Source organism: Malaclemys terrapin, chromosome 7 (assembly GCF_027887155.1).
Source record: "Malaclemys terrapin pileata isolate rMalTer1 chromosome 7, rMalTer1.hap1, whole genome shotgun sequence".
Lineage (NCBI taxonomy): Eukaryota > Metazoa > Chordata > Testudines > Emydidae > Malaclemys > Malaclemys terrapin.
In genome coordinates this window covers 47766361-47900277 of record NC_071511.1, presented here as the reverse complement: position 1 = coordinate 47900277, position 133917 = coordinate 47766361, and the positions used below count along the sequence as shown (strand labels likewise).

The window sequence follows — 133917 nt, the reverse complement described above, 5'->3', positions numbered from 1 at the left end:
CACTGTGCCAGCTGATGGTCTGTTCCTCTTGTGCGTGAATGATCAATGCCCCCAGGCAGTCTCCATCCCATAGTGATGGAGACAGGGACCTGCTCTGCTCCTGCTCCTGGTTGCAGCAGCTGGATGACCGTTTGGTTCGCACCAGGGGTTGGTCTCCTCTTAGCTCTCCCCTAGGACTAGCTTCTTCACGTCTGCATTCCAGCTATGCACTGAATAGGTTTGAGTGGGTGACTTGCTGTTCTCTGCCTGGAGGGGATGGGTCACACTGACACAGCTTCAGATTACTTTGGCTCTTGCTCCTCCTGACCATGACTCCTGCGTCTTTACTTTGTCTTTCCCTGCAGGCCTATGCTAAGCTGCACTCTGCTCCCAAGTGCTCCAAGCGAGCTCCAGTCCCATCTCATGACAGCCACTCCTGCAGAGCCAGTTTGCTGGGTACACTGAACTGGGATGGGGCAGTCAGGCCCAGTGGTTGGAGCAGGCGCTGGGCATCAGGAACCAAAGGCAGAAGTCAGAGCCAGCAGGTCTGTAAAGAAGCAGGCCTGGGGACAAGCCAGGCACACGAGCGATCACAGCTGGGGCATAGGCATTGAGCAGCCAGAGATCAGCTGGTGCTCTTGGGTTTAAGAACAGGCTTCCTCGGCCAACCAGGCTGAGTGGTCAACCAGGCGGCCCTGCTGTCGCTGAGCTGTACTTGTACACTGCCCGAAGCCTGGGCAAGAGCAGCTCCGAGGCCTTATTCCCAACACTGGGGAGCTGAAGGCACTGCCTCAAAATCACTCGTCTCTAGGGCTTATTCTGGCCTATGCGGCAGACTTGGGCTTCATGCTAGAGCTCTTCAGGAATTTGTTCGGACAAAACTGTGTTGGCAAATGTAGATTTGTTGAAACTGGGCAAGGGTCTGTGTTTTGGTTTATTTCCCCTTTTCAAAAAGGAAAGGGAATGGCACATGACTGGGTTTTACTATAAATAAACTTACAGTTCCAACACAAAATTGGTTTGACCCCAAAATAGAGCTCTTGACCAAAAAAAGTCAAAATATTCCAAAGGTCACAATCCAACAGTCTGAGGACCTGGCTGAAGTTTTTGGGTTTGTGACAATCTAAGATTTTGATTTTTTGGTCCCAGTTCAGGATGGGAAAATTTTGGAAATCTTGAAAATTCTCATGGGCCAGGAAATCCATTTCCCACGCAGCTCACTCTTCAGATCACGCTACCAGCCTGCCAGAGCAGCACCCAGCCTCTCACTGCCCCAGCCGCTCAGCCCAACTCCAGGCAAAACAGGGCAGAGCTCAGGATTCCCAGCTATAAGGGGCCACATCCTTGCAGAATCCACTGGCTGCCCCTTGATTTTTGATTTCCATACGCATTTTACAGCAGTTTTTTAAATGAGAAGTTAGTGCTTTGGGCCTGACTGATGGGCTCTACAGAAGAGACTAGCATGGAAAGAGCAGTGCCAGCTTGCCGTACGCTGACGCATGGCCAAGCTCTATCCTGGGTGTTCCCTGTGCCATTCAACCCCTGGGCACCTTTATCTATACAGGTGCTAATGCCTCCCACCATTGATGGTGGTGTTTGCTAGAAGGACTCCTGCTTGTTGGCCATCTCAGCGGAGTCTAAGTGGTCTCTTTTGGGAGTGGCTAGTCTCTAGAGCTCAAGACTGGGACCTGCGAGTTCTAGTCTCAGCTTTGCGATTGATTTGCAGTGAAAACTTTGGCAAGTTGTGTCTGCCCCAATTTCCTCATCTGTCAACTAGAACTCACATGGGGCTCAAGAGGCTCAGATTAAGGTTCCTAAGGTACCTACTTGTCTCTTCTATAGCGTCATCTGCTGACCTCAAAGTACATGTTACTTCATGCAGGCCAAATAGCCATTGTAGCAGTGAATTTTGGTCACTCCTGACTAGGGTGACCAGACAGCAAATATGAAAAATCGGGACAGGGGATGGGAAGTAATAGAAACCTATATAAGAAAAAGACCCAAAAATCAGGACTGTCCATATAAAATCAGGACATCTGGTCACCCTACCCGTGTCCCACCCTAGCTTAAGAAACTCACCATTGTTACCAATCCCCTGATTGGTATGTGCTGAAATTAAATTTGGGCACATGGCTCTCTCTTCTTCTATCTGCTCTGGCAGCAGTAAGCAAAGCAAACTAGGCCCCAGGACATGTTAACAGAGACCAGGACAAGATCGTCAGTGCTGTACAATGGCTGGTGAGACATCCCAGCTGGAGGTCTGGACAGAGATTTTGATATACTGCGTCGCAGGAAGGAGAATCAAAGAACTGGTGGCACAGGTGGACAGGAGGGCAGCTAGGAAGTTGAGGGCATGGGGGTTACTGCTGAGTGCAAAGGGAAGGCTGTTTAAGAGAGCAATCAGAGGCATAAAGTGAAGCTATGGCAGAAGTACCCTGGCTTTGGAGGACATGCCTTTTCCGAAAGGGTGAAGGTGGGAAAAGACTTTTGGGAAAGAGGCAACTCGGTAATGTTCAGGAGAGAGTGAGACACTTGTGGTCCTATTTTCAAATAACCCAGGTCACACCTGTGCCTCTGATTTATGTGCAATTACATACTGGAGTGCTCTAAGGCCAGGTGCTGTACAAAACACATAGTAAGAGTCCCTGCCCCAGAGATCTAAAGTGTCACGATAGAGGATGTGGGGGAGCTGGTTGGGAAGAGGTGTTCCCCCTAGGGAAAGTTTGGAACAGTTTCAATTGAGTCTGTTTTCCAACCAAACAATCCAAAAGTTTTGCAGAAAACGTCTCTCCTAGAAAATGTTTGTTTTGTCAAAAAGCTATTTTGTGGAAGAGAAAAAAAAAAAAAAAAAAAAAGATTGATGGGAAGGTTTTGACCAGCCTCAGTTATTATCCCCTTTCTAGAGGCTGGGAACTGAGGCCCAGAGAGATGAAGCCAGTTGGATAGGTCACCCCACGAGTCTCCACTAGAGCCATGACCCCAGCTCTCTATAGTCCTTAGTGACACAGATGACAGATGTGTGTCCTGCACAAACACTGCAACAGTCAGCCCTGCTATTGCACGCGTGTCTGAAAAGCACCCAGCCTTCACAGGGAAATGTCAGCATTAGAATGGACACTAGCGCTTGGAGCTGGGACATCAGAGATGAGGGCACGAGAGAGGGGCTAGTTGGGAGAGTGGGTAAGCCTCAAATGGGCTGCATGGTACTAGGTCCTATTGCTAGATCTCCCACGGCTGATCTCTACGCAGAATTTCCCTCTGTCCATGGAAGAGAGGAAGTGAGGGAAGAGATCAGGGGAGAACAAGGTCCACAAGGCACAACCGAGAAGGACAGAATGGAGAAGCCAGCACAACTGCGTGCATGCTGGGTAGGAGATAGGGACTCAGCCAAGGATGCAGTGGCAGGTCGTGTGAACATGTCTTACCAGATTTCACATGTCGGCGCAACCCTGCTGCAGCACCAGTTTTCCATCCAGCAACCTCAAGGCCGATAAGACAGGAAGGGGAGCGCTGGCAGCATTGCTGACCCAATGTGCAAGCCCGCTGTGGCTCCCACATTCCCACGCTCCCAATCAGAAGGAGAAACACATGCTTGTTGGTGGCTCAGGGCTGCTGCTTCCTGCCCCAGACTCACAAGGGTCTGAGTGAACACGTGTCTGGAAGAGGGGTAATACAAGCAGAAGTCTCAGCTCTAGCCCACGAGCAATGCAGATGCGTTGGGAGACGGAGCATGCCCAGGTGTGAGGGACAGCACTCCTTAAGGCCACGCAGGGCATGTAGAGAGATGAACATGTGCAGGACAGAGACAACACTTCTAGCAGCACAATACTGCTAGCATCATCCCAGGGCATGGGTAGATGGAGCGTTGGGAGGCAGTAGACCTGCATTCTATTTCCTGCTCTCCCCCAGCCCATTGTGTGACTTCAGACACTTCCCTTCCCACCCTTTGTCATCTTGTCTATTTCAATGATAAACTCCCCAGGGCAGGACTGGGTGTTCCATGGTTCTGCAGAGCCACTCGATCACTGCTCCCCTAGACCCACCCCACAGAGACTGGTCAGCATTTTGTCCCTACTGCAATATACAGAAACCATTAGTTTGGTGCATCATTTGCACACTAAGAAACATGGAGAAGTGGGAGCTGGAAGCAGAGATGGTGCAATGCCTCCCCTGAGAACTCGTGGGGTTGGGATACAGGCATTCGTTACTCTAGGCGACTACTGCTCAGCTACAAAGCTGCTCTCTCCCCACTAGAGTTTGGATCATGAACAGAGCATAAGTGATGGGTGACGGTCACGTGGGCAGATGGTAGTGATGACTGATGATTATTGCTGCCGAAAGTTCAGAGGGGCCTTTTATTCCTTCCACTGAAAGCAGCTAGAGGCTGTGGCAGGGGTGGACATCCCTGTGCAAAATAAACGGGTATCCACATATCACCCAGTGATACCTGGTGGCGTCTCAGAGAGCACATTAAGGGACCTAGAGACTGAGCTGCCCTCTCACACCTGGGCAGAGGAGGGATGGGGCATGCTGGCTGGGAAGCGAGGGATGCAGTGCAGTGACAGATGTGCTGCCGCTCTCCATGCAGTGCCTGTCCAGTGGAGATCCAACTCCAGTTTAAGGCAGAGGGTAAGAGGAGAGGCTCCGAGGAGACAGGCACACACCAGGAACCTTTGAGTCATCCTGCCAGTGAGGGAGTCCTGGCTGCTGATCTCTCCCCCATAGACCTGGGCTCCTTCCAGCCAGATCACAGGAGCAGCTGGCAGATAAGGCCAAAGAGGAAAGCCAGCAGGAGCACCAGATGCTGCATGCACAGATACAGTTCCCCTTGAAGTTTTTATGGAGCATTTGATAAGATTCTGAGAGAGTAGAGCGAATGGGGAGAGATCAGAGAGGAGAGCGAAGGTGTCTGGACAGGACCTGGGGCCCGGCCCTCTGGCTGCTCTAGTAGATAAGCAAGGTCTGGCTGTCTGACCCTGGGCAATGGGGCCGACCATTCTTTATTGCTCAGATAACGGCACACCTATTCCAGCAGGATCCCATAGCAAGGACATGAAGGGGTTAGCCCCAATGCTCAGAGCAACTGCTGGGTCTCTCCCATCACACCCTCCAAGCAAATGTGGTTCAGAGAGCCAACCCTACATGCCGGCCTGTACTCCAGCCCATCATAGGTTAGTCAGGAGCGTAGTTACCCCATGGAGTAATGCTTCTCATGCACATCCCACCAGTTCCATGACAACACCCCCAGGCCTGTCCTTTCTTCCATCTATTTCCTCACATTGGTCATCTCACAGCACGAGGCCGCACCTCCTCGAAGCTGCTTCTCCCCCAGCCAGCTGAGTAAAGAGGATCTCTTTCAAACACCGGGAGCCCAGAGCAATTACTGAACACTTCACCTGCTGAAGATGATAGTAGGCCTGCAGTGTGGCTAGCTGAGACGGCTAGTTCTTAGAGGCAAGGACTGTGCTTCTCTCAGAGCTGCGTACAGCTCCATGCACATGCTATCAGTGCTCAGTAAATACAACATCTACTGAGCCATTAAGTACAGTTCACTTTCTCCTCTCCAAGTGCTGGTGCCCCACATGCTTCCCAGTGAATAGTTAGGTTCAAAGTCAGAGCCCCCATTCTTCCTGTTGCTCTTCCTACCCATCCTTCCCTCTCCCAGTTCCCCTTTTCATATGCCCCCATCATTTCTTCTCCTTCACTGGCTTTTTTCACTCCAGCAGCAGGAGAAGCAGCTGCCAAGCAGTAGCACTTGACACACAAAGGCTACAGCGAGAAACTGATGAGAATCCTAGTCAAAGTCACACCACCCTGCCTTAAGTAAAGGCCCTTCTGAGTTTAATGCAAAAGCAAACAAGATTTCCCTGGCCCCTCCAATACCGCTGAGGGGTTTCCAAGTGGAGCTGGCTGCAGAGACATTGTGCATTCCTGGCTCATTTCCTCTTGGTTAAAGGCAGGGCTGTTTTAGCTACTGCCTGACACCCGAGGGCAGCTGCATGGGCACCAAGCAGCCACAGAGTGGGGCCAGGGTACCCACAATCTCCCAGCTACTGCAGACAATGTGGTTGTGGGCTTTCCCCCAAGGCAGTTGGCAGCCCAGCCAGCCCTTGACCGCTCAACAGAACATTAGAAATCAACACTGCCCATTTGTTCCAGAGCTGGCCGTTCCCTCCCCATATACCCAGATCCTCCTAGTCACGTTGGAGGCGAGGCACCCGTCTTTACACATAGCATCCGAGTCTTCACTACTTTGCACCCCTTGCAGCCATTCGCACCTGTGTAAAGCTTGTGTGGAGTTGCACCAGATCCAAACCATCTGACGTTCACTTTGCACGGTTCCAGGAGACTACGCAAGATACAAGAGACTAGGGGCCTTGGGCCTGATTCACCACGGCTTCTTCCCCTCCAGCAGAACCTGAGCTGCAACCCAGCAGCCTCTCATGCTCCAGCCTCCCCAACCCTTAAGGCCCAGTATTAGCAGTGAGTGGAAAGTGCCTCTGCTGTGGGGCCCTCCCACCTGCAGTGAGTCACTGCTGTCCACGTGGTTTATGCCCCAAGACAGAGGAGTTGAAGTGGGGGGGGGGCAGAGAGAGGAGGTGATGGCTTCATTGAGCCCCCAAGGAGCCTGGGCAGCCAAGCAATTACAGGCTAATTAAACCCACATTAGCAGATGAAAGGATTCCTCTCACTTCCTCAATTAAACAGAAATGCAAATCCTAGCGAGCGATAATTGGAGTCAGATGCTGTCATTAGGCAGCACACATTGCTGCTATTGTCTGAGCACAGGGCGCCGCGGGGGGGCTGCCTGGGCCCTACTGTTTGGGAAATGGGGCAGGCAGCACAGGCTGCGTGGGTGGGGCAAGGAGCCTCCAGAAGGGAAGGTTACAGCATAGACATGGGTCAGCCCAGAGCAGGGCTGCAGCAGGCCCACAAAGCAGAGTCACACATACGGGCATGAGCCTGCCATGCTTCCAGTCCCTTCATACGGCCCGGGCCCAGCAGCCCTACCTGATCTATGAGGGGCCGGACACGTCAGGGGTTGTTCTGGGACCCAGGCTGGTTCTTCTGGACTGCAGGGCTCCTTCCAGCTTGCACCATGAGGTCAGCCTTCAGCCATGGTCCACGCGTCAGCAATGTTCAAGGCCGCTGACTTCCCCATGCGTTTAGCACTCTGCATGGCCTCCCTTGCGATGCAGGCAGAGCCGTCCCTGGGGTAGGGCGAATCAGGGCAACCGCTCTGGGCCCCGTGCTTTGGGGGGCCCCATGGGCCAGCGTGATTGGCCAGTGCGGTCAGTCCCAGAAGACCGAGTCACGCAGGGCTGGCCTTACCCTGAGGCGAACTGAGATGGCCGCCTCAGGTGCCAGACTGTGGGGGGGCACCACTAGGACCCAGAGTGTAGAAAATTGTGTCTGCTGCTGGTGCATATGTATTCTCTCTGCTCTAGATGCACAGAGATGGAGTGCTGTGCTGGAGGAAGGAGGGCACAACAGGAAGGCAGGAGAAAAGGTGAAAGGGAATAACAGAAAGCAGCAGTAGCTGCAGGGAGAAAGAGGAGGAGGAGCCTCTTATGTACCTCTCTAGCACCCCCAGGAGCCTGGACTGATTAACACCAGCTACTCAGAGAGCTTCCTGTCTCCTGCTGCTTCCCTGAACCCACTTGAGGAGAACAGGCAGTCAACTGAAGTAGCAGGAGCCAGTTAGGGCCTTAAGACGCTGATATATGAGTCTTAATAATATGATATATGATATGAGGGCCCTCACTCAGGCCCTGCTACCAGCCTGCTTATTTGACCCCTTCAATTGAGTGTTGAGAGCCTGTCATAACTATAAAGGGAAGGGTAACAACCCTCCCATGTACAATACTATAAAATCCCTCCTGGCCAGAGACACCAAAATCCTTTTACCTGTAAAGGGTTAAGAAGCTCAGGTAACCTGGCTGACACCTGACCCAAAGGATCCATAAAGGGACAAGATACTTTCAAATCTTGAGGGGGGAAGGCATTTGTTTGTGCACTTTGTTTGGGGGGGGTTTTGCTCTTGGGACTAAGAGGGACCGGACATGCTCTCCAAATCTTTCTGAACAAGTTTCTCATATTTCAAACTTGTAAGTAACAGCCAGGCAAGGCATGTTAGTTTATCTTTGTTTTCTCAAATTGTAAATGTTCCTTTTGCTAGAGGGTTTACCTCTGTTTGCTGTAACTTTGAACCTAAGGCTAGAGGGGGGTCCTCTGGGCTCTTTGAATCTATTTACCCTGTAAAGTTATTTTCCTTCCTGATTTTACAGAGATGATTTTTACCTTTCTTTAATTAAAAGCCTTCTTTTTAAGAACCTGATTGATTTCTCAATGTTTTAAGATCCAAGGGGGGTGGATGTGGACTCACCAGGAATTGGTGGGGGGAAAGAAGGGGGAATGGTTAATTTCTCCTTGTTTTAAGATCCAAGGGTTTGGATCGGTGTTCACCAGGAAATTAGTGAAAAAGTCTCTCAAGGCTACCCAGGGAAGGGTTATAGTACTTGGGAGGGAGATATTCTGGGGGGAGGTAGACAGAGTTTCCCAAATGACTCAAATAATTTGGGTGGTGGCAGCAAAACCAGATTTAAGCTGGTAGTTAAGCTTAGAGGTTCTCATGCAGGTCCCCACATCTGTACCCTAGAGTTCAGAGTGGGGAAGGAACCTTGACAGAGCCACTATAGCTGGCACTGAACAGCAGTCATGAGTGAAAGAAGAAAATGCCCCTCTGGGGCAGCATTCAGAAAAAGCAAGCAAGCAAAGGAAGCTTTTCTATCTAAGCAGGAAGGAGCTCTCCTGAGATACATATAGACACAAATGTTCACGGTGAGCCTTCCGGCCCCAGTGAGGATGTGAGTGGTAAGGAGATGCCTGATCTTCCAGTTAGTCAGAGTGCAGGTGACCTGGCAGCTACTGCAGCATCCATATCTTCATCTCAAATGGATATAACCATGCACATTCCTGAAGAAAAGTGTAGATCAGAGAAGAGTGTGGTGGAGGCGCAAGAAACAGCTGCTGCTGAGTTTAGTTCCTTAAGTCTAGATGATCCAGGACTGTGGACCCACTTGAGCAGTAGCCTGAGGGACTTCCTTGTACTGCACGGGCCACAGCAAGTGAAAAACTTCATGTTCCCCAAAGACAATGAAAATAGAAGTTTCCATCCAACACATTACTGGTGTGAAATCCCCAATAGTGACAAAGTGGAGAGGCCATGGCTTATATACTCAAAAACCCAGAATGCTGCATACCTGTTTTTGTTGCAAACTCTTCTAGTCTAATGTTCCAGCCACACTGGGTTCTACGGGAACAAAGGACTGGAAAAATCTGGCATGCTGTGAGAAGGCAGCAAGTCACCAGAGAGTATTCCATAGGTGGAAAGAGCTTGAGATGAGATTAAGGTTAAAGGCCACCATAGATGATCAGCATCAAGAGAAGATTGCATCAGAGTTTCTTTACGGGCAAAACATTCTGAAAAGGCTCATTGCCATTGTGAGAATGCTTGCTACCCAAAACCTCATACTGCGTGGCACTTCAGATCAGCTGTATGTGCCAAACAATGGAAACTTCCTTAAAATTGTGGCGCTGATGGCTGAGTTTGATACTCTAGAAGCTTCTAAGAAGAGTCACCACCCAAGAAATGTACACACAGCACTACCTTGGAAAAACAATTCAAAATTGGCAACAAAAGTCAAACAGAAGATTGTGGCAGATCTGAAGTAAGCAAGATACTATTCTGTTATACTGGACTGCACACCCGACATCAGCCAGACGGAATAAATGACTTTAAAGGTGCGTTTTGTAACAACAACAACAGAACCTAGTGAAAACATCCCTGCAATGGTGACTGTCAGAGAGCATTTTCTAGAATTTATTGACATTGATATTACAGGAGCTGGTATGACAAATGTGCTTCTTAAAAAGCTGGAAGATACAGGAATTGCAATAGCGGACATGAGGTTAGGGCTACGATAATGGTGCCAACATGAGAGGAAAGAACAGAGGAGTGCAGACATGGATCCGAGAGTTAAACTCTTGAGCTTTTTTTGGTCCCATGCAGTTCTCATTCATTGAACTTGGTGGTCAGTGATGCAGCATCAGCTTCTAGTGAGGCTGCTGAATTTTTTAATGTAATTCAAAGCATCTATGTATTTTTCTCTGAATCAACTCATCAATGGCAAAGTTTGAAGCAACATCCTCTCTGACACTGAAACCACTGAGTGCCACACGATGGGAAAGTTGAGTGGAGGCAATAAAGCCTATCAAACACTAAATTGGGAAGATAGATGATGCTATAGTTAGCATTATCCTCCATAATGGCTTGGCAGGAACTGTTCGTGGAAGAACAGTGGCAGAGGGAAATGGAATCACCAGAAACATACATCACTTCAAATTTCTGTGTGGCTTAGTGTTGTGGCATGACATACTGCTTGAAATAAATGTTGTAAGCAAGAGACTCCAAGGTGTTGACCTTGATATATCTGGAGCAATGGAACAATTGGACAAAGCAAAGTCATACCTACAGTCTTACCGGTCAGATGAGGGATTTCAAAATATTCTGAAGAGTGCGCAGAAGTTGGCAGACAAACTTCACACTGAAGCTAATTTTCCCACCCATTCAAGAATACAAAGTCACCGAAGAAGACGACATTTTGATTACGAGGTACGGGATAATCCCAGAAGAGACCCCAAACAACAATTCAAAGTTGAATTCTTTAACCAGGTGCTAGATTGTGCAATACAGTCAGTTGAAGAACGTTTCATGCAGCTCAAGGAACACAGCAGTATATTTGGGATGTTGTATGATATTCCAAAACTCCTCACTATACCTGAAGAAGACCTACACCAGCAATGCAGGGCACTAGAGACAGTGTTGACACATGATGACATGTGCGATATGGATGTGAGTGATTTAGGTGATGAACTGAAAGCCCTTTCAAGATACCTTTCAGCAGGATCAACTCCAAAGGCTGTTCTGGAATATATGTGCACAAATATGATGACCACCCTCTTTCCAAATGCTTTTGTTGCTCTGCACATACTTCTAACACTTCCTGTAACAGTTGCCAGTGGAGAACGCAGCTTCTCCAAGCTGAAGTTAATAACACATCTACGCTCCACAATGACACAGGAGAGGCTGGTCGGCCTTGCAACCATCTCAATAGCGCATGAGCTGGCCCAGACTGTGGATCTTCAGGAAGCAGTTCAAATCTTTGCAATCAAGAAGGCACGAAAAGCGCCACTTTGATTATTCAAACAGATAAAAATGCCATTGTTTACTATGCATACAAGAAAAGTTACATTTGCTGTTCAGGTGTTTGAAAGTTAAGTGTTACTTAAAATTTTTGAACAAGGCATTTTAAGTTGTTAGTTCTCCTTTATTTGGGTAAGTGGCAGAGCAGTACCATGAGAGGAATAGAACAGGAAGAAGGCAGAATTGAGACCTTTCAAAGTTTTGGCCCAAGTGAGGGGGCATGGAGGCATCGTTTGAGCGCCCCGCCTCGGTACCAAAATGTTGTGGGCCGGCCCTGTAGGTGTGGGGGGTCCCACAGCATCCCCAGGGTCCCAGCTGCCAGCTCTGCACACATGGAGCTCTGCTCCCAGCCTCAGCTCTAGGGGGCAGGGGTAAGGGGGCTGGCTTTCAGCACCTCTATTAAAAATGTTCCAGCACTACTGCTGAAAGACAAATCCGTCACTTCCACAGGGACCCACCATCTTGTTGGCAGTTAGCAGAGACAGTGCCCGGCTTGGCTGCCCACGTTTTGGTGCAGCGAGTCCACTGCCCCAGCCAGAGCCCTCAGCAGCTGTGGTGCTATGGCCAACAATAGCCCCGTGGTAGGTGCTGGCAATTGCCAGCAGCAGCAAGTGGCCCAGCACCAGGCTAGATGCAGAGCAGGGCCCCCCAAGTTGTCCCAGGCCCTGCACCCCCCTAAGGATGACATATGCAGCGCATACTGTGGCATTGCTGACATCTGCCAAACCAAACCCAGGATCATTCCATTCTGCCCTTGCTAACCCTCTGCCCCCGTTTATCCCACTCAGTGTCTCCTGCACCCATGGGGACCAACCATTTGCATTCTGGCAGTGCTAAGAACTCCTGTTCAGGGCTGAGCCCCATTGTGCCAGGTGCTGTACAAACAAATACAAAGAAGACAGACCCTGCCCGGAAGCACTAACAAGTTAAGGACAAGACACAGGGAGAGGGCCAAGGAGGGAGAGGACTCTGATTATGCAGTAGCTAGGCTTGGTGGCATAATGGGTTAATTTGCTAGCCAGCTTTCTTTAGCCTCCCGTCCTAGGTATGGTAGGGTGAATGCTCCTTATAGCACGCCTGTCTCAAAACTGCCACACCTCAGTCGGATCGACAGTCTGGCCGAAAGACCCAAGGCAGAGAACGGGGGGCGGCTGCAGGACAGGAGGGGGTTTGCAGACCGAGGCTGTGCGGAGAGCTGCACCCCTCGATTGGGTTGCACTGGCAGAGATGCGTGGGACCCTAGCACTGAGGTGGAGGCGGCTGGGGCTCTGGATTGGGTTGCATGGGGCATACAGAGAGTGGGCAGCAGTCGCCCCTCCACCCTGAGGAGGCAGGAAAGCTGAGCCAGGAAAGCAGGGCTCCGTTCTCCAGGGAGAAGAGTCACTCACTCCCGCTGTCCGGGATCAGACAGAGGAATGGGCTGACTCAGGTTGCAGAGGGAGCCGGTCCAGTGGGTCTCAACTCCTGCCGGGAGCAGAGGCCTCCACTGACACAGGCCCCAGGCCTTCCATTAACATTCCTCACCTACCAGCAGAGCCCAAAGTCACAGGTCAGCGATTTGGAGAGAGGAGCCGGCTCCACTCCCCCTGAACTCGCCTAGGACCCCTTTGCAGACACGCACGCCGCGGGTCAGCTCTTCCTCGGCCGCATCCACTTTCATTGCTCTCCAGAGCTCCTCGGGAGAGGAGATGAAAGGGAGAAGCAGCTGCCAGCAGTGAATTTTCCACTCCATGGGTATCGCTGGCCCAGGTCAGGGCTTGGGCATTCCAGCCGGCCGCAGTGCTTGAGCGAGACACCATGCCAGGGGGAACCACGTAGGAAAGTGGGGGGGACCACCTAGGAAAGTGGGGGGGGACTTGCACTCTGTCTGGGGATAGCTGGGACCTCAGGCTCCAGAGAGGACAAGGTGAAGGCTGAGCATAAGGGGGTACAATACCCCCCTCTCACTCCCACCTATTAATCTCCAGCTCCTATCCCGCCAACCCCAGCGCGCACCCCGGTTATTCCCCAACCGCCCTACACAGAGGCAGCTCCCCTTTGGGATGCTCCCCAGTCTTTCCAGACACCCCTAGGAGCATGACCCCTCTATCTCAGAGCAGTCAGTGTCCCCTGGACACCTTCCCTGGGAACCCTGCTTTTCCATGGTGTCCTGGGCCAGCAGCAGTAGTTCACCAAGAGACTGCTGCCAACACAAAGAATCTGCTTAGCATCAAACGTCTGATTTCATCCACCCTGCGTCCTTCAGCTCAGAGCTTCACCGTGAGAGAGCTGTCTGGGTGTTTGGCTTGGATTTGGGCCTGGCCAGCATGACTGCCAGACCACCCCCAGCCTTTTTGACAGGGGTTGGGGGGCAGGTCCGGCAAACAGTTTAAACGGAATAAATATCTGAGGATAAAAGTTTTGGGTGAAAGATTTTTGAGACTCCTAAAATGGAGCCTCTACTAGCACTAGTCAGAACAGGGCATCAGGTGCTGTGCAGCGTCCCAATGCCCACCGCTCTGCCAAACCATCTCATTACCTGGTGTGCAGGACCCCCTGCTATCCCAGCCCCGGGCTCCCACACAGCTCTGCCAATGCCCCCCAATCCTGGCCTGCAACCCCCCAAACACAGGCACCCCCCCTACACACCCATCCTGCTATCCCAGCTCTGGGCTCCCACACAGCTCTGCCAATGCCCCCCCAATCCTGACCCGCAGCACCTGCAAACATGGCCACAGGGCTCTGATGGCTAGCGTGTTATATCGGGCAGAGTGCGTCTCGCACGGGTTGTTAGGTGTTAATCAGATGCGCTGTTAGCCTGTCACGCTGTGGCAAATTCCAGTTGTGTCGCAAGTGTACAGTTAGCCTGCAGACAGGGGGACACTCCAGCTTTGCCCATGCAGCTGTGAACAGACAGTAATTCAGAGGGTCTCACCCTTGCTCAGACCCAGGCATCTCTTTTAATTCACTACCCCAGCCACTTATTGCAACCTGCCTTCATGGGTTTGCCCCTCTACTGTCCTTAAGCCATCTGACCATTCAGCTGCTTGGCATAAGAAACTAGGTCTGGGCAAAATCCGCCCAGAATAGTTCCTGGCTGAGATAAGCTTAGGCTGGTTCCAAAGGTCCCCTTTGGCTCCAGAGGTGGGGCAGTTGCCTACAGACTAAGAGGCTGCTAGTTCAAGGCTCTGCTGTAGCAGGGCAAGTCAAGCCAGCAAGTGGGAAAACTCCATTTCAGCAATGATCTATCCACTAGCTGGCAGGCAGAAGAGTCCACATGATTCCAGCTGAACCCAAGTCTCCTCTCTTCACAGCAAGTCCATTGGGTTTGTATTTTTTTGGTTCCTGCTGATTTCAGTGGGGTGGGGTTATGCCCAGTTTCAGTGTGTTCAGAAGTCTGGTGGTTTGGTGCAATGTCATCACGCGGTGGCCACACCAGAGTGTGACAACACAGCACGGGGACTGCAACGGGAGCTATGTTACAACAACCATTTGTGAGGCAACAAGCGTGCTTGTAAGAGCAAGAGTTTCCACCCAGGGCTGCCAGCCAGCCAGCCCCATGCAGCAGTGTAAGCCAACACTGCATTGCACTGTATTTCAGATGTAGGCCTAGCATCTCAGTGAATCTGGATGAAACAGTTTCATCTACTTTTTCCACGAAAAAGGGCACCTTGGCCAAAATGAAGAGTTTTTTGCATTGAAGCAGTTTCAGGGTTTTTTCAATGAAACGGGGAAGGTGCAGAGTTTCATGCACCAAGGATTTTGCTCGTGACCTATAGGATGGGAGGAGAAAGGTGGGTAAGGCTAGGGAGGTAGGGGGAGAAGATAACAAAGGTCTGTTTGGAAATTTCAACAGAAGCCAAATTCACAGATGTGAAAAACACATACGGACTGTGAAATCTGGTCTTTTGCTTACTTTTACCCTGTACTATATAGATTTCATGGGGGAGACCAGAGTTTCTCAAACTGGGGGTCCTGACCCAAAATGAGATTGCAGGGCTGGGGGGTAGATTATTGCAGTATTGCCACCCTTACTTCTGTGCTGCCTTCAGAGCTGGGTGGCCAGAGAACGGCGGCTGCTAGCCAGGTACTCAGCTGTGAAGGCAGCGCCCTGCCACCAGCAGCGCAGAAATAAGGTTGGCAATACCATACCATGCCACCCTTACTTCCATGCTGCTCTTGGCAGCAGCCGGCACTCTCCAGCCGCCCAGCTCTGAAGGCACTGCCACCATCAGCAGCAGCGCAAAAGTAAGGGTGGTAATGCCATGACCCCCCACTACAATAAACTTGCAACCCCCCTGCAACCCTCTTTTGGGTCAGGACCCCTACATACCATGAAATTTCAGATTTAAATATCGGAAATCATGAAGTTAACTATTTTTTAAAATCTTATGACTGTGAAATTGACCAGAATGGACTATGATGGCCTTAGGCATCAGTTTAGTAAACGGCTCTGCTTGCTCTCTCGCTCTCCTTTGCTCCGCCAGCACTCTTCATTTCCTACTCTGCCAAGATCCGGTCTCCAAGAAATTGGAGTGGGGTGGGGAGAGAGAGAGAAGGGTGTGCTAATTGCCAGCATCTGCTCAGCAGACCACAGTCTCAGCTCCAAGGAGATCTAGGGCACTGGCTGGTGCCAGTGGCAATGTGCTAATACACTGCAGCATCAGGCCACCAAGGGGCAGGCCGAGATCTTGCAGGGATGTGAGGAAGGCAGCACGTCTTGTTTTACCACTGGCCCCCCACGTACTCCGGCACGTGGATGCAGAGTGAAGGATCAGCTAGAGCCTGGAATACAACATGCCTGGGAGCCAGGCAAATTTTCTTCACACAGGGCAGCCAATGCATTTCAGTCCTCAAGAATAGTACCCCCTGCAAATCCCCTCCTGGCTCCCCGTTCAGCTCTGCCAAAGCACCTTGAGCCTGACTCACAGTCCAGTCCCAGAATTCTCTTCAACACAGACTGCCGGTCCTGCCAGTTTGCACAGTGATTTTTGCGGTGTGTAAAGAGGGATCACTCAGTCGCGTGTTACCCACAGTGGGATTTGAATCCAGATCTCCCATGAAAGGTGAAAGGTTTTTCAGTGTTTATACCAGTTCTCCCCCATTTGGTGACTTTCCTAGTGTTCCCTGGGAATTTTCCAGCCTCGATCTCCCATCTCACAGCTCTTACCTGCAGTGTTAGCGGTGAACGGACCCAAAGCCACCAACCTCCATACAGGTTTTTTTCTTTGTAGCTTGGTGTTGAACTAACACCCCTTCCCTTTTTCAATGGGCACATGCATTTCCTCTCCATGTCCTGGTTCCAGCAGGACTGAATCTGCAGTACCAAGACACCGGAAGGAGCTTCCAACCCGGTTCTGCAGACCCAGTGTGGTTTGGATTACTCAGCAAGACAGCCCCACGTCCAGCTGCTAAGCCCAGCCAACCCACTCAACAGGCTCCAGTCTACCCCAATGCAGTTCCCTGTCAAAGTGCAACATGAAGGATATCAGAGCTGTCATGCTCCCAGCTAGAGCTGCCTGGACACCAGAAGTAGGGACAGATAACAGCAGTGTTTGAATAATGTATTCGGTAAATATTTGACCAGCTGTACTCAACCGCTGGGTGAAGGAGACATTGCTGCCTGCTCCTTTACACCTGCTGGATAGAATGAAGGCTGTGTCTAGAGGGGGTGGAGTCCATCACCTCACCACGCTGCCAAAAGGCCAGAGACAAGTCTGATGTTGAATAAACTTGTTCTTTCTAAGATCTAGCAGCTCCCCGTCAGATGGGACACGGCTTCATTCACTCACCAGCTAGCCAGATACTCAGTTACAAGCATTACGTAACATCACTGAGATCAGTTCTCCAGGCCCAGCCACTTAGCAAGAGAGCCCATTAATCCTTTCCTACAGCACTGTTGAATTCGGTCCCATTTTCTCCACTGTTACCTGGCCTCCAGCTCCCTTTCTCTGCCTCCTGCCCCCTTCCCTCAGATTGGTCGGTTAGGCCCCTGCTCCTCTTTCAAAAGGCCAGTAGTACCTCACCTTTGAAAGCAGACCGTGATTGGCTCTGTCTGGAATCCCCCAGAATGGGCGTGACGCTATTAGTTAGGCGTGTTGCCATCTCAGCATGGGAAGGTTTGCATTAGTTTTAGCTTGGAGGGCTGTTAACTTTCCAGCTGCTAAACTGTTATTTTTGGTAAGTGTCCTTTGAACTGAAGAACAGTTTTCCTCCTCTGGGCTGCTCCCAACTAATTAGCCCCATCTCTAAGACAGGCGTTTATTTAACTAGTAACTCCAGAAACAGGGACCTGTGGTTTTTGTAACTCATCCGGCAGCCGGCTGGAAACCCTACCCTCTCTCTGCTCCAGCAGAACCTACTCCTTCGCTCTCCTGGTCTAGAAAGGCAGCCGTTTCTACGGGCCCCTCAGATAATCCGCACGGCACTCAGCTCTGTCTACATCGCACAAGTGCGCAATTCATGAGCCACTTCCTCCACTCAGCGGCTGGCTCTACCCAAGTGCCATAGAAATAGGAGTCAGAGCTTTCTCATGCCAGGTGCTGAAACCACTATCGGTTCTTCCCCTAGGGCTGGAAAGAGTCTCCATTGGAGGTGGACGGAGAAACCACCATTTTCTCCCACAAAGTGGGATTATGCACACACCACTCACCTGCACAGCCCCAACACAGAGAATTAGGGAGAAAACGGCTGCAGCTCCAGAATCCATCTCAACACGGAGAGCGTACAAGGATGAGAGAGGGGTACAACACATGAGAGGTTAACCAATAGCAGTTGTGGGACAGCCAAGATCAAGGTCAGCAGACATGATTCAAGGGACCAGCTTGCTGGTTTATTTGCATCTATATTAGCAGATAGAAGAATTAGAGCAGACAGAAGAATGACACTTTTTTGTTTCACCCAAATGTAATTTCTCCTCAAAACTAGAGATGAGTCCAAGGGGACAATTGGTGCAGACTTTAGAGTAGTCAGACTCCAGGACTAAAGTCTGCCCACGTTTAGACCTAATTCTCAAACCTCACCCCAATCTCTAATCAGCATTTTCCTGTCTTCCCTTCCCCAGTGGGACAGACTCTTACCTCTCAGCATCGTTGCCTCAGTTTCCCCTTAAGCCAGCTAGTGGCCTGCAGTCTCCTGGGTGGGTTGGGGTTCAGCCCGCCAGAACAAATCTCAAACACTTCCTTCCCTCCCAGCAGGGCCAGCTCCAGTCACCAGCGCAGTAAGCAGGTGCTTGGGGCGGCCAATGGAAAGGGGCGGCATGTCCAGCTCTTCGGCGGCAGGTCCCTCAGTCCCTCTGGGAGGAAAGGACCTGCCGCCAAATTGTCGCCAAAGTGCCACCGATCATGGCTTCTTCTTTTTTTCCGCCGCTTGGGGCAGCAAAAACGCTGGAGCAGGACCTGTCTCCCAGGGGTAACAAAAGGTTCAACAAGGTTCCATCCCAATGACACTGGGAGCACCCATCTGAGCCTCCTGAATAAGGTGCAGGTGTTATCTGAGGCCCCAGTCAGTGTGCAGGGCTCTTCTTTCTCACTTCACCCCTCCTTGCAGTCTGTCTACACCCTGTCCCAAGCCCCTTTCCATCAGCCCTGCCTCACTATTTTCCAGCCTAGCCACTCTAGAGCCTTTCCCCACATCTTACCCTGAATGCTCTCCAACTGAGCACAGGGCTTGCCTTTTATACAGCCCCTCACACACCTGCCCTCAGTCACCTGACCCCATGCTACAATTCCCAGCATCCCTTTGGACTACATTTCCCAGCATTCCATCAGTTTAAAGGGCCACACCCCAATACTTATTTGGGCTAGCATGTGTCCACCACCCTTTGCTTTTCCAAGGGCTCAGCACACTCTGGTATGCCTAGCATTGCTGATGGGTCAGAGATTAGTGCGCCATCAGCTGCTCTAACTGGCCTGTTCCTCCAGGCCCCAGATTAATGCCATGGTATCACCCAACACTGGTGACATCACTGTCACAACCCTGGTGAAGTCAACTGGTGAGCTGAGACATCATGGAATAAATGAGGCAGGAAGAGGGGCTCAGCTGATTGATCAGCTTCTGTGCACAAACATCCTGAGGACCAGCTGGCAGGGTGCGAGGAATGCCAGGGAAGTGACAGCGCTGCTCGCTGGGGTTTAGCAAACTAGGAGAGCCAGTGAAGTCCCCAATAGGGCAGCTGCAATTCTCCAAGTCTGAGGTCACCCAGTCTCTGGAGAACTCTTCCCCAGCCCACCTCTCAAACCACCACCCCCAGGAAGCGGAGGGGGCAAAACCTGTCCCACCCACTCCACATGGACTAGAGCGACATCACAGCATCCTCCTCCTCAGGGGACTGACACTCCATGGCATGCAGCCACTCCACACTGCCCTGCCCAGCAAGAGGGGAGGACAGGACCGGACCCTTGGCTGGCCTGTCCATCCATCGCACTGCTGAAACCCTCCAGGAAGGGTCTGCTAGTGATGGAGGGGGGGCAAAGACCCCTCCCATTGAAGGCCAATCCTCTTCCCCTACATGGGGGTCTGAGCATGGGTCTCAGAAACATAGGGATGGGGCTTAGGGGGAATCTCCCTCTACCTCCTGGTTACTATCACATGGAGAGGCTGCTCTCCCTGCCCCAGGGAAAGGGGACACCTTCTCATTCTCCTTATTAATGAGAGGGAGCTGTCATCTCCTGCCAGGACTGAAGAGACCCTCCCCAGACCTCCTACATCAGCGCCTTCAGAGTCAGGTACTTGTGCCCCGGGCCCTGATTTCCCCACCCTGTACTGCCGATACCCACTGCCTGCTCCTTATCCTTCTCCATCTCCCACTACTCCCCTCTCCCATTAGCCTTCCTCAAGGCTCTAACCTCAGCCCCCTCTCTCCCCGCCTCATGTGACCTCATCTGTGCCCACAGCTACCACCTCTATGGTGCTGGCTCCCAGACTGCTCCTCCCCTCTCCCCTTGCCGTATCTCCAGTGTCTCCAACTGGCTATTCTCCTGCCACCTGAAATGCACAATAGTAAATCCTGACCTCTTCACTGCTCAAGCCCTCTCCACTCCACCCTCATTGGCAGCCTCACTCAGTGATCCAAGGTGGCAACCTCTGTGTCTAACCTGACTCCTAACTGGCACTAGGAAATTGCTCCTTGTGGGCCTGTCAGTCCAACTTCCTCAGCCATCGGCTTCTATTCAGGGACATGATCTGGGGGCCCGGCAAAGACCCCCTGTCCTGGGAGAAGGGAAGGGGAGTTCAGCCTCGGTGCATTACCCGTCTCATCTCACCTGATTTCAATTTCAACCGTGCCCTGTGAGCGACTCCACCGGCAGCTGTGTGTTGAGTGGATCGCAGACAGCAGGGCGACAGAGCCAGGGGCTGCTCTGGGACATTTGCATGCGCGCGTAATGGGGGACTAGTAAAGCAGCTTTCTCCCCAGGATTGGGCCCACACACTGCCTTGCTTTGCTCAGATATGTGTCCTACTGTGCCCAGGCTTTTTGCCAGATGGATTTGCTCTTGCTAATGCCTGGGCCATGGCTCATCTTTGTATAGGTGCCTATGGACACATACATACAGACTGCTAAGAAACAGACTGCCCAGGAATTTGGAAGGGTGAGAAACTCTCATGCTTCAGAGACCACCCTCATCTTGGAGAGGGTCAGGAAGGAGCTTTCCCATCCCGATCAGCTAGACCATAACCGCCCACTTCAGGGTATCTTCCTTCTTCCTCTGAAATGGATGGGTTTGGACTTGTCCTGTCCCGGCCAGACAACTCCTCCACCGTACTGCTTGTGTAAGGGGACTGTTGCCCCCTTACTAACATTCAGTGGGGGTGTTTTGGTTGCTAGCTCCCAGCACTAAAATGGGAAGGGTTGATGGGAAATCAGGAGCCTGAGACTGACAGTCCCCGGGACCAATGGGGAGAGGCCAATGCTCCAGATCAGCCTAATTGACAGGACGGGCAGGCTAATCAGGGAGTCAGGAGGGTCCTCTGTGTGAACTGGTATGACCTGAGTCAGACAGAGTGGGGCCGAGCTAAGGAGAGAGCAGGGGCCCGAGCTAAGTTGCTGGAAGCAGAACTGCAGCCCAAAAGCCAGAGCACAGCCCAGAGAGAGCAGACCTGCAGCAATCAGAGCCAGAGGGGCCAGACAAGCAGCCAGGGAGCAGGTCAGAGCTGGGAGCAGAGTCACAGAAGCAGCCCACAGAGCAGACCTGTCCTGGAGGCAGAGCTGCAGCAACCAGAGCCAGAGGGGCCAGAGAAGCAGCCCAGGGAGCTGGAGGCAGAGCAGCAGCAGCAGCCGTGCTGAGGCAGTGTGGAGCTGGGGCTGGGGCAGTCCGGAGCTGGGTGCAGTGAGCAGCTGAGGAGAGGAGGGGGACACTGGGCAGCAGGCCCAGCACAGGGAGATGCCTCAGCCAAGAGGCTCTGCAGGCCAGACTTGGAGGGGGATCATAACCCTGTCAGGGCGGGGGCAACGCTGGGAAAAAGGGTTCTGTCACCTAGAGCCTGAGAGCGTGTGGCCACTGCCAGAGCAAGTGTCCAACCCACAGCGTCTCTGCAGCACAGCCAGGGCCTGAGAAGAAGGCCTGGGACCTACAAGGAACAGACTGTGAACTGCCCTGATGTTCCAGAGACACTGTTTGTGATGTTCCCTGCCACAGAGCAGGGTGATGTGTTTTCCTTTAACCGTTCCCATTTTCCCTTATTCTTTTTTTAAATTAATTGTTAAACAACTTGTATTTGCTTTAAATTGTATGAAATGATCAGTGGGTCAGGGAGGTGCCCAGTGCAAAGAGAGTACCCCGGAGTGGGGACACCCTAGCCCGTCCTGGGTGACCACAGCAGGGTTGGGGGTTGAGACCCCCAGGAATCTTGGGTCCAGCCTTGTTGGGCTTACGAGGACTCTGCCAGACAGGAGAGTGGAAGGGAAGCCCTCAAGGGCAGGGAGGCCTCTGGGTAAAGGAAGTGGGAGCGAGGACTCAGATCCTTTCGGTAGCCCACTTCACCAGGGTAGTGCAGAAGCCAGGAAAGTTCCCCACAATAGCGGGACCATTCCCCAGGGCGCTTACACTTGGACTGTCTTTCCCTGCTAACTCGCTGCCTCTTTAAAAGAAGTCTCACCCAGCCAATCGGGCAGCAGAAACAATGCTGCGGAACTTGGCTGACCAATCACAGAGCAAGGAGTTTGTGAACACCCCAGAGCTGGATCATTGTTCCCCAAACCCTTTTAAATAACCTGTCTGCTTTGGGGTGGAGAGGGCAAATCCTGGCTCCATGAATGGCAATGACAAAACTCACATTAACTTCCCTGGGGCCAGCCTTCCTCCTGTGAGGTGCTTCAGGGAGAACAACAGGCAAATTTATTTGCAGCCATTATCTGGAGCAGCGAAAGCCAGCTAGGAAGAGTCTCCTCATTCTGCAGTGCACAGAGACAGTCCCAGTGCTGGAAGCATTCAATAGCTGAGCTATTTCCACCCCCACTCCAGCCCTTCCCCGGATGGCCCTGCCCTCGTGTGTGTTCGGGCCAGTCACTCAGCAGGTGCAATTAGATCTAGCTGAGCTTTAGAACAAAGCGGCCTGTAAAGTGCAAAAATCCCTTGGCTCATCGTAAGACACTTCCCTCGGGCCATAAGAACCTTGTCCCCCACGGGCCGAAGGGGCATATACAGCTGAGTCTGGGGACTGATAGCACATACAAGCAGCAAAGCCAGCAGCCAGGAGTGGGGCCAGAGCTATGTGCGCCTCTCGCATCTGGAGCAGTGGCGCTTACTGATGAGTAACTGTGCAATAAGACACATCAGGACCAGGACTGGCTCCAGGGTTTTTGCTGCCCCAAGCGGCGGGGGAAAAAAAAAAAAAAAGCCGCAATCGCAATCGTGATCAGTGGCACTCCAACGGCAGCTCCACCGCGGCGCTTTCTTCTTCGGCGGTAATTCGGTGGCAGGTGCTTCCCTCCGAGGTGGGACCTGCCGCCGAATTGCTGCCAAACAGCCCGACGTGCTGCCCCTTCCCCTTGGCCGCCCCAAGCACTTGCTTGCTGGGCTGGTGCCTGGAGCCGGCCCTGATCAGGACCCAAGGCCCCAGCCTTGGAGGCTCCTTGCACCTCTGTCACCCAGGCCCCTAGAGCTGCCAGCTTGGAGGGGGGGGGGGGGGGGGGGCGAGCATTTCTGGATATATGGCGCCACCTAGTGGATAGTCTTGCCTGACACCACAAGCGCCTCAGAAGCCGGTCCAGCTGTTGTGTGTGGGGCTTGACCTATAAATCCCTGACTGATTTGAGCCTGGGTAGCTGAGAGATGCCTCTCTCTAGGTGCCAGTCCTGGGCCAGCTCCCCTTGGAGAAAGCACCTGAGCTAATAGCTTCCAGAGGGAGACAGCTGGTGGCAGGGAATATTCCCAGGAGGGGCCTTGACCCTGAACCCCTCTGAGCTTTGCATCCGAAGAAGTGGGCAGTAGCCCACGAAAGCTTATGCTCTAATAAATTTGTTAGTCTCTAAGGTGCCACAAGTACTCCTGTTCTTTTTTCGGATATAGACTAACATGGCTGCTACTCTGAAATCTGAGCTTTAGGACACGCTCCAGCTTAGCCATGATCCTGGGCTTTGGATGAGGGCTGGGGAGTGCTTGGATGAGGGCAGGTGGGTTGGGGAAGGCATCGTACACAAGCCCATTAGTTTCATATCCTGGCATGAGCAGCTATGGAGTGATGGGATGGGCACCGGGCAAGGCAGCAGCCTTGCCCCTCATATGACCTTAGCTTGGTGTGTAAGTGTGTGAGGTGGCGGGAGGACACCACCCAAGGAAATGCTTGCCAAAGGCCATGGTTATGCTACAGCCACATAGCTGTAGCCCTGTAATGTAGTTGCTGCCTATGTCGACAGAAGGGGGTTTTGCCATCCACACAATTAATAGCAGTAGTAGCTAGAGCAATGGAGGAATTTGTCTGGTGACCTAGCAGTGGCTTTGCTGGGTGTTGGGTTGGGCTGTGATGCACAGGGCAGGAAATTTTTCACATGAACCACGTAGCCAAGTTGAGCTAATTTTTAGGTGTACACCAGGCCAAAGGGTGGCCCACATAAATGTAATCATTAGGCTATCACCGCAAACGCAAAGGTCACCAGGAGGATAAGGCCTGAGTACTACCTAGTGGTGCTTTTGGGCCGTCAAAGGGAGCCATGAGGCATTTGATTCCAATCCAGTGCATTGGAGGAGTTGTGGGCCCCATGCTCGAGCCTGGGAATGCTCTACAGTTGCATGGAATAGCAGGATGCTACTAGACAAATACTGGCGTGACCAATTGCGAAGGGAATTGGGTGCAGACAGCAGCTGGAGCACTGTCATTCAGGCTGCATGGGGCAGCTTTCGATTTGGAGAGCAGCAGCCACTGGCAGATGAGCACGGTGCTGACACAATCACCTGTCCTCTGGAAGAGATCGGCCAGGCCGGAGACTCCTTGGATGAACCTTCTCTTTCCTCTGGGGAAAACTAAGGCCCCTCTGACTGTCTAACTCTATATTAGTGACCACCATGTGTTCAGAAGGTGAGCTAGGAGCAAGAGCAGGAGCAAGTCTCACCATGTGCTTGCTCCCACTTCCCACGCTGCACCCGGCTGAGGTGAGCTAGCTGAGCTCCGTGGGGATTCATACCACAGGTAAGGTGCTGGCTCACAACCACACTGTGGCAGGGGGGAGAGGGGGGCACCATGAGAGGCAGTGTGGCCTAGTGGATAGGACAGTAGATTGGGACTCAGGTGACCTGGGCTCTGACGCTGACCTGCCATGTGAACTTATCTCCCCCTTTCTGGGCTTGTTTGCTCTGCCACCCTCGTCTCTTTAGAGAGCAAGTGCTTTAGGGCAGTGCTTGTGTCTCACCATGAGTCTGTACAGCACCTAGCACAATAGGGCCTGAGCTCGGCTGGAGCCTCTAAGCACGGCTGCTGTGGTGTTCTGCTCCCCTCACATCTAACCCGCTGGCTTTCTCCTACCCATGCCCCTGATGGCCAAGTGCTGTTCTGACTTTTCAGCCCAGCGTGCCAGGGTGACTTGCTCATGTCTCACCAGCCAGCTGCAATTCACAGCCTGGCAGCAGAGGCTGGAATCTGCTGACAAACTTCCCCAGCTGGTCTGTGGCTGTGCCACTCCCCTGGAGCCAGTGAGGCCTTTCACTAACGGCTGGTCAGCTGCCATGGGATTGGTTGTTGCCTACCAGGCTAATAATTCACTTACCACCGCCTGTCCCTTCATCTCATTCCCAGGTGCTCACCCACTCTCCGTGGCCTGGCACTATTTAAGGCAAGGGCTCCATTAAATGAGTGCTGAGTGCTCCAGCCCACGGTCAGCCGAGGCTGGATCCCAGTTGGCGAGAGACAGGCAAACGTCATTATTTGCTTGCCCTGCGCATTTTGCCCCCTACCCTCCACCCCTCTGCCCCATTGATACAGGGTACAGAAAGGGGTCTGGCAGGGGCACGGCCTGGCAACACTTCCACCATGATGTTGGGGCAGGGGCTACAGCTCAGATCCTCTGACTATGCCGGCTTCCCTGCACTATGCCAGCATCACTGCCCCCATCCTTTCCTGCCTGGTTCTAGCTTTGTGCCTCTTCCTTGCTGTTCCCTGTGCCTGGCATGGCATCCCAGCCCACCAGGCGCCTACTCTCTGCATTGACCCACCTCCAAAGCTGTAGGGAGGAAATGGAAAAGGAGCCTTGGTTACAAACAGATCGAGTGTCATGTTTCCTCTGCCAGCCAGGAGATGCCCTCGTTTGGCACGCTGAGTGTGGCATTTTCCAAAAGGCAGGCAGACCCCGCAAGAGGCTGCTGACAGCACGAGGCTCCCTAGATGCCCAAAGTACTCAGCTCCCCAGGGGAGTTCAGACCCGGTGGGCAGAAAACATCCTGTTCTCCCTGTGCCTTACACAGCATTGCCAGCTGCCCAGAGTCTGCAGCCACGACTTAGGCCAGGTGGCTGGCACTGCAGGAGTGAATCCAGCTCTCCCTGCTCTGGCTCTTCAGCCCTAGTGCATCCTTCAGGCCACGGGCCCTGGCTCTGCTGCTCCCAGAAGGCACAGGGTGCAGAGCTGTTAGACACAACGGGGCACTCCACCTGCTCAGAGACTCTCCTGCAGGGAAGGGTCTGGCGCACCATTTCCAATCTCAGTCCCCTCCGCTGTCCCTATTTCAGGAACTCCACACCCCAGGCCAAAGGGCTGGTGGCTCAGCACCAGCTGGTGGCACAACCCCACCAGCACAGTCAGCCCATGGGCTGAGCTGGCTAATGGGGCCGTGTAGGCCGGAGCTCCAGGAACAATAATAAAGCCCCTACATACGAAGATATAGGAGAAGTAGCATTCTGCGAATGGTTGCTCTTGCAGCACCCATTCCGGAGCTTTAGTCCAGGGGGAGCCTGCCAAGTTGGGGAGGGGGGGTGTCAGCCTGGAATACAGACTGATCCAGCAGCTTGGGGCTAGTGCTGTGTTACTGCCCTGGGCTGCACTGCTGCCCTCTACAGGACACAGACACCCAGGCAAGGTGTAGACACTTCGTATGGCAAGTGTAAAAGCTCTGAAGCTGGCAATGCCACATCATTTCTCCTCTAGCTCAGGGAGCAGCAGGCTGGACTTGGGGGTCCAAAGCTGAGAGGTCTAGTCTTGCTGCCCACGGGCTGCTCAGCTAACGACTTGGTGTGCTCAGGCCCTCATTTCTACACAACCAAATCCCCAAATTTGGGTGTTTCATGTTCTCTCCCTCCAGCTGTATTTAGGCACCTAAATAACCTGCTTGCTACACTGCCCTGGGGATTTAGGTGCCTAACTTGAGGCTCATGCATCTCAGGAAGTGTCAGCAAAGGGTCTGGTACTTGTCAGAATGGCACATCCAGATACACTAGGAGGATTTCATGCTTAAGCTCCAGGACACAAAGGGGTCAGGAAGAAATCCGTAGCCTTGGGTAGAGCACTGCAGAGCTGGAGCCTCCAAAGTACCCAGCACGGAGCAGTGGAAAAGACATGATCTCAGAACGGGACAGTTCAGGGCAGTGGGGGAAGACACTGACCCAATGACGTCCCCAGTTGTAGCAATTCTTATGGTGCAACAAGGCATGAAGTTGACCCCAGAGCAACCAGCTGGGAGGCTGATGTAATGGGGAGAGAGCGCATTGGGGCGTGGATTTCAAGATCAGACAGACAGACAGACAGGGAGAGGCCAGTCCAGGAGTTACCACACCCTTGGCTGTTCTTTCCAATCAAATGGCTTTAATTAGTAAAATCACAAGCACCATGGAGAGACACACCGACAGCTGGCAGCTTTGGCACAAGGTCAGCAAAGAACCAGACCTGATCCCCCAGCCCAAACAACTGGCGTTAACGCTGGAGTGGGGGAGCTCGGGTAGGCAGACCCCCCCCACACAGATGAGGAACGACCTCTGCAGGCCCACCACTTTCCTCAGATCCAGCAAAGGAGCTGCTCAGCATCAGCCCACCCTACCCATTGGGTCTTAGGCTGGCAGCCTGCCCCTTGCAATCTGTCCCATCCCCCAACAGGATGCCAACCTCCCTATGCCCAGACATCCACCAGGCAGAGGCCTGGCCCATCAGGGTTTCTCTCGCTCCATGACTGGCTCACAAAGGGACAATGGGCTGCTGCAGGTAGGCGGGTGAGGGCGGCACATTGTCCTTGAGCATCGACCCCCTGTTGGTAGCCACCGGCCCCTGACCGCAGCAAGCTCCTGCCTGGGTGATGGGGCCAAGGCCAGAGAGCTGGAGCTGGAGAATGGGGATCTGGAACGCGAGTCCCCATTGAGGCTTTCTGATGTGCTAGAAGATATTTCTCCACCCCCTGAGATGGGGCCAGTCCTCCAGCCTGGGACTCTAGGCTGCCACGTGCAGCAGCCTATCCAGGCACTGTGCTCTGATTTGCATTCACCAATGCAGTGATTAATTAAGACAGCAATTAAACCCTCTTTGCTGGGCAGTGACAGTCTGGGGCACTCGGGAGGAAGTGCCATCCCAGCTGCTTTCCTGCCCCAGGGAATGAAAATTCATAGCATGGTCACACAGACAGGGGACTTGGGCACCCCCTCCCCCCACAGCCCTGCTGCTAGCCCCAGTATGGCTGGGAAACACCCACCCCTGCTGAGCCAGACTCGCCACTGCCAGCTCAGAGCTGATTCCTGCCTGGAGCTTTCGCAGCAATTGGCTTTAGCCCCAAACCCTCTTTGCTGGGCAGTGACAGTCTGGGGCACTCGGGAGGAGGTGCCATCCCAGCTGCTTTCCTGCCACCTCCCCGCCCCCGGTGGTTTAATGACAGTAGGCGGCAGGTACAAAGCATCGCCCAGCCAAGGCTCCGAGAGCAGCACACCAGGAGCCTGGGGGAATGATCATCCGGGGAAGGGAGGCACACATTGTTCAGCTGACTCACCCAAGGTCTCATAGGGAGTCTGGGCTAGAGCCAGAAGTGGAACCCGGGTCTCCTGAGCCCCAGTCCAGTGCCTTATCCGCTAGGTCACCCTGCTTGCAATGCCTGCACCCACCCACAGCTACACCCGCTTCCAGATCCCTGCTCTGCCTGGGGCAAGTGGTGATGCTTAGCCCTGGGAGCAGGGAGAGCCAAGGGGGCCCAAGGGAGGGGCAGGCTGCCCAGAGGGTGCCCCATGGCCCTGGCCCATCCCTGGAGGCGGCTCTGCAGAGATCTGGGGCTAGGAGTAGCAGGGAGAGGGGCTCTGGGGCCTTGGAGGGGTTGGGATGGACAGCTGCAACCCTCCCCCCACCCCGTATAGACCCCAGGACCCAGGCCTACCCCGTTGGGAGGGGAGGGCTTGCATTACTGCTGCAATGTGGTGAAGAGGTAAATGCCTGGCAGGGGCATGGGGCATTCGAGGTGTATTCCCCACCCCCCAGTGCAAGCAATGGGAGAAAGCCCAGCATGTCGTGCCCCCCCCCCAGCTTGCAGAGCCATGGGCTGGAAAGCTGGACACCGGGTGTAATTCCATAGGCTCCATGGATGGGCTCAGGGGACCTGGAGCACAGGCAGGGACACAAGCTTCCCCTTCCCCCGGACACAACAGGCACCTGCCCCTCTGGGCTGGCACAGCTGGGTAGTTCTGCACATGGTGCTGCCACCAAGGAACCCTGGAGTCCTGCCCATCCCCAGGCAGCTGCTTCTTACCCGAGCCCCTGTATGTCCATTGCCCCCTGCCCCCATGAATTTTCACTCCCCGTCTCTCACTTTAGTATCCCCCACCTCCTGCTGTGCCCCTCAGCCCTCCGCCGGCAGAGGGGGGACGCTGGCCAAGGAGGAGAGGAGGCAGGTGTAGATCTCGATGCCCCGCAGAAAGACTCGCTCGTTGAGGTACTCGTTGTGGTCGTGCAGCAGTACCGGGGTGTGGTTCATGGGGGAGAAGCCGAGGGCCGGGTGACCAGCCTGCAAAGCAGTGAAAGGGGAAGTCACTGCCTCCACACAGAGCCTAGCAGCTGTATCAAACTATATGGGGTCCAAGGAGTGTGGAACCAATTAGGGGGTGGGGCTGGACTGAGCCACCTGCAAACAGGGGATCAAGCTGTGTATTCCCCGCCCCCCACTGACATTCAACCCTGTGTGGTGCCCCCTCCTGGCCAGCCCCGGCATTACTGCATTCCCACCCTTCACTGGCACTGGCCCTTGTCCCATGCTGGCCTGAACTGCGGGGGGCCGTGCCAGAGTCTGCAGTGGGAGGTCTGGCTCATTCCAGCAGGGGGGCTCCTATGCGGCAGGGCAGAGGTGGGCAGCGATCTTCTCTTTTACCAGGTTGGCACCACCCAGACCCCACATTCTCACTGCTGGGAAAACAGCTTCCCCTCAACCATCCCTGGGCTCCTTCCCAGCCCCACTGCCTCAATACCCCCACCCCCATACATCTGAGACCGACCTAGCTGAAGTTCCAAGGACGCTGTTTCCTTAAGAAGAAACAATGTTTGTAGCGGGCCGGGCACAAGGCACTACTGTAATACAGTTAACCAATGGGAAGGATAATAATACAGAACATTTACAGAGCAGCGCTAGCCAGAGACTCTCAAAGCACTTCCTGACAGCAGGTCAGTTCCCATTTTACAGGTGGGGAAACTGAGGCAGGGGGCGTAACCTGCTCTAGGGAATCGGTGGCAGGGGCAGGAATAGAACCCACGAGTCCTGACTCTCAGGCCAAGGCCATCCCTTGGATAACGGAGCAGAGTCAGAGACCAATTAAATTAAGATAGAGAGCAAGAGAAAGAAAAAGGGGGTGGGGAAGAGGCCGGAGGAGAGGATGGGAGAACCAGGGAGACCCAGCCAGAACCTGCAGGACAGGCAGTGGGCAGGAAAGGAGGCAGACCGGGGGGAGGCGCCAGCACTCACTGCTCGGATAAAGCGGCTGTCTGTGCCGGCCGGGAAGATCTCACGCTTCAGCGTAATGTGCCTGTCAACAGAGACAGAGCCCGGGTGAGCCACACTCCCAGTGCAGCTATTCTCTCCCCCGCCAGGGGGAGCCAGGGCCTGATGGGGAGGCAGGGACAGAGGGCAACCCCATGCGGCAGAGCTGGGGAGGACCATGTTTAGCTTGCCCCTGCACCCCAGGCCTGGCTGAGAGGCATCCGCTTTTGCAGAGCTTCCAAGCCCCTAGATGAGCCCAGCCTGCCGGCACTGTGCCAGCAGCGTGGCTGGGGGGATAGCCATTTGTCATAGAACCACAAAAGATTAGGGTTGGAAGAGACCTCAGGAGGTCATCTAGTCCAACCCCCTGCTCAAAGCAGGACCAATCCCCAACTAAATCATCCCAGCCAGGGCTTTGTCAAGCCAGGCCTTAAAAACCTCTAGGGAAGGAGATTCCACCACCTCCCTAGGTAACTCATTCCAGTGCTTCACCACCCTCCTAGTGAAATAGTGTTTCCTAATATCCAACCTAGACCTCCTCCACTGCAACTTGAGACCATTGCTCCTTGTTCTGTCGTCTGGTACCACTGAGAACAGCCGAGCTCCATCCTCTTTGGAACCCCCCTTCAGGTAGTTGAAGGCTGCTATCAAATCCCTCACTCTTCTCTTCTGCAGACTAAATAACCCCAGTTCCCTCAGCCGCTCCTCGTAAGTCATGGGCCCCGGCCCCCCTGATCATTTTCGTTGCCCTCTGCTGGACTCTCTCCAATTTGTCCACAACCTTTCTGTAGTGGGGGGCCCTAACCTGGACACAATACTCCAGGTGTGGCCTCACCAGTGCCGAATAGAGGGGAATAATCACTTCCCTTGATCTGCTGGCAATGCACCTACTAATACAGCCCAATATGCCATTGGCCTTCTTGGCAACAAGGGCACACTGCTGATTCATATCCAGCTTTTCATCCACTGTAATCCCCAGGTCCTTTTCTGCATGAGAGTCACACTCACATGTCTCTGCAGGCCCCACTGAATGCCTTCCACCACGGGTCAGACTCCTCGATGCAGGTCACTGTCTGATCCATACATTTCTACATCAAAGGAAAGAGGGGAGAGTGTTAAATCTTCCTGGTGGGGGATGGAGGGAGGAGGCTGGGGTGGCGGCAGAGCAAGGGGGGTGGGAGGCCAAGAGGCTCGGGGGCAGCGTGGGGCAGGAAGGTGGGGGTCCATCTGGGATGGGCTGCACAGGGAGGGTGAGGGCATGGAGGTGCCCAGCCAAGTTACACACACCGAAGCAGATTTCAAGGGGTGGTTCCAAGCCCAGCTCCTCAGTTCCATGCCGTACCTGGTAGAACTTGTAGGTGACACCCTCTCCAGCTGCCCGGCACCAGACTGTGAGCTGCTCCTCAAATGCCTGCAGGAGAGGGGGCAAACCAACAGGGGGCGTGAGTGAGGGGGGGTTCTCTCTCAGGTCCACGCCATCAGCCCTTGTTCTGCTTCTCTGATGCCTCCCAGAATCCTTTGTGCTGCTGCTTTGCCCCAGAGGCACTGCAGAAACGATGCAATGCATTGTGGGATGTTAGCAGCGAGTCAGCGTCAGATCTAGACTTCTGGCGGGCACTGCTGTGGCGATGGCTGACAGATCAAGATCTCCCCCAAACCTGGGGGAATGTGCACCCCACCCCCTCCCTGGGGGAACGGGACCCCTGCCAAAGCGGGCACCGTACCTGCAAGTTGACAGTGGGCGGGATGCGGATGTCGAAGCCGGCGGACAGCTCCAAGGGCACCACATTGAAGGAGACGCCCCCGCTCAGCATGGTCATGTTGAGGGAGGTGACGTCGCCCAGGGTGAGGTGCTCGTCACACTTCAATCTGCAGGGGGGGGGGGGGTCATACCCAGCATCTGTGATCTGTGTCTGTCGGAGCCTTTCAGCCCCAACTACTCCCCTGGGAAAGGACTCTGCACCCAGACCAAGGGGAGGGCAGAGCTAGGTCCAGAGATATGCCTCGCCTGGGCTGGGGCCATCAATGTGACATCCACGTGCACTGACACACAGTGCCAGGACACGCGTGGATCGCTGGGACGGACACGCTCTCTGCCACGTGGAGCCAGGCCCTGGATCCTGCTCTCACAATAACGCTCCCTGTGTCCCCTGCCTGGATCTTAAAGCCCCCTACTGAGATCAGTGTATGAACCCTCACGCCCCGCCCACTCCAGGAGGCATGTCAGGATAATCACGGCCATTTCCCAGATGGGAACACTGAGGCACAGAGCAGTGATATGACTCGCCCCAGGACACAGAGGGAGTCCATGGCAGAGCTGAGGACAGAACCCAGGAGTCCTGAGTCCCAGGCCTGTGTGTGTCCCCCTAACCCATCCTCTGGAGCTAGGACGTCCACCTTCTCCCTGCAGACCAAACGAGCCACAAATTTCATGCGGCGCTGCCTCTTACCTCTGCTTCTCACTCTCTCTGAACTGCAGGAGGGAGGTGATCACTCTGTTCTGTGGTGGGAACAGGGGGTGTCAGTGTCCTGACCAGCGTATTATAGCTACATCCCGGCTCTCCCAGATGCCTGCACCATCAGGACAAGCAGCTCTGCCCTTCACCCAGGGCTGCCCAGAAACAAACCAACCAGCTCCCACACAGGAGCCACAAGGGGCGCTCTGACTGAGAGAGGCTGGGGCTGACGTAGCCAGGAGCTCCCCCCAAAGCCAGTGCTCCTGCCCCACTCCTCATAGTGCCCCCTGCTGGCAGAGGCTGGGGTTGGAATGGCAGGGATCTCCCCTGCACCTGGGAACTCTACACCATTCCTTGTTAGAGAGAAGCTGATGGTCTCTCCCTTGGTGCAAGAGGACTGCAATTCACTCTCTGTCACACTCACTTGCCCTTTCTGCCGAGAGGGCAGGTGGGTGAAGCCAGGGTGGGTGGCACTGCAAGTCCCTCACCCCCCAGAAGAGGGCGCCCTCTCCTACCAACTTCTCAGCAGCCGTGTTCTCAATGAACTGGGATCCATGGCCTGGGTTCCCCTCGCATTTGACTTTAATCCCTGCAAGTGCCAACGAGAGGGGGAGACGTGTTAGAAGAGAGGGGAGAGAGAGAGTGGGTGAGCCTGGCACCCAGACACCACAATGATGGGTATGTTAGAAACGCACAGATAGACAGAAACAAAACGAGGGGACATGTCCTGGACCCTACTCACACCAGACGCACTTCTCCCCGTAGAACACAGTGAAGGTGTCCGTCGGGTTGGCCAGGCCTGGGGGAGGGAAAGAGAAGACAGGTCGCTGTGGTGGAGTGGGAGCCAGGCAGCCACTGCCAGCTGCTGCCGTGGCAATGCAACAGGGGAGCCGCTGGCTGCCATTAGGGCCTGGGGGGAAATCTCCAGATCCCCAGCCCTGCCCCAATCAGGCACCATGAGTGCAGAGGACCCAGCCACTCAACATCCTTCACCCATGAGACAAGTACCTGCCAAGACAGGGTGCGAGGCTGGGCCCTGGGCTGAGGGAACATGCCTATGCAGGACGCCACCTTTATCCCCACCACGAACCCTTCATGCATCTCAGCCCATCTACCGCCTAATGGCCAAGCTCATCTCTGCAGAGGGGCCGGCCGCCAAGGCACAGCTTAGTCCCTCCCTGCCCGCCCTCCCCTCGCACAGAGCACTCCCACTGGCTCCTCCGCCATCACACCCAGGGAGTCGCACCTTCATCCAGGGCGAAGCCAATGTTGAGAGCCTGGAACTCGGGCCGCTTCACAAACAGCTCCATGCCCTTGAAGCCCCCGATCTCTTCGTCTGTGCTCAGGGGAAGGGCACAGAGTTAGTGGCCGCCAAGTTCTGCTGGGCCCCACGGCTGAGCCAAGCCCTCCCTTTCACCCCAGCTAGTGGCACAGTCAGAGCACCCCATGGCAGACCAGGATCCGTGGCAGCTTCTGGCCAGTCCAACTCCCACAGCAGCCAGCTTGCGACCGATGCAAGGCAGGGGAAAGTAGCTGTTTTCCCCAACGCTGGCATTTCCAGGCCCCAGCTGTCTGCCATCTCATGGGAACTACTCAGCTCATGGCGAGAGTTTAGAAAGCGGGGGTGAGGGTAATGCTGGAGCAGTGGGAGGAAGGGCCACCATCAGTGCTTTGCCAAACGCAGCAGGCATCAGTGGGACTGAACTGGGGTCTGCAATCTCTCCAACCTACCCCAAGTAACAGTTCCCTGCTTTTCTCCACCTCCTTCCCCAGCGTTCTCACGCTACCTTGCCAAAGCTCCCCATGAGAGCCTAGAGCCTGGCACAGAGTCACCCACTCCAGCCTGCCTTAAATGCAAGAAAGTCTGTGGAGCAGGGCTGAACAGTGAGTGAGGAGGACATGTCAGGGCCTGGACCTGGACAGTGCTTTCCAGGCCAGGAGCTCAACATGCTTTACTCCCACCCATGAACATGCTCAAGGCTTGATGTGCTTGGTTTCTCCATGTGTTTCACTCCCAGGAACGCACTGGTCAGGGGAGTCCCAAAGCTAAGGAAGAGGCGGGGCAGCTCCCATCTCTAGCCCCACCTTCTCACCCCTTCCAGCCAAACTCATAGACTTTAGACTCATAGACTTTAAGGTCAGAAGGGACCATTATGATCATCTGGTCTGACCCCCTGCATGCTGCAGGCCACAATACCATCCCTACCCTTCCCTTGACTCTGCTGATGAAGTCCCAAATCCTGTGTCTTGGTGACTTCAATTTTCAGAGAACCCTCCTGCTAGCGATTCCTGCCCCATGCTGCGGAGGAAGGCGAAAAACCTCCAGGGCCTCAGCCAATCTACCTTGGAGGAAAATTCCTTCCCGACCCCAAATATGGCGATCAGTAAGACCCCGAGCATGTAGGCAAGAGTCTCCAGCCTGACCCTTGTTAGTCATTATACTATTTACCTGCTATTGCTCGGTATTCCCCACCAATTATGTTTTACCATTAAACCATTCCCTCCATAAATTTATCTAATTTAATCTTAAAACCAGACAGGTCCCTCGCCCCCACCGTTTCCCTCGGAAGGCCGTTCCAATATTTCACCCCTCTGACGGTCAGAAACCTTCGTCTAATTTCAAGCCTAAACTTCCCCACTGCCAGTTTATATCCATTCGTTCTCGTGTCCACATTAGTACTAAGCTGGAATAATTCCTCTCCCTCCCTGGTATTTATCCCTCTGATATATTTAAAGAGAGCAATCATATCCCCCCTCAGCCTTCGTTTTGTCAGACTAAACAGCCCGAGCTCCTCTAGTCTCCTTTCATACGACAGGTTTTCCATTCCTCTGATCATCCTAGGGGCCCTTCTCTGCACCCGTTCCAATTTGAGTTCATCTTTTTTAAACATGGGAGACCAGAACTGCACACAGTACTCCAAATGAGGTCTCACCAGCGCCTTGTACAACGGAAGCAGCACCTCCTTATCCCTACTAGATATACCTCGCCTAATGCATCCCAAGACCGCATTGGCTTTTTTCACCGCCACGTCACATTGTCTACTCATAGTCATCCTTCGGTCTACAAGGACCCCTAGGTCCTTCTCCTCTTCCGTTACCTCTAACCAATGCGTCCCCAGCTTGTAACTAAAATTGTTGTTAGTCATCCCTAAATGCATCACCTTACACTTTTCACTATTAAATTTCATCCTATTTCTGATACTCCAATTCACAAGCTCATTCAAGTCTCCCTGCAGAATATCCCTATCCTCCTCCGAATTGGCAACGCCTCCCACCTTCGTATCATCCGCAAACTTTATCAGTCCACTCCTGCAATCGATTCCGAGGTCAGTTATAAATAGATTAAATAAAATGGGTCCCAAAACCGAACCCTGAGGAACTCCACTGGTAACCTCCCTCCAACCTGACAGTTCACCCTTCAATACGACCCGCTGCATTCTGCCCATTAACCAATTCCTTATCCACCTCTGGATTTTCATATCGATCCCCATCTTTTCCAGCTTAACCAATAATTCCTCATGGGGTACAGTATCAAACGCTTTACTGAAATCCAGGTATATTAGGTCCACCGCATTTCCCTTATCTAATAAGTCCGTTACTTTCTCGAAGAAGGAGATCAGATTCGTTTGGCACGATCTGCCCTTCGTAAAACCAGCACCTTGCACACTACAGATGTTAAACTAACAGGCCTATAGTTACCCGGATCACTTTTTTTCCCTTTCTTAAAAATAGGAACCACATTAGCTATTCTCCAGTCTAACGGAAAACCCCCGAGTTTACAGATTCATTAAATATTATCGCTAATGGGCCTGCTATTTCTCGCGCCAATTCCTTCAATATTCTCGGATGAAGATCGTCCGGTCCTCCCGACTTAGCCCCATTAAGGCGTTCGAGCTTTGTTTCTACCTCGGATACGGTAATCCCCCATTCTGTTTGCCCCTCTGCCACGGTGCTAGTATCCCTAATACCTTCACTGGCCTCATTAAACACCGATGCAAAATATTCGTTGAGATATTGCGCCATGCCTAGATTATCTTTAATAAGCGGCACCGGAGGCAGCAAACAGGGCGGCTAACAGGGGAGTTTGAGAGGGAGTTCTCATTGGAGGAGAAGGTATCTGTGTTTGTGTCTGTCTTTGTTGTCCTTGTGTGTTTGTAGAGGCCTGCAGGGGCAGGGTGCTGGGAGGGACGCCGAGCCCTGATTAGGGGGCGGGGCTTGGCTGTGTAGGGGGCCCATAAAAGCGGCCTCCCAGCCAGGCAGCGGCACAGCTGCGAGCAGCGGCACCGGAGGCAGCAAACAGGGCGGCTAACAGGGGAGTTTGCAGGGGGAGGTAAAGGGGGAGGCAGGAGGGCGTGGTGTGGTGTGTGCTCTGTTTCCCCAGGTGCTGTGGGCAGAGACTACAGCAGCCATGAGCCAAGCAGCAGCAGACGGAATGCAGATGGCAGCATGTGGGAGCTGTGGTATGTATATAGTCCTAGCAGGGGACCTGGAACAAAGGTATGTGTGTATGAAGTGTCGCCTTATAGTGTTACTGGCGGAAAAGATTAAGGGGCTGGAGATGCAGGTAGAGACCCTGGTGGAGTTTAGACGCGGGTTTGAGCAGCTGATGGAGGATAGGCAGGGCAGGGCTGGAGGGGAATGCTTTAGGGTGGAGGAGGAGGCAGTAGTAGATGGCAGCGAGAGGGGAATGGAAGGGGGAGAACAAGGGAAGTGGAAGCATGTGACTGTGAGAAGCAGGCCAAAGAAAAGAAGGGCCAGTGAGGGGGGAATAGAACTCAGGAATAGGTTTGGGTGTTTGGATAACGAGGTGGAGGGGCAGCAGGTGGTGACTGAAGGTGGGAGGGTGAGGAAGAAGAGAAGGGCGGCTAGTCCAAGAGAGAGAGGGGAGGAGTCAATGGAGACAGCACCAATTCTGGGCCCCCGTAGGATTCAGGAAGGCATAAGGGGCAGCATAAGGGAAGATAGGAGCAGACGCAGGTCAGGACTAGAGGGATCAGAGACTAGATTACTGATCGTACTGTTACCAGGCAACGGCAGGTGTATGTAATTGGAGACTCTTTACTGAGGAGATTGGATAGGCCTGTGACCAGGGCAGACCCGGAGAACAGAAGGGTGTGCTGTCTCCCGGGCGCAAAGATACGCGATGTGGACCTGCGGTTGAAAAGGATCCTAAAAGGAGCAGGTAAGAACCCCTTGATAATCCTTCATGTAGGAACAAATGACACAGCTAGGTTCTCGTTAGAGAGAATCAAGGGAGATTATGCCAGGCTGGGGAAGACGCTCAAGGAGATAGAGGCTCAGATTATCTTTAGTGGGATTCTGCCTGTTCCAAGGGAAGGGCAGCAAAGGGCTGATAGGATTGTGAGGATAAATAGTTGGCTAAGGGAGTGGTGCTATAAGGAGGGCTTTGGGATGTATGGCCACTGGGAGGCTTTCGGGGACAGACACCTGTTCTCGCGGGATGGGCTTCACCTGAGTAGAGAGGGAAATAGACTTCTGGGAGGGAGGCTGGCTCATCTTATCAAACGAGCTTTAAACTAGGAAGTTTGGGGAGACGGTTGAGAGATGCACAGTTAATCTCCACGCCAGATTCCAGTATTGAAAAGCTGAGTGAAATAAGAGGAGACATAGCCGGGGAGATGAGATTGGACATAGGAAGGACAGGGGGGACGGACACAAAGAGGCCCGCAACATATAGTGTTACTAATGGGAGACAGGCTAAACGACATACATTAGGGTGCTTATACACCAATGCCAGAAGCCTAGGTAATAAAATGGAGGAATTGGAGCTCTTGGTCCGAGAATTGAAACCAGATATCGTAGGAATAACTGAAACGTGGTGGAATGACAGTCACGACTGGAACACAGGTATGGAGGGGTATGTGCTGTTTAGGAAAGACCGGAACACAGGTAAGGGTGGCGGGGTGGCATTGTATGTCAATAGTGAAATAAGCTGTAAAGAAATAATAGTGGATGGAATAGATAACACGGAGTCCGTCTGGGCAATACTCACACTGGGTAAAAGGACTACTAGAGCCTCTCCAGGGATAGTGCTTGGGGTGTGCTATAGACCGCCAGGATCGACCCAGGATATGGATAAGGAACTATTTAATGAATTTAGGGAAGTAAATACTAATAGAAACTGTGTAATTATGGGGGACTTTAACTTCCCGGATATAGATTGGGGAACAAACACTAGTAGCAATAATAGGGCTCAGATGTTCCTAGATGTGCTTGCTGATCAATTCCTTCATCAAGTGGTAGCTGAACCGACGAGGGGGGAGGCCATTTTAGATTTGATTCTGGTAAGTAGTGAGGACCTCGTTGAGGAAGTGGTAGTAGGGGACAACTTGGGCTCCAGAGATCATGAGCTAATTCGGTTTAAACTAAATGGAAGGAGTAACAGAATTAAGTCAAAGACTAGGGTTTATAATTTTAAAAAGGCCAATTTTAACAAATTAAGGGGACTGGTAAGGGAAGTGGATTGGGCAAACGTATTAATGGATCTAAAGGCAGAAGAAGCCTGGGATTACTTTAAGTTAAAGATACATGAGCTGTCAGAGGCCTGTATCCCCAAAAAGGGAAAAAGATTATTAAGCAAGAGATTTAGACCGAGCTGGATGAGCGACCGACTCAAAGGGGCGATTAGGAAGAAACAGAAAGCGTACAAAGAGTGGAAGAGGGGAGGGATCAGTAAGGAAACGTCCCTCTTCCACTCTGCCCACAGCACCTGGGGACGCTGAGCACACAACACGCCGCGCCCTCCTGCCTCCCCCTTTACCTCCCTCTCAAACTCCCCTGTTTGCTGCCTCCGGTGCCGCTGCTCGCAGCTGTGCCGCTGCCTGGCTGGGCAGCCGCTTTTATGGGCCCCCTAATCAGCCAAGCCCTGCCCCCAACTCAGGGCTCGGCGTCCCTCCCAGCACCCAGCCCCTGCAGGCCTCTTCTCCTCCAATGAGAACTCCCTCTCAAACTCCCCTGTTAGCCGCCCTGTTTGCTGCCTCCGGTGCCGCTGCTCGCAGCTGTGCCGCTGCCTGGCTGGGCGGCCGCTTTTATGGGCCCCCTAATCAGCCAAGCCCCGCCCCCAACTCAGGGCTCGGCGTCCCTCCCAGCACCCAGCCCCTGCAGGCCTCTTCTCCTCCAATGAGAACTCCCTCTCAAACTCCCCTGTTAGCCGCCCTGTTTGCTGCCTCCGGTGCCGCTGCTCGCAACCAGCTGGCCATGAAGAGCGGCCAGTCACTTACCGGGCACGAATGTCATGTGAATTGTTCGGGGGAAGCGCTTCCCCTCGGCCTTCAGCCTCCGAATGGCCTCGATGTACCTGAACAGGGAGAGACTGGTCAGGATGCTGGATGCGCCAGGTACCTGCAAGAACCTTGAGCTCAGGCAGTGCTCCAGGCCAGGCGTAAGATGCATGGACGGAGCTGCACCCTTAGATTGCAGCCAGCACCAGCACCCCCTGGTTTTCCCGCACCTGATATCAGCCAAAGATTAAGGGGCCTAGTGTGGAGCAGGTAACATATTGGGTGTCCAGGAATGGGGGGCAGGTGTCACGGAGCTTTGGCCACTCCAGTCAGCCAATGCAGGGAGCAGAGCCCCCCAGCCCTGTGCTAGTTATATGTCCAGGCAGATACAAGCTGGGACAATATATAAAGACCTCAACAATAAGAGGCATCTGCTGAGCTTTCAGGATCTCCAATGTCTACTGCATCACGCAGCTATTGGCAGGGATTGCCAGACCGGCCCAGCCTACCTAGCCCAGTCACCCGTTTCCAGCTGTGACCAGCAGCTGCACAGCCAGGGGCAAGACGCCCAGCATGGGACAATTCCAGAACACCTGCCCACTGAGCTCAGGGGAGTTCCTCCAGATTTATGCCAGTGTAACCAAGATCAGGATCTGGCCCGAGGGTTCATAGCGAGCATGAGTCAAGAGGGATGGAGCTGTGTGCAGAGGGGGACGTTCAGCTCCATTCGATTGCCCCAGAGAGGCAATGGAGAACTAAGACAAGACAGAGAATGGAGGAGGCCGGCTGCACTCACTGGATGGAGACACACTTCATATCCTGGGCCCCGCGGGCGTAGATGTTACCCTGAGAGTCCTTAAAGGCTTCGAAAGGGTCGTGGGTCCAGTGCTCCTGCAGGGAAGAAACCAGCACTGAGTGTCACAGAAGGGTTCCCCATGGGGAGCGGGCGCTGCAGGAGGGCATGAGCACAGTCCGGCTGGCTCCCAGCATGGCGTCCTGACTTTTCCATGGAGGAGAGGGGCAGGACAGGAAGCTGATCTCCCCGCACCTGATCCCCATCCCCATAAAAGAAAGGGACAGCACCCTGTTTGGGAGATGGAGAGAGGCCTGGTTTGGAGGGATGAAGCATCAAACAGGGCTGATGTGCTAGGTGGCACCTCAGCCATTAGGAGGTAGATGATGTGGGAGGGGGCAAAAGGGATGGGAGTATGATTTAATGCCAGCCTGACAGTGCTGGAGACCGAAGGGCAAGACAGACACAGTATGGGCAGCTGCAGGACAAGCTTCTCCAACGCACTGCTGCCAACACGCCTCTGTCCAGATCTGAAGGGATAGGAAAGCAATAATGGACAAGACCAACCCCCACGCATGCAACCATGTTAACAGGAAATGCCCTGTGCAATTTCAACAAAATAGCGGGGCCTCCTGCAGTGGGGCTTCTCAGGACAAATTGGACTCCAACACACCCATTACAAAGAGCAGGTGCACGTCTAATCGAGTACAGTGAGAGCCTAATGCAGCCCATAGGAAAACAGGACTTCATAGTAAGTAACCCCCAAAATAATAAAAGGTAGCAACTGAAGTTTGTGGTGGTGGATGGTGAGCGCCAGAGATCCCTCCTGGAGAATACAGCCAGACAAGCCAGGGTTCTGATCAAGGGGCAAGCATCAGAACTTGATAGCCGCAGTGCAAGAAGCAAACGAGGGAGTCCCGTGCACAATGGAGACAATTTTAAAATAATAAGGTGACTGGCTCCAAAGGCAGCACTATCCCAGTGAGCATCTTTTTCCATCGCAGCAGAGAGGCGAAGGGCTAAATGGGGCCTTGGATCAAACCAGTCTCTCAGCTTGAAAATTAGCACACAGCGAGGGTGAGGGAAGGGGCAGCCCCAAATGGAAGCGGAAGGCGTTTTCCCTGGGCAGACCCCACTGCTTGCAACAGCAATCCTGACAAAGAAGTGGGCTGTAGTCCACGAAAGCTTATGCTCTAATAAATTTGTTAGTCTCTAAGGTGCCACAAGTACTCCTGTTCTTTTTGCGGATACAGACTAACACGGCTGCTACTCTGAATCCTGACAAAGGCTCACAGTTCCCCGCATTCTACTGTAGGTGGCGCTGTGTTTGCATTAACAAAGGGTGCAGATGGCATTGACACGCCGCAGGTCCTCAGCAGAGACGGCCCAGGTCTCCCTCCGGCCCAGCAGTGCCCCTGGGCATCCTCCTGAGCTGCTGAGAAACACTCTGCAGAGGGACACTCCCGTTGCCCCTCTGGACAAATAAGCGCCCCCTGCCCACCCATGGGCAGCAGCCAAATCCCAGCTGTGAGCCCCTCCCCACACACACACAGCCCCTCACCTCAAATACCGGCACGACATCTGTGTGCGAGTTCAGCAGGATGGAGCGGAGCTGCGGGTCCGTGCCCTGCCAGGTCATGATGGTGACAACCCGGCCCGGGCACACCTGCGAAGCAAAAGGGAGTCTGTTACAGCGGAAGGGCATGCTCCACCCTGCTGTGGGTCAGGGAAGCTGGGAGACAGAAGGAGCTGACGGAGCAGCCCCTGGGTGGGGAGGAAGGGGAGGGGCAGCGGGGTTCGCATACAACATGTTGCAAAGGGAGGGGTTGTTTCGCCTGGGAGGGAGCAGATTTCAAAGGACAAGAGACTCCTCTCCCTTCTAGGAGGGAGGAAGGAGGGTCTCACAGACAGGGCACTGGACTGGGAACCAGGAGACCTGGGCTCTATTCCCAGCTCTGCCACAGACTCCCTGAGTGACCTTGGTCACATTGCTGCATCTCCCCAGTGCCTCAGCTCCCCATCTGTGCTATTGGGATTACAACTCCCTGCCTCAGAGGGGTGCTGCAAGGAATAAATCCATCAGTAACTGCGAGGCACTCGGATGGCGATGGGGCCCTCCGAGCAACTGGATCGAGAGATCCCAGGCAGGACGCAACCGCCTCCCATAAAGACATCTCAACTATGGAGGGCTCCCAAGCCATATCCAAATGATGCAGCTGGGAGCTTGAAGACCCGGAAGGGGATTTCCTCCTCCTTTCCGAGCTGCCCTGGATCAAGAGAACACAGCGGAGTCACTCGATTAATGGCTGATAAACGGGCACCCAATCAAAAGGAAACACTTCTTCCCACTGGGCAGGGTCAGCGTGTGGGACTCATAGCTGCAGAGGTCAGGGAGGCAAACCCTCACCCTGAGCAAGGATGCCAGAAGCTGCAGATAAGCTGAACCCCAAAAGGGTGACCCAAAAGCAAGGAGCTCCTGGGTTCTTGGTCCACTAGGAACTGCACCAAGACCCCCCATTTCATTTCACTGAAGAGTCACTGGACAGCAACACCCTGGATTGCTGTGCCTGGAATGAGAAGCGCTAGAGAAGGGTAGCGTGTTACCACAGGAGTTGGTGAACAAGCAGGGAACGCTCTGTACCCCCGGAACCATCCAAAACCCCAAGCAAGGGTCCTTAAACACTGATCTGGGCCACCCCAGAGAACACTAGACAAAACTGATGAGGGCTATGGAATCTCAGTAAAAAAATTCAACAGCAAATGCCAGTGGCAGGAGGCCTTGAAAGAATATGGGCTCAGCAATCACTAAAACTATTGAAATCCAGGCACGCTCTGCATCTCTGAATGGCTCTGGGGATCTAGCCAACACACACACAACCGAGATCCTGTCTTCAGGGAACTTCCCCACGTTTTTCCTAACCCAAGTTTCTGCCGGTCGGGATTCCTGCGCCGACAAGCTGGGACAAGTCACAGAGAAAGTCATGTCACCCCAGGCCTCCTCGGAGGAATGTGACCTTGCTAAGTCCCAGTCTAATTACAGCACATACAGTCGGGATGGATCGACTCAAAAATAGACCGAGAACCTGTAATAGCAGATTAATGGACTGGCCAAGTCTGCAGGGGATTACCGACAGCAAGGGATTTGTACACCAATGGAAACAACCGCTCGCATCGTCACATTTCGCAGGGTCTCTCCTGCTATGAACAGAGGGCAAACAAACAGCACCCTGGCCTGTCCTGGACTCCCAATGCAAGGATCAAGAATCAAGGGTCAGAGAGGGTAGCCTCTCCTTGCCCAGAACTCCCCCTAGAGCCAGCTAGAGTGCCACGCATGGGAGGGCTCCTCTTCCCAGTCCTACAGGTACTTGCCAATGCAGCACAGTGAATCTCTGGAGTAGGGGCCAGAGGGTGTGCTGGCGGGAGGACTCACGGGCCTAATTATTAATATCGATACTGTTTTATATCTACACTGGACAGTGCAGGTTGGGACGAAGCACATGGAGTGCACCACGGAGCAGATAAAGGGCCAACTGCTGGTCTCACCAGTGGAAATATGGAGCGACTCCACCGTCTCCAGACTTGCACTGGGGTAATTGAGGTCAGACTCTGTCCTGGTGTATCTAGGACGGACCTTCGCTTCGCTCTACCCAACAAGGCTGAGGTTTAGCTCCTGGTGGTGACCAGTGGCGTAGCCAGGTGGAGGGAACAGGGGGAGCAATAAAAAAAAAAGGCACCACCCACTGCGGTGCTTTTACTCACCCGCTGGGTGCTCTGGGTCTTCAGCGGCGGGCCCTTCACTCGCTCCGGGTGTCTTCGGTGGCACTGAAGGTCCCGCCGCCGAAATGCCGCCGAAGACCTGGAGAGAGTGAAGGTCCCGCCACCGAAGACCCGGAGCGCCGTCAGGTGAGTAAAATAAAAGCGCTGCAGCAGGTGGCGCCTTTTTTTTTTAATCACTCCCCCGGGTGAGTAAAAAGGCGCCAAGAAATTGACAAGGCGCCACTTGTGCTCAGTGGGGGAGCGGACACTCTCTCCCTAGCTACGCTACTGGTGGTGACCCATGTATTCACTCCACGCCGGAGGACACTAATGACAAGGTGACTCTTCCATGGGTGCAGGTGGGATGGATTCCAATGCGACATGCTTAGGTCGCTCTAGCCGTCTTTACGGGGATTAATTGCAACTGAAAGACCGGCATCTGCAGACAGGAGTCCTTTGGTTACCCAAAGAATGAGTCTGGCACAAGCAGTGCAGGCCAGCTCCATGCTGCTGCCAATCGCCTTCAGCCCAGATCTGGAAGGACCGCCAAGGGCAAGGGACGTCCACCCTGGCAGTGCCCGCAGGGGTACCAAGGAGTGCTCATTGCAAGGCTGAATTTGGTGATGAGGACACGTCCACTGAGAACTTGGCTGAGACCCACCAATTCTTTTTAAGATGGGAACCGCTGAGCGATTTACTCAGTCATTCCCTGGTTTGCTGGGATCCTCCCGGAGGATCCCAGGCTATAGCACTGTCAGTGCCACTTTAGCATTGGAAAGGGGTAAGGTGAACAACCCAGACCTCTCTGGCAGGAAGACGGCTCCCCAGTGAATGGGATGCATTACGTTTCTAACTCATGCAGCAAAAGCAGATACAAAAGCGCTCGTTGAGGCGAACGAGCCCAGACACATGGTAAAGGGGAGTGTCTCTGAGGCAGGCCTTGGTGCGGAAACATCTGCCACCTGGCAGTACTGGTGGAAGCACCGTGACTGGAGCTGTGCTGTACAGAGGATGCCTAGCGGGGGGGCACCCCAGACACCCCCTGGTGGTTTCAGGCTCGGACAGATCGGGAATGAATTTCACTGTGGGGGCAGAGGAGTGGGTGGGTTCACTTTTCCTACCTCCACTTTCTGACACCCCAGGCCAAGCTCAGCTGCAATCCGCTCCAGGAACCGCACAGCCACATCTGAGAGAGGGAGAAAGCAGGAAAGTTACAGACATTCAGCTGGAATCCCCTTGCTGTTTCCTTGCACCTGTTGCATCTCTCCCATCCGGGAATCCCCATCCTGCACTAGGAAGGGGCTGTCTCCACACTCTAGCCCCTCCCGTCTCATCTCCAGAGGCCCCTTGCCACAAGGGGGAACCCTTTGGAGCAGCAGTGCTGCAAGAACATCAAGCGCAGACTGCACAAAGGTGGTCATGCCCAGGCTCCAACCTGGTGAATAATGTGGCACGCAGTCTATGCGGTCGATAGGCAAGTGCCCGGTCTATACAGCCAAGCACACAACTCCCAGCACCGCGCTGTCAGTAACGGAACACGATTGCAGTACTAAGCCCCAAGAATGGATGTATTAGCAGGCCTACCATCAACAATCTACTCATACAGCCTCTGCCACGGCTCAGAGATCTGCCACATAACACGGCAAGGCTCAGCTTTCCACTCTGTAAAGCGCCTAGCACAAGAAATTCCTGATCCCTGGCTGGGGCCTCAGGTGCTGCTGCAGCTGCAGCACAATCATAATCTGCCACTAGGAAAGCAGTTGGGAGGAGGACTTACAAATAATAGAGCAAAGGCTTTAAAGAGACGTTGAACATATTTAATAGACTTTAGCCCCCCAGGTTCTCAGGATTTTGTCAGGCCCCTAATCCCTGCTGCTTCTCCCCTTTGCCCCATATGCCCCCTCTGCTCCTTTAGCTGACACCATCTGCGCCAACGGAAGTGGTTCTCCCATCAGCAAAGGTAATCCACCTCCCCAGGAGGCGATAGGGAAGTCAACAGAAGTATTCTTCTGTGGACCTAGCACTGTTTACAATGGGGGTTTGGTCAGCTACACAACACCATTCCAGGGTGTGGATTTTTCACATAGTTAAGCCTGCATAGTTAAGCCGACCTGATTTTCTAGCGCAGGTCAGGCCTGTGTCTTCACTAGACCCTCAGTACAGCAAGGGGAGTTCTTTTTTGAACCCTGTTATAGTCTTGGCCTTCCCAGCATCCTCTGGCAAAGAGTTCCACAGCTTAACTGTGAGTTGTGTGACGAGATACTTCCTTTTGTTTGTTTCAAACCTGCTGCCTCTTAATTTCATTTGTGACCCCTAATTCTTGTGTTATGAGAAGGGGTAAATAATACTTCAATGAGCTTTGGATCAGACCCTTGGAAGGCATCTCCTCTGACACATGCATGCACAATCACACACACACACTAAGTTACTAACCCACAGCCATGTTACATGCTGGTTTAATGAGAACTATATTTCACTCGATATAAAACTAAAGCTCCCAGTCCATCCAATATGAGGATTAATACAGCACCAGCTATAGCTTCAACTGGGTTTGGCTAGCCAACTCCAACAGGGGGAACCCACATTACAAAAAGATCATCTGTCTTAACTCTGTTGGCTCACGGACTGGGCAGATGCTGTTGCTGGACCCAAGATTCAAATCCATCTGCTCTGTGACTGATTAACGTTCGGAACAAGGGGGAGATGTGGCCCCATGTGGAAGAGAGCTCCGAAATGTGGACTTTGTGCAGTAGCTGAGTCCAAAGAGCAGCCACGTGCCTCTTAGGCAGACAGACCAGTGTGAGTGAGTGGGGGGTGGAGGGATCTGATCTGGCCACATTTTCCATCCACTTTGCCCAGGCATGAATGACAAGGTGTGATGCAGTAGAGAATCAGTCTAAGCATCATCCCAGCTGTGGGTGAGACAGGTGGTGTAGCAGCTCCTGCAAGGAGGTTCCCAAATCCCAGGGGCAGCAGAAGGCGCTGTTCAAGGAAGGCTGTTCCACAGGCTGGAATTTCAGTCCCCATCTCACATTACCAGGGAGTTTCCCATTCTAGAGGCCAGCATGAGCTGTGAGGCCTCTTGGCTGGGTTGCACGATCACTAACAAATCTCACTAGGACTCTTTCTGCCTCCAGGGAGCCGCTCATTTGCCAAGGTTCAGGGAACTTTCCGCCAGTGTCGGAGAGATTAGCATACAATTTCAATGTGAATTGCCCCGCCCACTCCCACCCCTTCCCCAATGCCCCGCCCACTCCATTTCGACTGCTGTCTTCTTTTTAAGGTTGAACATCTGGCTGGTAATTTTGGTTCTTTGATGAAGTGGGTTTTCACCCCCTCCCCCAACACTCAATATTTTCAGCATTCACGTGCCATCAGCGATGGAGGTCTCAGGCTTTGCACCAGGTGGACCCAGCACAGGCAGCAGCAATGCTATCCAGCTTCCCTCACATTGCACTGAGCACGGGCCTGAGCCCTGAGCTGGCGAGGCAGGACACTTCAGCCCCCATGGCCCAACTCCACCTTTGGCCAGTTGCGAGGAGGCCAAGCAGAGCCAATGGTAGGGGTGGTTTGGGTGACATGGACTCCTCTGGATTCACACCCACCAATTCGCTTCCACCCACGAGCAGGTGTCTTTGCAGGGAGGGGATGGTTTTAAGAACTAAGTGGTTCTACCAGATGATCGCGGATTCCTCGTCAGACGATACAGGGTGGCACCCTTGTCCCGTATTCTGCAGGAGAACAGCTGGGAACAAGAGCCCAGCGACGCTCCAGAAGGGTGCTGAGAGCTTTGTGCCCAGCATGTGAGGCAAGAACGTTGCCACTGGCCGTCGCAGCAGCGAGCCAGTTGTCTGGCCATCTCCCTTGCTGGCTGGCGGCATAACCCTCCCCCAGTGCTCATGCTGCCTCAGCAGCTTGCCCTGGTAAAAGAAACGGAACCAGCCTCCTTACCATAGTTGGGCTCGGGCTGGACTGTCTTGAGCCTCAGGTACTCTCGAAAGAGTGTGACTGAAGGATGCTCCCCGGGATCCTGGCCTCTGACCTTCTCCCCTGTCCTTTTAGAGTCTCCCTCAGGCAACATGATGTCCATCTGCTGGGGTATCGGGGCCCTGTGAGGAAGGAGAGAGGATGCACAGGGGAAAGGGATAAAATGGCCATCCTGAACAGCTGTGAATAGACTTTGTCATCAAATGTACTGGCCAAATTTCCCCCTGGCATGACTCCACCATCTCCAATGAAGCAGCTGTATGCAGCAGGGCTGAATCTAGACCTGTATGTGTAAGGGGAGCGTTGGCTTGGGCTTTCAAAGCTTCCCCATCAAGATTCATTCCAAAGCCACAGCACCACATCCACACACAGGCACGTCCCTCCCAAAGCTCTGCCTGACGTCAGCGGCTTAACTTGCTAGACATGGTGCCACCAACACGGGGAAGCAGCCAGAATCCCCACCTGGGATCGTTCCTCATGACAGCAAGTACCCTGGGAGCTTTGGAAGGCAGCATTGTGCCACCGTGCCCAGGAGGAGCTGCCATGGTATCTGTGGTGGGAGGCAGTTAGCGCTAGGGACAAGAGGATGCTAGAGCTGCTTGTGGGACTGGCCCCCAATCCCACTCACCAGCTGGAGTGCTGGAGCAGGGCAAGCCCCAAACCCCACTCCCCGGTGGGAGCTCGAGGGCTGGATTAAAACATCTGGAGGGCTGGATGCAGCCCCCGGGCCATAGTTTGCCCACCCCTGTACTACAAGGACTGGGAGTCAGGACTCCTGGGTTCTATTCACAGCTGTCCCACTGTGACACTATGGCAATCCACTTAGTCTCTCTGTGCCTCAGTATCCCCTTCTGCAGACGAGGATAAGGGTAGAAGTAGGACGCTGGGTTTAGCAGAGGTGAAAGGGAGCTAAACAAGGGGGTCTGGGGTATGTCGGTACTGTGGAGGCTAGAAGTGGGGTGTCTGGGTGAGTGGGAATGAGGGAGGGGGTGGAAGTAGGCATGTGTATGAGGCAGGGGTTGGGGGAAGTGGGGGGTGTGAAGAGGTATGGATGTTAGGGGTCCGTGGGGGTAAGGGTAAGTGTGGGAATGAGGGCAGTCTAGATTGGCTAGGAGTAAGAGGGGTGGGTGGGATACATGGGGGTAGGAGGGTGTCTAGAGTGGGGGGCTAGGGGTCAGTGGGGTGCAATGGGGCAGGCATTGGCGGTAGCCTGGCATGGGGAGGAGGAGGATGTGGGGGGGGGCTGAAGGTCGGGGTAAGGAGAAGTGCAGGGAGGGTGGGGAGTTAGGGGTAACTGCACTTCTTGGGGGTGCATGAGAGTAGGAGCGTGTATGGGGTGAGAGGTGGGAGGAAGGCGCATGCCTGGATTGGGGGAAGTGCAGGTCTCTAGGGCTGGGTGGGGGTCCCGTTAGGGGTCGGGGTACGTGGGGTAGGCAGGAGCACGCTCGGATCAGGGGTAAGTGCAGGTCTCAGGGGGTCGGGCAGGAGTTTGGGGGCAGCCCGGCTTGAGGAGTCCGGCGCGCTCGGAGCGGGGCCGTGCCGGGGGGGGGGGGGAGCAGAGCAGTGCCAGGCCCCCCACGCGGCCCCTGGGCGCTCCCGGCTCCAGCTCCGGCTGCCCAGCCCCAAGTAAACATGCGGGGAGCGGGGGAGGCTGCCCCGTGCGCTCCCCGCCCCGGCCGGCCGCCGCCCGGGCCCTACCTCTGCGCTGCCCCCCAGCTCCGGCCGCCGCAGCCTGCTCCGCCCTGGCTCTGCGCTCAGTGGCACTGGAGTGGGCGCAGCCTGAGTCCGCCCGCCCGGCCGGCCGGCCAATCCCGCCGCAGCCCCTGCCCCGCTCTAGGACAGCCCGCAGGCAGCCGCCTCTCGCCGGGGGCAGCAGGGAGGGGGGCAGCCCCCCCCCCCCAGGGTACCAGCAAAACTTGGGGCTGGACCCCTGCGCGCCCAGCCGTGGGGCATCTGCAGGATCGGGCCCTTGCACCCCAAACCCTGCCCCCCAGGCTGCTCAGGACTTAGGGTGCAGCCTTTTCCTTACACTCCAAAGTCCAAGGCGATTGCACAGCTCAAGATCGCAGTTCCATCAGTGCTGCAAGCCAGAGCCATTCTTGCTTTGCTCTCACCCAGTGTAAAGCCGGGTACAGCCACTGGAACCAGTCTAAGAGGAGACTCACACCCTGGGTTTAATCCATTGATCGGATTGCTGCTGAGGTATTAGCATTTCTAGTGCCGCAGGTAGCGTTTACAATCCCCACGCACAGGCCAGGAGCCCCTTGTGCCAGCGCTATACAAACAGAACAAGAAGATGGTCCTTGCCCCACCATTTACAATCCAACTCCCTCTCTTCTCCACGCGCTCTGTTCTACACTATAGACAGCACCAAAAAAGCATGTTTGCTTTCATTAAAAGCTAGAGATGGGCCCATAAACAGGAGCCTTTTCCGTGAACCCCCACGGAGCTTCTGTGGGTCCAATAAAAAAAGCCCTGGTTCCAGACTGCTGCTGGTTTTGCAAGCCCAAACCCACCCCCCTCTGCTCCTCCACCCACATTTACCATTTTCCCCCCAGAGCTTTTTTTTGCAGTCACCCCAGAAACTTTTCTGCTCAAACAGCTGGGCAAAAATAAATCCAAGCTGACAAGTCCCACTTCAGCCTTGCTCAGCTTTAAGGCAGGCTTTAGTTTCTGGAAACAAAAGCCCAGTTTATTCAATACTTTTTTTCTATAATGAAAAACAAGGGAAAATAAATGACATTTGAATTGCTCTTCCACCTGACTGAGGTGCACTGGGCCCTGCGCTTACACACATGATAACAACAATCAGCACATGAAGCGTTAAACAGATTGTGCAAGCCAAACCAGGCCCCAGTCCTGCAACTATCTCGCCCCAGAGACCCCTGCACTTCTTGCGGGTCTCTATTGATTTCAACAGGGCTCAACGCAGCTGCAAGATTCCCTCTATGCACATCCAATTGTAGGACTGGGGCCTAAAATCTTACAAAGTTACAGTCTCATTTTTAGCGTGGCCCAGCTAGCCTAAAAATACTCTTACAAAATGTCCTACCTCTGTGAATAACGTCTTCGATTACTGCCAAATGAAAGGATTTTTCAAATCCACGTTTTCTTTCACCATGTAAGAACCTTTAGTTGCTCCCATCAGCTTAACTATTTGTTAGTTTCACTTTCAGATTCTCCTGGCCCCTCCTACATTGTTTCAATCTCTGGGGGAAGGATTACACAATATTGCCAACCTAAAACATTAAACAATCAGGAGTCCAGCAGAACACCCATGTGATTGGTTGAAAAAAATAAGATTTATTTTTAAAACAACACATATGGGTGTTTTTTTTTTTATTTGTCTGCTGGTGTTTTGAGCTTTCAGGGTGCACTCAGGTCACATTTGCAAACTTTTTTTTTTTTTTAATGAAAGCTGAGATGCTCAGATAATCATCTGACTCCAGGACCTGGGACTTCAAATAAAATCACAAGAGGTGTCAACGATTTTTTTCACCTAAATCAAATTTTGATTTAAAAAAAAAAATCATGAATGCATGTCCGTTAACGTGAGGCTTTGTCAGACCTTTTAAAAATAATTATTATGCAATGTCGGGCCTAATCCAGATGGAATATTGGGCCAGGTCTTGCAAACACTCCCATGGGACTACTGGGGAGAGTAAAATTATTCGCACACTTAAGAGTTTGCAGGATTGGGGCCTATAGGGTGATCAGATAGCAAGTGTGAAAAATCAGGACGGGGGTGGGGGGTTATAGGAGCCTATATAAGAAAAAGACCCAAAAATCAGGACTGTCCCTATAAAATCGGGACATCTGGTCACCCTAGGGGCCTAGGTCCCTTTAAGGAACCGAAACCAAACCTCACACTCAACACAATCATCATTGCAACAAGGAGCTGCATCATCTATTTAATGCATAATCTTCTCACCCTAGAAACACTCCGAGACTTGATTCCATGAGACATTTAAAATCTCATTCATCAATATTTTACAGATCTCGCTACTTTCCCCTGCTCATGAACTCCACACAGCAAAGGAGGTTGGGCACACTAAGAACAGCTGAATTACTGGGGCACCAGACTTAGAAAAGCAAATTGCACATTTGTAAATCAAGGCAAAACTGTTCCATGTGGACCCACTTTCCACGCCTATATCCCTGTCTACACTAGGAAATGACCCATGGCTGACAACATGGTACCGGTGGTAGAGCTGTACCCTCAGGAATGGATGATGAAACGGTTTAGCTCCATCTACCTTAGCAGCTGAATAGTTTTCATCCCCAGTTGAGAATACACCAGGCAGCAGGGTGGGGAATCCATGGTTAACGCTTTCCTAGCATAGCTAGAGCCAAAGACCACAGTACTTGGTATGACATTTTATACAAATTATGTAATGAGCGAATGTGCATCTAACCATATATGTCTGCTAATGGTCAAGACAATCTGCACCAAAGCAGTGGCAGGAGTAGCATGTGGAGTTGCACAAAACTTGACAGCTGTGCTGGGGTAGGTGGGAACAGCGTTGCCGCTTGTGATTTTAGTGCAAGTCTTATGATATTTGGTGTCTTTCTTAAGGCCCCAGCTCCTGGAGTCATGTGATAAGGTTTTTCATAGATTCCAAGGCCAGTCATCTGATCTGACCACCTGTCTGAAACAGGCCATAGAACTTCCCCAAAATAATTCTGGATTGAACTGGACCCTATTTTTCGGAAAAACCTCCAGTCTTGATCTGAAAATGGCCAGGCCTTTGGGTTGGGGTTAGGTTGTTTGCTGCACAGATTGGAACAGTAGCATTGCTGAGACCCGGAAGGGATGACACATGGGAGTGTATTGTCATCATCTGGACTTAGGTCTTCATCCTTTAGGGCTTCGAGCTGAAGGGGGCTGGTTTGGTTGAAACACCACAATTTAGGGAGAGGCAATTGACCCATTTCTATTCTGAAGACATTATTGCTACAGTCCCTGTGCTTGGAATAGCTGTTGGTTGAATTGCACAAGTCAAGTCTCTCTTGGGGTTTTATCACAATTCTTGTAACTAGGTAGTAACGCTGGGCCCCAGTAGGGTGACCAGATGTCCCAATTTTATAGGGACAGTCCCGATTTTTGGGTCTTTTTCTTATATAGGTTCCTATTACTCCCCACCCCCGTCCTGATTTTTCACACTTGCTGTCTGGTCACCCTAGACTTTGCTACTGTATAGTAGAATGGGTTGAGTAAGACCGACAGCTAGTTTGAGCAGAGAGCTGTAGATATGCAGTGGTTTTTTTCAGGCACAGCTGATCTCATAATGCTTTTCCAGCCAGCCTAATGCTCCCTGATGCATGTATTATGAGACCCTAGGTACGTATAATTTAGAGCATGTTCACTTTTAGAGTCTCCAACATAAACCGTTAGTTTGCTTTGGTTATGTGGCAGCTTCCTCTGAAATCTGACTTTTCCAGGTAGGGCCCACATAGTGCAGTTAATTTTTAGCAGGGCTAAGTCCTGACACAGATGATGGTTTAACCAGCTCATCACCAGCCAGCATTTTATCCGTGCATGTTCATAGAAGGGAGTGCTCCTACAGAGGTGGTAGGTCACTGATGGATATGTTGTGGCTGAGATCAACTCCCGGTCTGATTCCCCATTCTTTTTGGTTTGCAAGGCAGCGGGATTTAATGATGCCCTATGGTTTATCCATTTTGTAGCACTCCTGTATGCCTGATGTATAGACTAATGGCAATTTTACTCCAAGAACAGGCTCATCTCATCCTTCTTCCCCCTCAATCCTTTTATCCACTGATTGTCATTAACCAAATGTGGGAGTTCGTCAGAACAGGGACTGGTTTGTTATTACAGGATTGGATGGTACCTACCCCAATCCATAAGTGCTGCTGTACAAAGCATCAGTAATCATCCCAGAAGAGGCTGCTAACACAGATAGCCACCGGGCATTTGCTGAGCTCAGGAGACCATCTTTCCTGTTGTGCCCTGGGGTAAAACCCATCTGGCTTGGAGGGCTGGTAAAATAACTTGAGAAGGGCTTCCTGGCTGCAGTCAGTGCTGTGCTACAGCACATAGTACACCCAGTGCCCCGGTGTCTGAGCCAAGTTGGGGAAGGTTTCCCTCAAGTCTCTCTATTGTTATAAGGGGCAGGCACTAGGTCGGTCATGTTGAATGGTCCAGTTATTAGTGGTGGGACACAGGGAACACACAGGAGGCAGGTCCTCAGTAGATGGTGCTGAGTGAGAGTCCTGGGAGTGCTCCGGGACAGAGTGAGGAGACACAATCTCACTAACTTCCCATGGGCTGGGGGAAAACGAGGGACCCCGATAGGTTCTAGTTTCCTTCTCCGTGGCCAGGCATTACCTGGCCTTAGTACCAGCAACAGCCACATTCCCTTCCAGAGGGAAAACTGGTCATATGCTCGACCCACCCTGCATCCCACAAAATGCAGCTACTGCCCAGTACTCAGCCCAGGCCCTGTAAGGCACAAGGCCCCCTGGTGAATGACCCAGCCGGGTCACTCCCACCAGAGCGTGATGATCAACGAAGTTTAACCAGCTGCATGGGAAAGGGGCGAGCAAACCGTGAACTTTGCACAGCTCAGGGCCCACATGGCTGCCCTAGTTACCTATGGACTTATTGCTCAACTAGCCTTTTGAAGATTATTTTGAGCGGAGATGGGACCAGAAACCCCCCCTTCCCTCCCCCCCCAGGAGTAGGTAAGAGGTGGGTCCTGCCATTCCAGCCTGGTCCCTCTCTTCTGATTACTTTCCTCTTCCAGGGTCACTTCCTGCCCTCCTGCAAACCCAGGGCAGAGAACTGGAATGGTGTGGGGGTAGGGAAGGGGGATCTTTGCTGGTTCTGAATTGCTTGGGATGAACCTGTAGCACCCTAGACAGAGGATACCGTTCCCCTGACCCTCCCTTGGCCCCTTCCAGCTGAGGAATTCAAAGGGACAAACCTCCCAGCTGCTCTCTGGGGCATGTCAATATCATCAGCCAGATTGTACAGACAGGGAAACTGAGGCACGGATATGCAGAGGCACCAACACTTTCCAAATACAGTTACATAAATGGCAATGGCCTGCGTTCCAGCAGGGCCGCTAGCCCTCAGCGCTAGTGACTGCATTGGAGTGGGAGCAGCCTCTCGGAAAAATCAGGCCATTCCTACATCCTTGCCTTTATCTACCTTTAAGTGCCTCATCTGAGGCACAAGAGTCGAAACATGGGAGTTGGTGTGACTTGGCCGAGGTAACGTAGCACATCAGTGAGAGAGGCAGGAAAAGAACCCAGGTGTCCTGACTCCAGGCCTCATGCTTAAACTAAGCCAGAGAGCTGAGGACGGACTAAGGGACCCCATGAGAGAAGGGCTGATGCGGTCTTTGTTGCCCATGGCAGGGTGAGAGGGCAGGCTACCGCTGGGGGTCAGTTTCTGAGGATGTAATGGGCCTCCCCCTCCCAGAGCACCCCCATGTGACACAGCCAGGGCTCACCTCACTGCAGCATCCCCTTGTGGTATTGTCCTTTGTCTTCCTTTGTGGGGCACCTGTCCCTCCAGCCCGATCCCTCTGGATTCATGCCCCTTCTGGGGCATCAGTGTCCTCCATAATGCCCATTGGCAGCATTAAACACAGATAATGAAACGACAGTCTGCAGCCTTCAGCTGGGGGTTTACTGCAGCCCCCGCCTCCTTACCTGGGTCAGTCAGTTAAACACGAAACAGCTCACCCCCCCACCTGTGGGTTTAGGAGCTCACTCCTGCTTCCAGCTGTCCTCTGGCCAGGATTCCAGCTCATAGGCCTTCAAACTCCTCTCAGAAGAGGCAGGGCCGGCTCCAGGCACTAGCCGACCAAGCATGTGCTTGGGGCGGCACCTTATAAGGGGCGGCCAACGTTGGGGTGGGAGGGGGCGCGCACAGTGTTTTTGTTTGCGGGGCGGCACTTGAGGGGTTTTTTTTTTGTTTCAGTGGTGTGGTGCTGGGGGGGGACGGGGGGTTGGCCGGCACGGCGCTGGTGGAGGGCGGGGGGTTGGCCAGCGCGGTGTGGCGCTCCAGGGGTTTGGGCAGCGCGGTGCTGGGTGGTGGGTTGGCCGGCGCAGCGCTCCGGGGGTTTTGGTGGCCCAGCACGGCGCTCGGGGGGTTTGGGCGACCTGGTGCTCGGGGAGGGGGGGTTTGGGCGGCGCGGCGCTGGGTGGGGAGTGTCAGCGGTGCGGCACTGGGGGGGGGGGGGTGTTACGGCAGGGCGGCGCTCTTCTTTTTTGCCTGGGGCGGCAAAAAAGTTAAAGCTGGCCCTGAGAAGAGGACACCAGGCCTCTGTACCCATGGTCTCTCCCTAACCGCGAATAGGACTCCTACCTGGCCCGCCTTGCTCCCTCTCTGCCCAGAGGGCCTGCAGAGGTTTTCCCTTCTCTCCTGAGCTAGCTAGCTCACTCATCCCCTTTATGAGAATCCACCCAGTTTATAAAATTCCTTTCCTTCCCACCCAGCCATGCCCTCTCCAGTGCATCTCATGAGCTCACTTCAGCTCTCCAGCTGTTCATTCAACAACCCCTTTTCTGACCCCCCCACCTTCCCTGATCAGCCCCAACCCAGGCCAGTTAGCCCAGGCAGAGAGTGTCCCCATCCCCCTGCGATACTTGTCTTTAGCTCCTCTTTTCTGTGTTCCCCTTGGCAGCAGCCCAGGGAGGCTAGGCCAAACCAAAAGCCCCAACCAGGGGGTACCTTAGCTTCAGTGGAGAGGCCCATGTGAGCAGTCCAAGCACAAGACTGGCAGCCAGATCCTGAGTTCTGATCCTTTATCCAACACCCGCTCCCCTCTTCAGTCTTGAGCAAGTCATGTCACAGCCTGCTTCAGTTTCCCCATCAATCAGGGTTAATGCTCTTCCCTGTCCCCGGCAGCATGGGGAGGTCAGTGGGTACTGAGTGTACAGAGCTTTGGGGGTGGGAAGCATTACGAGTGGCTCACTATGCATTGTAACTGTTTAGACAACTCCTCACTCCCTCAGTGACCCCAGCCCCGAAGGCAGTATGGATATCAGTGCGGTCTCACTGTAGCTGCCAGCCCAACAGGAACACTTGGGGAATGCAGAACACACATAGCTGCAATGTGCCACTGCCAAGATCCACCCCAGACTGATTTACACCTCACTGCCTGGAAATCCACCATCATGGCCCACGTCCTGCTGAATTTAACTGCACTCTGACTGCCGGGCCGCCCCGCTGCTGCACAACCTTGCTGAGCAGTTGCCAGACGCTAAGCCGTGCGTGCAATGTGGGGGGAGTATCTATACAGTGCATTTTGGGGGGATATCAGGCATGAAGGCCACCACTATCATTGCTGCACAACAACCCCGCCTGGCTGATCCAGGGACAGCGGCCAAGGGAGTCCCCCTTAGTATCAACCTAAGAAAAGTGGCTGTGTGCCTGTACACTTGGGAGAGGAGCAGGGCTCCTAGTAGATGAGCAAGGGCTTCCCTTCAGAACTACTGCTCCCACTTTGCTGGGGACCGTGGGGCAAAAACTTACCCCACAGCACTTCTTCTCACGGCTCATTAGAGCCGCCCCACAGTGCTTCCTCTCACAGCTAGTTAGAACTACCCTGAAGGGTCCGAGGCAGGATTCATCTCAGAAGACATGGTATAAGACTTAGCCAGATTCACCTCTTGAAATGCAGCCAGGTCTGAGGCAGAACATAGCACACACGGGATGAATCGGTCTGCTCAGCTCCCCACTGGAAGCTGGGTTCACCAGGTAACAACTTGTCCTTTCCATTCAATGGGGAGGGGGAGCAGTAAAGTCAGCTCCAGCGGATGGGAAATGATTTCTTAGCCAGCTCTTTGGAGTATCTGCAGAGAGACTAATTCCTGGAGTGGCAGCGTCGCACGTTAGCAGAACCAGACAGAATGTAGTGGGCAGGACAGGGCACCGGGGGAGGCTTGGCAACGAGACCGGAATCATTCTAGTTCAGAAACACCAGGTGGCAATTAGCCCCTCACCACCAAAGCCTGAGCTGCGGTGACGGACACCAGCTTGGGGGCTGGCCCAGGACTTGCTGTGGTAGCAGTTCCAGCACTGGATGGGCTGCGTTTGTTCAGGGAAGTTCTGCAACAAGTTCTGGAGCAGTAACACTCAACTGAGGCCACGAGCCCCCGAGAACAGAGAAAAGGGGGACCTGCAGTCATGGACTAGGGAGCCATTCCATAGTTAGAGCCAGCAGAGATACACTTTGGGCCATGGAGTTTGCGAGTGCACACAGCTAGTGCACCGCTGCCATTGGTCCCCCACTGCTAGTAGGGACCCCCCTTGAAGGATCAGGGCCTATTGGACTAGGCACTGCATGGATAAGACAGTCCCTGTCCCAGAGAGCCAAGCTCCCACCGCCCCACCCAGCAGCAACAGCTCCGTCACCCGTGAAGTTGCACGCAGGACAGCTCTCTGCTCATCTACTGCAGGATGGGCTCAAGCAGCCAGCGTCCCCTTGGCTGCTCTGGAACCCGTCCTAGAGAAGAGGCAGGGGACAGGCGGAGCTGAGAGCGCCCGAGGCCACTGCATGCAGCCAGCTGGCTGCCTCTGCATGCAGGGAAGCAGTTACGGACACAAAGCTCTGGTGTGGCACCGAGGGCACACGGTAGTTAGGAGCCAGCATCCTCCCTTGAAGCCCTAGCTCCGGGTGCAGGAGTTACTCACTGCCCCTGGGAGGTGGGCCAACACAGACAGCCTGGCATGGCCTCACCAGAGACAGACGCCCAGTGAGCACCGTACAAATGGTTTATTGGCCTCGTAACAGACTCCTCCATAGAAACCCCTCCCCTGGGCCTGGTCAGAGCAGCTTACCCACCCAGGAGTTAAATCAATCACCCTCCGGTAACACACCAACAGCCCTTGCTTCACAGGCAAAGGGCCCATTTAACACTCCCTACAAACAACAACCGAACACAACCGCTAACCCATTGGAGCCATTGGTGGGGACGAAGCCCCACCACACCCCAGCCCCTGCCGAGCGAGATGCTCAGCTACTCTACAGCAACACTCTTTGGAACAAGCCCCACATGGTCACCTGGCCCGTGCCCCATCCCTCAAGCGAACACACCAGCCCATCATTCAGCAGCAACGGTCTGGGGCCCTAGGGAGGGCTCCTTGCAGAGAGGCAAGGCAGGGGGACGAGAAAGCAACAAACACGAGGACTGTGCAACAGGAGAGCACAGCCAGAAGCTGGCAGGGGGCTGGTTACCTCCCAACACGCATGGCAGAATCATGCCCCTAAGCAGGCAGAATCCCGGCATCTGGCAAATCCCCCTGCAGAGGCTGACGACATCGAACAAGTCCCTTGCCAAGCCCCTGGTTCCCACACCCCCTCCAGCCCGACTCGCCGCGGGATCAGACAGCCAGGAGGGTGGCAGCGGTAAGAACTCCCCACCCGCGGACAAGTCCCACAGCCCTTAACGACGGGGTCAGAGAGTCAGCATCCCAGCCACGCAGCCAAGGCTCAGCGCAGCCGGGCTCCGGCCCCAGGAGAGTCCATGTTCACTGCAGCTCGCCCAGGAAGGCTAGCAGCGCCTCGTGGAACTCGCGAGGCTTCTCCAGGTAGCAGGCGTGGCCAGCATCAGGCAATGCCACCGTCTTGTGCTTTGGGAGCTGCTGCAGGCTCTGCAGGGACTGAGCACCCAGGCCGGTGTCGCGCTCACCATAGATGATCAGAGTTGGCGTCTGCAGAGAGATGGGAAGAACTTCAGCCGTCAGACCTTCGCCACCCCCCAGCGGGAGACGGGCTACAGATCCCCACCCGCCTGCGCTGCCCCAAGAGTATGGCACGAGGGACTCAAGTGACCTAGAGAGCAGTGTAGCCCTGAGACAGGGCAGATGTGTCCAGGCAGAGTGCAGCCCAGGGCCCCCTGGGAGCCTGGGGCCCAAACCCCCAACCCAGAGCCTCGGGGAGCCTGGGACCATGCTCCCCAGAGAGCATGGGTCTGCCTCTCCCACACCCAGCGCCCTGGGGAGCGGGGCCCACAGCCTCCTCAACGTCCCCCTCCCCGCACATACACACACAGCCTCCTAGCCCCAGAGAAGCCTGCAGCTGAGCAGGGGAGCTGTACTGCAGCCATCTGGGCCAACAAGCCATTGCTGCAGTGACTGGAGAAGCTCAGGGCTGCAGTCACAAAGCTGGACAAGCTTCTCTGTGAGTCAGGCCCTGATTACCCTCCCCACCCCCTTTCCTTCCCACCGACCAGCTGAGAAGCCTCTGCTCTAGGAACCAGCTCCAGACGCCCCAGAGCCAGACGCTTCCCCTTCCCTGCCGTACCTGGACCTGCTGGTACTGCTGGGCCGTGTAGTCCTGGGTCCCCACAGGTGCAATGGGCACAAAGCCCTTCAGCTGCGCCCCGTGCACCAGGACGAAGGGGACGGAATAGCGGCCACTCATGGACGGGCTGATCAGAACGGGCCTCTGGATCCCCAGCTCCTTCAGCACACGCTGCAGGAAGGCGATGCGGCCCTGCTCCGTGGAGACGGCGTCGGAAGGCGGGGAGTTGCCGTAGCCTGCGGAGAAGGAGGAGGTGTTAGCGTGCCCCAAAGGCCCAGGCGAAGGCGTCTGCATGGGGAGCCAGAGCCCCTAGCAGTAGGAAGGTTTCACCATCCTAAACCTTTTCCCCACCCCCCACCCCAGTGAAGAGCCAATGCAATAGAGATTTCTTGTGGGACATGCACATTAATTAGCAGATGTGCTGGGTTTGGATGCCAGCAGGACTCACATATGCTAGTCTTGCCACATCTCCAGGGCAATGTGGAACAGTGTCGCAAAACCAAAATCCCTGCCGAAGCCTTCTGCCCAGTGCATACGGGCAGCACCCTGGGGGAGGAACAGATCCGGGGGCACAAGCATGGTCTATGTAGTGAACATCACTAGACCTGCGACTCCCTGGAACTGACCACTTAAAGAGGCATGGAGCTGTACAGTCACTTTGGCATGTGCCAGCTGGCTGGCGGGCAGAGGGAGATGGGGGCTATAGCTGCAGGCAGAAATTAACTTGGATACATGGGTTGCATATTCCTACCGGGCAGGTCGATAGCAATGGAGCGATATCCTTCCTCTGAGAGCAGGGTCAGCGTCCCCAGGTCTTCCCAGGTCTTGGAAGTGAAAGCCTGGCCATGCAGAAAAACCACCTCCAGCCTGCAGAGGACACGACAGCAGGTAGAGGGGCACCCTCCAGGAGGGAAGCGGGACCCACCCTGCTGTAGCTGGGGCAGGGGAGGCTGTTTCTGTGCTAGTTTACCAGCAGGAGAGCTTGGGGCTGTTAGGATGACAGATGCTACGTTTTATTTGTCATCATTATCTACTCAGATCCATGGTGGCCTCTGGATCAGCTGCTCCACATTCAGATTTGACTGATCCCTGCTGAACACATAGGGGAGTCATTTCCCACAACGGAGAAGTGCAGCCACCTCTGGGGTGGAACGCAGCAGCTGTTTCAGAGCTCACCAAACTGTGTAGGACAGGAAATGAACAAACACCAGCCCTGTGGTTTCAATTGGACGGCCATTTACAAGTAGTTAAGATTTGGGTTGGGCACATGGGCTAAGACCCCTAGTCTTGCAAGGAGTGGCAAAGGTTATATAGTGACTACAAGTGGTCAGGAACTGGGCATTATGGGCTCCCCCAGGAGAACAGCTCACCCCCATCCCAACACCATACAGAGCTGACTTACAGAGAGTAGCACCAGCTACTGAATCACCCGCCCCACGTTTTCCTTGGAAGTCTCCCACTCCCGTACCAGGTGAGCCAGACCCTGCTCATCCTAAGAGCTTGAATAAGAGCACAGAGTCCGGAACAGCTGATCTAGGATACAGACTGCTTAGGGTGACCCACGGTGCTGACTCCAGAACCAGCTCTGGTGGCCAGAAGACAGAACAAGGAGTAATGGTCTCAAGTTGCAGTGGGGGAGGTTTAGGTTGTGTTAGGATATAGATATTCAGACCTGTCTGCAAAGGCCTATACTTTAAGAATTTAGGTGTATTCTTATCACTTAGCTAGTTATAGAGGTATAAAAGAAAGAATCAAAATCACTGTCTGCCGGTGTAAGGCCCTTCTTTTACTGTGACAGTCTGAGGCCTGGTTCTTAGGCTAAGGCTTTGGCTACGCAGCAGAGGCCAGCCATAAGCTGGGAAGTGAACGGTCACATCCTCACATTCCAAAGGAGTCACATGGAAATAAGGTGCTATTGGGCTGTTAGGAATATCAGGACAGGATTGTATTCCTATCACCTCCAGAGAAAGGGAAGAGCCTAGAAGATGTAAAAGGAAACTTAGTTTGATCGCATCCTGTCTGGCAAGAACTCACTTATCAATAGCTGGGATGTGAAATCCTCATTTCTGTATTGTTTTATCACTGTAGTCTCCACTTCCCTATTGTTTGTCTGTATAATCTCTGTCTGGTTCTGTGATTGTTTCTGTCTGCTGTATAATTAATTTTGTTGGGTGTAAACCAATTAAGGTGGTGGGATATAATTGGTTAAATAACCATGTTACAGTATGTTAGGATTGGTTAGTAACATTTCAGTAAAATGATTGGTTAAGGTACAGCTAAGCAGAACTCAAGTTTTACTATATAGTTTGCAGTCAATCAGGAAGTAAAGGGGGAATGGGAACAGGGAATGGGGGTGGGGGAATTAGGATCATGTTTTGCTAAGGGGGGAGGGAAATGGGAACAGGGACACAGGCAAGGCTCTGTGGTATTGCTGCTCTCTGTTCATGCGAGAAGGACCAAGGAAATGAGAGGGTGAAGGAATAAGCCCCCTAACATCTTGGTGCCGTTGACTCGGAGCATCGCATCGGATAGGTGAGTGGCAGCCTGTAAGTCCCCCTCTCCAACAGTCCGCGCAGCTGCTTGGAGGGGATATAGCGAACTCTCGTGATGGTAGTTGCGGGGTTCTGGCAAGCCAGGGTAAAGGATTTTTTGGATAAATGGATAAGGAAGAACCAGGGCCCATACCAGGTACAGGGGTCAGCCTGGGATGAGATTAAAAAGGAAATCAGCGGCGAACAGCAGAGGCTAACAGAGGGAGTTTGCCTGGGATTTGTCCGAGAGGAGGTACGCTAAGTGCTGCATTAGGGGGGCTGTGTTGGTGAGTATCTGAGTGTCTGTTGCTGGGACAGTTTGACCGTGTGCTTGATTGCTTGCTTGTTTGTTTGAAAAGTGTGAATTGGGAGTGCTTTGTTCCAGGTGGGCCTTGAGTGGGCCTGACTGGTATATAAGGGCAGTCAGCAGCGAACCAGCTGAGCGGCGAACAGCAGAGGCTAACAGAGGGGAGAGCTCACTGAGGCTTTCATCTGCAGGTTTCTCTGAGTAGTTCCTGCAACAGTTGAGGAAGCTCTTAAGAGGACGGTGATATGGAAGGTGAGCGATCAGCTGTTGTAACCTGCACAGGTTGTGCCATGTTTGTCTTTCTTCCACAGGACAGAAGCGACTTTGTATGTACAAAGTGCAAGCTGGTCTCCATATTGGAAGAGAAGGTTCAAGGTCTGGAGAAACGAGTATCAACTCTGCATTGCATAAGGGAAAATGAAGATTTCCTGGACAGACGTCAGGAGATGCTTCTACGGCCACAATGTTCTGAAGATTCAGAGCAGGCGCAGCAGGGACAGAAGGATTGTGAAGAGGTTTGGCAGCATGTGACCTCCAGAACGAGAAAGAGGAGCGTCCATGCACCAGCAATGGAGATACAGGTGAGCAATCGTTTCCATGTTCTCTCTACAGGTACTAATGAGGAGAGTGGACTAGATGACCCATCTGAGGGAAGGGAGCAGAAGGAGACTCCACCGATTGGAAGGCAAAAGATGCACTGTCCTAGGGATGGGGGTTCCATGACCACCACTCCCAAGAGGAGGAGGAGGGTGGTGGTGGTCAGGGACTCCCTCCTCAGGGGGACTGAGTCATCTATCTGCCGTCCTGACCGGGAAAACCGAGAGGTCTGCTGCTTGCCAGGAGCTAGGATACACAATGTGACGGAGAGACTGACGAGACTCATCAAGCCCTTGGAACGCTACCCCTTCCTGCTTTTCCATGTGGGCACCAATGATACCGCCAAGAATGACCTTGAGAGGATCACTGCAGACTACGTGGCTCTGGGAAGAAGGATAAAGGAGTTTGAGGCGCAAGTGGTGTTCTCGTCCATCCTCCCTGTGCAAGGAAAAGGCCTGGGTAGAGACCGTCGAATCGTGGAAGTCAACGAATGGCTACGCAGGTGGTGTCGGAGGGAAAGCTTTGGATTCTTCGACCATGGGATGGTGTTCCAAGAAGGAGGAGTGCTAGGCAGAGACGGGCTCCACCTAACCAAGAGAGGGAAGAGCATCTTCGCCAGCAGGCTGGCTAACCTAGTGAGGAGGGCTTTAAACTAGGTTCACCGGGGCAAGGAGACCAAAGCCCTGAGGTAAGTGGGGAAATGGGATCCTGGGAGGAAGCACAAGCAGGAGAGCGCAAGAGGGGAGGACTCCTGTCTCATACTGAGAAAGAGGGATGATCGATGAGTTATCTAAAGTGCCAATACACAAATACAAGAAGCCTGGGAAACAAGCAGGGAGAACTGGAAGTCCTGGCACAGTCAGGGAACTATGATGCGATTGGAATAACAGAGACTTGGTGGGATAACTCACATGACTGGAGTACTATCATGGATGGATATAAACTGTTCAGGAAGGACAGGCAGGGCAGAAAAGGTGGGGGAGTTGCGTTGTATGTAAGAGAGGAGTATGACTGCTCAGAGCTCCGGTATGAAACTGCAGAAAAACCTGAGAGTCTCTGGATAAAGTTGAGAAGTGTGAGCAACAAGGGTGATGTCGTGGTTGGAGTCTGCTATAGACCACCAGACCAGGGGGATGAGGTGGACGAGGCTTTCTTCTGGCAACTAGCAGAAGTTGCTAGATTGCAGGCCCTGGTTCTCAGGGGAGACTTTAATCACCCTGATATCTGCTGGGAGATCAATACAGCGGTGCACAGACAATCCAGGAAGTTTTTGGAAAGTGTAGGGGACAATTTCCTGGTGCAAGTGCGAGAGGAACCAACTAGAGGCAGAGCTTTTCTTGACCTGCTGCTCACAAACAAGGAAGAATTAGTAGGGGAAGCAAAAGTGGACAGGAACCTGGGAGGCAGTGACCGTGACAGGTTTCAGACCATGAGATGGTCAAGTTCAGGATCCTGACATAAGGAAGGAAGGAGAGCAGCAGAATACGGACCCTGGACTTCAGAAAAGCAGACTTTGACTCCTTCAGGGAACAGATGGGCAGGATCCCCTGGGAGAATAACATGAAGGGCAAAGGGGTCCAGGAGAGCTGGCTGTATTTTAAAGAATCCTTATTGAGGTTGCAGGAACAAACCATCCTGATGTGTAGAAAGAATAGTAAATATGGCAGGCGACCAGCTTGGCTAAACAGTGAAATCCTTGCTGATCTTAAACGTAAAAAAGAAGCTTACAAGAAGTGGAAGATTGGACAAATGACCAGGGAAGAGTATAAAAATATTGCTCAGGCATGCAGGAGTGAAATCAGGAAGGCCAAATCACACTTGGAGTTGCAGCTAGCAAGAGATGTTAAGAGTAACAAGAAGGGTTTCTTCAGGTATGTTAGCAACAAGAAGAAAGTCAAGGAAAGTGTGGGCCCCTTACTGAATGAGGGAGGCAACCTAGTGACCGAGGATGTGGAAAAAGCTAATGTACTCAATGATTTTTTTGCCTCTGTCTTCACGAACAAGGTCAGGTCCCAGACTGCTGCACTGGGCAGCACAATATGGGGAGGTGACCAGCCCTCTGTGGAGAAAGAAGTGGTTCGGGACTATTTAGAAAAACTGGATGTGCACAAGTCCATGGGGCCGGATGCGCTGCATCCGAGGATGCTAAAGGAGTTGGCGAATGAGATTGTAGAGCCATTGGCCATTATTTTTGAAAACTCATGGCGATCGGGGGAGGTCCCGGATGACTGGAAAAAAGCTAATGTAATGCCCATCTTTAAAAAAGGGAAGAAGGAGGATCTGGGGAACTACAGGCCAGTCAGCCTCACCTCAGTCCCTGGAAAAATCATGGAGCAGGTCCTCAAGGAGTCAATTATGAAATACTTAGAGGAGAAGAAAGTGATCAGGAACAGTCAGCATGGATTCACCAAGGGGAAGTCGTGTCTGACTAACCTAATTGCCTTCTATGATGAGATAACTGGCTCTGTGGATGAGGGGAAAGCAGTGGATGTGTTATTCCTTGACTTTAGCAAAGCTTTTGATACGGTCTCCCACAGTATTCTTGTCAGCAAGTTAAAGAAGTATGGGCTGGATGAATGGACTGTAAGGTGGATAGAAAGCTGGCTAGATCATCGGGCTCAACGGGTAGTGATCAATGGCTCCATGTCTAGTTGGCAGCCGGTTTCAAGCAGAGTGCCCCAAGGGTTGGTCTTGGGGCCGGTTTTGTTTAATATCTTTATTAATGATCTGGAAGATGGTGTGGACTGCACTCTCAGCAAGTTTGCAGATGACACTAAACTAGGAGGCATGGTAGATACGCTAGAGGGTAGGGATAGGATACAGAGGAACCTAGATAAATTAGAGGGTTGGGCCAAAAAAAACCTGAATAGGTTCAACAAAGACAAGTGCAGAGTCCTGCACTTAGGACGGAAGAATCCCATGCACTGCTACAGACTAGGGACCGAATGGCTAGGTAGTAGTTCTGCAGAAAAGGACCTGGGTTCACAGAGGACGAGAAGCTGGAGATGAGTCAACAGTGTGCTCTTGTTGCCAAGAAGGCTAATGGCATTTTGGGCTGTATAAGTAGGGGCATTGCCAGTAGATCGAGGAACGTGATCGTTCCCCTTTATTCGACATTGGTGAGGCCTCATCTGGAGTACTGTGTCCAGTTTTGGGCCCCACACTACAAGAAGGATGTGGAAAAATTGGAAAGAGTCCAGCGGAGGGCAACAAAAATGATTAGGGGGCTGGAGCACATGATTTATGAGGAGAGGCTGAGGGAACTGGGATTGTTTAGTCTCCAGAAGAGAAGAATGAGGGGGGATTTGATAGCAGCCTTCAACTACTTGAAGGGGGGTTCCAAAGAGGATGGAGCTCGGCTGTTCTCAGTGGTGGCAGATGACAGAACAAGGAGCAATGGTTGCAGTGGGGGAGGTCTAGGTTGGATATTAGGAAACACTATTTCACTAGGAGGGTGGTGAAGCACTGGAATGAGTTACCTAGGGAGGTGGTGGAGTCTCCTTCCTTGGAGGTTTTTAAGGCCCGGCTTGACAAAGCCCTGGCTGGGATGATTTAGTTGGGGATTGGTCCTGCTTTGAGCAGGGGGTTGGACTAGATGACCTCCTGAGGTCCCTTCCAACCCTGATATTCTATGATTCTATGAAATGGAGGAAGCGTTAGGGGACCCAGAGGGATGGGGGGTGGCTAAGGAGCCCACCCTCCTTTGGTATATAAGTAGTGGAAGAAGGTCCCTGCCCATGGGGACTGAATGCCTTCCAGGGAAAGGAGGCACTTCAGTCCACTTCTGGGAGGTTTAAAATAAGTGCAGCATTATGGGAAGCTGCCAGTAATCTTTCAAGTTTGGTGCTGTTTCAGCAAGGGCTGCTGAAGGGTTGTAAAGTAGTTAGGGGTGGTTAAAGATAATTTGGCACAATAGTGTTTAAAATCAGAAGCAGAGAACAGACTACCTTTAGAGACAGGAGCTGGGACTTGGTCCTGTGGCAGAAGGGGGGCAGGGGAGGGAAGTTCCAAAGTGAAAAATGGCAAGGTTTGCAGGAGCAGGTAACAACCCCCACTCTTCTCCCCGAGCCAGGATGGAAACCTGGGGGTAAGGGTTCCCAACTGTTTCAACCCAGGGAGCCTACTCTTGGTTCAAAGCTAACTATATCCTTTTCTTCTTTCTCTCAGTTTACTTAATTTGCTGCTGGTAGCCTGTACTTTAAACTGACCTGACAAGCTTAACTGGTTTCTTTCCACCTCTTTCCCCCTCCTCTCCCCTGCCTTTCCACACTTTTGTTTTTCTAAAGTTTTAATAAAGGATACTTTGAATACTTATGTAAAAAAAAAATTTTTTTTTTGTTTAGTTTTGTTTGGAACAAAGTATAATAAAGGTCTGCTGTATTCCACTAAAATTTTTAAAGTAACAGATCCATGGGCAACCATAAAACCAAATGTTTTACTGCCTTTTAAACAGTCTCAAGGTAAAAACAGCACAGGTTAAGGCAGCTGTGTGGCAATAATTGTACTCGGTGGCTAAGTTGTTACAAACAAATGCACTACCTTAAAAAACTAAATGTAGGAGTAAGTGATTTAAAGAAGCAAGTAAAAAGTTACAAATACCTTTTGCAAAAAAATTAATAATACAGGGTTTGAAGGAAAGTAAACATTTGGAAGTTGTGAAAATGGTAAAAGGTAACAGTTGTGGTGTTACAAGAAGCATGTTTTTGGTTTAATAATAAAACCCAGTTATATAAATGTAACTGTATGTGCAACTCTGTGCAGTTACATTGGATGGAAGCTTGGTAATTAAATTATACCAGGGGGTCAGGAAGAGTGGCTATTACCAGGGGCGGCTCTATGTATTTTGCCGCCCCAAACACGGCAGTCAGGCGGCTTTCGGCAGCGTGCCTGTGGGAGGTCCACCGGTCCCGCACCTTCGGCGTAGCTGCCGCCGAATTGCCACCGAAACTGTGGGACCCGCGGACCTCCTGCAGGCATGCCGCCGAAGGCAGCCTGACTGCCGCCCTCACAGCGACCGGCAGGCCGCTCCCCACGGCTTGCCGCCCCAGGCATGCACTTGGTGCACTGGTGCCTGGAACCGCCCCTGGCTACTACCACCACTATGCTTCTGTCCCCAGAAGCCTTTACAGCTATTCTGTGGGGGAAATGGGCCCTTTTCCCACAGAAATGGTCTATAAGAGACTGCTGCAGGCAGAGGAATAATCTGATCAAAATTATTTGACTATTGGGTAATGTAATCAAAATCACTAAAGGAATATCAGGTGTTTCTATTGGAACATAACTTGACTGCCCCTGGCTGTCTCTGGTTGTACAAGATGGGAGTGTAATCGGGGTACAGTTGTGTAAAAAAAAAAAAGTAATCACAGTGCAAGGAATGTTAGACAAAATAGAATTGTGTGCGCGCGCACAGGAAAAGGAAAAGGGGAGCAATGATGGGAACACTGAGCCTTGGGATGGCCCGGGGGGATCGGACTGTCGCTTTGGTGGGGGTGCATGAAAACTCTGTGGGCACGGGGGAGGTAGTTACACCGTGTGTAAAATTAATATGGCTAAAATAATGTTATGGAGGTTAAACTATGGAAGGAATGTGCATTTCCCAGGACATGTGCAGTGTATATTGGAAAAGGGATAAAAGAAATGCAAACAAAACATGGTACTTAATTAAAATCCTATTAGGGCTCCAAAAGGAGCCCTAGTAGATTGTGCTTTCTTTTTCAGATCTCTGTGTGTTTTGGAGCAGGAGATGAAAGTGAAAAGTAATCAGAACTCTGGTGGAAGTGGAAAGCGTCCCTTTTAAGACAGTCTCTGAGCTGCTAATAGCTTTGGATCCAAAAGCAAGCCAAGAAAGCCTCTGTGTGGATGCAAATTACCTACCTGATAGGGGAAGGTTAGTCTCTAAGGTGCCACAAGTACTCCTGCCCATAAGTAGCAGCACAAATAATTTGCAAATAATAAATACATCTGGTCAGCAAACAAGCTACTAGAAGACTCAGATTATGGTCCTCCAGAAAAGGGAGGTGAAAAAACAAGTCTGAAAAAAAGGGGGACAGGTTAACCCTAAGGGGTGGGTGTGGGTGTGGGGGGGGGGGGGGGAGGGGTGTGCGCGTGTGTGTGCACGCGCACAGAGCAGAAATCTGAAGCTGTCTCTCAGCTATTACCTGAGAATAAACTTAAAACTTGGTACAGCAAAAAAACTATTGAAAACTTGGTCTGTTGTACAAGAGGGGAAACCGAGGCACACCACCTCATGAATTTCATAAATGACCAGTGAGTGGGGTAATTCACTAGCCTGACTATAGAACAAAATAAGGACAGCCTGGAGGTAATTCTTCTGTTTTTCCTGCAATTAGCAAGAAAATTTGTAAAAGGAATTGGTATTATTATTAAGCAATAATGGGGGGTGGAAATTGTTTTTCTTTTGTTTTTCAGACCCTCTACAAGCATGCTGGTGTCAGCAGAAGAATAACCCAGAATACCATGGATCTGTTTTGTGTTGTTTGTCTGTGGTGTTTGTCTTGTTGCTAGCATGATGTGGGTGGGGGATGGCTTCAAAAGGCTGACGGGGGGTGGGGGTGGGGGGGGGGGGAAGATGTGTATGAAAATGCAAAATGCTCAACTAGGAGGCCAGCACCTGTGTAATAGCTACCATGGTACCTGGAAATGGAATGGCAACTAAGGTGGGCCCTACAAGCCCTGTAAATCAAAGAAGATGTTTGGCTGTGCCCCTTTCCTATGACTATGGAGGAACAGGATCAATGGCCTATGGCAAGGGGTGGACAATTGGGTGTACTGTGTATGAGGTGTTTTGCTGGAAATGTACATATTACTGGGGGCACAATTACACCAGCCCCTAACCAAACTACACACATCTACATGCTGCTATCTGGACTTTGGTGCACAAATGGATCTGTAAATCTTATTGCTGTGAATAATCAAACCGAGGCATGCTGCCTGATTCCATACCAAGTGGTTAAGTTGGTTTGGACAATAACCCATTTCTCTGTGGACATTCAATGGACTTATGATGTGCACAAAACCATGCAAAACCTGCAGAGGCAGCTTGTTGCAACTGCCAGCAACTGGACACATTAAAATCTTAACCCTGTTGAAGGAGAAGAGGCACTGTTTTGGTGGTGGCTCAAATATTGGACCATGCTGCAGTGGTCAGAACTTGGTGTTGCTGTGAATGGCACTAATTATAACCTATAAGTAATGTAGCAAGCCCTTCTCCCGCCGCAGTGTACTAGACAACCCGGACCAAACCTTTTCGGGCCCACTATAACGGGAAGTCTGGAACACTAATTGGAATAGGTGTGGTATGCCCGTACGAGAGAAGATGCAGGGCACTGTACTACACAAGGGGCAGTGGGACAAATGGAATATCGACACCTTCCACCTTGATGCCTGGCCCTATCAGGAAATGTGTCGCCATGTGTCTTATGCTTTTCCAGGGATACCTGGGCAGGAGGATCCCAAAAGAAAGAAAAAAAAAAAAGGGTGGAGTGTTAGGATATAGATATTCAGGCATGTCTATACTTTAAGAATTTAGGTGTATTCTTATCACTTAGCTAGTTATAGAGGTACAAAAGAAAGAATCAAAATCACTGTCTGTCGGTGTAAGGGCCTTCTCGTGCTGTTAAAGTCTGAGGCCTGGTTCTTAGGCTAAGGCCTTCAGCTAAGCAGCAGAGGCAGCCATAAACTGGGAAGTGAACGGTCACATCCTCACATTCCAAACTAGTCACATTGAAATAAGGTGCTATTGGGCTGTTAGGAATACAATCCTGTCCTGATATTCCTATCACCTCCAGAGAAAGGGAAGAGCCTAGAAGATGTAAAAGGAAACTTAGTTTGATAGCATCCTGTCTGGCAAGAACTCACTTATCAATAGCTGGGATGTGAAATCCTCATTTCTGTATTGTTTTATCACTGTAGTCTCCACTTCCCTATTGTTTGTCTGTATAATCTCTGTCTGGTTCTGTGATCGTTTCTGTCTGCTGTATAATTAATTTTGTTGGGTGTAAACCAATTAAGGTGGTGGGATATAAAAATTGGTTAAATAACCATGTTACAGTATGTTAGGATTGGTTAGTAAAATGATTGGTTAAGGTATAGCTAAGCAGAACTCAAGTTTTAGTATATAGTCTGCAGTCAATCAGGAAGTGTGGGGGGGGTGAGAATAGGAACAGGGAATGAGGGTGGGGGAATTGGAATCCTGTTTTGCTAAGGGGGAGGAAATGGGAACAGGGACACAGGCAAAGCTCTGTGGTATCAGAGCTGGGAAAGGGGACACTAAGGAAGGAAACTGGAATCATGCTTGCTGGAAGTTCACCCCAATAAACATTGAATTGTCTGCACCTTTGGACTTCGGGTATTGTTGCTCTCTGTTCATGCGAGAAGGACCAGGGAAGTGAGAGGAACACTAACACGTTGGATATTAGGAAAAAACTTTTTCACTAGGAGGGTGGTGAAGCACTGGAATGGGTTACCTAGGGAGGTGGTGGAATCTCCTTCCTTAGAGGTTTTTAAGAGGTGGGGGGATAGCTCAGTGGTTTGAGCATTGGCCTGCTAAAGCCAGGGTTGTGAGTTCAGTCCTTAAGGGGGCCATTTAGGAATCTGGGGCAAAATCAGTACTTGGTCCTGCTAGTGAAGGCAGGGGGCTGGACTCAATGACCTTTCAAGGTCCCTTCCAGTTCTAGGAGATAGGATATCTCCATTAATAGAAAAGGTCAGGCTTGACAAAGCCCTGGCTGGGATAATTTAGTTGGGAATTGGTCCTGCTTTGAGCAGGGGGTTGGACTAGATGACCTCCTGAGGTCCCTTCCAACCCTGATATTCTAGGATTCTAAGACTAACCCACCTTTTGGGGCTGGGAGTCCCAGCTCTCTGGAGCAGGAAGCCTTCTCTGAATAAGATGGACGGACTCCCTGCAATGGTCCCCGTTAGGATGGTGACATTGACATCTCGCTGGCCCTTCTCCTCAGCCCTGGCCTGGGCCTTGTGGCTGCCTGCCCTGGACGTGAACCTCTCGTGCTGGATGGCAGGGAGCAACAGATAGAGGACAAAGGTGACAAGAACCCCCAGGACCAGCAGCCCCAGTCTGTTGCGGATCAAAGCCATCGTCAGCCGTTCTGAAAGAGGCAGAGAGAGAAGGTGAACAGCTGAGCGTCGGCGCCATGCTGTGGCTCAGACAGCGCAACGCACAGCAAGGCCCAGCCATGGGAGAGGAAACAAGGGCCTCACGGCTCAACAATAACAAGGAGAAGAGGGATGGATACTCGACCAGAGGCGACACACGCACACTAAGGTGGCACCATTATCCCCCAGGGCAACCTCCCAATCAGGAATGCGCCCTTCCCCACCCAAATACCAGGGCACCATGGGGGGAGGGGGGAAGGAACCAAGGTCGATTCTGGCCCCCAGATTTTTTGGAGGAGATGATAGGGCTTCCTTTACCCCCTGAAGTCTCATGCATGGTCATAGGCCAGAAGAGACGTTTGGGGGAACGTGGCAGAACGCAGAAAGACTAGTGCTACGGTCACTAAGACAAGACACTTCAGGCCCAGGCTCAGAGGCCAATTCAGGCCGGGTCCTACCCTGTCTAGGGCTCAGGGAAGCAGCTGGCATTGGTCTCTCTGCCTCACTCTCACTCCTAGTCACCATCCTGGTCATGCCTGAATGGAGGCAGGCTGGTCTAAAGCCCCCTGGGCTGGGGCTGTGACCCAGGCACCTGCACCGTGTTAGGTAGTGACAACCGCCCTCACTGTACCTCTCCCCTGCCCCAAATCACTTACCCCTGGGAACCAGCTAGTGCTGGGGGGTCGCTGCACAGAGGAAGAGTTTAACAGACAGGTGCCCCTTGCAGAGACGGGTCCAGCCTGGCCCACCTGGCACTGGCTCCTCCCCCCAGTGGCTTTCACAGCCTGGTCACTCCCCAGAGTCTGTGGTTTCTATGCCACCCCACCCCCACGCAGGCCCTGACACTGATCTCCTCCCACGCACTCCCCCTGCCTCCCCTTTACTGTCCCTGCTGCCTTTTCCCCATCTGCAGCCTCCTGCTGCCCCCACAACCGCCCCTGCCCCACCCATCACTCCCAACCGCCCAGAACCTTCCCAGCTCAATGTTCTGTCCCACCCCCCAACATACCTGCAGGTCATGCAACAACCCTGAGAAAACATGGGTCAAATCCCAAGAGATGGGTGGCAGACTCCCTCCAGATCCCGGAGCATGGTAGCACCTAAAGGCCCTCCAACTGGCCCTCCCCCCCAGTTATGGCTATTGCAGGCACCCGTCTGGTACTATAGGGAGCTGCTCCCGGATGCATGTTCTACTATTCAGGAAACTTCGCACTCATGTCACCTGGTACATCTTCAGGGGCAGCCTCTGTTCTCCTACAGGCTTGGGGCTCTCCTCCTTACAGGGGGCTTAGTGCCAGGGCATCAGACAGATGGTCCTAGACAGCAGCGTCCCTTAACCCACAACACAGATGCTGCAGCAGTGAAAGCTTCCCCCTTCCCAGCCTGCGGTGTGAGGGACCCAGCTATAAGGGAAAAAGCAGAGGCCAGTCTCCATGGGGGCCAGTTATCCACAAACCTGCCTGCTAGGAAGCACCAACCCAGACGGGGTTTGAGCAGGTACCCTGGAGAGACTCCGCAGCCCATTATTCAATCTCCTGCACTATCCAGCCCCTTCTACAGCAAGGTTTTAAATCTGAACCCCTGGGTTGCAGCACATCACAAGACAGAGCATGGCCAGAGAGAACAGCCAGCCTTGAGGTCCGGGCCGCCACCGCTAGCAGATTAGCAGAATGCTGGGCTGGGCGGCCCTCCCTGCACAGTCATTACACCCCCATTGACACACAGGGCAATGCACTTCACTGCACCTAGCGTAGAGGGGCCCCACACAACACCCTAAGGAGTTCAGTGCTGTCTGGAGTCCTTGGCAGGCCCTGCACTGGGGGAAATCTTTCCTGCACAGCATAGAGGGGACTGAAGGGCCCGTACAGAGTTGGCTCTGCAGGAGGCTCACAAGCAAAGACACGCTTGCAAGGAGAAACAACTCCCTACTTGCTGCTTGGGAGATGCTTTCTATAATTAATTTGGCGTGCATGAGAAGAATGCCACAGGTGATTGCTCTAGGTCAGAGGGGCCCACTTGCTGTACTCTATTGTTCCCAGACAGCACTGAGGGGCCCTGCATCCTCCAGGTGCCCCAATTATTCCCTGCGTCCTGTGGGCAGCAGCTAAGTCTCAGGGATGAGATTTTCAAAGGCCTGTCCAGACAGCAAGCCACGCAAGCTGCATGGGAGCCCTGAGGCTGGGCACGTACTCTGCGCTATTTGCTTTCAAGGGCTTTTGATGTTTGGTCAGCAGCATTCCAAAGAAGCACAAACACACAGAGGGAATGAGACCTTTGAATGGGGACAGGTTCTCCCCACAGGCACTAGCCTATATGGCAGATCACCTGATTCAAGCTGAAAGCTGTCCTGTCATCAAGATGCAAGTAACTGAAGTGATGGTAACTGACACGCATCTGATCCAGGAGGGCCCCAATGCACTTTACAAGTGACACTGGAAGCTCACTTCCTCCACCACTGACATGCAGCCAGTTCTGGGGTGAAACATAATAGCTGCTTGATGATGCACAGCAACACTCATTTATTATTTGTATTATGATGGGGCCAAGGGCCTTCACCTATGGATGAGGCCCCCACCATGCTAAGAGTTGTACGAATACAGAACAAAGCGATAGTCCTTGCTTCCAAGAGCAGACAATCTAAGCACACAAATACAGAGGAGGAAGAATACTGTAGCCAGGAGAACCAAAAGCAGGGGAGGCTTTAGGCAGGGAGAAAGCAGCTGTCTTGGACATGCCATACCTCAATCATCCAAGGCTCCCAATTACCTGAGTGGCTCATCCACATGACAGACAGAGCAAACACGACTCCCCCTTATTGAGCATGCCCATAAGGAACTCAGCACTCAATGCTGAACTGCTTTGCTAAAAGTGCCCCAGGATCTTTACTGCCCACCAGCAGACAGGCCCTGGGCCTTTCACTTTAGGCTCAGCCTTGCTCTCTGCACCCACTACCGACTACCTTGTCTGATCTCATCCAGCAGGCGGGCTGCAGACGCGCAGTCCTTGAAGACATAGGTTTGTCCCCGGCACAAGACCTTTAGTTTGGCAGGGTACAGGACGTAGGCCTGAGCCCCCTCCTTCACAAACGCTTGCTTGAGCACCACGAGGCGCTGCCGCCGGGCGTATGTGGCAGGGCTGAGGTCAGGGAAGAAGACGACCTTGGGGCCTTGGAATTTGGTCGCTCGGCAGACCCGTGCTGCCCGCAGAATTCGCTCTCGGGCCCAGAAACTGGAGAGGGTCATTAGCACAGTGCCAGTGCCAGCCACCCGGGCACTGACGCCCGCTTCCCTCGTGGGAAGCCGGTACGCATTTTCTATACGCATAGGGGCTTCCTTCGCATTTAAGCCCAGGTAAGCCAGCACCAGGTTTTCCAAGAAGGGGATCAGGTCTGACTCCCCCACAGTGGCCGGAACCCCAATGACCCTGACATTCCAGGCCCGCACCCTGTTCTCCAGCTCTTCCAGCCGGTGCTCTGTCTCCAGGCTGCCCTGGGCCAGCTCTCTCATCAGAACTGTGTGCTTCACCACGCAGCTCTGCGTGGTCACAACCTTGGTATCCAGGGCTTCCACCCCGCCGGCCATCTCCTCCAGGCATTTTGCCAGCTTATGCAGCTCCTCTGAGAGGGAGGCCAAGGTTTCACCCAGGGCAGCCTGCTCCGAGACGACCTGGTCCAGCCACTCTGTCATGGCATCCGCTGCGGAGAGGCGCTTGCCTTCACGGGCAGAGAGACACTCTGTCACCTGTTCCCTTCTGGGCATCTTTGAACCAGAGGAGAAGAGTCTGTCCCACAAAACCTCACCCGACTTGGGCGCATCAGGGCTCCCCATCAGAGCAGGTGACGGGGTCACCCGTGCGCGATGAAGCAGGAGTTCCGCGGGGAGAAGCTTGGGGCTGCCAGAACCACCTCTGCCCAAGTGTCCTGGGACACGCCCTTGTTTACCAGGTGCTTCCCCTCCCCACTCCCCGCCTCCAGCCGCGCCACGGGCGCTCCAAAGTAGCCGGCCCCCACGGCCAGAGCCCCTCCCCACAGCATCGCAGTGCGCCGGAGTGACTCCGGGCCTGTGCACCCCCCTGTACCGCACGGGCCACCTGGGCGCGCCCCTGCCCGGCTCCCCCTGCCCCGGGGCCATCGCCCGCCCCCGGCCCAGCCTGCCTGCGCCCCCAGCACTCCCAGCGCCCGCAGAGGGGGGCCTGCCCTGGTTACCAGCACGCCTAGGCCCGCGCGCTACCCGCCAGGGCCTCCCCGAGGCGCGCCGGAGCCCAGCGCAGGCGGGGCCAGCTGGCCAGGCGCTTCCAGCGCCCCAGTCCCCGGGGACCGCACGCACTTACCGCCTTGCTGCGCAGCGCCCGACAGCCGCTGCCTTCGACCGGGCTGGTGTGGCAGTGAAGCGGCCCCCCGCGCTGCCAGCCCGAATCGAGCCCCACAGTCCCACCTAGCGGGGGAAGGCGAGAATGCGCAGCTGCGGACAGACGGCTCCGCGCTCGTCCCCAGAGCCGGACCGTCCCTAGTCCAGCTGCTGCAACCAGCACTCTGCGCGCTTGGGGAGCCTCTGAGCGGGTGGACTGGGACAGGGCTGAGCCGGGGGAATCACTCTCCCCAGCCGCCTTTGGGCTCCTGGGGGTGCCCCTTTAATCCTCCTCCCTGTCCCCGTGGGCACCCTGCAAAGGCAGGCGATGGGGGCGGTTTGGAGGGCGAGGCCCTCAGGGGATTTTTGAGCCTGGTCTTGGTCTCTAAGGATTTCATTTCCCTCTGGAGTTTCAGCATTTCCTGGACAATACTGGAACAGTTGCAGAGATCCTAGAGCTATGTCTCCCTTCTTTCTCTTCACAGCTGGATTATTTGCCTCTGCAAAGCCAGTGGCAAAATAACAACTAACTGGCTATGTATCATTCCTGTGTATATCAGCCCAACACACAGCTGGCCAGCAGTCCCTGAAGAGGGCACCCCATGAGAGGGAAATGAAATCCTTAGAGACCAAGACCAGGCTCAAAAATCCCCAATGGGGCCCTGCCCGAGCTTCGCTTAGGGTTCCCAAATGCTACTGAACAGCAAACAACAAATCTCACAACCCCACCACAAAGCAGCAATGGTCATCTCTGGGGGGAAACTGAGGCACGGATTAACTAGCACTCAGGATAACAAAATCAGGTTTAGAACTCAAGACTCCCTCATGTCCATCATGCTGCACCTTAACCCACCTTGTCAATTATTGCCACACATTCCAGATACGCGCCACTCATCTTCCAGCCCTGCTATTGTATTGCTTCCTCCCTTTTCCCCTTTGGCTGCTCTCGGCTCCCTCCTTTCTTCCAAACAGGGGCTCATAGTGCTCAGCTGTAGTAGACACCCCACCCCCACCCCAGAATTCAACCAGCTGTTCACATCAATGAAACAATTACCACCAAGTCTGCTACATTTCTCCACTAGGCTCCCAGACCAAGTCCCCAGCACCCTTCAGCAGCTCTCCCTTGGTAAACAGGCCTCAGAGCAAAAACCTGGGAGTGGAGGGAGGAGAATTCAGCAGTAGAGGGACCCATCTTGTGTCAACTTCCTGACAGCTCATTTGAAATAAGGGCTATGTAACAAAATACCCAGCTCTGCCTGTGCTGAGCAGAAATACCTGATATGGTGCTGGCAACAACTGCAAACTGGGAAAGGACCCGACAACTTTTGCTTATATTCATTTACCTAGCAAGACAGCTTCACTGCAAACTGTAATTACTCTAAAGCCACTATCCTCAGCCTCCTTCTGTTCTTCACACTCCCAGATGCTATGGGGGACTCTCAGGCCCTGCCAATGCTGGGATGTAAACCATCCTAGGTGCAGCTTTGCCAGTACTGCCAGGGTTTAGATGACAGGACAGAGGGGGTACAACCTTCATTTTGCACATTTAACTCTTTTGCTCCTCAGTTCCCCATGACCTGACACAAACTCTGCCACCCCCATCTCTGTGGGGAAGAAGGCGGCAGGACACGTTAAAATGAAACAGGCAGCATGGAGCAAGCTGATCTCTTCCTCCAACTGCAATATCCAATCTGAACCTCACTGCAAACAGAGTCTGGTTCTCACGGCTCAGCACCCCGCCTGAATTTCACACAGCAGTGTCCTGTTCCTGTCCCTGAGAACATCAGGGATGCAGTGAGCTACCACTGAGATGAGCTACACAGAGATACTGCTGGACATGCAGGAGTAGCAAGGAATGCCCAGCAGCCTTGGAGCACCTATGGCTACCCATTCCAGAAGTAACATTGGAGGCCCTGATACATGGACACATGGAATAGCCATGGCTAGCCATGCAGAAGTGGTGTGGGAGGTTCTAGTATGTGGTGGACACCACTGGCTAACCACACAGAAGCGGCACAGGAGAACCACATATGTGGAAGTGCAGGTTGGGGGACTTGGATTCTTTCCTGCTCCCTGTACAACAACAACAAAATCACTAACCCTTCTGGGCAATATTTGTGCACTGCACACAGCATTTCCTGGACAATACTGGAACAGTTGCAGAGATCCTAGAGCTATGTCTCCCTTCTTTCTCTTCACAGCTGGATTATTTGCCTCTGCAAAGCCAGTGGCAAAATAACAACTAACTGGCTATGTATCATTCCTGTGTATGTCAGCCCAACACACAGCTGGCCAGCAGTCCCTGAAGAGGGCACCCCATGAGACCAGCTCTTTCCATTGCAATTGCTCATTATAACTTTTCAGAACCCTGCTATGGGAATAATATTTTCCTACCATAGCTGCAACTTTGAGGGAGGATGTGGAGGGAAAATGAAAGCTGGCACTCTCCAGAAACAACAGGAGAGTAGGAGCTGGGGCTTGAAAAATAACACAGCAGTCAGTGTATTGTGAGATTCACAATAAAATCACAAGAGTTGGCAACACTAAGATTTGCCCTCCCCATGCAAAGCTGGAAACAGTTACACCTCCCTCTGCAAGCAGCCAATCTGCTGACCACTCAGAAGTCACATAAAGGAAACTTCCTCTATAATAAACATGCTGCACCTTAACCCACCATTCCTATTCCATTCTCTTCTCTTCCTAGGCCCTGTCTGTCGTGGGGATGTAGCTACAGTGCTGCAAGCCTCAGCGCAGATGGGCTAGCACTGGGGGGGGCTGCTGCCAGGTCCTCCCTGCCCCCGTCTCCTACGCTTCTCTCCTAGACGGGCGCTGCTAGCCACTAGGGGTCACTGCGCCCATAGGCGAGCGCTCGCACTTCTGTGGCCATGCCTGTCTCCGCCCCTGGTTCGCGTCACGACTCGCGCCCTGGTTTCCTGTCCTACCTTCGACCCCGGGAAGCGCAGGCCTTTGGGGAGTCGCCCCTCTCCTCTCGGCAGGTATCGCCCCCCGCGCGCTGCTAGGGAAGGGCTTGGGGCGGCCGCTTTGCCAGGGTCCCTGCTCTCGGATACCTCCTGTCCGCCCCAGGACGCACTAGAGCTGGGGCAGAGACCTGGACACTGCAGCTGTGTCAGGACCTGGGGGCCCGCCTGGCTCTGAGCACCGGGGCCATCAGACCAGCACCCTGGCTCCAACAGAGGCCAGAACCAGCTGCTTCAAACCCCGCCCTCTGGGGCCAAACCCTGCAGCATTAGCCACGGGGCACCCCGCCCTCTGGGGCCAAAACCCCTGCAGCGTTAGCCACGGGGCACCCCGCCCTCTGGGGCTGTTTCTTCCTGAGCCTGCTTACTGAGCAGGTCTTGCCCTGGCTCAGGAAGGTTCCTTAAAACCTTCTCTCTAACCGAACAGTGCGTGACCTTACTGTCATCGTACATTTCTGATCCTCTATGAAACCCTGCTGGGTTCCTGGCCCCAGTGAGATCCTGGGGGCAGTGAGTTCCACCAGTGAACTATCTTCTAAGTATTGCCATCAATCAGCTGTGAATATCCTAATTTGTCAATTTGATTGAAGCCCCACTGATTGCAGTGTTGTGGAAGGGTGAACAGGGTACTCACTCACTTTCATTAGCCAACTGGTATTGGGTCAGATAATAGGTTTTCTCTCTAAAAATCTGCCCGATCTGGCTCAGACACGCCCAGTCTGTTCCTGGGTCGCTACTGGCCTGGCCCCCTGCTACTTGCTCTCCTGTTCCCCTTGTGATCCCCTATTCATCCCCCCCCTCCAAAAACAAAGTTTCCTAGTGTACCCCCTTCCCCTCCCCCACATACCTGATGAGGCCAACCCAGTGAATGGACAGCAACCCCTAGTGTTATATTGTCCACTCATTAGCATTGAGGTGAGACACTGAAGAGCTAAGTAAATAGGGTCCTTTGTGCCTAGATCAGGGACTGTGCCCAGAGTCCATTCTGCGGGGGCACAGGGCTCAGCCCAGGTTTTCCTCTCTTTCAGGACTGCTGGAAAGCACGAGCAGGGAGGCCATGGCCACCCCGCAGGTGACTGTGGGCACCATCATGGTGGATGGGCAAACCCTGTTCTACCGGCAGGCCAATCCGGCCCAACAGGCCCCCAAGCTGTCTGTCCTGCTGCTCCACGGCATTCGCTTTTCATCCGAGACCTGGCTCAATCTGCAGACGCTGTCTAAGCTGGCAGATGCTGGCTATTGCGCTGTGGCCATTGATCTGCCAGGTACAGCTGCTCAGCCACTGGGGGAATCCCTTAAATGCACAGCCCCACGGGTGGGGCCGGGCGGCAGAACAGCCCTCAGGTGGTAGGGTGGGATAAGGTCCTAGGGCGAGCACTAATGTTGTGCATGGCTCTAGTACCTTCCCTGGAGAGCCTTCACAAGCACTCCCTACACCGTGATATGGGAGCAGATGGGGGAAACTGAGGCACAGAGAGGTTTCATGCCTGACCCATACACATACCAAGAGTCAGCAGCATAAATGAGAATAGAACCCAGGTGTTCTGACTCAAGTGCCTTTCTTTAACTAGCAGACACCATCCTCTCACGGCCTGTGGAGCAGAACCCAGGTGTCCTGGCTCCCAGCCCCCTCCATAGCCCTCTGCACCTCTCCTGAGTCATACTGCCAATGAAAGCTGAGGAATGACCCTGTTGTGACACTGGGGGCCAGACTGTCGCCATCTCTCTGCCCCCTTCTATACTGTTTTTATCTGTCCGGGGACGAGGGCTGATGGGAGGGGTGGGAAGGGGAGAATCTGCCCCCCCCCAAGTCTTTAACTGGGGTGAAATGGGAAGGGGTAGGGCCCCAGTGAATGTGGTGCACCAGGACTGCAGATTTCTCGCGAGGGGCCTGCCAGCAACATCTGTAACACAGAGGGGTTTTGTCTCACATGGTCCAGGGTTCGGCCATTCCAAGGAGGCGACAGCTCCGGCCCCTGTTGGGCAGCCTGCCCCGGGGGGTTTCCTGAAGGCTGTCTGTGAGGCCCTGCAGTTGGGCCAGGTGGTTGTGATCAGCCCATCTCTCAGCGGGATGTACTCGCTCCCATTCCTCTTCCAGCACAGCCAGCTGGTTCAGGCCTATGTGCCAGTGGCGCCCATCTGCTCCGAGAAGTTCCCCGCCATGCAGTACGCCAGCATAAAGGTACAGCCCCTGGGCTGGCAGGGAAGGGGCAAGTCTCCTTTGTTGGGGACCCTGGTGTCCGGGCGGGGGCAGAGAACACTAGGCTGGGGGATGGGGTGGAAGAACTAAGGCACTGGGCAGACACCGGGAAGTGGATAAAGGGAATCGAGCTTGCAGGTGTGTGCAGAGCCGACCTGCAGCAGCGGGGAAACCGGAGAATCTGAGTCCAAGCCCCCATGGAAGGGAATGTCCAGCAGTAATGTTCAAGCTCCATCAGGGCAAAGCACTCTGTGTACCACAAGGGGGCCTCTTCCCAGTCAGGTTCAGAGACAGGCACCTGGAGCCCGGCCTTACGACTCAAGGCCTCGGTGCTGGCCCGCACATTTACACTGGGCCACATCCATTCCTGGTGTAACCCCACCTCACACAGTGGCGTTACACCCTTGTGACCTGGGCTCCTCCACTAGCTGGCAGAGCCGTGGGAGAAACTGCATTTCCCAGGTTTCAGAGTAGCAGCGTGTTAGCCTGAGTCCACTGGCAATGGGTCGCTCCCAGCTCCCCCCTGGGAAACCCAGTCCTTGCGTGCAGCTCTGGGAAGTGCAAGGGTGGGAGGGACATTTTTATGCACAGAGAAGGCGTTTTAGCTGCTGCTTTTCAGTATATTAGGTTGAATGTTTCTATTCTCTCGGGCTCTGTGCAGTGGGACCAGATCCTAAGCAGCATCCAAGCAGGCAGAGGGGAGTCAAAGTGACAATGCCATCTTTACGTCTCCTCTGCATCTTTATCCTGGGCTAGCCAGCACCTGGGCTAGTGCACAGCCTCTCAGGGCAGTTCTGGCACTTGGGATTGAGCGCTGGAACCCTCCTTTTCATCCCCTTCTCCAAGAGCCAGGATGGTGGGAGAGCTGTCACGGCAACCCTGTACGGCTGGAGGATTCCCCGACCCTGTGGGAATTCCCTGGGTCATATAGCCTATGGTTATGGCCCATTTGCACCAGCTGACAGTCTGGGGCCTGGGCATGAGGGTGAAGGAATACAACAAATAGTCCCAAGAAAATGTGTCCTATTCCTCCAGATCTAAAATATCCATGGCACATCCAGATCACATGACCCTCGCCCAGGCTCCAAGCCTTTGGACCTTTGCCCATCCCTGCTTTTAGCCTCCAGTTCCATCCCCCTCCAACACACACCTTGGTTTTTAGCTTCATGGTTTGCATTTTTGCCATCTCAGCCTACTCCAGACAGCAGCCCCTCAAGGCTCCAGCCCCCCATCTCCAGTGCTGGTCTGAATCCTGGGGGTCAGCAGATACCCTGATTCAGTGAGAGTTAAGCACCCAACTATCTTTGAGGAACTGGGCCCTAGAAAGGGATCATTCCCAACAACTCCATTCGAGGGGAAATTCCCAGACCCACGGGGGATACAAAGCAGTGCCCAGAACCAGTGATGCTCCCAGGCAGAGATACTCTTCCAGGCCCTAGCCTCTTTCTTGTGCCCCGGCCTCGGTGATCAAAGTGAGCAGTGTGCCCGTACCCGCTGTCTGAGCTCTTGTGCCTTGTGTCCCCTCCCGCTAGACCCCCACGCTGATTGTGTATGGGGATCAGGACGCTGAGCTGGGGGAGATGAGCCTGAACAACCTCAAGAACCTGCCCAATCACAAGGTGCTGCTGCTGAAAGGAGCGGGACATGCCTGTTACCTGGACAAGCCGGAGGAGTGGCACCTGGGCCTGCTGGACTTCCTGAAGAGCCTGGAGTGACGAGCGGCCTCTCTTCTCCCCCAGCCCTTCAGTGTGCGATCTGTCAGGCACACGGCTGGCTCTTTGGTGCATACCTCCTGTGAAGGATCTGGGGACCACAGCTTCTCTCTCCCACTAGAGCGGGTACTTAATCGATGGCTTTTTGCCAATCTTGGACAATTGCAGCACACTGGGGGGTTTGCAAAGGGCGGCCACGCAGCCAGAGGCGCCCTCCTGGCAGCCAGGTGCTTGCTCCTTTTCCTTCTTTTTAAAATGATTAGAATTGAAAGGTCTGTAGAAGCTGATTGGCCACTAGCATGGGGTGAGATGGGGGTATTGAGGGCAGGTTCCCCAGCTGCACGTTCTAGTGCAAGCCCGTCCTGCCAGTCCTAGCTCCACAGCTCTGTCAATGCCCCTGCTCCTACCCTGCAGCCTCCCTGCGACTCCAGTCCTGTCCCCACCCAGATCTGCCAGTGCCCCCAATCCTGCCCTGCCCCCAACCAGCTCTGCCAGTGCCCTCGCTCCTGCCCTGCAGCCTCCCTGCGACTCCAGCCCTGCCCCCACCCAGCTCTGCCAGTGCCCCCGCTCCTGCCCTGCAGCCTCCCTGCGACTCCAGCCCTGCCCCCACCCAGCTCTGCCAGTGCCCCCGCTCCTGCCCTGCAGCCTTCCTGTGACTCCAGCCCTGCCCCCACCCAGCTCTGCCAGTGCCCCTGCTCCTGCCCTGCAGTCTCCCTGCAATTCCAACCCAACCAACCCAGTTCTGCTGTACACCTCAATCCTGCCTGTAGCACCCCCAGCTACTTCAGCCCTACCCTAGCCCCACTGATGTGCCTTAATCCTGCTGTGAGCCTCACTGGAGCATACGCTGACACCCACCCCCAGCACTGCTTGGCTTGTGAGGAGAGACCCAGCCCCTGGGAGCCACACGGAGGCCAAACTCGCTGCCAGCCTGGGATCATTCAAGGAGCTTCCTCCTGAACCCCAAACTGGGGCGACAGCACCTAATCCTTCATGAGCAAATAAAACTCAGATCTGGGCCTCTGTCTCCATGCAGCTTTCATCCCTTGTTCCAGTCCCCACCTCCTCCTTCCCACATGGTGCTGACACCTGGCCCCCTCTCCCAGGAAGCCCATGGCCACGGCAGTTAGGAACAGGGTTGTACACGGAGAGGACTCAAATTCCAGCAAGAGCAGACAGAGGGAGCGGGGTCTGCTGCATGCTGGAGCAGAACAGTCCTTTGGGTCAGCTGCTGGAAGGGTGCAGGGCAGTTTGATTATTTCAGAGGCAGCGTGTCACAAGGTTAGAGTAAGGGACTGGATGTCAGGACTCCTGGGTTCTATTCCCAGCCCTGGGAAAGAGCACTGTCTAGGGAATAGACCAAGAGCCTGATTTCCAAGCTCTAGGAAGGAAGCCTGTCTAGTGGCTGTAGCCAAAGGTTGGGATTCAGAACTCCTATTTCCTGACCCGCAAGCAAAGCCCAGTTTCTACAATGGCCAGAGCCTTCGATATGACAGCAATTCCCTCTCCAGCACTGGTTCTCTACCTGAGGTCCCAGGCCCACTGGCGAGCCACAGAGCCTTTCCTGGTAGAATTAAACAGGGAGGAGGGGGTCCCCGAAAGGCAGTCTCTCCTGTGAAGATGTCCACAGAATAATGGAGCAGGAGGAGCACTGCTCCGTGGGATAAACAGACACAGCCCTCGGGAAGCATGATCCAGGGCCAGGCGTGGCAAGGTCCTGGGCTGTACGGTAACAAAGCCGTGCACAGGCTCCCTCATTAGCACCACGCCCCAGTCTTTCACTGACTCCCCCAGGGAAGTTCCCTGGGAATCCCCTGCCCCTTTCCGGAGCCAATTAGCTGCAGCATGTGGCCCCCAGCAACAACAGTGGCCTCTGAGGTACACATCCCTTTGCATCAGCCCTGCTCCTACAGGACCTGCTCTCCCATCAGCCCCTGGACAATGGAGCTGGTTGATTTAGCTCACCCTGGCTTAAGAGGAAAATGGCAAGTGACCCCCTGCCCCCCATCCCGGAATAACAATGCAAATAGCTTCTTTTAAATGTCCGGGGGATTACGGAGTGAGGGGCCGAGCTGAACAGATGGGGCACAGGCTAAAGCCGCCAGCCACATGGCTGCTCCAGAGCCACCTGGCCTGGTTCCTTAGCACTCAGCGCAGCCAGACAGAGGAGAGCTCTGATGCTTGGCTTGCACCCTGAATGGCTGAGGAGGAGGCTAGATAATGCTGAGCTTGATCCTCTTAGGCCTTGCGGGGGATTTGCTCCCAGCTCAGCCAGGCCGGTCGCTGGCCAGTCCATGGGCGTCCGTCACAACCACGTGGCCACCAAGCCCTGGGATGGAGGAGGTGGGGGAAGGGCCACGAGCTTTGCGAGTCTCAGGGCTTAAAGCACCATGGCACTAAAGCACATCCAGCCCTGGGAGAGCAGTGGCTGTGCCTTGGCCCCAAGAGACAGGAGCTGGGAGGCCCCCATCTGCTTCTAGGGGGAGGTTGTCCACAGCGTTCTTGCTGGCCAAGGACTGAATGGGCCATGGAGATTAAATGCATCTTCGCAGCACTAGAGAGTGCTCTCAAGAACAAGGGCAAAGTGAGGCTGCCCCTGCACTGGGGTTGCTAGCAGACTGCCCATCCAGCACCTTTTGCCCGCGTGAATGTCCCCATCACTATCGGAGAAGAACAGATGCTCCCCCAGAAAGCGTGGTTCCCAGAGCTACGGCGTAGGCAGTCAGGGCAAACCCGGTTGGAAGGGCCAGGCACCTCCAACACTCAGCAAGTAATACTTCTAGGATCCCAGCAGTGCCCAGCGACCCCCACCAGGGGTCAGGCCTGGGGGGTGCTGCACAGATGAGCTCTCATGTAGAGCGGAGCAAAGATGGATTTGGGGATTTTTTCGGGGGTGACCCTCCATTAAGGGTCCAACCCCGACCTCCCATTTCCATTCTGAGCCTTTTAAAATGATTTTGGATTTTTTTTTAAATAAAGGCAAGGCAGAGAAGGGTGCTACCCCTTTAAGGCCACACAGAGGGGAGCGGGTGAGACAGGCACAGGGCTGGCAGACTTGGTTACAGCCCTGGTGTGAGTTGGCCTGAGCCGTGGCCTCTTCTGCCCAAGCTGAACTTGGCGCATTCTCGTTTCTCTGCCCAGCATCTGTGGCTGCGGCATCATGAGGCACCTGCATCCAACCTTGCAAGCAGCAATCCTATCACCATGGTCTTGGCCTTGCTGTCTCCAGCGCTGCCAGGAGAGCTGGGCCTGCAGATCCCGGGCATGAAAATGCCTCTGGAGCCAGTTCCTGGGGGTGGCCCAGATCTGCTGGCTGATACAGAGAGGGATGGGCCTGTGCCCCCACAATCGCCTTTCAGAACACCCCTGCCCCAGTGCAGAAGTGGGGAGGACTCCTTGCACCTCCAATGCTCTGTGTAGCCCAGGGCGGTGCCATGTGCTGGTGCATTTAGATTGAGACAGGGGCCTGGCACACCGCGCTCGGGCCCTCCCCATGTGGGAGCTGGCAGAGGCACGACTACCCCTTTGGAGCAGTGGTTGCTCCTGTGTATTGCACTTACATTCTGCTCTCCGTGTTGTTGTGAGCCCCATCCCTTGTGTTCCTACATCCAACAGCCGCTCCAATTACCAGGGAGCATTTCTAGGCTCTCCTCCCAGGAGTGTCGTGTTCCCGGCGCAGCGCGTCCTGCTAGCTTGCAGCAAGGATGGAGAGCTTCATCCAACACTGCACGATCTCCACGCCCTGCCTGCCCCCTCCATTACTCGACTCCAGCCTTCCCCTCCCTGCAGGTTCTAGACTCCACATCTTACCTCTGCGTACTCAACTCCAGCCTTCCCCTCCCTGCAGGTTCTAGACTCCCCACCCATTCCTCCCTTCTCATCCTCCACTCCCTGCCCACTCCTTCCTCCACATCCATGGCTCCTAGCAGGTGGCATGGGTTCCCCACAGTGCATTGATGCTAGAGAGCTGCACAGCGCCCTGCTTGCATCACAAGGCCTAGTCCTTGGAGCGTGAGCTCTTCGGGGCAGGGACTCATATGGATACAGCACCTAGCACAATGGGGCCCTAGTGCGGGCTTGATGGGCTTCTAGCATACAAATAACAATACCGAGGTTGTCCCAAAGCACAGCCCCACTGGCCTGTCACAGAATTTATTAGTCCGCCTGCCCCCCAGCCCCCCTCACTGCCCCACAGCCCCACTGTGCGCAGCGCTAGGGTCCGCATGGCCAACCAACTCCAGAACAGAAGCTGCATGCTGGGATGTGACAGCGCGGTGCCGCAAGCACTACACGGTAGGGTATGCTGATCCCTTGACATATCCTGCTCTGAGATGTGTGCCTGCAGCCAGGATGCCAGCTGGTCATGGCAGGGTCAGAGAGCGTCCCTCACGCAGGTCTACCTGGTCTGTGCCAGGCTAATTCTCCTCGCAGAGCAGCCTGGAAAGCAGCCCAGCGGGTAGCTCATGACAGCCAGTGCTATGGCAAGCCACTGCAGGGGAAGGAAACTGGCACCTATGCAATGGGGCATCTAAGACATAGCTGGACCACCGGGGAACGGTGAGAGCGGCACAGAGGCCTGGAGGAGTGACTGCAAGACACTTAATAGTCACCCCTCAGGAGCCACTGATTGCACGGGTGACTTCCAAACTCCAGGGAGGCTCCAGGCATCCTCGACACCACAGAAGAAAAGGCGGCGCTAGGAGATCACAGTGCTGAGGGCACGCTGCTCACCACCGGGGCACTCGAAAGGCACAGGTGGGGGGGGAAAGCAGCTGGACATTGCAGAGCGAGCAACAGCAAACTGAGGTGTGTGGCTAAGCTGGCAGAGACGTGACCACATTGCGACAACTCCAACACAGCTGGTCTCCTCAGGCCTTCAGGAAGCCAGGCCAATGCCCAGTGTTCACTAAGGGAGTCCCCAGGCCCATCCTCCCACGCATGATGTGAAGGGACAGAGACAAGCAGCCATCAGGAAAGGTCTCCAAATGGAGGGATGGAGCGGACAGACCAGGAAAGGCCCCGGGCAGCCTCTGTCCTAGTCACATCCCGGGGAGAGGGTGGCAGTAGGCAGAGTGACCCAGCCCCACAGGAGCTCTCTCTCCAATCCACTCCGAAAGCACAGTGGCACCATAACAGTCCCACAGGCCAGCCTGCCTCCTGGAGCATCGCTGGGAGCCCAGCCGAGGGCAGCTGCTCAGGAGCATCAAACTGAGCAGTGAGATTAAAAAGTGGGGGCAGCAAAAGACAAGGCATTAGAGGAGGTTTCATGGGGAGGCATGAGGGCAAATGCAAAGGCAGCCCCTCAAGCTAACAGTGGTCAGAGTCAACATGGCGGGTGGGCCCCAAGCACAGTTCAGACAGGGACCCTGTTGCAGAGCCGAGGCTAGCGCTGTGGGGCTCCATGCCCCCCGCTAGCAGCAAGGCTATGGGCACAGTGTGGAGGCAGTCACTAATGTGGTTAAATCCTTGATCTATTAAAGTCAACAGCAGTTTTGCTATTGAAATAAGTGGGGGCGGCTCACCCCATCTTCTCCCTGATCAGGGCACTTGCCGAACTGCATTTGAAACATTCAAACCCTGCAAAAACCAGCCACCAGCAATCAAATCATGGAGCCAACTCTACACGACCACAGGGATCACATCCAGTCAGTACCCAGCACGTCCAGCTGGGTATTACTAGTACCTGTGCCAACCACAGGGAGATCACTTTCCAAATCACCCCACCCAAGCACAGGGCAGCCCATCGCCTCTCATCATTCCTTTGCCCAATGACAAAAACCCAATGGGCCAGATCCTCAACTGATGTGAATCCATGGGGCCTTCAGCAGTAACGGTGTCCATGTCGGAGCCCTGTGTCCTCCTAGTCCTGGCCCTTCTTCTGCACCATCCTCTTCACTGGAGGGTGACAACTCATCACGCGATGTGGACCTGCGGTTGAAAAGGATCCTAAAAGGAGCAGGTAAGAACCCCTTGATAATCCTTCATGTAGGAACGAATGACACGGCTAGGTTCTCGTTAGAGAGAATCAAGGGAGATTATGCCAGGCTGGGGAAGACGCTCAAGGAGATAGAGGCTCAGATTATCTTTAGTGGGATTCTGCCCGTTCCGAGGGAAGGGCAGCAAAGGGCTGATAGGATTGTGAGAATAAATAGTTGGCTAAGGGAGTGGTGCTATAAGGAGGGCTTTGGGATGTATGGCCACTGGGAGGCTTTCGGGGACAGACACCTGTTCTCGCGGGATGGGCTTCACCTGAGTAGGGAAGGAAATAGACTTCTGGGAGGGAGGCTGGCTCATCTTATCAAAAGAGCTTTAAACTAGGAAGTTTGGGGAGATGGTTGGGAGATGCACAGTTAATCTCCACGCCAGATTCCAGTCTGGAAAAGGTGAGTAAAATGAGAGGAGACATAGCCGGGGAGATGAGACTGGACATAGGAAGGACAGGGGGGACGGACACAAGGAGGCCCGCAACATATAGTGCTACTAATGGGAGACAGGCTAAACGACATACATTAGGGTGTTTATACACCAATGCCAGAAGCCTAGGTAATAAAATGGAGGAATTGGAGCTCTTGGTCCAAGAGCTGAAACCAGATATCGTAGGAATAACAGAAATGTGGTGGAATGGCAGTCACGACTGGAACACAGGTATGGAGGGGTACGCGCTGTTTAGGAAAGACCGGAACAAAGGTAAAGGTGGGGGGGTGGCATTGTATGTCAATAGTGAAATAAGCTGTAAAGAAATAATAGTTGATGGATTAGATAACACAGAGTCCGTCTGGGCAATACTCACACTGGGTAATAGGACTACTAGAGCCTCTCCAGGGATAGTGCTTGGGGTGTGCTATAGACCGCCAGGATCGACCCAGGATATGGATAAGGAACTATTAAATGTGTTTAGAGAAGTAATTACTAATAGAAACTGTGTAATTATGGGGGACTTCAACTTCCCGGATATAGATTGGGGAACAAACGCTAGTAGCAATAATAGGGCTCAGATGTTCCTAGACGTGCTTGCTGATCAATTCCTCCATCAAGTGGTAGCTGAACCGACGAGGGGGGAGGCCATTTTAGATTTGATTCTGGTAAGTAGTGAGGACCTCGTTGAGGAAGTGGTAGTAGGGGACAACTTGGGCTCCAGTGATCATGAGCTAATTCGGTTTAAACTAAATGGAAGGAGTAACAGAATTAAGTCAAAGACTAGGGTTTATAATTTTAAAAAGGCCAATTTTAACAAATTAAGGGGACTGGTAAGGGAAGTGGATTGGGCAAACGTATTAATGGATCTAAAGGCAGAAGAAGCCTGGGATTACTTCAAGTTAAAGATGCATGAGCTGTCGGAGGCCTGTATTCCAAAAAAGGGAAAAAGATTACTAAGCAAGAGATTTAGACCGAGCTGGATGAGCGACCGACTCAAAGGGGCGATTAGAAAAAAACAGAAAGCGTACAAAGAGTGGAAGAGGGGAGGGATCAGTAAGGAAATGTACCTAAGTGAAGTCAGAGAATGTAGAGATAGAGTGAGAAAGGCCAAAGGCCGTGTAGAGTTGGACCTAGCGAGGGGAATTAAAAGCAATAGTAAGAGGTTTTACAGCCACATAAATAGGAAAAAAGCAAAGAAAGAAGAAGTGGGACCACTGAAGACTATTGCCGGAGAGGAGATTAAAGACAATCTAGGCATGGCGCAATATCTCAATGAATATTTTGCATCAGTGTTTAATGAGGCCAATGAAGGTATTAGGGATACTGGCACCACTACAGAGGGGCATTCAGGATGGGGGATTACCGTATCCGAGGTAGAAACAAAACTTGAACACCTTAATGGGGCTAAGTCAGGAGGACCGGACGATCTTCATCCGAGAATATTGAAGGAATTGGCGCGGGAAATAGCAGGACCATTAGCGATAATATTTAATGAATCTGTAAACTCGGGGGTGGTCCCGTTAGACTGGAGAATAGCTAATGTGGTTCCTATTTTCAAGAAAGGGAAAAAAAGTGATCCGGGTAACTACAGGCCTGTTAGTTTAATATCTGTAGTGTGCAAGGTGTTGGAGAAAATTCTGAAAGAGAAACTAGTTGAGGACCTGGAGGTTAGTGGCAATTGCGATAAATTACAACATGGTTTTACGAAGGGCAGATCGTGCCAAACGAATCTGATCTCCTTCTTTGAGAGAGTAACGGATTTATTAGATAAGGGAAATGCGGTGGACCTAATATACCTGGATTTCAGTAAAGCGTTTGATACTGTACCCCATGAGGAATTATTGGTTAAACTGAAAAACATGGGGATCGATATGAAAATCCAGAGGTGGATAAGGAATTGGTTAATGGGCAGAATGCAGCGGGTCGTATTGAAGGGTGAACTGTCAGGTTGGAGGGAGGTTACTAGTGGAGTGCCTCAAGGTTCGGTTTTGGGACCCATTTTATTTAATCTATTTATAACTGACCTCGGAACCGATTGCAGGAGTGGGCTGATAAAGTTTGCGGATGATACGAAGGTGGGAGGCGTTGTAAATTCGGAGGAGGACAGGGATATCCTGCAGGGAGACTTGAATGAGCTTGTGAATTGGAGTATCAGAAATAGGATGAAATTTAATAGTGAAAAGTGTAAGGTGATGCATTTGGGGATGACTAATAACAATTTTAGATACAAGATGGGGACGCATTGGTTAGAAGTAACGGAAGAGGAGAAGGACCTAGGGGTCCTTGTAGACCGCAGGATGACTATGAGTTGACAATGTGACGTGGCGGTGAAAAAAGCCAATGCTGTCTTGGGATGCATTAGGCGAGGTATATCTAGTAGGGATAAGGAGGTGCTGCTTCCGTTGTACAAGGCGCTGGTGAGACCTCATTTGGAGTACTGTGTGCAGTTCTGGTCTCCCATGTTTAAAAAAGATGAACTCAAACTGGAACGGGTGCAGAGAAGGGCCACTAGGATGATCAGAGGAATGGAAAACCTGTCGTATGAAAAGAGACTAGAGGAGCTTGGGTTGTTTAGTCTGACAAAGCGAAGGCTGAGGGGGGATATGATTGCTATCTTTAAATATATTAGAGGGATTAATACAAGGGAGGGAGAAGAATTATTCCAGCTTAGTACTAATGTGGACACGAGAACGAATGGATATAAACTGGCCGTGGGGAAGTTCAGGCTTGAAATTAGACGTAGGTTTCTGACCGTCAGAGGGGTGAAATATTGGAACGGCCTTCCGAGGGAAACGGTGGGGGCGACGGACCTGTCTGGTTTTAAGATTAAGTTAGATAAGTTTATGGAGGGAATGGTTTAATGGTAAAACATAGTAGTCAAGGAAAACCAAGAAATGGTAGGTAAATAGTATAATGGCTAACAGGGGTCAGGCTGGAGACTCTTGCCTATATGCTTGGGGTCTTACTGATCGCCATATTTGGGGTCGGGAAGGAATTTTCCTCCAGGGCAGATTGGCTGAGCCTCTGGAGGTTTTTCGCCTTCCTCCGCAGCATGGGACAGGGATCTCTAGCAGGAGGGTCTCTGCCAATTGAAGTCACTAAAAACAGGATTGGGGACTTCAACAGCAGAGTCCAGGGAAGGGGTAGGGACGGTTTTATGGCCTGCAGCATGCAGGGGGTCAGACCAGATGATCATAATGGTCCCTTCTGACCTCAAAGTCTATGAGTCTATGAGAATCACTGCCTGCCATCAGCTGAGCATTGGAGGCAGAGACACTGTGCAGCATCCATGCTCCTTGAGCCCCAGCTGGGGGGGAGATGGTGGGGAGATGGTGGTGGTCCTCTGCTATAATGCGGGGAGTGAGAGCCCATCTTCACAGCCCCTGTGCTGTCTCCATCCCAGCCAGGGCTCATCTGAGCCTCATTACATCGTTGTTCTGCCTCAGGCTGGGGAGACCAAATGGTGAGGATATGTACCTGGGTAGGGCCCAACCACCACCCCCGGCAGAGGCTGAAATACAAGTGTGTTGAAACGAAACATGGCAGAGAGCCACATTAAAATGCAAAAGCAAGAGCCAATAGCAGTGCCTACAAATCTGGGAAATACTGTGTCACTGGAACATTACCCCTAGCCTGGCCCTTCACAAGGAAAACTCAACCAAAGCCATGACTGCCACCTCTCTGCAAGAAGTGCCCATTTTATGAGGACTGCATCCAAGGACACGCTGCCTGCCATGACCCCAGCAGGTGGGGAGCACATGTGCAGGACCATCCCACCATGGCATCTATACACATTGGAAAGGCAACACCTGAACAGGCTGAAACCCCCAACAGAACCATGCAGGAACTCGTACAAGCCCTGCCCAATCCCTAGCCCTGCTGCACCAGTGAGTGGATTAGTGGAAGAAATAGGGCCTATTTTGCGAAGATGAGTATTGCCAGAAAGCTAATGCGACAGCCAGGAAACCAGAAACATTCAGCAGAGCCATGCGGCAGCCTGGGAGCAGCTGCTGTCTGGAAGGCACGACAGGATCAGCTCTCGGGGAGACGTGTCTGCACCAGCCACTAAGTGATCATGCCACATGACAGCACTGACAGCCAGGATCTGAAGGGCTGGTATTCAGGCTCCTAACTCCCTTTGTGGCAGTGAAAGTTAGGAGCCTAAATACCTTTGTGGATCTGGACCTGGGGGGCTGCAGAGCCACATGGTTACAGCGGTGGGTCACATCTCATGACAGGCTCATGACATCTTGGGGCCCTTTCCAGTCTGCATTGCAAGCCTTCAAGAGCTACAGCAATGCCATTTCCTATTGTCACCGGGTGTCTAGTGTAAAGGGGGAAGCTCCAGGATTTGAGCTGCGCCTGGGCATCAAAGCCCTCTTCCTTTGCGAGCTACGGGTGGCCAGAGAATTGCCAAGCACCCCTGTAGGACCTCTCCCTCCAAGCCCCACGATGCTGCTTTGATTCTATAGACCATGGGATCCACTCCATCCCTTGGCGACCTATCCATCACAGCCTGGTGAACGGCCACTGGGCCCCATCACACACTCCAGACCTGTGCAGTAGCAGTCTGCATGGAACCTCCAGAACAGAGATACAGCGCCCCCTAGGCCTGTGCAGTGCAGGATGCAATCCAGCCCCTCACCTACCCAAGGCCCTCATCCCTAGAATTCCCCTCCACCTGGGTTAGCAACAGCAAGCACCCAAGGGTTGATGGTTGGGTGGCACACTAGTCACCTGCTCTGTGACAGGCAGTGAGGAGGGGAGAGAGCGATGGAAAGGGAAGAGCCCGCCCTGTGCCAGGGACCCCGTGCCTGGCCCGCTGGCGGTGTCCTTGACGCTGGGCCGGCCGCACTGGCCGCTCAGTTACCAGGAAAGAATGCAATTACAAAGGGCGAGCATATGCCAGCGGAGGGGGGCCGGTGGGGGATGGAATGTCCCTGTCCTTGGCAGATGGCCTTACCCAGTATGCATTGTTCCTTTTAGTGTCTCCTTTATCCGCTGTAATTGGATCCTAGAGGGAGGGATAGAGGCTGGGCGGGATGGGGGGGGGAATATTCCCGAGCCTTTGGCCTGTGCCTCGCCTGTCAAGCATTTCATTGTTCTTGGCTGATGTCACTCCCAGTTGTTACCAGCGCCTCTCCGGGTGACAATGTGGGACTAAGAGGTGCAGCCAGCCTGGGGACAGACAGAAAAGGTAAGCGAATGGGGGAGATCTGTAACTCTGGGGGTGCCGGCAAGGCAGAGAGGGAGCCCCGGCGGTGGCACCGCAGCAGAGGCAGGGTGCGCGGTGTTACTGATTGAGATAGCAAGGGAGCTATATAGTCTGCCCGGGGTGGGGGTGAAATAGTGACTGGGCAATGGAACTGGGGGTGAGGGGAGGATATGCGAGCCCCAACATCTGCTCTGTGAGGTGAACATGAGGCGACTTTGCTTTGCATGCCCCATGGCTCGCTGAGCGGGACACAATGTTCCAGCCCTGTCCCAGGCGGCTCAGTGACGCGGGGATTCGAGAGGAGAAAGAGCTAAAGTTTTCCTCCTCTCGGAGCCATGTGTTTCCCTGGCAAGAAGCTCCAAAGCCGCCTCTGGGGGCTGGGAGAAGGGAGCTGTTCCCCGAAACCAGTCAGAAGGGTCTGATGACGCCTCCAAGTTACCTCCCAGCCCTGTCTTAGTTAGAGCCGAGAAGTTCCAGAGGTCAGGGAGCATATAAGGTGCCAGAGGGCCAGTCCCTGGTCCAAGTGGCAGGTACCCAGCGCCCGGGGGCACTTGCAGACTCACATGCCAGGAAGCAACAGGGTCTCCAGAGGACCTTTGTCTCTCAGCACAGATTTGTTCCCATCGCCAGGGGCTGCACAGGGCTCACCGAGAGGATTATTTTAGTGTCCAAGCAAGGAAGGGGCTGGCAGCGCAGGCTGCAGCCGGACACAGCACTCCAGGCATTCAAAAAGCTTTCCACTCACACAGCTCTGCCAATGCTCCTCGGTCCTAACCCACTACCCCTGCTACTCCTTTCCCAGCACCTTGCTCCAGCTCAGTGGGGCCCATGCTCTGCTCCGCTGCTGAGACCTGCACCCAACTCCTGCTAGCGGGCCACAGGCCTGGCCCTGAAGTCTCATTCCAGCTCTGGGTCCCCCCTACCCAGCTCAGCTGGTGCCTCTCAGTCCTATCTTGGCCTCACCATCCAGTGGCCCTAAATCTGACCTTACTGCATCTCCTGTTCCTCTGGGCCTGAGCCCCCGCACAGCTCTGCCAGTGCCCCTCATTCCTATTTCCTGCCACCCCTGGTGCCCCTGAGCTGGGATCACCACTGTGCTGAATCAATGAGGACAGAGATCCAGGGGAGTCAGCGATGAGGCCGTCCAATTCATTCCACTGGTGACCCAACCCTGGCCTCCTGTGGGGGAGCCTGCACGTGCCACCTGCCGCTCCACAGCTGCAGATTGCTTTCATTCTTCCAACCCCGCTCCGTCCTTTGTTCCCATTAGCCACCCAAATGCCATTCGCTGCAGGCATTGCTGGGCACCTTGCTCACACAGACCCGAGCACTACTCACATGACATAAAAATAATAATAATGTGCATAGCGCTGGGCACTGTGCCAGGCTGCCTGAGCCCACAAGGGAGGTGTCATGTCTGGCAGGGCACTCCTACCCACAGTTGGGCCCCCCCCCCAAATCCCACCTATATAAAACTCCCTCTGGATGATCCACAAAGCTATATTATGGTGCATCTCCAGGGAAGTCAATGAGGTGAACGTGGTCCATGTGTCCATTTGGCTGGCACAAAGGGAGGGGTGTAGAGGCAGTTGAGCCCCTCCACTTCCCAGGTGAGGTTTCCTGTTGAGCAAGATGAGCCACCAGTAGATCAGCCTGCTTAGATTGGTTTGCCCTGCTGTGCGCGAGAAGGGTTAATAAGGACTACCAAAGGTTGATGCCACATTCTTTGGGCGGGAGCTGTATCGTGGGAACCCAAAGCTCAAAGACCCTCAAATTTGGACCACCGACCCTACCCCACATCTCCATGAGACACATCGATTTTCAAGACAATCTGAGTCAGCATGAGGATTTTAGGGCACTTAGAAAAAAATCAGCTGGTAAACAGTAAGCGAGTCTTAACCTTAATTAGAGCGGTGCTACCGCCCCACTCTAATATTATCAGCCAAAGGGGTGTGTAAGGGGATGGGTCCCAGAGATGGTGGATTTAGAGCATCACTGCCATCAGCTAAGCTTTGCATGAGATGGGTGCATCCCAAGCTGTGACTTCAACATTTCCCTGCAATGGACATGACAAACTGGGGAAATCTCTGGCAGGTTTCACCCCCCTCCCCACATTTCTGCTCTACATGAGTCTTCCAGGACCAGACCTTCCCCCCCCCCCACAGCTAGAATCCAGATCCTGCAGAGAACCCCCTACCGCTTAACCTCAAGACAGAACTTTCCAAGGGACACCTCCCACCACGTGACATCTTCCCAGGAGACTCCCCATCAGCTCCAATGGGATGCTCCATGGCCATTCCCCTCTCCCAGCACCAGTGGAACATTCCTCCCCATCCCCTTTCCAGGTGTGGGGGACACTCCCAAGACCCCCTCCCCACCTCACCAAAGGACTCTCCTCCCCAGCAGACTCTCTCAGCCCTGAGCTGCCCAAGGGTTTCTAATTCCCCTCTGGCCACAATCATTTGCCCATTTGTCCTTTGAAAGCCTCACATCCTCCAGCCTGCCTCATTCATGTTAGTAGGGAAGCAGGGACCAGCCTTCAGAGCATCTGTAAAGTGATCCTGCGAATGACCCCCCACCCCCAGCCCTCCTCACCAGGCTAGGAACACATGGGGAATTGTTCTCGGCCCCTAGACGAGAGCACCCTCCTTCCTGTGAAAGCTGGGGGCGGGATGGGGAGGGCTAAAGAGGAAGCTACCCACACGCACAAACTTTCACTGCAGCTGGGGAGCTCTGTTTTACCCTTTGTGTGCTGGAGAACGTTGGGGCTCAGAGAGGGTTAGGGACACAAAGACTTGGTGTTCTGTATACACTGCATAGCCATCAAGGGCTTCCCCAATCGGCACTTCCTGGTGGCAACTGTGAGATTAGAACTCAGATCCTCAGGACAAAAGGCACACACAGAAAGCCCCTGTACCCAGATGGCCAGTGACTGGCCTGATTTCTCTATGCTGGTTATTAGGACACCAATTATCCCAGTTCAGTTTAGGGGTGCACAAAACGTAAGGATTAAAACCCAATGATCTAGTGATCTGAGCATAGGACAGGGGGCCAGTAGCTCCCGAGTTCTAATCTTGGCTCTGCCACTTTTGCCTTGGGCCTGCAATGTTGTCTATCAGTGCCTCAGTTTCCCCATCTAATGTGGGGACAATAGTGACCTATCCCTGGGGAAGCCATGAGGATTGTAAAGCACTTTGCAGGGAAAGGCGGCTCATTGTCATCCCTGCTACCCCAGACTGATGCGCTTGGAGCGGCGGGTCATTACACCTGGTCCTGCCTGGGCTGCCAGGGTCCTAGGTGGAAGGGGAGGGGTTGACTCAAGAGAGGCAGAACAGACATCCAATCAAATGACAGAATGCCACAAGGTCCGGTGCATACCTAGCACAGTAGCGCACACTAAGTGGCGTGCACACAGCAAGCTGCTTCTCCAGCTCGCCTCTGGGCTCCTCCTCCTAACGGGAAGAATGTGCTGGGCTCAGCTGACTCCCACTGGATCTAATGGCCCCTGGCAGGCAACCTGCAAGCACTCCTTAGCAAACTAGGCTGGTGCCTTTGTAGCGGCTCTGTGGTGTGCTGGGAAGGGCAGGACAGAGTTGTGGGGAGTCAAAGGATATTTTAGAGATACCGGGACCGTCAAGCCAGGTCACCCCTGTTTTGCTACAGTGCCCCCCAGGTCCTAACCCTTTAGTGAAAGGGGGGGGGGCGGAGGCGGGAGAGGGCTGGATCTCTCACAAAGGCTTCCTTTCTCCACAGTGTAGATTAGTCATTGCCGTTCGGTATGCAGGAGCAAAGACAAACAGCAAACAAAGGCAGATGTGAGCGGATAGTCTAGCATAGAAAACAAGCTGAACAAGATGGGGGTGGGGGAACGTAAAACCTCTCAGTCCTGCTTGTGCCATAAAGAAGCCAAGAGGGGCATGCTCCCCTCCTGCCCCCAATCGAGCTGCTCTTATGGAAAAGACAAGGGCCATATTTCAGACACAGGACCCCAAGCACCATGGCTTCCATGCAATAAGGTCCCAACAGCTGACCCACATGGCAGGAATAGTCACGCTGCGTTCACCCTCGAGCTCAGGGCACTTTGCAAACGCTCACGAAGTTAACTCCCCTCAGGTCTACACTACAGACCTACATGGATCTGACTGTGTCGCTGAGGGGTGTGAAAAATCCACGCCCCCGAGCGACACAGTTATACCAACATTACCCCGGGAGCAGCCTCTCCTGCCGGCATAGCTACTGCCTCTTGGGGAGGTGGATTAATTACACCAACGGGAGAAGCTCTCCCAAAGCATCTTGCAGCTGTGGCACTGTACATGAAGACAAGCCCTGAGTGAGGGGAGCAGCACTGTCTAAGGTGCTCCTCTGGCTCCTGTTACCATAGCACAGGAGCACCTAACAGCCTCTAACATATTCATCCTCAGCAGGGCAGGGAAGTACTATCACCCCCATTTCACAGATGGGGAAACTGAGGCACTGAGCGGCTATGTGACTTGCCCAAGGTCACACTGAGCAGGGCATTGAACCCAGGTTTCCTTAGTCACAGGCTAGCACCTAACCACTGGGCCATCCATTCTTTCCATAACTCTTGTATTACAGATGGGGAAACTGAGGCACAGAACCTTGTCCTTAGCTGCACAGCACATCAGTAGCAAATCCAGTCACTTGATCCCTCCGTCCACCCCTTCTTCCTTGCCACAGGAGCAGGGGGATACGGCCAGAGATGCTCTTCTCCTGGGCAGCCAATCGTCCTGTCACTCGACCCAGTCATCTTGGTCAATATGCCACGTCTGTGGGGGACCCAAACCTACTGTCTTGGCAGGCCTGGAGCTGACACAGCTCTCTGCAGAGACCACAGCCCCTGCCCTAGAAACGCCCAAGAGCTCAGGATCAGGAGGTGGCAGGCAGGATGTTAAAAATAAAACACTTCCCAATGCCCCTGGGTGCAGTAGGCTCAGAACCCTGTGTCCAGCCCACCCCTCCTGCTTCAGGTCTAGCCATCTGCTGCTGCCAGCAGACCCCCAACTCCTGCTCACTGGGGGAGCTGAGGGGCTCCCCGGCCTGAGAGCTGTAGGGAGTCAGAACTGCCTTAAAGGCTTGTCGCACCATTAGCAGATCCACTCTGTTCCCGTCCCTCAGCAGCAGAGCCAGTTCCCCAGGGCTTTGGGGTATGCGAGCAGAGGTCTGTCTCTCTCTATCCAGCTGGATCATATAAGCCCCAAGGGAAGCTGCTGGCCCCTGGCTGTCCTGCTGACAGTAAGCTGGGCACTTTGATCAGGGCTCCGAGCTCCATGGGCCAGGCACAGAGCGCTGCCCTGCCAATGGATCAAGCAGCAACAAGAGGCATGGGCTGCTGATCCTTTTCATCCCATGACCTACTCTCTCATGCCATCTGCTCCCGTCCCAGGGTGCCAGTCGTGCCCACTATCTGCAGCGGCAAACACTGCTTCCCCATTCCTGGGGAGCCGGGGACCCACCAGAACAGGGGGACTACCTCTCCCCTCCCAGCTAGGAGGCAGGAATGCCTCTGCAAAACCCACTGCTGCGGACAAAACCAAGAGCTGGACCCCAACTTACTTTAGTCGACCTGAAGCAGATCAAGTGAAGAGGGAGGGAGGGATCATCTCTGTAGGGGGCCTCTGATCTGCACCAGGAGGGGTCTTAGCAGACCCCTTCTGTGGTTGTGCACCAGATGCACTCTGACGTCACTCCGCTGACTTCCAGGGGAACCCACGTGCCCCCCAAATCCTCTGCTAAGACAAGGCTCCAGCCACGGAAGGGCTCCGCCTCCCATCCCCAGCCCGAGCGGGCAGAACCCACCTTGCTAAGATTCAGAGTAATGGGTCTCCAGCGCTAACACCGTTGATTTCGCTGGCCTGACTCTGGATCAACCCCTGCATAAGGGGAGCTCAGAGCGGGGCCCAACTACCAACCGAGGTCTCGAGGGGTAACTGGGGCTAGAGGCTGGAGGAGGGCGACTGTCACTTACATGCAGGGGGTTACCCAGATCATCTGCTCTGCAGAGAGGCAAGAACTCCCACAGAGCCTATGGACAGGAGCAATGAGAGGGGTGGGGGTTCCCCCAGCAGGGACTGCCCCTTGGGATCAGACGGTGTATCTCACCATTGGTTTCCTGGTGGTCTTCTGAGAAGAGTGCATGCAAAGTTGCACCCTGGGGGGCACCTGCCCAGCTGCAAAGCTAGGAATTAGCTCCCATATCTGGGGGAGATGGGGGGGCATCTGGCCAGGGCTGTCCTGGGCTATTGCAAGTTGGGAGGGGGAGGCAGGAAGGGGTGTGGCCAGGGCAGCCCCATGTGCTGCTGGCTTCTGCAGGGGCTGCCATTGCTGATCTCCATTTGGTCTGACTGCAGCAGTGTTTATCTTGTGGCTGCATTTTCCCACCCCTTACATGGCCCAGCAGACCCCTATCACGTTATTTCAGCCCCATAGACATCTCCTGGACCATGGAAAACCTGCGTTCCTTTACGAACACTAGCCCGTGAGTGCATGGTCAGTGCCCGTCCACAGGGGAACTCAGCAGCCAGCCCATGCCTGCAGCACTGCCACACCCGCTCAGCAATGCCTGCTGGAGTGTGCGCTTACGCTGGCATCCATTGCCTTCCTGGGCACTGCTGGCACTGAACTGTGGCACATGCAGCTGCTCCCCCCTCCCCCCACACATACACTTCCTGCAGGTCTGAGGTCTCCTAGCCGCCCACTGACCTGGTTGGCTCTAGGGGGGTGGAATGGCTGTAGAAACAATTCAGGAAAGCAAGATGACCTCACCCTCTTCAGCAGCCACGCCAACCAACCCTGGACTGCCCGGGGCTCTGTAATGGGGGAGCTGTTCAGAACTGCTAGGCCCTGGCAGGATTGCATTGTGGGGCTTGGCTCCCAGTTGCTATACATCAGCTTCGCCCAATCAAAGTTGGTGCAGCTCCACTGAGAATCCAGCCCCTGGAGTGCTGCCCAGGAAGGGAGCTGAAGGAGACACCCCCTTAGCACCCCACACAATCACTGCTGCATGCAAGAGACCTATCCCCTCTCCCAGCCTGTGTTATCATCCTCTTCAACCAAGCCTGGCACGCCATCTCCTGAATTGGAGTCCAAATAAGCGCCCCCACCCCCCGAGACCCTTTGATGGGATAGTTGCTGCCTGGGACAACTGGTTGAGATCAGAGGAGCGGCTTGACCATGTCTGCATTTACACAGCTGTTGCCTTCTTGCTGGGTAAACTAGCATTTTGTGCCTGGTTTTCTTTAGGATTCACAGAAGGGAATCCAGGGGCTTAAGTATTTTGACCCTGGATATTAAGCCACCCAAAGGCCCCTCCCCCTCTGCCCCCCCCCTCCCCGAGTACAACCGTGTCAGGGTGGTTCAGAGCAGCGGGACCCAGGTGAGGGCTGGATCGAGCACCCCGGCTCGCGTGGGGGTTTGCATTCCATGGATGCTTCCCCTGAAACTTGGCGAGGACATCACAGATTATTGGCAGCGGTGGTGCCGAGCGCCGGGGAAGGGGTGGGGGGCTCGGTAAAGGTTGCACAGAGGGCAATGCGGGCTCACATGTGGGTGCGGGGGACAAACAAATGCACACGGAAGCCCAGGGATGGGCCCTTGAAGAAAAGCTGGCCTCTTGGAGAATCAGTCTCTCCAGAAAGGAGACCAGAACAGGAGGGCGAGCTGGCTACAAGGACAGATCTGTCATATACAAAGGCAAAGCAAAATATAGCAAACCAGACACTAGGGCCCCTCTGACCCACAATCAATGGGCAGCATGGGAGAAAAAGTGGGCGGTGCTCTAACGTGCCCCACCCACAAGTCCAAGCCCCATCCATAAAACCAAGATATAGTCATGAACCTCAATCTTGCCCACAAGCTAAAACCCAATACACGCCCACACTCTCAGCCCCATCCACACAACCAAACCTCACTATTACAAGCCACCCCTACAATTCCAAACCCCACCCACAAGCCAGAACCCTGCCCAGAATCCCACACCCCACCAGTCGCAAAACATGCCCATACTCCCAAACTCCATCTACAATCTAGCACCAGATGCTTCTGGCCCAATGATCAACAGGAACAGTTCACCGTATACATGCGCCCAGTCGTCGTAATAGTTCCGGACTAACTTCTCACTTGGATGGGCAGCACAGAACTTGGGTGCAAGGCTGGCTGGCTGCAAACACAGCCTCAGGTCACATTTGGGAAGCCCCGGCCAGTACAGTCCATCTGACCCTGGATATGCAAACACCTCACCAAGGGAAAGGCAAGATTAGCTGGCTTCCTTTAACAAGGCCAGGGCAGTGTGTTGCTCAGCTGTTTTTATTATAGGCATTTCAATAGCACCCATCACCTTACTGTCTGGGCACTTTTAACATTGAACTCTTTAAATGACAAACAACATTTCCCAAATATAAGGAGCAAAGCCCTATATTGATCTTGCAACATTTATCAGGCAGCAACTTTGCCATCAGCCTGAATGCAAGGGGTGTGGGCAGGAGCTGGTGCTAACAGAAACCTAGGCACAGTTGCAGCACTCACTGGACACAGGGAGCTGGATTAGGGCCAGGTCCTAGGTATCTAGGCCTGGCAGTCTGGGAGAGCCCAGAACAGCGAGAAACCCAGAGCCTGTTCAGGGAGAGGTGGAAGGGGAAGATCAAAGAGCCTGAGGAGGGACAGAAGGAAGAATCCATTTGAACAGGGACAGGGAGCAAGAGCTCAGAGCCCTGGGAGCATGTGGCTGAGGAGAAGGGGAATGTGGGAGGGGGAATTGATGTGTTCTGGGAAGCACACAGTTTTGGTGGATCCAGCCCTGTTTAGTTTTTAACCACCCCTGCCTCTGCCACTGTGCTGCCCTCATCCAGTAACACGCCATTGACATCAGCGCAGCTGGTGAGTATGCCAGAAATGTAGGTGGGTGCCACCCGACGCTCCTCACCCAGGGGGCGTAACACCTACAGACCGCTGGGGAGCGCCCCAGCATGGCATTCCCCCAGCACGTACCCAGAGCACTGGGCTGCACCGCACACCACTGCCTCTGGGATGCATCTTGCATAGCTGGACTAGTTAACAACCAAGTAAATAAGGACAAATAAATCAGTGGCTCTTCCACTGGCCTGCTGGGTGACCCTGGTCACTTTTCTGCCCGTGCCTCAGTTTCTCCATCTGTAAAATGGGGATAATGATACTGACCCCCTTGGTGAAGTGCTTGGCGATCTACTGATGGAAAGAGCTGTATAAGGGTGAGGCATGATCATCAAGGGAGGGCCAGAACTAGGAACCTTCACACAGATGGCAACGTCCCAGAGATAAAAAATATGATGTACTGTGGGCATGCCAGGCAACCCCTGGGCCCAAGTGTGTTAGCTGGTCGTTGAGCCCTTGGGAAAGGCCAATCCTTGTCGTGTTCATTACCTTGCTGCTCCAAAGAGTAGAGATGGCCGAGCACAGGGAGGGTGAGGGTTAGGGGTGGGCTGGTAGGACGTGGGGCAGAGTTACCCAGGTTCTAGTGAAGGTACCAGTGCAGAGGCTAAAGGGAAGATTGTGCCTCCCCCTATTCAGGGATTTAATGGGGACCCAGGTATGAGCTAGGGCAGCCCTCAGGGTTGTGCCTCTGGATCAATGGGGCTTTGCAGGGCATAGGATGGCTGAGGTGCGGGTCTAACCTTTACTACCCTTTCCTCTTCTCCCCTTGCCTCTGCTCTGTGCATGGCTTGTGCCAAGTTTGTTGCAGAAGAAACGGAGAACTGGCACAGCCAGCTGTGCACCGGTGGAGGAGCGTCCCACACTGGCGGTACTCTTTAGGGAGCTGGCACAAGGAGCTGTGTGGCAGCTCACAGCATCTAAATCTGCACTCAGGCCCTCCAGCTGCAACAGACCCTGCTTCCGAAAAATCTGCCAGCCCCAGACTCAGCCCATATCCACCAGAACCTTTGGCCGAGACTCCAGTCCCATCTGGATTGCTCTCCATCGCACTCCTGCACACCAGCCTCGTCCCTGCGCATGCACATCTAGCAACCCAGAGCATACGACAGGCTGTACCTGCTTGCCCAGCTGAATACATATTCATCTCGCTGGGACATGGGGCTGGAGGGGAGTTAGAGGTAGTGGCGTGTGCATTGGGTTTGTTTGCAGAATGGAGCTGTATTATCCTTAACTATTACAGTCCCCTTCTTCCCGCACCTCAGCTTACCTCTCTGTGGGTGCACAGACCAGAGTGCTGTCATTTCACACAATGTGACTCAGTTAAACCTCAGGACTATTGTAAACCCTGCCCGGTAGGTACGAATAGTTCCCAGTCAACTTCAGAGGGACGGCCGGCCGTGCAGTTTCTTAGGGCAGGTCTACACTACAAATGTAGAGCAGTGCCTGGCAAAGAGGCCTTAAGCCGACGGGAGAGAGCTCTTCCGTCAGCTTAATAACTCCACCTCTGCAAGACGCAGTAGCTGTGGCGGTGGGAGAAGCTCTCCTGCCGACACGGGGGTTAAGGTGGGTATAAATGCGTTGCCCAGGGGTGTGGATTTGTCACTCTCCTGAGCACCACAGTAAGTATGCAGTGTAGACCAGGCCTTAGAGAGACAAGGGGGGTGAGGGAATCTCTTTTATTGGACCCATTTCTGTTAATGAAAGAGATGTTTCGAGCTACTCAGAGTTCTTCTTCAGGCCGGAGTTCTGTGTGCTGTATCTGCACAGAGCTCTGTGTTAGCTCAAAAGCGTGTCTCTCTCACCAACAGCAGCTGGTCCAATAAAAGACATTACCTCACCCACCTCGCCTCTCTGATATCCTGGACAACAGGCTACACTTTCTTAGTAAACAAACATTCCATGCACACTGAAACGAGACAACATTGTAAGTTATAGCCCAATACTAAGAATCACTTTTAAATTCAAGTTGTTAGGAAGTAAATCTGATGGTGTTTCTCATACACTTTGATGCTATTACATATACTCATAACAGCTACACTTCTCTATGTCAGTACACACACACAAACCCATTCCCTCTGAGCGGCTCTAGGAGATGAGTTCTCAGTCTTTACAGAGTGACCATACTATGTAGTGTGTGTGTCAGCTGGACTCGTCCAAGCCCGGGGAGAATAGCAGCATCTCAGCCCTTTCAAACACTTCAGAACCCTGCCAGCAAACAGACAATCTGGGGATCTCCACAGCGAGCCCCGGTCCAGCTCACGTGCTAATAGCTGACTGCTCCTTACTTGCTGGTGAATCAGAAACCTGTCATCGGTATCCAAAGTGGTACATGGATTGGGATCCGAATATAAAATAGCCAGTCCCTGGATCTCCATAAGGCACTCACACTATCTGCACCCCATAAGCCCCACCAGGTGAGGTAAGAATGTAGAAACTCACCACTCCCTCAGATCTGCCCCATTATCTGTTGAACAGAGACAGAATCCCTGCTTCGAACAGTTAGCTGATAGCTACATGAAGTTCCACAGACAATGTAGCCTCTGTAGGTGAGAGATGCTTCCCCATAGCTCTCCCTCCAGGTCCATAAAACACTGCCTCATGGATCAAACCTTATCTTAATGGAGAGCTTCCCTAGTAGGAGAAGCCAGAATAGCACTCACCTGTATTCAACATGTTACAAGGACTAGAACCTGCCAACAAGCACCTCCTCATCAGGGTTGCCTTTAACTCAGGGGTGGGCAAACTACAGCCCAGGGGCCACATCCGGCCCTTCAGACATTTTAATCTGGCCCTCGAGCTCCCGCCAGGGAGCAGGGTCCAGGGCTTGCCCTGCTCCAGCACTCCAGCCAGGGAGCAGGCTTGGGGGCTTGCCCTGCTCTACACGTGCTGTGGTACTGCACAGCTCCCAGAAGCAGTGGCATGTCCCCCCTCCGGCTCCTTCATGTAGGAGCAGCCAGGGGGCTCCACGCGCTGCCCCGGCCCCAAGCACCAGCTCCACAGCTCCCATTGGCCAGGAACTGCGACCAATGGGAGCTGGGGGGGGTGCAGATGGGGCAGCGCGCAGAGCCGCCTGGCCATGCCTCTGCTTAGGAGCCAGAGGTGGGATATTGCCGTTGCTGCCAGGAGCTGCTTGAGGTAAGCACTGCCCAGAGCCTGCAACCCAACCCCCTGCCCCAGCCCTGATCCCTCTCCCACCCTCCGAATCCCTTGGTCCTAGCCCAGAGCACCCTCTGCACCCCCAACCCCTCATCCCCAGACCCACCCCAAAACCTGCACCCCCTACCAGAGCCCTCATCCACCCCTGCAGCCTGAACTCCTCATTTTTGGCCCTACCCCAGAGCCCACACCCCTAGCCGGAGCCCTCACCCCCTTCCACACCCCAACCCCCAATTACATGAGCATTCATGGCCCACCATACAATTTCCATACCCAGCTGTGGCCCTTGAGTCCAAAAGTTTGCCCACCCCTGCTTTAACTCCTTATTTATACCTTTCCCCCATCCCCTACTGTGCTCTGATTGACTGAGCTCTCAGAAGTGACTGGGTGTGGCCAGTCAGGTGGCTTGCCCACAATGAAAACTTCCTCTACAGCTTCAGAAACAGCTACTGAACATGTTTGGTAATGACCACGCTCTACTTCAGGGTGTTTCTAGGCCCCTGGGTGCTGAGTTGCCCTGCTCAGATGGGCAGATACAGAGTATGCCAGCTGCAATCCGCATCATCTCCCCATGGCTCCTCTCCTGTGCCTTAGGCCAAACAAAGTCAAATGCTGCAGTGTAAAGCAGGCGGGTTACACTTGCTGATATGATGCCAGTCTGAGTGTGGAAGTGAGCTAGTGTGTGCATGATTGGGTCACTTGGGCAGAAGTACGGAACTGCTCCAGGTTCCATCAGGGGGAGGGTTTGATGTTCAGCACTTCTGGAAATCAAGGCCCGTGCTATTATGGTGCCTATGGCTCGAGGGCATGTGACTGGTGGATGTCTTAGCTGGCAATTCTCTGGATTTGTGGTTGTGGTGGAGACACTTGCTTTAACTGGGAGTAAACGGAGTATTTTGTTGTGGGGAACGCCCACCCCTATGCTCTTCCAGGTCCTGGGTGTGCAGCAGCTGTCTGATTGGCAATCCCTGACCCTGGAGCTGGGCTGGCAGCATGGGATGGAAAAATGTCCTGGCAAGATACAGCCCTGCACAAACTGAAGTTATTAAACAATAGCCGCTGTGCTCAGACACACAGGGTGCAAGGTGCAGTCTGTAGGAAATCAATGTGTGTCCAGGGACACACTGGCAATTGAGCATTGGTGGCACAAAAACAACTGTCAGCTGTTGTGTCCCAGCCTCCAGGAGCCTGTCATTAATACACTCGGGCGGATGGGGAAGGTACAGAGCTAGCAGTTTTACTGAACACATCCAGCTTTGCCTGAGGTCTGCTTGGGAGTAACCAGACACCCCTATCATGTCCTGTTAGCGCTGGCTTGGATTGCGCAAGGGCTGTCTTTATTTTGGGTGTTTCACTCGTTGGTCACGGATACAGAAGGGATCAACCCAGAGCTTTATCTAATATGCTCATTTCATAAGGCATCTTTTAGACACACTGCAGTCCACCCACGCTGCATGGTCCGTCATGCTGTGTAGTCATTCACTGCCCTGCACAGTGGGGGGAGGGAAAAGTGGCTGTGTAGCTCCTAGATTAACCAGCATAAGGTAGAGCAGCCTCATAGAATATCAGGGCTGGAAGAGACCTTGGGAGGTCATCTAGTCCAATCCCCAGACAGATTTTTTGCCCCAGATCCCTAAAGGGCCCCTCAAGGATTGAGCTCACAATCCTGGGTTTAGCAGGCCAATGCTCAAACCACTGAACTATAAAGTAAAGTCTCCAGGAGTGTAGGAGAGGAAGGGTGGGGAGGTCTTCTCTGTAACGTACAGCATCAACTCTGCCTTCCAAAGTGGCACTGGCAAGCAGGCAGGCTCCTCAGACATTACAGCTACAGAGTATAGAACACAAAACCGTAAGAGATACACAGCGTGTGCCACAATCACCCAAACATTGCAGCTCTTATGGTGTTAAATCCTGCTGCCCTCCAACAGACCCTGCATAAAACAGGCTTTGCACACTGGGAGCAAGGGGATGGAATTCTGCTCCTTAAGCCAACAGCAGGGCAAGGAGCACATGTGCGTGTACACGTGTTTCACACACACAGCAGATCCTCCTTTATGGCCAGCGTCACACCCGCTCCCTTGCACACCAGCTCCCATAATGCCCCTCCGAGCAGCGTCTCTCCTTAGCATGGAGGATGGGCCAGGAGGCCTCCCCACGCAGCGGAGCTGCGATTGTTCCTTGGCGTTTCAGACTTTTCACGACTGCACAGTGTGGGCAAGAGCTGGCCCGATAGGTTTGGTGAAAGCTTTAGCAGCAGCCAGTAAGCTCCCTTGCAGGTGACTCACGATTCCAACGCTGGCATTAATAGTGCTCCTTGTTTCCATGCTCTCTCTTTAGCCCCTTTATTAGCAAACCTCTGAGCTGATCAGCCTGTTCGTTTGGTGTCCCCACTGCCCTCTGGCCATGCAGAGCCTCAGTCACCGCTCCCCCAAAGCTGCCTGTGTTCTCTTGCCATCCACTATCTCAGATGCTTTCTTGGGGACCCTCACAGGCCAGCCCCACTGTTTGCTGGGTCAAGGCAAAATCAGTGCTAGGACCATGTATGTCACCTTGCTGACAGTGCTGACGAGCCGGATGGCTCCCAGGGCTTGGTGCCGGATTCCCAGGCAGGCTCACAAGGCCAAAATAAAGCAGGACAGCAGAGGCGATAGGGATCTAAGCCCCGGGATGCTAAGAGAGGGGTTACAGAGGGACTGTAGCCGGCACAGAGGGAGCAAAGAGCCTGCAGTGAAGCAAGAATAACTCTGATGGTGGTGAACCACAGCCCTGCTGGGAGAGGGCTTCTGCCCACCACAAGGGAAGCTGAACCCAGCCATAACATAGCTGGGGGCCTTGGGCTTAGTCAAACCATAATTCAGAGGATTGCCATTCACCCCGCCATTCTCCCTCGCCTTCCTCACCTAAGTGATGTCACTCGGATCCCTTACATCTCAGACACACCCACACATAAACCCTCTCCCCTGGACTGGAGCATCCTCCCACCGCCAGCACAGTGCAGCACATGGACAGTGCTCAAAGGCTGGGGGCAGCAACATGCAGAGAAAGACGCAGGGATCCACCTGGGAATGTTTGCTGCCTGGGTAGGGGATACGGCTGGAGGAGTCAGAATGAATGTCCCAGCTATACGAATAGGAGACGACAGGTATCAGTAGATTGGACAATCCAATGGTCCATCTCGTCTGGTGTCCTCACTCCACCAGAGGCTGATAGCTGATGCTTCAGAGGAAGGTGACCAGAATGCCATACTCCGTCTCTCCTCCTCAGTGATAGCATCTCTCCTGGCAGTCCCGATGTGCTAATCCACCCGCTGATTGTCCGTAGGGGTGGAGGGGGAATCCTGCCAGGCCCCTGCAACAGGCCATCAGCTTGTGCCCTTGAAGAGGAGGCTGGATTCCCCTTCTGTCCTTCCCTTCACCGTCATAGCTACTGCTATGCTGTGCAGAACGTGAGCCAGCCCCTGCTTATCTGCAAAAGGGGCAACACTCCCACCCAGGACCCTGCGTGTTCTGGGGCCCAGGGTTCTGGTACATTGGTTCCCCAGTGCAGACAGAACCAAGCAGATCTAGGAAGAGACCCAGACCCAATCTCCCTGACCGATGCAGGCCCCATCGTCCATTTCGGCCACGCTCCACTCAGCACAGGAGGGAAGGGGAGAGGCAGAGAAGGCTTTAAGCCACCGTCCCAGATCCTTGGCCCAGTCCCTCATGCAAGTCAGAACAGCAGGAAGATTTCCTGGTTTTAAATTGATTGTCTCAGGGCTGCTCTAACTTACACTTGGCTGCAACAGCCCGTGCCACTCCTCTGCTCCTGGCTACATCCCCTATCCCCAGATCAGCTGCCTTTGCTGTCCCTTTATGCCCCCAGGACTGCACCAGGGGACAGCACTGAGGAAACAGATGGGGGGGGGCGCAGAGAGCGAGGGGGCAGCATACAAACCAGATTTCAGAACAAACTTTGCAGCTGCCCAAGCCTTCCACCTCTGCGTAGTCTGGACTAAAACCCAGGGTCCAAACACTCCCAGCTGCGCCACCCAGGACTCCCACTCATTTCCCCTAATGCGATACTGGCACAACTTCAGTCAGCAGCATCTCCTCAGGGCAGCCCCCTCAAACTCACCGCCTTCCCCAGTTCACCAGTCCGCCTCCCCCTGGATTCATGCCAGCCCCTTTGCTCGGCTAACCCCTGGGGATCTGGTCTCTTCCACATCACTGAATGAGCGTAGTGCTGGGGAAGGCTCTGGACTGCCAGGCCTGGAGACCAAAGTCCTCTAGCCGCAGATCAGGTTCAGGACAGGCCTTGGCCACATGCTTGCCCTGCCCCTTCCTCAGCCCCCTGAGAAGGCCACCCCAGTGGGTGGAATGCACAGTCCAGGCCAATTGCTCAGCTTAACTTATTGAAAGCTCTAATAAGAACATTTCAGCACATCGCCGCACTGGCTTAATCAAGCATAACGCTGAAGTGAAGGAGACAGAGCAGGAACCTAATGCCCAATCCTGGGGTGCCGGGAGCCTGCTTCTGTCAGCGTTCGCTCTATGCCAGTCCCTGGTTTGGCTCCTGTGTTGCTCCAACCTCCCTTTGGTGAACACACATCCTTTATACCTTGTCTCGTGACATCACCCAGGGGCAGATTATTAAACAACCTCAGCTCTAAACAGTCTAGTCTAGCCTAGCGTTTCATACATGCTAACCCACAAGCTTTTTAACGGATACATTTTTACTTCTCCTGCTAACACTCTTAATTGGTACCTCCTTAGTGATCTTTCTTTAGCCACCGCTACCCTCCTCCTTACACAGTCTAGGTGGCTTTTCGTTGTGTTCCATTGCTTCTTACAACCGCGGTCTTATTCTTACTTATTTGCTTCTTGGGCCCTTGGAGTTACTGGCTAGTTTTGGCCAGACAGTATCCATCTTCCCTAGTCTGTCTCACCGGGGAGATCTGCACCTGGCTCGTAAATCACACGTTTGTCTGGGTTGCTTTGCCCTGTTAGCTACACAGCCCAAGAATCCGCCATAGATTCGGCGCAGACCAACTTTCTGATTTTTACAGCCTTTACAATTGTTTTAGCAGTGTTTGAAAAGCCGTGTCAACAAGCCACCAGCAGAAAGCAGAAAAAGTCCCTCTGACATTTTCTTATAACACAACTAAATATACAACAGCTGCCTCTCTACTGTTCTTTAATATACATTAGCTAACACAGTTTGTTACACAGCTGTTTGCACCCGTCTGAGGTCAGAGCATAGGCTCGGCCCCATGTGTAACATGACGCTCCTCGCTGGCTCATCAAGCAGCAGGGATCAAACCTGAGACCAGCTGGTTTGAAATGCTGGAGCCTCTAAAAGACGCACCTGAGTTAGCTCCGACTGTTGAGGCCTCCTCAGCCTCTATCTGTGGCTCAGCCACCATAAGATGGAGACAGAGTGCCATGTAGAGTGGGTGTGCCCCATCGAACCCTTGGCCTCTCTGCCGAGTGGGCCCCATATTGCCAGCTGTACCCTTGGCCTCTCTGCCGAGTGGGCCCCATATTGCCAGCTGTACCCTTGGCCTCTCTGCTGAGTGGGCCCCATATTGCCAGCTGTACCCGTTGCTTTTGAAAGCTGGATGTTTGTTGCCTAGGATCGGGGCCAATGCCACCAGCTCAGCACACGCCAGCCACTGGATGGTAGCAACTGTTGGCCACCCCACTGCTGTGATGCAGGCTCTGTTCAGTATTCCAGTCCTGGTCATTATTATAAACCACTTACCCAGGGCCATCCCCTTGCACAGGTGCACAGAGAGTGAGGACAGGCTCTGCCATGACCGATCTCAGATGTCCAGAGACAGGGCGACAACTCAGCGAAGGGAGGGTGTGGGAAATTCTTAGGGAGGAGGGGATCCCCATAGAAAGGATCCCTAAAAGAAGGTTAAGGGGGAAGGTTGGAGGAGGAGGTTGTGCCTTTAAGGGCTGAGTTTCCCAGAAAGGGTCTGAACAGGGCAATCACTGAACACTGCAGAGAGAAGGTGCTGGGCAGACAAGCAGAGGAGTCGCCTCAACCCCTCTGCCATCCTGGCTAGATCTTGCCAAATGCCCAGTGCCCTGGCTCAGTCACGCAGCCTCTAATGCTCAGGGTCGAAGGAGGGTTCAGTGCTAAGGGCAACCCAGCTGCCATATTTACGTGCATGCTCTGCCCATGCATCTATCTCATGGCTCTGCAGGGTGCTCTGGGAGAGCTGGGGTGAAGCCACAGCCTGCCCAGCCAGCCTGGGCTTTGCTGCAATACTGACCGTGAGCCTCCCGCACAGCAGGGTTACGACGGTACTGCGGGCAAGCGAGCGGCCAAGGTCCACGCAGGGGCTTGCTGTACCCATTGATGTTCCTCTCTCTGCAGATTTAGCTGCTTGCGTCCCTACTAGACCCTGGGTGCTGGTTTGCCCAGAAGCCGGTTCATGCATTCCTATACCATGGCGTCGCCAGACAGGATGAGTGGCTCAGATACCGGCCTGGAGGAGCCAGAGCTCAACATTACTCTCACCCTCCGGATGCTCATGCATGGGAAGGTAAGTGTGCCCCTCTGGCTGGGATTCCCTCCGGGCTCTCCTGGGAAAGCAACATTAGGAGTTCTACCCTGGGGCAAAGGGCTCCTTCAGGCTGGGATCCCTGGGGCTGGCCCAGAGGAGCAGCATGGGCGATTGGGGTCTGCACTGGGCTCAGACAGACAGCTGGTGTTGAATTTGCAGGGCTCACATTTCATTTTGCTTTCCCAAAACTAATCCCATTTAACAACAATCAAAGCCTGACCCTGGGCCGTCTGTGCTCCAGCAGAGGTCCATTTTAGAGCAGAACCATGAAACATTCACTGGAATGTCAGTCCGAGATCATGTTTTGTAGCAAAATTGTAGAAACGTCAAGTTTCAGTTCAAGAAAGGATTCATTTTATCAGGCTTTGGAAAAAAGCAAAACTCAAGGCAGGGCAGTTGCCCAGGGAAAGAAGCGAGGATTTGCTGGGAACTTTTGAGAGGGGAAATTACTATTTTTGCACATGGCTGTGTAACATGAAGCCATTACAAGTGCACCAAAATCTGGGCTTCAACCACCATCTACCTACCTAAATGATGCAGACGGACAGAGAGCTAGATACTTAAATTCAGCTAGGGTTTTTTTTTTTTTTTTTTTTTTTTTAAGATTCCTTTTTTAAAAAGTTAATGTTTTCAATAGCATGTCTTGAATTTTCTGTTTTCAATCCATTTTTAAAACACATGAGAGTTTTCTGTTCCCCTGCTGATGCTTGTATGGATCTTCTGAGAGAACCACAAAATCCACCCTTCCTTCCTTTGCCCTTCCACCTGGGACACATCCTCTTAGGGACTGGTGTAGCATGGGCCTCTGAACTCGCCCAGAGAACTGCATGCGATTGAGATCATTGTGCTAGGGTAGGAGTTCTCAGAACACATTTTTTGGTGGCCACAGAGTTCAGCCACCAACTCTTGCTAGTGGTCCCACTGATACTTTTTCCTAAAATACTTCATTAACTTTAGGAAAAACATATAAATATGCACACTTACATGTCCAAATCATTGTCATTTATTTATGTAGGGTTTTTTATTATTTTTTTTGTAGTCTTAATAGTAAAAATAGTACTGTAAAAAGTGCTATTTGTATGTTGGTTAATATCACTTAGTTTTCATAGCACACTTAGTAGCTAGCTGGGAGGCTGTGATAAGTGATATTAACAAACATACAAGTATGGCTTATCACAGCCTCCCAGCTAGCTAGTAAGTCTGCTGGGAAAAGTGATACTTGCATGTTTGTTAATATCACTTTTCTCAGCAAGCCATCACTGCCCAGGAGGCTGTGGTGGCCACATGAAAGCCCCTGGTGGCCGCATTTGAGAAACGCTGTAGGGCCTGGGACAAAGCCCAGGTGAGCATCAGCCCAGCAGTGAAATACTCCGCAGCCAAAGTGTCAGCAAACGCACGCTGGGAACCAGCATTTTGCCCTGGTGCTAACGTCTGTCCCAGCGACCTTCGGGTTTGCTTGCAGCAATGCCTGCCAATGGCAATGAGAGTCCAGGGTGTCCCTCCACCTGCAGTTCCAGAACAAGCCATGCTGCCGCTCTGGGGCACGCCTACTCCCTAGGGTGGATCGGGTGGGTCCCCTGTGTGCTCAGGAATCTCCTCCTAACTGGGCTGCTCTTCTCTCTTTGTGTTTCCGCAGGAGGTTGGCAGCATCATCGGCAAGGTAAGAGCAGGGCCGGCTCCAGGGTTTTGGCCGCCCCAAGCAGCCAAACAAACAAACAAACAAAAAAGCCGCGATCGCGATCTACAGCGGCAATTCGGCGGGAGGTCCTTCGCTCTAAGCAGGAGTGAGGGACCGTCCACCGAATTGCCGCCGAACAGCTGGACGTGCCGCCCCTCTCCGAAGTGGCCGCCCCAAGCATCTGCTTGGTAAGCTGGTGCCTGGAGCTGGCCCTGGGTAAGAGGTAGATGTTCCCCACAGCCGGGGCGTTTCTTCGGGGTCTCGCGGAAGCTGTGGGAATCTAACCACCCTCCCTGTTCTTATTCCCACAGAAAGGCGAGACCGTTAAGAGGATACGGGAACAAGTAAGTGGTGGGGGGTGGCGGCGCCTCTCGCACTCCTGGGATCTCTCACGGGGCCAGGCTACGTCCTGTGCAACTGACCAAAGCTGGCTCTGGCTCATGAATACGCTTCAAACCTCCCTCCTCCTCCTCTTATAACCCCCACCCCACATCAGCCCTGAGGCCCAAATACCTGGCAAGCCCAATAGTGCCTATGCCCAGGCTTAATCAACTACAGAAGTGGCTGGAAGATGCCTTCCCCTCCACATACACACAACACACACTCCCAGAGGTGAGCCTGCTGCCTAGCACGAGAGCACTCAGCCCCAGGTGACTCAGGGAAAGCGAGGGGGCGGAGCCTCAAATATATAGTTAAGGATGATACCACCAGGTGGTGCTGTTATAGATAGCCTTTCAGGTTCTCTTCCTTAGCTCGCAAGCAAGTTTTGACTCTTAGGGAGACGGGCTGGTTTTGAAAGGTTGTGTGCAGAGGCAGCTTTGGGAGCGAGGACACTGCATGAATGGCAGATGAGTATGTGCTCTGCCTTGGGCTCTGACTGGAGTCAATTCTCAAGGCCGAGTTGCTCCCTGGAACCTGGCACTGGTGTTGGGATAAAATTATTGGAAGCAGAGATTTACCTGCATGCTGTTTGACCATCCCATTTCAGGACTGGTGTAAATAAAGCAAGTTACACTTAGAGTATACCCAGACTCCACATCACTGAATTCTCCACTAGAAGCTGACCTGCAAGGCCCCAGATTTCTGCTACTGCTCAGTAGCACAAGGGCGTCACTGATGTCAGAACAGGACGCTGGTGTCAGATGAAGGGGCAAGAATATATTGCACCTTGACAAGTTAGGGAAATAAAAATAAAGGAACTAAGAGGAAAGAGCAAATAGCCACAGTCTTAGCAATAAATAACAAGAAATGTATGAAATACATCAGAAGCAGGAAGCCTGCAAAAAACCCTCAGTGGGTTGCTGGACCACCACGGGCAAAGGGAGCAATTAAGGATGATGAGAAGATTGCAGAGAAACTAAATGATTTCTTTGCATCAGTCTTCATCACAAAGGATGCTGAGGAAATACCTTCCATGGGCCTACTCGTTTCTGGTGAGAAAGGTAAGGTACTATCAGCGACTGAGGTGTCTAAAGAATTGATGCTGGAACAGATGGATACATCAAAGAGCAGCAAGTCACCTTGCCCAGATGGTAGATACCCAAGAGTTCTGATGGGATTTAAGAATGAAGTTGCTGAGCAGCTAGCAAATATATGCAAGTTTTCATTAAAATCTATTATACCAGAGGTACAGCTGGGATTCTGGGAATCAGAGCAGGGAGCTTTGCTTTGGTACCAGGTAAATTGGCTGAAATGTGAAACAGAAATATAATTTAAAGCACCTCCATGATCATGCTATGCTGAATGTAACCAAAGATACCCCTTTAATCTACTGGTATTGTTTGAGCAGGTCATATGAATAAAGGAGAACTGGTTGATATAGTTTATTTGGACTTTTAAATGGCCTTTGACCAAGGTCTTCACAAGAGGCTATTAAGGAAACAAACAGGGGTTTGTGTGAGAGGTAAAATATTGTCATGGATCAGAACTTGACAGAGAGAACAGAGTAAGAATAATCAGCCAACATTCATCTTGGCAAGACATTAACAGCAGGGGGCCCCATGGTTCTTCACTAGGATCTGTGTTGATTATTATATTTATCAATGATCTGGAAAGGGTGGGGGGTGAGCAAAGTTTGCAGATGACACCAAATTATTTAGATTACGACTGGAAAAGACTGAGGAACTTGAGACCTAACCACACAAGGGAAACAAGGCAACATGATTGCCAATACTTAATTAATGGATATTTCAGATTAATCCCTCCAATTTACATTACTTTGCATTTGCAGTGAAATTATGATGAATTAATTATTATTATTATTGTGGCAATGCCTAGGAGCTCCAGCACCCAGGTAGTGCCTCATGGATGGGGACCTCATTGTGCCAGGCGCTGTACAAACACAGATCAAAAAGATGCTTCCAGTTCAAACATGTGGAAAGCTTCTAAATAAACTGTCAGGAAAAAGACCTGGATGGCTCAGTGAAAACATCCACTCAATGTGCAATAGGGGTGCCTAAGGAACGGGCTGGCGGATAATAGGGAAATTATTGTACAACTCAAAGGAAAGCCCTTAACTAGAACACGGTGTTCAATCTGTGTCACCCCATCTCAACCAGGATGCAGCAGAAATAGAGGGCTGGCAGAGACGGAAATGATTAGAGACTTGGCCAGATAGCCCTATGAAGAGTTCTCACCCTGTCTGGTTTGCTTTCTCAGAGCAGCGCCCGGATCACCATCTCTGAGGGATCTTGTCCCGAGCGGATCACCACCATCACAGGATCTACGGATGCTGTCTTCAGAGCCGTCTCCATGATCGCCTTCAAACTGGAGGAGGTATAGTACCTGCCCGACGCCACGCTGTATTCACCCTGCACCACATCAGCCCACTGAGAATGAAGGTCCAAGAAGGGGGGTGATTTGGAGGGCCCCCCAGAGGTACAACAGAACATGCAAGCCCTTTTAAACTGAAATCCATGGCTCCTCCTCAACCCTGAGCATCTCTGCTCTCCAGAGGGGTCAGATTCTGGTCCCTTGGGGATCTGTTACTTAGGCTGATTGTATGGGGAATTGATCTTTACAGAGCCAGCCATTCGCCTGGGCTTGTATTTACACAGATCCAACCTGAACACTGAAGATAGTCCCTGAGGAGCAGTAGGACCTCATTGCTCTGGGAGGGGGAACAGGGACACCCTCGCTTTGCGCTGACCCTGAACAGACTCCATTGAGAGCACCATGCTGTGGCCTTTGGCTCCAGGATGGTGATATTCATTCTATTCCAATGCTGTACCTCTCTCATTTCAGGACCTGGGGACAGGAGCCACCAACGGAGGAGCTGTGTCCAAACCGCCGGTGACACTGCGGCTGGTCATCCCGGCCAGCCAGTGCGGTTCTCTCATTGGCAAAGCTGGCGCCAAAATCAAGGAGATCCGTGAGGTAAGGGCTGGGGGCACTTTGCAAAACCTGTTTGCTTCTCCCCAGTGAGGCTGTTTGTTTACTTTCTGCACATCTCTTCCCTGGAGGGATGGAACCAGACTGGTCAGTTTCGCTTCCTGTTTCTCATGCCAGTGTGTCCAGCTGCTCTGTTTGGGTTCCTAGTTCAGTACACGACAGTCTGTGAAATGATCCCCGAGCCCCTTCCTTTAAAGAGAAAGCCTGAATGTCTGTCCTAGACATGCTGTGTAACCCGCGGGGCAGTTTGGGTGATAGCTCCTGCCTGCTGTGACCAAGCCACAGAGGATGTGAGTTTGTTCCAGGCCCAGCTAGGGAATTGGGGCTCTACCACTCACTGTAGTCACTCACGCTTTTAGGGTACATCCACACTGGCGCTGGAGGTTTCAGACCGGACCCTATTCAGGGTAGCTAGTCCCTTGCTCGCACGGGTGAGCCTGCTCAAGCCAGCAATTGACCCTCCAGCTCCCTTGTAGACTTACCCTCAGCTCTTGATTCAATTCCCAGCTGTCACGCTAGCTATTGGCTCTTTAAAAATCTGAAGCAGACCCATTTGTGGGGAAGCCCCATGAAATCTCCAGTCCTTGGACTGAGGTAGATGCGCCTGTGATGCATCACAGGACAGGGACAGGGAAAGCACTGTCCCTGATGGGGGTGCTGCTGCGGGAGACAGCATTACCCTGTAGGGTGACCAGACAGCAAATGTGAAAAATCGTGATGGGGTGGGGTGGGGGGTGTAATAGGAACCTATATAAGAAAAAGACCCCAAAATTGGGACTGTCCCTATAAAATCAGGTCATCTGGTCACCCTATTACCCTGCCACTGCCTCAGCCCCAAACAAACCCTCTTGCTAAGCACCCTGGTTGAGCTGTTAGAGCCAGCAGGGTGTTGCTGGTCAGTTGGGGAGAGCATGGGAATGCCCCAGCAGTGGAGGAGGGGCAGGTTATGCCAGTGCAAGGAGGTTGGAGGCAGCAAACTCAGCGGTGAGATGCCTTCGGTGGCCATGCAAAAGGTGTAGCCCGCACTGGCCATGTGGCTGCCTTCCTGATTCCAGTGCGTGGGTGTGCAGAGTGCGGGGAGCCCTCCACCCAAGCGGTACCAGCACTGGCTGCCCGTCCCACATTGTTCCAGGGAACGTGGGCAGCCGCTTAGCGCACACAGCCATTGCCAAGGGGGCATCTCTCCTTGCAGACCACGGGAGCACAGGTCCAGGTGGCAGGAGACCTGCTGCCCAATTCCACGGAGCGGGCGGTCACGGTCTCGGGCGTGCCAGATGCCATCATCCAGTGTGTGCGGCAGATCTGCGCAGTCATCCTGGAGGTACCCGCGTTGGGCTCGGGGGGGACTAGACACACGGACTTGGCCCTGTGCCCCTATCTATGCTGGAGAGTGGAAGGCAGGCTTCAGGGGGCTGGTTTCCTGGCAGCCTCCTTCCCTGTGCTTCGGGGCTGGAGCCGTTGCTGTGTTTGCCCTCTGGGAGGATGTCGTGGTAGTTGCTGTGCAATATCTTCACTTTGCCACCCCCCACTGCACCCATGTCTACCATCTGCCAGGGCAAGGTTGGGTCAGAGCCAAGACGTTCTGGGGTGGTTTTAATGTCCTGCCAGCCGAGGCTGGGGGAGATGCGACAGCCCAGCCCCCGCTGGAACTGTCCCTTGAAAGGCTGGTCCCCCTGCTTTATAGCCTCTCTCTCCCCAGTTACCACCCTGATGCCATGAGACGATGTGGCCCTAGCAGCCACTGAACACAAGGCCATGGGCACACACCACACTTCACCAACGCACAAGCCAGCCAGCCTCTTGCCTTCCACTGACTTCAGTGCCACTGGCCGTTTCCCAGCCCAAGGGCAGGGCCCCCACAGCGGGCATGGCTACGGCATGTAGCCAGCTGCCTGGCTGGGCATAGGGTCGGGAAAGGGAGTTGGTCTCCCTGGAAGAATATGTTGATTTCTCCTCTGCTTTCCCCTCCTCAGTCGCCACCAAAAGGGGCCACCATTCCCTACCATCCCTCCCTCTCCCTGGGGACAGCTTTCCTCTCGGCCAGCCAGGTAAGGGGGCAGCTGGAAGGGAGGGAGGGAGGAACTTCCCAAGCAAAAACACCCGGGATTCCCTCAGCTCTGCACCAAGGAGATCCCCCAACACCCAGGCAACCCCCTTCCTCTCTTCCTGTTTATTATTAAGGAGGCAACACGTTACCTGATGCTCTGCCCTTCTCAGACATCTCTCCTTGTGAGCCCTCTGCAGCATTAGTTACCAGGGGGCTCCTGATCTCACCAGCCTTTAAACGGGGCTGGGGCTGGCTAGCAAGGAACACCCCAGTTTGGGGGCTGGAGGAGGGGGAATGTTCTCATACCACACTGTTAGCGGACACAGAACAACCCCTGGTGCTCCCATCCTGGCCAGCTGCCTCGCTGATGTTCCTCCACTTTCCTTCGTCCCCAGGGCTTTTCCATGCAGGGCCAGTACAGCGGGGGGCCTCAAGCCGAGGTGAGTCCGGCTTTGCCTCCTCGGCACGGCAGGGCTCAATCTCAGTTCCGCAGTGCCAGGAGATCCCAAGGGACCCGTTTCCTCCCATATGCCCTTGAACTGAGCTGCAGCGTTGTCCTATTGCACGGCAGGAGAGCAGGTGGCAAGAGCCAGCCTTTGCAACGCCCTGCTGAACGTGGATGCACCACACCCTTGTCAAGGAGGAAATAGAACCTGGGAGATGCAAGCTCCCCCACCCCGCCCCTGGCCATCAGTGCACCAAATCCAGCCCTGGTGTGCTGGTCCCAGGGGCAAGTTTGGCCCTTTGTGTGTCCCTCCATCTCTCCCATCTCCCTTGTCTTCCCTGCACAGCTCTCATCTCTGGGGCATGTTTCCATGTCAAATCTCCACGCCTGGCCCTCCCCCATCATTTCCTTCCCCAGGTCAGGTCCACGCAGCAGACATAGCATGGGAGCCGCTCGCTCCCGGAGCCACCCTGCAGGGCGACGTCCGTGTCCTCCTCTCCCTGCAGCCAACTCCACCTGCCATGAGCCAGGGGCCTACTGCTTCTGCTGCCAGCTGTACTAGGCCCGTCCACCACTGGGCACACGTCTCCGTAGGCCTGCAGCTCAGGGCCAGCCCGCATAGGCATGGCCGAGCTGGCCGGTGGAACCTCGTGCAGCTCTGAACACGAGGTGGGCTATGGCCATGGTCACACAGGGCTGGTGGCTGCTGTTACTATGAAAAGCCCCTGTCCCGGGGGGGGGGGGGGTTCTGCTGTCCCACCCACCCATTGTGGTTCCAACTGGCTGGCAGCCAAAGGGCTGGATGGTGGGTGACCCGACTACTCTTTAGACGTAGCTCTTGCATTTATTTCCCTAATTTCTTCCCTGGGAGCAGGTGACGAAATTGCAGCAACTCTCTGGGCATCCCGTTGCCTTCACCTCTCTGGGCCAGGCACCATCCCTGGTCCCAGGTAAGAAAACCAGCCCCACCCCACCCTGCCTCCCCAGCAGGTGATCTGCTCATGGAGGTCACGCACATCATCAAAATCCTCTGTGGGCGAGCAGGGGCATCCGCTCTGCCCACCCCTGGGGGTGGCATTGATGAACACGGGCTATGCCAGGCCCAGGCAAGGAGAGGGAACAATTCTACAGAACCAAATAGACGTCATGAAACAAAGTCTGTTTGTCAAAGCCCCAGACCTGCAGTGGCTCAACAACTCCCAGCAGGGGGAGATCTGGGACCGTGTCTCCGGAGGAGGGGGGGGTTGGGTGTGCTGGGAGAGGGTCCATGGCTGCTACCCTCATCTGACCACAGCTTGCTGCTCCCAAGACAGCTGGAGGGAAGAGGGGGCCAGCCAGCAGCCCAGAGCCCTGCGGGGAAACCCTCCAACTCCACTAGACTCTCCCTAATCCCCCCAATCCCTGGTGCTGGGGTGGCCGGCACCCTCCGGGCAGGGTGCAGCAGAGAGGGGTGTCTGGGATGTTTGGCCAGTCCCCTCCCCACCCCCCAGCTGGGTATGGACAAGCCCCAGGAAAAGATATTCCCTGTGCCCGGAGCCCAGTGGCTTTTAACAGGAGCAGAGCATGGAAGGGAGGGAGGCAGAGGAATCACTAGCAGAGCCCCAGCAATGCTGCCTTTTCTCTCCCTCTCTGGCCAGGCCTGGACGCCAGCCCCCAGAGCAGCTCGCAGGAGTTCCTGGTGCCCAATGACGTAAGTTGCCATTGCTCTCCTGTGAGAGCCTCCTCCCATTCCCACCAGTGCAATGCCTGCCCTGGAGCCTCAGCAGGGAACCTTTACTGCCAGAGGGGGAAAAGCGCAGAGGGGAATAGCCCCCAACCCACCCCAGCTCCCAAAAATCCCTCTCCCCAAACATCAGGAGCATGGGGATCAGACTCTGCTGCTGGACCCCGGCATTGGAGTGGGGCAGAGGCAAATCCCGGATCCAGCTTCCCCCTCCTCCCTGCAGCAGAGATACCTGGATCGAGGCAGGGACTCCGTGAGGCAGGGACCATGGCAAAGCCTCAGCATTGCCTTACCCTCGTGATCAAATCTCAACTTAAAGAGCCAGTGTCCCAGCTTTGGACACCAGGGGCTCCCCACCCCACCCCACCCATCTAGTCAGGCTTCAGCCCTCACTACAGAGGCCCCGCCGCCTGGCACAAAGGTGCAGCAGCAGCAGCAAAAGGGCTACCCACCCCCTGAGCCCCCTCCCCATTGGCTGGCCTAGCCTTAGTTGTGCCCACGGTCCTGTTCTTCGGGAGCGCAGTCCAGAGAGCAGAGCTGGGGCTGGGGGGGAACGTCACCAGCAGAGAGGAATGCGCCAGAGCTACCCACACCCACCCTCGCGGCCTCATTCCAGGCACCGGTGCCCCAGGGCTGCTCTCCAGCCGCCAGCGCAGGCTGCCAAGCACAGAGCTGCCTCTGTTACAGCTGGCAGGAAGCGGGATGGGAGGGCAGTGTTGACCTTTCTGCACTCTACCCCCTAAAGTCATCACACCCCAGCCACTGCCTCTGGCCTTTTAAAAAGACACAAAGTGCAGCATCAAAGACTTGCTGCTGACCCACGCTGGTGAGAACATGGAACTACACCCATGGGGCAGCGCAGAGTGGACATGGGGGATGGGAGCCATGCAGAACATTAAGATTGGGCAGTCAAGGGGTAACCTATTCCACGATCAGGGGCATTGGGGCCTAGCTGCTGGGGGAGCAGCATCCAGTGCTCAGTGCTAGGTTCTGGGTTTGGGGGAGACCCTACCACCTCCTATCATTAGGCCTACCCCTGTGGGGCCTCACTGGGCACTGCCCTGCGATGGAGAGGGGCAGGCACAGCTGCTGGGCAGGTGGAAGTGGGTGGGGTGCTAAGAAAGCAACTCCCCCTACTCCTGAAACACTCCAAACAACATGGCCGAGCAGAGCAGCCCCTGTGTCATGCTATCGAAGGGCGCTCCAGCGCCTTCTCCTGGTGCCACTCTGTCCAGCACTGCTGCTTCCACCCCAGCCCCCCCCGAATTAACCCCTCTCTGCTCCTCCCCAGCTGATTGGCTGCATCATTGGCCGCCAGGGCAGCAAGATCAGCGAGATCCGGCAGATGTCCGGAGCGCACATCAAAATCGGGAACCAGAGCGAGGGCTCCAGCGAGCGCCATGTGACCATCACGGGGACCCCAGTCAGTATCACTCTTGCCCAGTACCTCATCACAGCCTGGTAAGGACCAGCACCCCCATTGAGAGGGCCAGAGGAAGGAGCAGCCCAGACCCTGGTCTGCAGGGCAGCAGAAGCAAATTTCTGTGTCACTCCTTCTCCTTGAGCTGGGATCTCAGTGAGACTGGGGGGCGGGGAGTGGCCACCTCTTCCACAATCTATGCAGTGTCCCAACGCTCTGCCTGCTTATACAATGGGCGTCTGCCAGTCAGACTGGCAAGGGTGTTTGTCACATGCACAAAGATTGGAGTGTCAAAGACCAAGGCACCCTGAGCCTTAGGGCCCAGCAGTTCTTTCATCCCAACCTTTCTCCAGCCCGTCTTAGAGCGGGATGAAAATGGGTTCCCCCCCCACACACACACACTGACTCAAATGTGCAGCGGTGTCTCAAGGGAGCTGTAGTTCACATGTCTCATGCTCCCGTTCGCCTCTCTAGGCCAGGCTCCCTGGCCAGACTGCATCTCCCATGATGCACCACAGCCTGCCCGGTAGGTATTTTGATGGAAATTTTCTGACCAGCCCCAGTTCTTGCCGCCTTTCAGAAGAGATGTGAAACTGAGCCCTGACGCTTGGAAGATCCCACATCTGGCTAAATCACAACATGGGCATTCCCTTCTGCCTCCCAAACACCTCCCCTGCAGAGCCAGCTGCAGAAACTGCTCTGCACTCCAACTCCTAGGCACAGACTGCTGCATAGCACTGCTTGTGCAGCGGCTGCCTTTCAGGGAAGGCGAGGGATCCCTCTAGACCTGCTTGGATCAGGTATAAACACTGGCACTCTGTCTACGCTTACACGCCCCGCGTCTGCATTGGTGAGAGATCTCGCAAAAAGCCTCTGGTGCAGATACAGCCCTGTAATGCAAACTGTGCTGGGAGCCTTCAGGACAGAAGGGCCTATGGCTTCATCTCCACACAAGCTTGCACTGGTTTCATTAAACCGGTTTAGTTAAGCTTATGCAAACCCTTCTGTGGATGCTCTTAGTTTGGCTTAAAAGCAGTTTATTTTGGTTTAGTTTAAATCAGTTCCTAATCAGCTTAAATTAAACTGCATTAAGAGCATCTGCACAAATTTTGGCACTGGTTTAACTAACTCGGTTTAAAATCCCTAAGTCAATCTGGCAAACTCCACATGTAGCTGTGTGTGTGTAACCCACCATTACATGGCATGGTTCTCTGTCGCTCTCTAGTGGCTAACCGGTGTATAGGAGTTTATGAGTCAGCTATGCCCTCTGAACGATCAGGGACCTGGTTTTTCGGGTTGGCAGAAGCCCATTCGTTTAGCCAGAGGTGAAGGGTTCAATCCCCACTGCAGGGGGTTGGTGTTACATGCATGAGGGTATTACCCCACCCTGCTTTCTAGCCCCACTCTGTGTGCATCTCACTGCCTCTCTCCCTCCTTGTTCCTCCAGTTTAGAGACAGCCAAATCTACCTCCCAGACGTCCCCCATCTCCAGCCCCGTTGACCTCAGCATGACCTTCTCCCAGTCCCTCAATCCATCGCCGGGCCCCACGCTGACAGCGGTAGCCGCGCCCCCTCCCACCTTGCTGGGTGGCCCTTATGCCATCTCCCTGTCCAACTTCTTCGGCCTCAAGCCCGTCCCTTTCCTGACGCTGCCCCCTTCCTCGGCCACGGGGCACAACGGCAGCCTCGCCACCTACACGACCAAGATCTCCACAGCCAATGGCGCCAAGAAAGCAGAACGGCAGAAGTTCTCCCCGTACTGAGGCTGATGGGTGGGAGGGTGGCAGGCCAGAGAGGAAGGGGGAGACCACAGGATACCACCCCCCCAGTTTGTGGGACACCAACAGCGCCACTCCAAGGCAGGCACCTGAGCCAGCACCACCCCATGCTGGGGCATCCCGAGCTATATGCGGGGGTGGACGGAGAGGTAGAGAACGTGGAGGAGGGGGAGGGCAGCCTGGAGCCCTGCCGTCCCTGGTGCGTCCCCTCTGGACGATGGGGGGGGCTGTCTCAGCCTTGCACCCCCCCTCGCTCCCCCACTTCTCCACTCCTGGAGGGGCTGGCTCTGTCCCAGTTAGCTTTAGTGCTGTAACTTTTAGGGGAAGTTCCCATCCCCCCCAGCCCTTGGAGTTGGAGGGCACCCCCACCTGACAGCGTAGTGCTGGCCGCGCTCACCCCGGGTGGGCGGGCAGGTGACAGGGCGAGGCTAGAGGCCAGTTTGAGCATAGCTCGAGGCCCATGCCATGCTGCCGCCGGATGGCTGGGGGCTGCTGGAAAGGACAGAACTGGAATCGGTCACACTCTGCCCAGGAGTCGGCGCTTTTATGATCTCCAAGTACGTAGACTTGTACCAAGCTGGAAACTCAGCCCCGAGCCCTGGCCTCCCCTCCACACACAGAGCCCTGCTGGGAACCAGGCAATGGGCTGGGTCAGGTTTGGAGGGCTACCCTCCAGCAGAAAGGTGCCTGGCCTGAAGAGAATTCAAGGCAAATGCTCAGAATATCACAGCGCCTGTCCCTCTTCTCTGCCGGGACAGGGGAGACACCCCCCCTCCACACACACAGGTTCTTGACTCTGGGAAGGGGCATGGTCGGGTATATATTGGGCTAGCCTTGTGGCTTATTTGCTGCTACAGTAACTACAGCTCTGGGAAACTGATGGTGACTAATCAGGAACGCTCCTGGCCTATCCCTGGGGCAGAACTCCAGCTCTGGCAGCTAATGCATGGGCTCATTTGTTCCAAGGACTCATTAGCTGTTGGAGTCAGTTGTGATTGGATGGAGATACCAGTCAAAGCTTCCTATGTTTTGCCCCTTCCCCCAGTGGTTCCATGGAGTAACTCCTGGCTCTGCTTTCTCCTTGGAGGAAGCTCCCAGGTTCTGCCCTCCCAAGGGTCCATTACTAGGACTCTTACCCAGCCTGCACAAAACCACGTGATGGATGGATGGAGACACCCACAGTCTCCTCCTTGATGGGAAGTTACACCCTTGGAAGTGCATCCAGTGCCTCCCTCATGGGTGGAGCCTGGGGTTGGGAGAGGGAAACCAGACTAACAGTCCTAAATAACGTCCCTCCCCTCCCCCAGTTATCCTAATAGATCAAACCAGGGGAGAGAGAGAGAGCCAGGCCTTCCTTGCTCAAACGCTTTCCTGCTAGGGGGATCGGAGGAGGCAGGGTTGGGCTGTTTCATTCTTAGAAGTACTCCATGGTGGAGCAGGTGCATCATGAAGCATCCAGCCGGGCTGCGGGCATCGAACCAGCAGAGAGACTGGTGACTCCGAACAAGGGATTACAGGGTGCTAACAAACTGGCTGAGTCTGGAGTGGGAGCATAGGGTCAAGTAACTGCACAGCGAGACTGTTCCTTAGCAATCAGCTGTGTTCACCCGGCACTGAACATGTGCTGTCCTGGGTGTCTGAGACCCTGGTTCCCACTTTAGAAACACCATGATCCAAACAGCCTGTAGTCCCCGCTGCCAAATCCTGGTGATCAACAGCAGAGAGCAAAGGAGTCTAGGGGCCTGATCCCAGCCAGGATACATTAGTATCCCTCCACTGAAGTCAAACACCCACAGAGGATCTGGCCTGGCATCTCCTGAAGTTCTGCCTCCACCAGGGCCAGCTCCAGGCACCAGCCTAGCAAGCAGGTGCCTAGGGCGGCCAATGAAGAAGGAGATGGCACGTCCGGCCGTTTGGCGGCAGGGCCGTCACTCCCTCTCAGAGCGAAGGAACTGCCGCCGAATTGCCGCCGTAGAATGAATCTTTTTTCCCCCCCCTCTCTCCTGCTTGGGGCGGCAAAGACACTAGAGCCAGCCCTGGCCTCCACAACAAAGGAATCACCCCCTATCCCCGCCTCTCCCAACAGAGATCCCACCAACTGTGCAATGAGCTGTCTCCACCCCATCCTCCACTTGCTGGTGAACATCTCCCCCAACATCCCCCTCAAAAAGCTTTGCCCGCCCGCCTCGCCCAGCTGTCTTGGAAAATGCTGTACATAGAATTCTCTATTTTTTCCTTCTTTGTAACTTATCACCAGTTCAATAAAGAGACAAGGCTTGTGACCTCAGGACTCTGGTGGGGTTTAGTGGGCTCCTTCAGATCCAAAGTGAAAGGTCCACCATCCATTCAGACCTAGCAAAAGGGAATGGTTCGGTGACTCTCTAGTGAGAGACCTTGCAGGCTAAAGGATGACTCACACGAACAGCTCCGGGAAAGGCTGGCACGGGGCAGGGGAAAGTCCACACTGGGAGATGTATCCTGCCTGCATTAAAGTGCTGACTAGAGATTGACGCAAAGATAACAGCTCAATTAGCACCATGCTGCGTGCGCAGCTGTTACTCACTGTCCCGTCCCCTACAATGCAGTGAACAGCTCCGAGGTGGTCGTCGCACCATTTGGGAAGGTTTCCATCCAGCCACAAAGGGTTTTCCCAAGCAGGCCATAGCGAGTCAGCAACTCTCACACTTTTTGGTGTTTTTCTTAAAGCTCCAACTCCTGGAGTCCTTCACTTCTGGGAGACTCTCCCTTCGCATTTAAAAATTAAAGTAAGCGTCTGGCTTTTCTGATAATGGAGAAAAGCTTGAGACCTTGACCCAGAAAGGAACAAGAATCAACCCAAACTTTACCAAAAATATTCATGATTTTTAAGCCAATCCTATATTTGCTCATTTGTTTTTTGTTTGTTGCGGGCTGGCTCATGATTGTTTGTAATGCTTGGGCTTGCCAATGCTGGTACAGGACCAGTTCAACTCAGAACTAACACCTTCTGAGAATGTAGTGCAGAAGGATGATGGGAGCTGAAGGTGTGAATGGGTAGCACCCCATCATGGCCTGAGGTCCCTCTATAGGCAGCCTGCCTCAGTTTCCCCTGTCTTCAGTTCAGGCTATCACAGCTCCTCTTATTTGGGTCAGCACCCTCTCTACTCAGAGCTGGATTTATTACCATTACATATCAGTCCCAAAATAAAGTTCTCAACTCTACCCCAAGTCCATCTTCCCAGTCTATCCCACTGTGGCCTCCCAGGTAAATTTCCCTGCCTAGAGCCTTTTCCCTAAAGACACAGGATTCCTGGCTGTAGCCTAGTCCCACCCATCAACTGTCCCCTGCCTTTGCAGGAGCCTCTACTTGTTTCTCCCTGTACATTCCCCTCTCTGCAAGGTCCTGTTGCTCTTTATAGATGCAGCTCCTCCTTACCCAGCTGGTTCTACTGATGGGGCTGACCAGCTGCAAGCCTCCCACCCTTAGAGAGACAGGCCACCCCATTACCAGCTCCTTCAGCACTCTTTAGGATGAGGGTCTGTGGGCTCCTTACACATGGATGGGCAGGAATGGGCTCACTGAGAGAAGACGGGCTCAGTTCAGAAGGAATATCAGCAAGCCCACTCAAGGGGCTGACCGCAAGTTTGAGGGAGCGATCCCAGCCGGCAAGACACACTGGACTCATTGCAAAGCCCAGGCCAAGGCAGGATGCTGGCCTGGGCAATGCAAACTCACGGCTCTGTCCCTTTGCCCATTCAGTCTGGCAGCGTCCAGAAGTTTAGACCTGTCAGCACACGTGTCAAATCAAAGACGAGATCCCCCGATCAGGATGGCCTGGAAAGCCCCTCCAGAGACCCAATCAGCTGTCATCCTCTTGAGACCCTTCTCTATAGGGTATGAGCTGGAATCCCCTGGCAGAATATTGGCAGGACTCTCCAAATTCCCCATGGAGTCTTGTCTGGGATACCCCAAGGCCCCCTTCAAGGGCACCCTATCAGCAGCACATTTGAAGCCAATCTCTTTAAACCTGCCAGACAAAGAGCTTTCTAAGGCAATCAGACCCACACTACTGCAGCTGCCTTAATTAATTAAATAGCAACAAAATTATGCAAAGGGAAGGGGAGGGGAGAGTAACACAACAGAGGTTGTGAAGCCCCATGGGGCGGTTTCCAAAGCAACCCGGCTTGCCAAGCCAGATGATCACTGCTCTAAACTGGAGTGGGCCTCGACCCCCCAGCTGTGGGGATGGGGGCACTTGATGGGAGTGGAGTGGCTGCCAACCTGGGTAAAAAGGCTGGTGGAGTGGCACAGCCACCCTGCTGCCTTGGAGAGCAGTCGGTCGGACTGCATTGTTCTGCTCGGAATTACCACTCAAAAGGACAGGACCCCCATGGCGTGCGACGCCCCCGCACAAGGGCTGTGCAAGCAGCAGCCATTCTTCGCTCTCTGGGGGGAAACTGAGGCCCTGCTCCTCAGAGGGATCTAGGCCCCAATCTAACTCCCACGGTGATTTAGGCCCTAAATCCCCATTGAAATCAATAAAAGAAGAACAGGAGTACTTGTGGCACCTTAGAGACTAACAAATTTATTAGAGCATAAGCTTTCGTGGACTACAGCCCACTTCTTCGGATGCCTATGCCTATATGCATCCGAAGAAGTGGGCTGTAGTCCACGAAAGCTTATGCTCTAATAAATTTGTTAGTCTCTAAGGTGCCACAAGTACTCCTGTTCTTCTTTTTGCGGATACAGACTAACACGGCTGTTACTCTGAAAATTGAAATCAATGGGAGTTCAGTGCCTAAATAGCTCTGAGGATCTAGGCCTGGCTTCCCAGAGCCCATAGGGAGCTGGAGCGGTTTGGGGGTGGTCCTGGTCAGCTCCCTTTTTTCCTGGTGCAACTGCTATTGCTCAGGGGTAGGGAGGGGATGGTGTTTCGGTTTAACTCCTTCTCTGCTGGTGGCATCATCTGTGTGAGGCTTTTGTGCGCGGGGAGGCATTATGGTCATCATCATCGCCCCCCCACACACACACTGCACACTCTCTAAGGGGAGGGGGCTGTTCCTACTCCCCAACCCTCTTGGGAACAGGTTCTCTTCCTGGTCACCCTCTGTGATTGCCTGGGCTCAACCTCCCTGGGTGGTGGGGGCTGGCGCACGGCCAGGCGCTGGGACTATGCAGATGCCCGTGTGTGATGGGGGGGGGGGGGGGGCGAGCGAGCCAGCAGATAAGAGGGAGAACGCAGCTGCCTTATCAGGAGCATGTGCAGCATGCTAGGGGGTGCGCCTGGCTCCTCGCCTGGCCGCCAGGCAGCCCCGTGTTTGAGGAGTGCAGCCAGGGAAACGGCTCTGCTTCCTGCCTGGGGCACCTAGTTACAACAGGGCCTGCCGCGGGGTCTGACTGCCAGCATGTGGAGCGAGCAGCTTGCTTCCCCCTTCCAGAACTGGTGGCAGGGCTGGGGCAGGTTAGGGCGGGGGATTGTGGGGGATGACCCCAGGAGTCTCAGATGAGGGGAGAAGTCCTTCATCCTCGGGGGAGAGGGGGGGCCTCAATCACTGCAGTGCAGCTCCCTCCAGGCAGGACTGGCTTTAGCAAGTGCGGGGCCCGATTCCTGGGGCGGCACTTCGGATTGCCAGCTGGGGGGGGGACGGGGGGACGGGACGGGGCTTGCTGCGCTGCGGCCGGGTCGTGGGGCCACGGGGCTGCCGTGCTCCGGTCGGAGCTCCAGCCGGGAGAGCAGGGCCGCAGGGCTTGCTGCACTCCGGCCGGTGCTCTGGCCAGGGGAGCGGGGCCCCCGAAGACGACCGCCGCCGGGGTAAGTGCGCGGGGCCCTCTTAGGGGAATCGGCCTAAAGCTGGCCCTGCCTCCAGGCCTTCCCCCCACTGGGCCGGGTGTGCTCTAGGCTTCCTCTGGGCCAAGCCGCAGCGGCTAGGAGTCTGCTAGGGCCCTGTCACTGATACTTTTGGCTCTGGAGGGCCTCAGTTCACTCCCCAGCACAGTCACCCTTGTGCACCCCCTCACTGAGCAGTTCCAACCCACACCAGATTTCAGAACCCACGGTGTTTGCCTGGGTGCTCACCCCATCCCGGCATGCAGCATTGCCACGCGGTGCAAGGCCCACCTCCTGCTCTGAAGGCAGCGACCCCAGCGGGAGCTGGAACCAGGATGAAGGCTGCCACCAGAGGGAGAGAATGGTGGTTACAAGAACCGTGCGGCTCGTCAGCTCTCTCTTATTAAAGAGACTCACCGAAAATGCTCCTTGCATCAAACCTGTACACTGACCACTGGTGG

The 133917-nt window shown here is 53.7% G+C and overlaps 4 protein-coding genes across 6 annotated transcripts; 2 read left to right on the top strand and 2 right to left on the bottom strand.

Moving 5' to 3' along the window:
- Positions 1-27427: 27427 nt before the first annotated feature.
- Positions 27428-51964, bottom strand: ACY1 (aminoacylase 1). 2 transcript variants are annotated; one of them, XM_054034050.1, is made up of 15 exons: positions 51865-51964; positions 48777-48934; positions 45947-46011; positions 42631-42735; positions 41073-41167; positions 40277-40353; positions 34282-34371; positions 33778-33834; positions 33551-33624; positions 33030-33079; positions 32304-32448; positions 31922-31990; positions 31588-31667; positions 30565-30625; positions 27428-29616 (listed from the first exon to the last, which is right to left on the bottom strand). In XM_054034050.1, exons 2-15 carry the CDS (start codon positions 48913-48915, stop codon positions 29452-29454), a joined length of 1272 nt encoding a protein of 423 aa, XP_053890025.1. In that variant the 5' UTR covers positions 48916-48934; positions 51865-51964; the 3' UTR covers positions 27428-29451. The 2 variants fall into 2 exon arrangements, with proteins under 2 accessions (XP_053890025.1, XP_053890023.1); XM_054034048.1 differs by lacking the exon at positions 51865-51964 and adding an exon at positions 50511-50618.
- A 7584-nt stretch (positions 51965-59548) lies between these two features.
- On the bottom strand, positions 59549-77456 carry LOC128840185 (uncharacterized). The gene is made up of 5 exons (XM_054033855.1): positions 76623-77456; positions 73386-73656; positions 61845-61960; positions 61094-61329; positions 59549-60501 (listed from the first exon to the last, which is right to left on the bottom strand). Exons 1-5 carry the CDS (start codon positions 77419-77421, stop codon positions 60319-60321), a joined length of 1605 nt encoding a protein of 534 aa, XP_053889830.1. The 5' UTR covers positions 77422-77456; the 3' UTR covers positions 59549-60318.
- Positions 77457-80923: 3467 nt separating this feature from the next.
- Positions 80924-85918, top strand: ABHD14B (abhydrolase domain containing 14B). Its single transcript, XM_054033856.1, has 4 exons — positions 80924-81005; positions 82016-82252; positions 82928-83169; positions 84720-85918. Exons 2-4 carry the CDS (start codon positions 82045-82047, stop codon positions 84900-84902), a joined length of 633 nt encoding a protein of 210 aa, XP_053889831.1. The 5' UTR covers positions 80924-81005; positions 82016-82044; the 3' UTR covers positions 84903-85918.
- Positions 85919-96384: 10466 nt separating this feature from the next.
- Positions 96385-129940, top strand: PCBP4 (poly(rC) binding protein 4). Of its 2 annotated transcripts, XM_054035937.1 has the most exons (13): positions 96385-96513; positions 114979-115147; positions 116805-116828; positions 117158-117190; positions 119505-119621; positions 120090-120221; positions 121429-121557; positions 122210-122284; positions 122679-122723; positions 123603-123678; positions 124366-124418; positions 125743-125912; positions 127319-129940. In XM_054035937.1, the coding sequence occupies exons 2-13, from the start codon at positions 115037-115039 to the stop codon at positions 127632-127634; spliced, it is 1281 nt and encodes a 426-aa protein (XP_053891912.1). In that variant the 5' UTR covers positions 96385-96513; positions 114979-115036; the 3' UTR covers positions 127635-129940. The 2 variants fall into 2 exon arrangements, with proteins under 2 accessions (XP_053891912.1, XP_053891913.1); XM_054035938.1 differs by lacking the exon at positions 122679-122723.
- The last annotated feature ends 3977 nt before the right edge of the window (positions 129941-133917 follow it).

Coding starts and splice junctions, on each gene's coding strand:
- PCBP4 (XM_054035937.1), top strand. CDS start 115,037: ATGCATTCCTATACCATGGCGTCGCCAGACAGGATGAGTGGCTCAGAT. Junction 121,558..122,209: donor TCTGCGCAGTCATCCTGGAG/GTACCCGCGTTG, acceptor TCCCCTCCTCAG/TCGCCACCAAAAGGGGCCAC. Junction 123,679..124,365: donor GGCACCATCCCTGGTCCCAG/GTAAGAAAACCA, acceptor CTCTCTGGCCAG/GCCTGGACGCCAGCCCCCAG.
- ABHD14B (XM_054033856.1), top strand. CDS start 82,045: ATGGCCACCCCGCAGGTGACTGTGGGCACCATCATGGTGGATGGGCAA. Junction 82,253..82,927: donor TGTGGCCATTGATCTGCCAG/GTACAGCTGCTC, acceptor CACATGGTCCAG/GGTTCGGCCATTCCAAGGAG. Junction 83,170..84,719: donor TGCAGTACGCCAGCATAAAG/GTACAGCCCCTG, acceptor CCCTCCCGCTAG/ACCCCCACGCTGATTGTGTA.
- ACY1 (XM_054034050.1), bottom strand. CDS start 48,915: ATGGACATCATGTTGCCTGAGGGAGACTCTAAAAGGACAGGGGAGAAG. Junction 42,736..45,946: donor TGGGGTGTCAGAAAGTGGAG/GTAGGAAAAGTG, acceptor TTTGCTTCGCAG/GTGTGCCCGGGCCGGGTTGT. Junction 30,626..31,587: donor AGTGGGGCCTGCAGAGACAT/GTGAGTGTGACT, acceptor CTCTGTTGACAG/GCACATTACGCTGAAGCGTG.
- LOC128840185 (XM_054033855.1), bottom strand. CDS start 77,421: ATGCCCAGAAGGGAACAGGTGACAGAGTGTCTCTCTGCCCGTGAAGGC. Junction 73,657..76,622: donor GCTGGATGAGATCAGACAAG/GTAGTCGGTAGT, acceptor TGCCTCTTTCAG/AACGGCTGACGATGGCTTTG. Junction 61,330..61,844: donor CATTGCTATCGACCTGCCCG/GTAGGAATATGC, acceptor CCTTCTCCGCAG/GCTACGGCAACTCCCCGCCT.